General features: G+C 42.7%; 1 protein-coding gene across 3 annotated transcripts; it reads left to right on the top strand.

The window, feature by feature from the left end:
• The first annotated feature begins 24,139 nt into the window (after window positions 1–24,139).
• Pik3r1 (phosphoinositide-3-kinase regulatory subunit 1) lies at window positions 24,140–110,670 on the top strand. Of its 3 annotated transcripts, XM_021180331.3 has the most exons (16): window positions 24,140–24,347; window positions 34,191–34,904; window positions 81,488–81,580; window positions 82,240–82,314; window positions 88,386–88,517; window positions 89,298–89,499; window positions 89,684–89,763; window positions 100,868–100,970; window positions 101,824–101,922; window positions 102,162–102,342; window positions 102,551–102,676; window positions 103,634–103,776; window positions 103,971–104,147; window positions 104,237–104,305; window positions 104,888–105,058; window positions 106,442–110,670. In XM_021180331.3, the coding sequence occupies exons 2-16, from the start codon at window positions 34,571–34,573 to the stop codon at window positions 106,629–106,631; spliced, it is 2,175 nt and encodes a 724-aa protein (XP_021035990.1). In that variant the 5' UTR covers window positions 24,140–24,347; window positions 34,191–34,570; the 3' UTR covers window positions 106,632–110,670. The 3 variants fall into 3 exon arrangements, with proteins under 3 accessions (XP_021035990.1, XP_021035992.1, XP_029324481.1); XM_021180333.3 differs by lacking the exons at window positions 24,140–24,347; window positions 34,191–34,904; window positions 81,488–81,580; ... (2 more) ...; window positions 89,298–89,499; window positions 89,684–89,763 and adding an exon at window positions 96,920–97,030; XM_029468621.2 differs by lacking the exons at window positions 24,140–24,347; window positions 34,191–34,904; window positions 81,488–81,580; ... (2 more) ...; window positions 89,298–89,499; window positions 89,684–89,763 and adding an exon at window positions 98,324–99,225.
• The last annotated feature ends 33,509 nt before the right edge of the window (window positions 110,671–144,179 follow it).

The following is a 144,179-nucleotide window of genomic DNA, read 5'->3' on the forward strand; positions in this document are numbered from 1 at the left end:
CTTCTATTGGATGTAGGATTAGTAAAGATCTTTTCCTACTCTGTTGGTTGCTGTTTTATCCTGTTGACAGCGTCCTTTGCTTTACAGAAGCTTTGCAATTTTATGAGGTCCCATTTGTCAATTTTTGATTTTAGAGCATAAGCTATTGGTGTTTTGTTTAGGAAATTTTCTCCTGTACCCATGTGGTCAAGGCTCTTCCCCACTTTCTTTTCTATTACTTTCAGTGTATCTGGTTTTATGTGGAATTCCTTGATCCTTTTGAACTTGAGCTTTGTACAAGGAGATAAGAATGGAGCGATTTGCATTCTTCTCCATGCAAACCTCCAGTTGAGCCAGCACGATTTGTTGAAAATGCTATCACTGGATGATTTTAGCTCCTTTGTCAAAGATCAAGTGACCAGAGATATACGGGTTCATTTCTGGGTCTTCAATTCTATTCCATTGATCTACCTGCCTGTCTCTGTACCAGTACCATGCTGTTTTTTATCACAATTGCTCTGTAGTACAGCTTGAGGTCAGGGATGGTGATTCCACCAGAAGTTCTTTTATTGTTGAGAATAGTTTTCGCTATTCTGGGTTTTTTGTTATTCCAAATGAATTTGCAAATTGCTCCTTCTTACTCTATGAAGAATTGATTTGGAATTTTTTATGGGAATTGCATTGAATCTGTAGATAGCTTTCAGCAAGATGGCCATTTTTACTATATTAATCCTGCCAATCCATGAACATGGGTGATCTTTCCATCTTCTGAGATCTTCAATTTCTTTCTTCAGAGACTTGAAGTTCTTGTCATACTGATCTTTCACTTGCTTGGTTAGAGTCACACCAGGATATTTTTTTATTATTTGTGACTATTGTGAAAGGTATTGTTTTACTAATTTCTTTCTCAGCCTGTTTATCCTTTGTGTAGAGAAAGGCCACTGATTTGTTTGAGTTAATTTTATATCTAGCTACTTCGCTGAAGTTTAGGAGTTCTCTGGTGGAATTTTTTGGGACCCTTAAGTACACTATCATATCATCTGCAAATAGTGATATTTTGACTTCTTCCTTTCCAATTTGTATCCCTTTGACCTCCTTTTGTTGTTTAATTGTTTGGCTAGGACTTCAAGTACTGTATTGAACAGGTAGGGAGAGAGTGGACAGCCTTGTCTAGTCTCTGATTTTAGTGGGATTGCTTCAAGTTTCTCTCTATTTAGTTTGATGTTGGCTCCTGGTTTGCTGTATATTGCTTTTACTATGTTTAGGAATAGGCCTTGAATTCCTGATCTTTCTAAGACTTTTATCATGAACGGGTATTGGATTTTGTCAAATGCTATCTAAGCATATAATGAAATGATCATTTTTTTCCTTTGAGTTTGTTTATATAGTGGATTACATTGATGGATTACCATATATTGAACCATCCCTGCATCCCTGGAATGAAGCCTACTTGATCATGATGGATGATGATTTTGATGTGTTCTTGGATTTGGTTTCTAAGAATTTTATTATTTTTGCATTGATATTCATAAGGGAAATTTGTCTGAAGTTCTCTTTCTTTGTTGATCTTTGTGTGGTTTAGGTATCATATCTATGTAGCTTCATAGAATGAATTAGGAAGTGTTCCTTCTATTTCTATTTTGTGGGATAATTTGAAAAGTATTGTATTAAGTCTTCTTTGAAGGTCTGATAGAACTCTGCACTAAACCTAACTGGTCCTGGGCTTTTTTTGGTTGGGAGACTATTAATGACTACTTCTATTTCTTTAGGGGTTATAAGATTGTTTAGATCACTTATCTGATCCTGATTTAACTTTGGTACCTGATATTTGTCTGGAAATTTTTCCATTTCATTCAGATTTTCCACTTTTGTTGAGTATAGGCTTTTGTAGTAGGATCTAATGATTGTTTTGGATTTCCCCAGTTTCTGTTGTTGTGTCTCCCTTTTCTTTCCTGATTTTGTTGATTTAGATACTGTCTCTGTACACTCTGGTTAGTTTAGCTAAGGGTTTATCTATCTTGTTGATTTTTTCAAAGAACCAGTCTTGGTTTGGTTGATTCTTTGTACAGTTCTTTTTGTTTCTACTGCTTGATTTCAGCCCGGAGCTTGGTTATTTCCTTCTTCTACTCCTCTTGGGTCCCTTTGCTTCTTTTTGTTCTAGAATTTTCAGTTGTGCTTTCAAGCTGCTAGTGTATGCTCGCTCCAATTTCTTTTTGGAGGCACTCAGAGTTATGAGTTTTCCTCTTAGTATTGCTTTCATTGTGTCCCATAAGTTTGGATATGTTATGGCTTTATTTTCATTAAATTCTAAAAAAATCTTTAATTTCTTTCTTTCTTTCTTCCTTGACCAAGTTATCATTGTTCAGCTTCCATATCTATGTGGACTTTCTATTATTTTCGTTGTTATTGAAGACCAGCCTTAGTCCATGATGATCTGTTAGGATGCATGGGATTATTTCAATCTTCTTTCATCTGTTGAGGCCTCTTTTGTGACCAACTATATGGACAATTTTGGAGAAGGTACCATCAGGTGCTGAGAAGAGGATATATTCTTTTGTTTTAGGATGAAATGTTCTATGGATATCTGTTAAATCCATTTGTTTCATAACTTCTGTTAGTTTCACTGTGTCTGTTTAGTTTCTGTTTCCATGATCTGTCCATTGCTGAGAGTGGGGTGTTGAAGTCTCCCACTATTATTGTGTGAGGTGCAAAGTGTGCTCTGAGTTTTAGCAAAGTTTCTTTTATGAGTGTGGCTACACTTGCATTTGGAGCATAGATGTTCACAATTGAGAGTTCATCTTGGTAGATTTTCCCTTTGATGAGTATGAAGTATCCATCCTTATCTTTTTTGATAACTTGAGGTTGAAAGTTGATTTTATTCGATATTAGAATGGCTACTCCAGCATGTTTCTTGGGACCATTTGCTTGGAAAATTGTTTTCCATCCTTTTACTTTGAGGTAGTATCTGTCTTTGTCACTGAGGTGAGTTTCCTGTGTGCAGCAAAATGCTGGGTACTGTTTATATATCCAACCTGTTAGTTCATGTCTCTTTATTAGGGTATTGAGTCCATTGATGTTGATGGATATTAAGGACCAATAAATGTTGCTTCCTGTTATTTTTGTTGTTAGAGGTGGAATTATGCCTGTGTGGTTATCTTCTTTTGGGTTTGTTGTAAGATTAGTTTCTTGCTTTTTCTTGGGTGTAGTTTCTCTCCTTGTTTTGGAATTTTCCTTCTATTATTCTTTGTAGAGCTGGACTTATGTAAAGATATTGTTTAAATCTGGTTTTGGCATGGAATATCTTGGTTTCTCCTTCTACTGTAATTGAAAGTTTTGCTAGTAGCCTGAGCTGGCATTTTTTTTATCTTTTTAAAAATCTTTTAATTTAATTTTATTTTTAAATATTTTTTGCATTTTGTTCTCTTAGGGTATATATGACATCTACCCAAGATCTTCTGACTTTTATAGTCTCTGGTGAGAAGTCTGGTGCAATCCTGATAGGTCTGCCTTTATATGTTACTTAACCTTTTTCCCTTACTGCTTTTAATAGTCTTTCTTTGTTTTGTGCATTTGGTGTTTTTGTTTGTTTGTTTGTTTGTTTGTTGTTTTTCCAGACAGGGTTTCTCTGTATAGCTCTGGCTGTCCTGGAACTCACTCTGTAGTCCAGGCTGGCCTTGAACTCAGAAATGTGCCTGTCCCTGCCTCCCAAGTGCTGGGATTAAAGCCATGTGCCACCACTACCTGGCTTACATTTGATGTTTTGAATATTATGTGAAGGGAGGAATTTTTTTTTTCTGGTCCACTCTATTTGGAGTTCTGTAGGCTTCTTGTGTGTTCATGGACATCTCTTTTTTTAGGCTAGGGAAGTTTTCTTCTATAGTTTGTTGAAGATATTTACTGGCCCTTTAAGTTGGGAATCCTCACTCTCTTCTATACCTATTATCCTTAGGTTTGGTCTTCTCCTGGATTTCCTGGATGTTTTGGGTTAGGAGCTTTTTGCCTTTTGCATTTTCTTTGACTATTGTGTCAATGTTTTCTATGGTATCTTCTGCCCCTGATTCTCTCTTCTCTCTCTTGTATTCTCTTGGTGATGCTTGCATCTATAACTCCTGACCTCTTCCCTAGGTTTTCTATCTCAAGAGTTGTCTCCCTTTGCTTTCTTTATTGTTTCTACTTCCATTTTTAGAGTCTGAATGGTTTTGTTCAATACCTTCACCTGTTTGGTTTTGCTTTCTGGTAATTCTTTAAAGGGATTTTTGTGTTTCCTCTCTAAAGGCTTCTACCTGTTTATCTGTGTTCTCCTGTATTTCTTTAAGGGAGTTATTTATATCCTTCCTAAAGTTCTCTATCAGCATCATGAATGTGATTTTAAATCCAAAACTTGCTTTTCTGGTGTGTTGGGATATCCAGGACTTGCTTTTGTGTGATAACTGGTTTTTGATGGTGCCATGCAGCCTTGCTTTCTGTTGGCAAGGTTCTTGTACTTGCCATTTGCCATCTGGTTATCTCTGGTGTTAGTTGGTCTTTCTGTCTCTGGCTTGAGCTTGTCCCTCCCATGAGCCTGTAAGCCTGTGTCAGCACTCCTGGGAGAAGAGCTCTTCCCTGGCAGGACCTGTGGACAGAAGGCTGCAGTACAGCCCCAGCTCCTGGGTGCAGATGCAGGTAGACAGGACCCTGTTCCAAGTGCTCCATCTCTTTTGTGGCCTGTGAGGTCCTGGCTGGTTTCACCCTAGACAGTCTCCAGAGAGAAAATGGCCAAGACTCCAACTCCTAAGGGTGCTGTAACCTCCTTTAAGTGTACCAACAATTGGGGACCAAGTGTTCCTATACATGAACCTGTGGGGGCACTTCTCATTCATACCATCATGGACAAAATGATGGGATGACTGAAATAATGGACTCTGAGGGAAACGGGAGGGAAAGACACCCAGCTTCTACTGAGGTCATTGCAGCACTGAGGTAGGAACAAAGATCAGAACCAGAGGGAGCTAATTTGGATGGACTTCAATTTTAACAACTGTATTACACTCTTCACTTTATTTTGTGTTCATTTATTTATTTTATTTTTTGAGACCAGATCTCATATAGGCTGGGATTTCACCGGTGTTCCTGTATACTTCTTCCCTTTTCTCTTTAGGTTATCAATACATCACTTCCAAATTGTTGGTGTTTATTCACTGAAGCACAATAGCATCAGGAGAAACAGAGCTGGAAAAGCTTTATCCAAGCGTCAACCCCCGACTGGAACACGAAGTAGAAATTGTCAAATATGTTTCCCACACACGACACATTTATTTTCCTTGAATAATTATTTATCTCCATCTTGTCTTTAAAATGATTTATGACATCTTGTGCCAAATATTAAAAGTCCGCACCCCGATGAGCTAAAACCAAGACATCGTTCTATCTTAAGGTTATAAATATTTTGTACATCATATGAATTAATGTACACGTGGCGCTGAACAAAACCAGCAACCTGAACTGATGGTATTAGAGTTCTTTCTCTCCTCACAAATCTGCTTTCATCTCCATTTCTTGTAATTAAAAAAAAAAACAAAAAACAAAAACAAAATTAAAAACCATAGCAAGTGACAGCTGCCGGGGGTACAGGCCTAGACTTTAGACATTTCGTCTTTTGGGACACACAAGCCACACCTGACTTCCTTTGGACCAATCAGCTGCACCAGGAACTGGGACCCTGGAAAAGGTTGTGATCATCCCTCTTGATTCTTATACCATGATAAACTGTGACCAAAATCAACATTCCCATGGTAGCTCAAGATGCCTGTACTAGGACTGGGAGAGTAAGACATGAAAAAGAACACAGGAACCGGTGAGAACTGGTCAATGCATCCTGCTCTAGTGGTGGGCTCCTCAGTGTTTTCTAAAAATTCACAAGTAAATGCTTGCTCCTCAGGGAACATGACAGAGGCCTATGCAAGTCAAGGTCTTATGGGACATCTTTAGGTCACTGGGGGATGGAGCTCTTACAAGGGGCGGGCCCTCACAGAGGATGGGACCTCACAGAGGGACCAAGCTCCCCACTCCTCTCTTTTGCTTCTCAGCCAAGGGGTGAATGCTATTGCATGTGTTCCATGCTCCAGCTGTGATGGATTACCACCGTTCCATGATATGGCAGCCTATCATGAACTAAAACGGCCCAAATATGTGCAATTGATTGACTATCTGACAGAAAGTTCACCAATAAAATCCCAATTGAGTTAGTTAATATGTGTGTGCAACATGATTTAACCTGAGATACCTCCAAAAATGCTTGTAATTTTTACATAATATTTGTTTTTAAAAATTATTAGCATGGCATCTAACGCTTCCAAAATGTCCTATGAATGCCAGTGGAGCGGTGTTTACATGATTTGGACTATGGGGTTAGAGCTGAGTCTCTCAACAAAGCAAAATACTCATTCTGAAATTATGCTAATTTAAAGCTTCATTTGCATTTCTATAGACAGAAAATTATATAACAAACTCCAGCTCTTTTGGTTCTCATTTGACGGACATGAAGACTCCTCAGAGTCCCGAGAGAAACAACAGACACCGGATTCCAGAGCATTTGGGGAAATACAGACAAGTCCAGGGATGCTGGTGTGGGTCCTGCTTTCTTTGACGCTCTGAGATTAAATGAGGGCTGTATATATTATGTGTGATGAAAACAGTCACAAATAAAAATCTCCTGTGGGTAGTTTTATGGACAGCATGAAAAAACACCAGGAAATAGTTACCAGGATGTAGCTGGAGGAAGGACAAGGGGAAAGAGAGTCCCTACTCCAGGTGTTATGGATCTATTGACCTTTCCCCTCAGGGAGCCACAGAGATAGGAAGGAAAGATTTAGGGTTTCTGGCTTGAGACAAGCAGCCTATTTAACATATCAACTTAGTTATCATATCAAAGCGGACCTGGCCTCCAGGTTCTCCCAGAATCCTTCAATCCTTACCTGTTATGGTATGGCTGTCATGTAAGCCCTCTACCCGGAACTTTCCCTATATAATCCAGACATTTGGTCTCAGGGTCTCTTTGCCTCTCTGCCTATCTGTCCCTCTCTCTGTCTCGACGTCCTCCCCTCCCCGAGCCCCTCCCCCGCAGCCCTCCAATTTCTCTCTCTCTCTCTCTGAATTTCTCCCTGCATAGGCATGCTCCTCCTCCCCCCATCTCCCTATCTGCTTGGTGATTTCCCTGGCCCTACTCATTGGGAGAAGTGAACCTGCCCAAGAGCCGCCCCCAAATAAACCTGACCTTTTGAACTTTCAATTTGGCTTGAATTGTCTTATTTTGTTAGCAGAGAAAATCTATTATCTTGGTGCCAAAGACTCAGGAGGAGTTGATCATTCAGCCTGATGGGCCAAGCCAAGCTAGCCATGTGGAGCCGTTTCTCTCCCGGTCTTCCACTGTCTGATGCGATTGACTTTTGACTAGGTAAGCCCCCCAACTTTCCCAGCCATTGCTTTAAGAAGTTCTAATCTTCCTTCGGGGTCCAGGAACCCACGATCCCCTGCCAACACACAAGTTCCTGAACAAAGGCAGTCTTTGTTCTGGGGAACCTTTGGATTTGAAGATGTCCTTTCTGAGGCTACCCCACCCTGATTGTTCTACCCAGGCTACCTAGTAGGATGCTGCTTGTACTTCTCTAGTCACTCTGCTCTGTAGCATTCTAAGGCTCAAAGTCCTACTAGCAGGGTTGCTCTTGTCAGCAGACCTCCTTGCCGCCAAGGACTTGGGTCCCAAGCCTTTTATCTGCTGCACTCTATATACACACCTGCTCCCGCCCAAGGTGCTAATCTGACGCTCCTACACTGCGGAGGTATGTATGAATCATGGGTCTGTAAATTTGATTCTAAATTCTAGAGTCTAACTCTAAAGCCCGCTTTGTGTCCTCCATACGGCGCTGCTGCTTGTAGCTGGTCCACGTGGCCTATGCTATTGGCTTTCTGAAGCCAGTCTGTGCCAAGCTAAAGTAGACTCTGATTTTATTACAACAGCTTGGCTTCTTCCAATGGCCAGAAATTGGCCCAACTGATTTCCAAATTCCCACTGCTACTGATAAATATTCACAAATATCTCTAAACCTAGTCTGCTCTCTGCTCCCAAAGCCTCCCCAGCTCTTAAAAAAAATTTTATCTCTGGTTTCTTTTTACTCTGCTTTCTAGAAGAAAAAACAAAACAAAATATACTTTAGAATTGTGTTGTAAAATCTTATCTAAGGATTTGTAAGTTGCTCATTGGGTATGGTTTAAAATCTATATACTCTGCAACAAAATTTGGCTTTAAACTTTTAACAAAAGGTATAAACCCATTATGCCTATACATAGTTATCTGTATATATGGTTCAACTCTTGTTTAGTGTATATGTGCATGTTCATTTAAACATATAGATAGATTTACTAGGGAAAGAAATGTTTTAAATAGCAACTATGTTGCCCACATGGCTTACAACCTGCCACATAATGAACCTTGTTTATTATTATATCTCCTTTTAGATTAAGAAAGCAACAAATCCCAAATATTTTAAATTGATATGGATCTTTCTGTGGTAATGGTAGAAATTTAAGGTTATATTTGCCACAATATACTGTATATTAGTTTCAACTCTAATTTCAAATATTCAGTATATGATGTTGAAATTATAAGGTTACCAAGGTCTATGAAGATCAACAAAAGCTAATTTAAGATATATGTCTCACTATTTGTATCTTTGCTAACTGCTCAACACCAAGCTGTTTAGAAAATTGGTATAAGTAGCAATATATGTTTAATGAATAAGGTTTATTTGATAATCAAGATCTCTAAAGTCTTAGGGTCTAGTGAGGTTCACAATGATGTTAGTCTAGCTTCTCGGTCTTTCAAGCCTTAGCTGTTTGGATAATCTAAACCATACCAAAACAAACCTGCAGTATTTATATTCTATAATGGTGTGTCTGGTCCCCCAAGAAAGTCCTTTTCCCAAGATCAGGCATTTAAACAAAGACCCCCATTCCCTCAGAGGTTTGAAGAAACTTCCTACGTGCTAAAATGGGAGTCATTCTCCTTATTTCTGCCAGGGGGAACTTGTGGCCCTTCCATTAACACATAATTGTGGTACCTATTAACCAGCCAAGGTCAGTGCTAGCCACAAGGCTCCCCAAGTCCCCGTTCACAAGCCCTACCCCGGCTTATAAGCCCCCCTTTCTTCTGGACAGCCATTGCAATTTAGAATAACCCTTTTCCCCACACAATGGCTATTTTCAGGAGCAGTAAAGTTGCTGGTCTCCCTATGGAGCTTATCTATGATAAAAAGTTGTATTTTGAGCCAGGCATGGTGGCACATGCCCTTAGTCCCAGCATTTGAGAGAAAAAAAGGCAGAGACAGGCAGATCTCTTGAGTCCAGCACCTCATCCCACCTACAGAGCAAATTCCAAGACAGCCAGGACTATTATCACAGAAAACCCTGTCTTGAGAAAGCAAAAAACAAAAAAGTTTTATTTTGATTTTAAAAGGACTACAATTCAAAAATCATGATTTTCAACGCTTAAGCCTGAAAGGGCTGAACCCAAATTCCTAGTCTTATGATAGCTACTAAATTATTATAAACTGTTAATGATAATTAAGAAATACACGTTAATAGTCACTTATAAATGATCCAATCCTTTCATGTGTTCAGAACTGTATCTGTAGCCATGCTAAGTACACATGTAATAAACCTTATTCATCCTCCTGCACATGTTTTCAAGGTTAAACCTAGCATAGACAACTAGAATCAAGCAAAATTTGTCCATTCAAATAAACATTAGATAGATGGTCCTCAAACCCTTCAGAGATCTGTAGAATATGACGTTTAAAATGTTTAATAAAAATCCTTCCTGTGATAGACATGCTAGCTCCTGACAGTACCCCTAATCTCCTCAAAACAAGATGGCCCCCTCAAACTTGCTTTACATGAGGCAAATCTGGCACTGGGTTGTATACTTGCCTCAACTGCTGAGAGCACACTGTGCAAACTGTGGACAGGCAGGACATTGGGAAGTTGATTGCCCCACTTTACCTAGAAAAAGGTAGGACAGCTCCCCTTCCCCAAATTCTTGCATCACAGAAAAGTCTGTCAGATCTTCTGGGCCTGGTATCCCAAATACCACAGAGGAACCTTGGGTGACAGATTGTCCAGGTAGTGTGGTAAGTCTCTGTTATTTTTATATACACAGAAGCAGGTTGGTCTGCAATGCACTTCCTGCTTACGCAGGTGACATTTATCCTACTCAGGTCTCTGATGTGTGTGAAAACTAAACTAAAAAACATCTGATCAGCTTAACAGCAGAAAAAACAAAGTTCCAACTGCCTTCTCCTCATGTGTAAAAATCAAGCAACAGGGTTCACTCTCCTATAGCCACCATTACTAGGTCTAGACACAGTTTACTTCATTACCAGACTCAGAAAACAGGTTCTAATGTGACTTTTTACTATTCCTTTATCTAAAGGAACTCTCTTTACAGTGACTGCTCCCAGTCATCAACCACCTGTGTCTTGTGAGTAACTGGATAGGAAAAGTATAAAGTTTACATAAGGTCTGAGGACATGAAAGCTATGGTGTGAAGGTCTAAGAAAGTGTTTTAAGGTTGGTAAATCCGAGTCATGTAGTTTTGAGGATGAGAAAGCTTAAACGGTGATTCTTGATTTTAGGTTATAAAAAACGATGAAAAACTGCTTCCGATTCTTCTCCCTCAAGATGCTACTGTGGTACTAAGACTTCAAGATTTCGAGCTTTAGCATTAATCAATGGACTTCTGATAAATTATTAAAGTGCTTTCCACTGTTATCAATAGTCACAAACTCAAGATTTTAAATTGCCTTTGGTTGTTGTCTTCTAGCTGGGAGGGGGTACAAGGGTGGGCAATGGCTGAAAATAAATAAATAAATAAATACTTCTCATTGTGATAGATTCATACACATCCTGCCTTCTGGGGAGAGGGAAGAAGCCCCTCTTTCACAACCTGGAGTTGAACTGGAAACCAAGAGCAAGTGAGCGTTTGCCCCTTCTGCTCCACAGAAGGTTTCTGTCTTCCCTGAGCTTGCCTTAAAGAGTGTTCATGCTTTTGACCCAAAACCATTTCCCAAGTTTCTACTGTGACACAAAGGTGTGAATACGTAGGTTTCAGTACAGATTATAAGCAATGGTAAGGCTAACATGTCTAATACTTGTCTCATTTTGTATGTTTCAAAGGATTCTTGTAAGCTCCATGGAATAGACTTGGGTCCACCTCTCACGGGTCAATCAATAGTCTGTTTCCCCCCCCATCCTTTTTCTGAGAGTGGGGTTCCTTTCCCTGGTCTTTGAACCCTCTCTTTCCCAACCACCAAGACCATGGTCCTGCTTTGGGGGACCAGTAAAATCATCCAAGAGCTGCCCACAAATGAACCTGCCCTTTTTTACTTTAAATTCATCTTGAATTGGCTTATTTTATTGGCAGGAAAAAAAAAAACTATTAAACACATATACGACCAAAATGTATAAAATAATCCATCATTGAGTCCTCAGTAGGCAACCCACATTAGCACAGAGAGACAGTGAGAGTTCATATAGGCTAGAGAGTCCTGCCAAGGGCTGGCCTGGACAAAGCTGTATCTGTTCCCAGCAGAGGCCCGGAGGTCGCTTCCTTTAGCCTTCCTGTATTTACTTTTAACTCCATCCTTCTCCTGCCGAGTGCTGCCTAACATACCTGGCACTCTGGCTTTCTGAATTGAAAGGGGATGGATTTCGCCTCAAAGGTGTCATTGACAGTTAAGTGTGAAGCCTAACAGATCTGCCAAGGCCCTCTCCCAAGAGGTGATTTAAGAACAGTTCCTTCTCTCCTTTCTCATATTAATCGGAATGGTGAGGAGTTGGATGATAAACAGTCCTTGGTTATTAAACTGTTGATCTGTCTAACAGGAGGCCATCAGGATGGGTCAGCAGATAAAGTCCCTTGCCTGATAACCTGAATTAGATCCCTGGAGAGAAAGTCATCTCTCACCAGTTGTCATCTGACCTCCACATCTGTACCATGACAAATATCTCTCTTCCCCACCCCCACCAACCAACCAACCAGTCAATAACTGTTAAAAATAGAGGAAAAACCTGCCCTCATATACCCCCTTCCCCACCAAACAAACAAACAAATAAATAAATAATTGTAAAAGATAGAGGAAAAACTTCCCCTCACATGTACTTGTATGTTTGCAAGTTGACAGAGGGGCAGTCTCTATTACTCCACAGCACAAACTCCCTCAAGAGTCAATGTCCTTCCTGAAAACAGCCAGTGTCAGTGTTGAGGGTTTCGAGCCATACGGCTGTGTTTCAGTGATGGCAGCATGAAAGCAGCCATCAGGTTAGGTCAGATCTGGAAGTATAGCCAAGCTAGAGAGCTTGATATCCAGAACTGCAAACAATAAAAAGCAGGTATGGACCTGAGTCACGCTATGTGGTGTAGTACGCAGACCCCTGTCTGCAGCAAACTGGCTTGAGCTCAAAGCTTCCCGCCTATACTTTTCTGCAAAATGAAAAGATGTCACTGAAGCTCTCTCACAGGATAGTTGTAGAAATGAAATGAATTAATATATGCAGAGCATTCCCCTGTTCAGGAACTTCTACATGAGAGTGCAGATACAATCAAAGTGCATGCCTCAAACCTAATGCTTAATGATCATGTCATAGTATTCCTTTGACTCTAAGACACAGGGCCTTAACAACCTTTGGCAAAGTACCCTCATAGAAAACCAAGATGTTTCTGAATCCCTTCCAAGAGAGAATGAGGGAGGGAAAAAAACCCAAAAACTCAAGTGAAGTTTTCTCTGCTGCAGTGCTGACATCCTTGGGAAGGATGCTCATCTCATACCTTCACTGGTAGGTTTTCAGCATGAGACACTGCTTGTATCATGAACGAGGAGGAAGTGGGCAGGAAGTGTTAATGGGAACTAATCTGGGTTCTGTGATAGGACTGGGAACAAGGATGTATGCAAATATCCAAAGTCACATGCATGTTTAGGAACAATGGCTGCGTATTGTCTTTTCCTTTCAAACTAAAAAACAAAAACAACAAAAAAACCAACAACCCACCCCCCCCCAAAACCCCCAAAACAACAACAACAACAAAACAAAAACAAAAAAAGAAAGGAAGGAACCCACAGTTTCTTTGCCCAGATATCTGTGGTGCAGGATTTTGTACCATTCCAGGTCTGGGTAAGTTTTACCTTGGATTGCATCATCGGCTCTATTGCTGTCCTGTTTTTCTTGTGACAGGACGCCTGAATTTTGTACACAATTATTAATCTTTTACAAGGGCATTGTTGACTTTTCTTGTAGTCATTTATTTCAGTCATAAAGCTCTTCTTCAGTCAGTTGACAGTGCCTGCTATATAGTCACCAAGTATTGCCAGGCACTAGGCTGATTCAGAATGGTACCATGCGGCCAGAGTCCACACAGCCAGGCTTGGGGCAGGGATGTACTTCAGCTCTTAACGTGGCTCTGGCATGAACCAGCTCTATGACTTGGAGCAGCAAATACCTTTGCAGCAGAGACGGTTATCAACCATTTTCAGAGCTCAGCATTCTCAAAGTCAAGCTAGCAGAGATGACACCGGGTCATTATACAAAGATGGTGGGAAACGTCTGAAGGCCTCTTAGAACTCTCTCAGAGTTCTTCCCCAATGTGTGCAGATGATACATCTGTTGATTATACTCTTAGATGAAAATGTCTTGATATGGCAGGTTATGAATGTAGAATTGGGAGCAAACCAGGCAACGTCCTCAAGTGGGAAGCAGAGGTTCTGTTCTTCCTTGTACATCCCTGGGACCAGAGACCAAGAATGTAACCCCCTTGAGTCTGTTATGTCATTTTCAAAGTGAAATTCGTCATACATTTTCTGCCTATGATCTAGGGCCAATGAATCACATCAAATAGCTTTTGTAAAAAGCCTCTTTAGGAACTAAACATTCAAATCTTACATGAAAACTGTCCTAATAGAGATCTCTGCAGACAGAAAGACATAAAGTACTGCTTCCAACACTGCAGAAAAGAGAGCAATATCTCAAGAAACATGCTACATGACTGTTAGTCACCTTCAAAACACACTTCATTTATGACTGCTGGGAAAATTCACTCATTAGCATCATGATGTTCACCCATTGAGGACTTTGAGTGACAAAAAGATTCCAATTCTACTGGAGAAATCATGCTGTCAGACCACTCTCACCTTAATCCACACATTGTGATGGGACCAGAGAAAAGGCTATGTGATTGGGGTTACATGGAGGAGGTTGATGGTCATGTGCTTCTTGCATCCTGCGTGAGCACTCCGGACTAGGTTGTGTCAGTGGTTGCAACAGTTCTGGGACCCATCCAATGGAGGGAACAAAGACTGGGGTTTCTTTTAGCAAATTTTCTGAGTGGAGAAATTGTCCAACACAGTTTCTTTGATAAAGGGCTCATTATCTATCTGTGTGACTTTGCTCTTGGATTTTATGCTGGCAGTGCCAATGAGAGCATATTTAAGCAAATCCTTTTACCCTGACAGCTGTAGCAGCACCCTGGCAATGTGTACCAGCGCTTCAGGCTTGGGTGTGGAATATAATCAACCCTGGGCTAAATTTCCAATTAGCTGAATCACCAAGGAACGTAATTTATTAGCTCCCTCTTCACCGTGTTCTCCCTCCCTGTTTCTTCCTAATGCAAGCTCATTTTCAGATTAAAAAAAAAGGAGAAAAGGCCTTGGAGTTGCTTCTGGAATTCAGCTGGCATGCTTCCTGTGATTGCAGACTGTTGCTTGGGTCAAAATAAGGCCACTCTAGAACACTGGGGGAAAAAAATGACCTCAAAGAAAAGAAATCAATATAGTAATTGATACATAAATGAATCATTCTGGGAGACTGTCTGTGAGTGGTAGTGAGGAAAATCTTGGATCATCAAGTCTGAAATAAGTAATTAAGTTTTAGTCTCTTAGAGGTAGAACTGAAATCTAATGCAAAGTCGAGAAGCCCAAAATCTAGGAAAATTGTACTTTTTGTGAAAAAGGCTTTAATTAAAAGTGTGGTAACTGTGTGCCATCCAAAAAAAAAAAAAAAATAGGAGGAGAAGGAACGTGTTCCTCTTCATCAGACAATCCACAGAATATGGCTCCACATTCCACCAGGCACGTGGGAGATTCCAACAGGGTTTTTCAGGAGGAAATATACCACAAGAGTCTCTATCACCATTTACCCATTAACAGCAACCTTTCAATCCAGCCATGTCAGGGCATACCTTTAATTCCATCCCTCGGGAGTCTGAGGCAGGAGGGCAGCCAGTTTCAGGCCAGCCTGGGCTACCTAGTGAGGGCCTTTTCGATACAGCAGCTGCAGAAACAGCAATCATTCACTGACTCATTCTGCTTCTCAGTTGCCTTAGAATCAGGAAAGGGTTAAAGTGAGCAAGGAGGTTTTCAGGTTGCTCTGCAGGCTGTGTACTAGACAAGAGTATCATGTCAAAGAGAACAGCAGTAATGGCATGTACTTTGTAGACTTGAATATTTATTACAGCAACTTTATGGAAGACATTAGAAAACTCCCACTATTTTGAACAAAATCAATTAATCATTGCAAGTTCTGGCTGAAGATAGAGTGCTTTGGGGGAAAGATAGCCCTTTATTTTTTTTTTCTTATATTTTGCCATGATATACTTGGCATAACAGATTGCACATATTTGAAGGGTAAAATTTAGTGAATTTTGACAAACACCTGAGGCCAAGAATCCAGCAGCATAATAAATACACTGAACATAGTCATCATGCCCCAAAATTTCTGCATGCCTTTGCTTAGATTCTCCATCTCTCTACACCTATATCATTCAGGCAGATCAGCAATCAATCATTAACCACAGGTTAGATTGTTTTCTCTAACATTTTTAAGTACATTTAACCATGCTCCATGTAGACCATTTTTTCCTCTTGGTATCATAATTTGAAATTGATCAAGTTGTGTGTATCAATAGTTTACTCCTTTCTTCTTCTTCTCCTCCTCCTCTTCCTCCTCCTCCTCCTCCTCCTCCTCCTCCTCCTCCTCCTCCTCCTCCTCCTTCTTCTTCTTCTTCTTCTTCTTCTTCTTCTTCTTCTTCTTCTTCTTCTTCTTCCTATCTTTACTCTTTCTTCTCCTCCCCATCATAAGTAGTATTCCACTATGAGAGGATACCAAAGTTTGTTTATTCCTTCACCTATTTGTTGCTGCTTTAACTGCAAATAAAACTTGTATGAACGTTTACAGACCCTCTTGCATGCCTATGCTTTCATTTCTCTTGACCGAATACTTAGAAGGGTGTAGTGAGTAGTTTTGGCTACTCTGCTTTGAGCTTCCAGCAAGTCATGGGAGCGCAACTGCCCAGGAGCTATCTTGGATCCACAGATGAAAGACACACACATATTAGCTCATTTTTAACTTCCCTTATTGGATCTATGGCTGGGCTCCTCTAAATTTTCTGAGGTGGGTGTGCCCTTCTCTTTACTCCTAGCTCAACACTTCTAAATCTACCCTCAGCTTAGTTGCCTAGTTACCTTTTGTGAAGCTCATTGGTCTTGCTGCCCAAGACACTTACTGGCTGCCATTTCATGAGGCACTATCCTTTTCCACCTACATTTTGGAAGAGCTCCCCTATATCTTTGAGTCTGTTATCTCTCTCTACCAAGTATCTAGATCTCTTCCTCCTCTCTCCTAGCCTGTAGAAACCTGAAGTCACTAGTCTTTCTTTCTGCCCAGCAATTGGCCTCTGGCATCTTTATTGATTGGTCAGGAACCATTTGGGGAAAAGGACCTTCAATGTCAATACTCACAGATTCCCAATTAAATCAAAACATCAGAACCACTCCTCTATAGGAAGGGAACAGCTTGATACTATTGTAGATGCACATTTAAGTTAAGTAAACTACTTAACAGTTTCCTTGACTGTACCATTCCATATAATCCCTGCCAGTGTAATGGGATTACATTTGTTCCGTATCCTTGCCAATACTTCATAGAGTCATGAAGTAATCCACTCTATACTCCCCGGCGGGTGTGCACATTCTTCACTACCTGCCTAGGTGTCTTGGGTCCACAAATGAAAGACACACACACACACACACACACACACACACACACACACACACACCCTTCTATTTTAATACCCCTTAACACAATGGATGGGCACTTCCAAACCTCCCCACAGCTAACACACTCTTCACTCCGATATTCCTGAATTATTACTTACCAAAACCCATTTTCCATCCTGACCACCATGGACCCAGGCCTGCAACCCACATGAGCAATGACTCCAACTCATAAATCTTGGCAGTGTCTCTTATCTCTCTGTCCTACATGCCTCAGGCTGAGACCTTCTTCTCCCTGGCAGTGGCGACTCTCCTCTTCCCTTGCACTCCTTGCCAGGGAACCTCAAAGTCCCGTCACTGTCACCCTGCCCAGCCACTGGCTGCCAGCAACTTTATTTACCAATTAGAACCAGCTGGAGGCAGGGAATGTCAGGGTCTCACCCACAGACAGGGAATCAAATTACCATAAAACATAAGCCATAAACCAAATCTACCACATAGTCAACCTTTAGAATTTTCATCATTCCATTAGGCACATAGATGTTATCTATTCATATATTTCTTTTTCAATCCAACAGCCATTTATTGAGAACTTAGAAAATGTGAAATAACATTGCTTAAATAAATTTGGTCCTTAATTTAAAGAAAATGTGATTGTGTTAAAATGGACACAATAAGATTAAGTATCTTTTCTATTGTAAGGGCGCCGTGCTAGCATTTATCATACTTACAGCATTATGCAACCATGACCACGGTTTGCTTCAAATGGAAACACACACCACCAAGCCCGCCCTTCCTCCCCACTCTGAAAACTCTGTCTACAAATTTTCCTAATCTAGATGTCGCATGTCAACGCAATGATGTGCTTGTGACTTTTTTTTTTCTCACTAGGCGTGATGTTTTTAAAAAGTTAATCTGTGTTCAGCAAGTTCACTGAAAAGTATTCACACACACACACACACACACACACACACACACACTCACATGTGCTTGCTGTGTTGCATGGCAGTATCTATCCCTCTTGTAGTGATAAACATTTGGATGGTTTCCAGCTTTGATCTATTGTTGAATGCAGCTCATGTGAACATGATATATAGTGTCTATTGAACACTTGTGGTTTTAATTTGCCCTTCCTTATGGATTTTTATATGTGAGTTAGTTTTCCATCCACATATTTTTTTTTTTTTTTGCTGAAGTTTTGTTCAAAAACCCTTTGACCATTTTTCAAAACTACAATTTTTATCATTCAATTATAGAATTTTCCAATGTATTCTTATCAAGTTTGGGTTTTTATTTTCATATCGTTTGAGGAAATTTTGTTTTGAATTTTGATAAAATCCAACATATTTCTTTTCATTTCATGCAATGCGAATTTTTCAGTGTATATCCTAATATTTTAGAAAACTTTCCCAAGCCTTCCCAAAACTTTGAGAGTTTCTACTGCTTTAGCTGTTAAATGTAAGTTGATCCACTTCAAGTTCATTTTTATGTGGTAAGAGGTAAGATGAAGGATCTCTTCTCCTTGTACATACCTTCTCACATGTCCCATGCCCAGTGATGGCTACACCATGTATAGATGAGTGGTGTGTTGTCCCCGTTGATCTGTCCTTAAATCTAGTTCTGGTTTATGAGTCCCCAAGATGTATTGCCTGAACAGCACTTACACTGTAATATTTTAACAGTCACAGACATAGTAATCCAGCAGTGAGTCTTAGGTTCCATCCTTTAGATCTCTCTCCCTTACTGAGTGCACACAAGGTACCAAATACTCTACGATGTGATAAAGCTATAAAAACAAGAAAACATACCTGGTTTTTGAGAAAAAATGCATAAAATTTTCTTGTTTTATACTTTATTTATTTATTATACCAATCTTATAGCTTCAATTTCTACCTTTTTATGGAAGTGGTTTTAAGAGAAGATATTGGACAAACTTTAATAGAAATGCCCACTGAATACTTGTTTCTGCCTCATACCTATGGAGTCAGTCACAACTCATGAAAGCACTTGTCTATGAAACCCTAGATACAATTACCACTATCTTATGTGTACCCATGCATGCATGCTCATATTCACATGCACTCACAAAAGCCAAGAGCCTCTAGAGCATGTGCCATCATCAGAGATCTGTAAGCATGCAATTATGCACTAATTCACTCTCTAGGATACAGAAGGGAGGTTCCCTCTCTCAGAATTCACTCTCAATAGTTTTCATAAGCTCATTACTGTGATATGAGAGCCATAGGAATGCTAGCTCTTTCAATTCTTACTCTGGCATTAAGCATCCTGGTCAATAATCTCTCCGCCCCCTCCAGATCTGTATTATATATATTTAACCTGGATACTCAGAATAGTTGAAGATCTTGAGGTAAGTAACATACAGCTTGGATTTGCCCCAAGTACTTCTCAACTATTAGGCAGAAAAAAGGGGGAAAGAAAAGCACTGGCAAAAGATTACATGATCCTCAGCAGTCACCAACTCAGAGGCATCGAGTACCTACAGTGTTCATGAAGAGCAGAAGATGTCAGGAACTCAGATCTTTGTATCAGCACTGGGATAACATGAACACCCTCAGCCTAACTTACTTTTTTGAAACTCACAAAGGTGACCATCACACTCTTGGTTTAACCCACATTTAACAAACAAACAAACAAACAAACAAACAAACACACAAACAAAATAAAAATGCTCTGACTTAGTTGCTACCATGTGATAATCAGGGGATTTCCTCTAAACATAGATTTCCAGCTTCTTTCTGAAAGCCAGAAGGTATGGAAAACCCGGGCTTACAGTCTAGGTAGCAACCATCAGTTAGCCTCCAGCATCAGCTGCTCTTCATGAGATCAGATGTTTCAACTCCTGTCCACATTGCTAAAGAGATCTTTCCTACTTGGATTCTCTGAGGTAGGATTTTTTTTTTTAAAAGCTGGATTCACCTTGGTGTCATGTGAAGAGACTTAGAAATGATTGATTCTCATGGCTCACCTCTTTATAGGATCCATCTCGGGGATACAGAGCAGATCTGGGATTTTTGGTAATCTCTCCAGGCAATATTGTTCTATGATTAAGATGGAGGGCCACTTAGACACATCATTTAACCTGTATGTGTATCACCTGGCAATTCTGCTCAACTGCAGCTTGTGATCTAGGCCGTCTAGGACAGAACCTTGTATTTTGCATTTGTGACCCATTCTTAATTCTGTCGGTGCAACTGATCTGTGGGTCTGGTGTTGACAAAGATTCCAGGACACTGGTACTCATTTGGCTTGTGTTTGAAACCCTAAAATACACACTTAGGTTTTCAAGGCCAGTGGAAGCACATTCTAACATCACAGTTACTACAGATGGCCAATGGATGCATCCTACTTGTTTTCACTGTTGAGGCTATTGTCTCAATTATGGTTACTCAAAATCTTTCTCTGTAGTTCGGGTCCTTGATTGATTCTGATTTCCATGCCATCTTGGCCAGCGATGATACTCTTGTATCCCTGTTGGGAATTTCCCATCTTCTGACATATTTAGGAAATAACCAAAGCCAACAGTTTGATAAGTACTGGTTGAATTGTATGTGCTGTTTGTTTGTTTGTCAATTTGACACAAGGTAGAGTCTTCTGGGAAGAGGGCTTCATCATTGATAAAAACTTTTTATTATATTGGCCAGTAGATAAAACTGTGGGACATTTATTTATTTATTCCTGATTAATGTGGAAGGGTGCTGCCCACTGTGGGTGATGTCACCCCTGCGGAGGTGCCCCTGGATTGTACAAAAGAGAAAGGTGAGGGATATATGCAGACTAAGACAGGCGATTCCTCTATGACCCCCTGCTTCAGTTCCTGCCTCGACTTTCCCTCATGATGGACTGCAGGCGGGAAAAGGAAGAAAGCCCTTCTCTTTCCTCCTAAAGCTGCTTTTGGTGATGGTCTTTCTCCCACCAATAGAAAGCAAATCAGAACGCTGTGTCTATGTGACATGCGAGCATTTTATTGGGGTGGGTTCCAGTATGTCCCAGAAGGTCTAGGGTAATAATTCTCAACTCCCAGCATACAACAAATGGTTTGGAGAATTTCCTAAAACAGCTTTTATTTTTTTTCCTTTCCACTCCAATCTGACATTTTTGGTTTAGAGAAGACAGATAATTTGCATTTCCAGGAAACTCTAAGATGTTCACAGTCCTGCCTCTCTGGGGTTTTTGTAGAAATGAAGGGAAAGCTTGTGGCACAGGGGCCCCTTTGCCTTATCATATCAGCTTCTTGCTTTATTACAGTTACAGTTTGTGTTCCTAGATAAGGTTTTACTCAAGAGGTTACTAGAAAACACAAGTTTAAGGCTAAGAACTTGTCATGCAAGGGTAAGTACCTGACTTCAGAGCCCTAGCGCTCAAGTAAATGTGGGTGGGCATAGGGGCTTGACTGTAAATCCCAATGTACAATGTGCAGAGGCAGAAAATCTTTGGTGCAAATTGGCTAGCTGTAGTATCTGATGGGGTGCTTTAGGTTCAAGTGGGAGACCCTGCCTCAATCCATAAGGTGGAGAGTGAGGAAGACTCCATTGTTATGTATACACAGGCACACACATGCATACACATGTGAATATGTATACATATGCACACAGGCTCATACTCCAAGTATGAATAGTCATATTGTTTTGTTATTGCTTTTAATTCATAAAATCTATGGGAAATGGAAATAAAATGTGTGGGAAGGTATCAATTTAATATCAATGAAATAGATTATTTGGTGCCTGGGTATGGAAAATTTATCTTTCTTTCATGTGACCCTCTTTGGACATAAGCTGTGTGTTGTGTTTAGTTATAATGAAAATAAGTCAAAGAAAGTATAAGTGCATAATCAATTGCTGAAGACTTTTCTATTAAGAGGAAGTGCAGTTGGGAATTAGATGCTTCTTTATGGCTGAATAGAATCCTATGTTGGAGCCTCTTTCCAAGACTCTAGTGAGCCCAAAGGGAGGAGAGAGCTAGTAAAGTTTGTATTTTCTTCGAGGAGAGGAAAACTAAAGAAGACATCTGTGAATGTTTTATTACTTGAGTTGTCTTAGTTTGGATTAGATCCAAGGGCTTCTACCGCAGGAAACACACCGCGGCCATCCACCAGGAGGTCTTCCTTTCACAGATGACGGAAGAATGTACCCCTGTACCTTGGTTTCTAATTGCCACGATTAAATACTCGGACTGAAGCAACTTACAGGAGAAAGCGTTTAACTCAGAGTTCAGAGTAGTCTATCATCGTGGGTAAGTTAAGGCCATAGGGACTTGAATAGCTGGCCACCTTATGCCCTCAATCAGAAAAGAGCAACCAGTAACGCATGCATTGCATAGCCCTCATTTTTTCTCTCCATTCATACAGTACACAATTTCCTGCCCTAGGTGTGATTCTACTCATAATTAAGATGAATCTCCCTACACAAATTAACATAATCTATATTCAGAGAGATTCTATAAAGACTAGGCTGGCTTGAACTCAAGACTATGGCTTCAGCTTCAAAGTGCTGGGATTGCAGACTTGTCACCACATCCTGAATGGTAGGCAAATTCTTTATTTTATTTTATTTTTTTATTAGATATTTTCTTTAAATAAATTTCAAATGCTATCCTGAAAGTTCCCTATACCCTCCCCCCAACCTGCTCCCCTACCCACCCACTCCCGCTTCTTGGCCCTGGCATTCCCCTGTACTGGGGCATATAAAGTTTGCAATACCAAAGGGCCTCTCTTCCCAGTGATGGCCGACGAGGCCATCTTCTGGGTAGGCAAATTCTTAAATGTGATGTGGGTAGCAGCCTGCTTTTGTCTTTATTAGATACCGAGAGTAACAGAAACATTAGTAACTGAATTGTGTACTGAGATCTATTCTTTTAGAATGGGCGTCACCTTTAAACGTGACTGCATTTGTTTAACATAAACTGTGAATTTCATTTTTTCCCTCTGTTTCCAAAACTCACAGTAATACACTACCAAATTTAGAATTTGACAACAGACTAAGTACTTGGTTAAGAAAAAGCATATTGTTGCCAGAATAGCTGCAAAAGGGATCTTTGGGGCAAGAAGGGTGGGTGGCTACAGGTTCCTGAACTACAAAATAAGACATATTTTGGGAGCAAAAATTTAAAAGTCCATGAGTTCTTGAACGTTTTTATGAAGACAAAACACGGGCTATCATCCTTTCTTATCTGGGAAGGCTGAGCCAATATCACTTTTTTCTTGAGCAGCTTCCGTAGTGGTTTCTACTCCAAGGATCTACATTTTTACATCTAACAAACCATAGACTTCATTTGAGTTTCTCCAGCCTATCAGAAGCGTTAGAAGGCGGTGGAATGGCTGAATGACCTACATAGGCTCTGCCTTGCAAGGACTGCCAGAGATCACCCGGTATGCGCCCTCCTCACAGAACTCTCCTTTTCCTCTAGATCCCGCCTTGGTTCCTGGAGGCAGCCGTGCCAGGCTTTTGCAGGCGGCGGGCACTCGTTGCTCCAGCTCACCCTTTCACCCCTCCTTCACCCCGGGAGTGCCACGCCGGGTGGCGCGGTTTTTTCTGACCACTAGGGAAGCTGGGCAGGCAAGGCCAGGAATTACAGGGCCTCCCCGCTTTGGCGAGCCCTCGCATCTGCATCCTCCTGAACCCAGCCACTGTCCTGAAGCTCTAGTGGATTCGAAAGAGGCAGGGTCTCGCAGGCAGCCGGCTGGGCTTCAGGGAGATCTGAACTTATTTCCCACCCCCCACCCCCATCCCCATTTGAACTCCCTGCTTCGGGCTTGGGTGACGCCCCACAGGCGAGCCAGCCCCAAGCACGCAGAGTTAGAGCGCTCCGTAGCGGAGGGCGCGCGCCGTCCAGTCGCCCGGGGCATCCCCGAGCCGGGGGGCGGAGGCGAGGGCAGCGAGGGGTGCGGGGTAGGGTCGGCAGCACGGAGCGTAGCTCCTGGACCCTGGTAGCCCGCCCGGAGACTGGCAGAGGCGGAGGGCGCGGCTCGGGCGCTGGGGGGCGGGATCTCGGGCGTTGATTGGTGTGTATCTGGGGGCGGGGCGCAGGGGCGGGCCCGGGGTGGGGCTGGCGCCAGGCGCTGGAGCTGCGCCGCTCAGGGCGAGGAGTAGCTAGCAGCTGGAGCCGAGTTGGAGGAAGCAGCGGCAACGGCAGCGGTGAGGACGGCTGTGCAGCCAAGGAACCGGGACAGCGAAGCGACGGCAGGTCGCAGCTGGATCGCAGGAGCCTGGAAGCTGGGAGCTTCAGAGGCCGCTGAAGCCCAGGCTGGGCAGAGGAAGGAAGCGAGCCGACCCGGAGGTAGGCGGCGGCGGCGGTGGCGGCGGGTCCCGGTGTGCCCGGGAGGGGGAAGCGGTACGAACGCGCACGGCCGCTGCTCTTCCTGTCACCGGCAGCCACTTCTGCTGCCGAGCCACTCAAGGGGAAGCGAGCAGGCTGCCAGCTCCTAGTCGCCAGCATCTCTCGGCCACTTGGAAGCCTTCTCCGGCCAGTGACCAGCCTGTTTGGTCGCAGCCACCTCCTGCTCTCATTTCCTTCGTGCCACCCCGGGCGGGCTGTGCTCGTTGCCGGGCGCGTTCGGTCCTGGAGTTGCCAGCGGTCACCGGCTCCCCTCCTCCGTCACCTCACGCTTCCGAGGGTCCCCGATCGCCCTGCAGCTTTCCGAAGCCGGGAGCGCGCGAGGAGAGTGCCTGGATCGCTGCCTTTGCGTTAGCGCGGCGTACCCTCCAGGCCCGGAGCCCCAGCCGGGGTCTCCGGCCAGGCTGGGCCATGGTGGTCCCCGGAGCTCGCCCCCAGCCCCCGCCCTCCGAAGTTTGCCTCCCTCCTCTTCCGGGGTGGGGGAAGTGCTCCTCCGGGCGGTCGGTGGCTGGGGCTCTAGCTCAGCGTCTGGCGCCCGCCGGGCTTGGGCAGGTTGCTGGAGGCATAATGAGTGGGATCCTGGCACCGCCCGGAAATCCAGCTTTTCCTAACGCGGGGCGACCCTGGAAGGACCTGCCTAGCACTAAGCTGCCGGCCAGGGAGAACCGACCCGCGTGCAAGCCGGAGCTAAAATATCTGGGGGAATTGTCTGCAAGCTACTTCCTTCCCAAAGGCAGAAACTGCCCGGCAGATCACGAGACAAAGAGAATAGAAACGCTCTGACCAGGCACGCATGTACAGAAATGCATTTTAGTAACCAGCTTTCGCGCACAATAACGCAAGGGTGTGAGCGGAGTGGCTGTGACATGTTGAATGCTGTGTGCCGGCACTGGATTCAGGGGAATTCTGCTCCTGGCGCTAGTAATACCGGAAAGGTCTTACTTCCACCGTTAATTCTTGAAGAAGCTGCAGGCTCTATTGCTGTACTGGTGTGAATTTATGCTTTATTTAGGGGTTTCATGATTTTAGGACTTAATTTCTCCCCCTTTCTTTTCCTGTCTTTTTCCTCTTTGTCAGACAGTGTGAAATAGGAAAGGATGAAGCAGTTCCGGGTTTTAAGTATAGCATGAGATTGTCATTTCAGTGAGATCAAGTTTCAAGTTTTAGGTGGTAGGGTTACTCACAAAGCTGGTTGACCTAGGCTCCTTGTGCAAGCCTCTCTTAATATTTCATTAGCTTGTGTTCCGTGTTGGGCACTTGAAAGATAGTAAATTATGAGCTAAGAAAGCTTGTAGTAGGCAGATGGGTTTATTTCTGCCTTAGAGCAGATTGATTGCTAAAGTAGATATCATTAGGACTTCAGGGCCTTCTGCACAGGTGAGCCGCCCATGCATCGTTTGTCACTGAGCAGGGAACCAGCACCCCAAGAGCCTTTTTTTTTTTTTTTTCATTTTCTTTTTTTGACAGTTGCACTCAAGCAGACCATTTTCTGAAGCACACAAGTTGCTTAAACTTTGGAAAACATGTGCTTTTTGCTTATTACAAAGAAAATGATCCTGGTTTTTCTTGTGCCTCTTGTGGTTCAAAGGCAGGTTTAAATGGGGGAAGCTCCTTGCCTGGCAGGAGTTCTGTGCCACGCCACTGCTGGCTGCCTTCCTCTAAGTGCCTGTTGCAGGCCACGCCACTTTTCCATAGCAGTCTGTCAGCTTTTACGATTTGAAGAAAGTTGGATGCAGCTGATAACTGGCTCTCAGACTGTTGTGGGAGTTTGCTTTTAACTTTCATCTTGCACCGAGACCTGTTTCTAGTTGCATAACAGAACTCTGCCATGTGCACATTTTTATCTGTCATTTTATTTGCATTTTTATGATAGCATTCTGCTTTTTCACATCTGGGATGCACTGCAGTCATGTAAAAAGAAGGATTTCACTGCCCACTGACTCCATTTATTGTTTTCTTTAGCTCTCTGTGTGTGTGTGTCTTTGGTACATTGCTAGTATGAAGTTAGATTGGGAAAACTGAGCAATTGAACACATAGAAATATGCATTTTGGCTGCTGATGGTGGGTGGTGTGAATGCATCTTTTGGAACTAATTACACCTAACCTGATCAGTGCACCCCCTGCCCTTTTGTTCTTTTATTAAGTATATATTAATTGTATACAACAGTGAGGTTTTGGGGGGACATTTTTCTACATGCGTGTACCATAGTTTGTTCATATTCCTTAGCCTTTTCTTGCCTCTTTCCCTCTCAGGCTAATCTCTCAAAAGGCTTTGAATCTCAAGTTCAAGTTTATTCAACCTCCACAGACTTAGTCCCCTTAAAAACAGTGGCTTTTTCCTTTCAACTGTTTCCGAGACCACCATAGAACTTGAAGTTTGTTGTGTTGATGGACATTTCTTCTCTGCCCCTCTTTCTCCTAAGTAGTTCAGCGAAGTGTTGTAAAAGGCATTTACTTTGAGAAAATTATCCACATACTTGTTAAAGTAGGAGGAATTCTGGTCCAGCTTTTATTGTGTTTGCATTTTTTGACTTGCAAAATGTGTTTTATTAGATAAAGAGATAGTGAATGAGTCACCTAGGAAAATAGTCCCATGGGCAAGTCGTCTGTACAAGCTGAGCTAATGTTTGCATGTGCGCTTTAACTTTGAATCTCTCATGAATAAGGTGTACACATGCAGAAGGAATTAGCTCCTATCAGTCTATTAGGCACATTACAGAGGTCAAGCAAAGCACAAAGCCCTTTTCATGATGTAGGCAGGAGATGAAGCGTCCTGGGGAAGCTTGGAAACCAGAAAGTCACCTGTCAGTCCAAGGGGCTATTTGTTGTATGTGTGAGTCTCATGCAGTCCACCCTGGCCTTGAACTCTTAATGTAGCAGAACTTGACTTTGTACTCTGGAGTGGTTCACCTCTACCTCCCAAGCCCTGGGATTACAAACTTGTGCCACCAAACTCAACTGTCAGGTTTTATTTTTATTTTTTTTTTAAACTGTAAATTACATCATTTTTATTTTTTTATTTATTTTTAAAAAAAAAAACATCGGTTGTGATTAACTTTTAAGCACGCATATTTTATTGCAGTTTTTAAAGTCTCCTTTGACTCCTCTCTAATGGGATATTTGTGTGTGTTTGGGTCATGGTTTTGCCAATACTCTTAATGAAATCACTTGCCTAAAGTACTGGCAATTAAGGCCGTTTCTTGTATACTAAGCCAAATGAACTGAAAGATAGAGGGTGTAAAAACTTATAGCTTGTCTGTCTGGCTCATGCTCCCCCCCCCCTCCCCGCCCCCCACCTCCCATTTTCTGGAGAAATGTGCACCGAGTACAAGCTTATTAAAGAAAAAAAAATCATACAAACAGCACTTTGTTCTGCCACTATTGTATACCTTAAAGTAAATCAAATATATACCCATAAGCACCTGTAGTCAAAACAGTTCTCAGCTTAATGGTCACCTGGGGGAGAATTGAAATCATAGGAGCCTGGCCAAAGGGTCAGGAGGCTCTGCCAGTGGGTGTTGTGAGGAGTGACAGGCGCGGTGTCTGGCCAGCGGTTCAGCCTTTGCCCCTTTCCTTCTTCCTGGAATACCTCTGTAGTCCTGACAAACTGGGCTTATCCCAGGAGGACCCAGCTGCCTTCATTCTCTGGGGGCATTGTGTGACTGTGTTCAGTTTTTCCTCTTTGAGGGAGAAGCCATGAAACTCAACTAGATAGCAGTGTCGGGACTCCCACCTTGTGCCCTGCCACCAGTCACAATTCTGTCCCCCTCCCACATACGCCCCCTGACCTCCCCTGGGCCACCTTCCACCTTGGGTCTGGAGAGAGAATTACTTGGGCTAAGTCCACAGGCAGGCTCTATCTGACTCTATTTACAGCGGGAGTTTTATTTTAGGTAGCTTCAGGCTTCTTTTAGAACTGCTCGCAGCACTGAAAGGGAGCGCAAGAGAAAATTCCTGGCACCTGTCTGTTTCTGTTTTAAATCTGCATTGTGCAAACAGCAGTGACATTCAATGCCGATATTGCTAGCAGTCCTATTGTTACCAAGAGCAGAACAAGAGTGCTGTAACTGCAGTTGACTGTCACTTCAGGCACGCCTTTTAGCTTTGCTTGTTTTCTCATCTGCAAAATGGGGCCGAGAATGACGCTAGAGCGGTTGTAAGGGTTCACGTCAAATTCCCCAGAATTGTGTGTGGACTGAGAAGCGCGGTGCTACATGCTTTTGTGAGTGTAATTGCCTTTAACCCTCATAATGACCTGGGAAGGTATAGGTCTGCTTCCATCGGCCTCATTATGATGATGGAGGGAGGAGCTTTCCTATAGTTACATATCTAGGCATGGACCAGGGCAGCCGCTGTTAGCTGTAACTCATAATTCACCCTTCCGGCCATGAATTTAAAGTACTGCAGTTGCTTCCTCACCAGAAGCAGTGCTTTCAGGCCTCTCCCTCAGTTCACACCTCCCATGGCTCCCCTTCAGTCCCTCTCCACTGTAGTCATGCAGGGAACCAGCACACTGCCCTCTTCTGGGTGGTGGGGATCTCTTCCTGAGCCCATAAATAACATGGCTCTTAGTCCTAGCTGTCTCCATCATGGCCCTCTCAGTCCAGAAGGGCTGCTGGGGGTGGGCTGGGGTAGCTCTCTCCACTCCTCTTCTTGGTGTGCTCAGGGACACCCAGTACTGTAACTGCTTTGCAGTCCGTCTCTTAACTGTGTCACCTGGGTGTGTACTCACTAGCCCCATAGGGTTTGCAGGCAGGAATTACAGCCTCCACACCCTACTTACCCACACTGGCTATCCAGCCCGAAGTGTGTGTGGCAGCAGGCAGCACATTTGGCTTAGCTTGTTGGTTTGGAAATGAATCGAGATATTAGATGCCTGTGACATTGGGCCCATCTTTTCCGTCCTTCTTTACCTGAGGTTACTTGGTGTCTCCACCACTCTGTACACAAACATAGGCTGTTTGCTAGGATCGGTGTCATAGTTCGCAACTTCCGGGATTTTGAAAGGTAGACAGATTTTCAACTAATGATTCTTGTTTTATAAAAGACTGTATAAGTTGAGGTGGGACGTTTGTGCAAGGTTCTGAGCTATCCCATTAGCTGGGGAAGGATTACACATGGTGGTGTGGGCTGCCCACCCCAGAGTCGTCTTTGTCTTAACTATAGTCACTTTTGTTGCTGCCCCCCCCCCTTGTCTGACCACTAATTTTATCACAGTATGGCAATGCACAAGTAGATAAATATCATCTTGATTTTTTTTTTTAGTGCAACTTGAAGATATAACCATTATTTCTGCATCCCAATCAGGTTTTTCCAAATCCTGTCCTTTGTAAAAGGTGGACAGAGTAAGGCAGCAGAGCTGGAGGGCCTTTCAGAGAGTCTGTTTGGCTCTTTTCCTTCAGGCCTGCAGGTTAGAAGATTAAAAAAAATAAAGAACCTATTTTCAATCCATTGTCCATTAAATAGTCATGGCTTTATATTTGTCAAGCATCAGAAACAATTTTATTTGAGTAGATGAGAATTTCTCAGTATGTTTACCAGAGAAAGAAAATCAACTTTCAGTGAGTAGTGGGCTTGTAGACAGGTTAAAAAACTGGGGCAAAATAAGTCCTCTTAAGGGAATGATGGACAGTTGCACACGATTTTGCATAAAAACAAGTTTTGTAATTTCTTCACAGAAATCCATTAATGCTTTTTGTTGGTGGGGGAGGGGAGCATACCATATTCTATTATCTTAGAGCTTATAGCATAAAATCGTCTAGGTTATCTGAAAGTAATAGTTTGTTGATGATGACATAGCTGATAATCTTAACTCTGTGACTCTGGGTGGGCAGGTGTTTGTATCTAAAGAGAATGGGAGGCATGATTTAATGAAAGGGGAAACATCTGTCAAAACTCCAAATTGACTTCAGAAGAGTCACACGGGCACTTCCACATGCTTCAGGCTGCCAGGTGTTCTGGAGTCCTGGGGACAATTTGAGGAAGAGCTTGCCAGTCCTCTAGATGTGACACTCCTCATGACTCTGGATAGAGGCTTCACTTATCTCCCCAGGGAGGAGCTAAGTTGTTAGGAATTGTGTAATGGGAGGCTCAGGAGAGTGACACAGGCAGAGAGGCCAAGAGGGATACAGGTGGCAGGAGCTAAGTTTGTAGGACACAGAAGGGCAGGATTCCAGAAGCGATTTGCTCAGGGTCCCTTTATTCACTGATTTATTGGCTTCTTAGGTAAGGTTTGATTTTAATGAAGTGCTTTGGAGAAGCACATTTGCATGGTTTAGGTGCCCGGTCCTGCACTTGGCAGGCATGCTGCCCAGTTATTATTATGGCTTCTTTTTGTGCAGGTATGTGGGAGCCAGACCCACTCACCCCTGTGGCTGCTGTGAAGGCAGACCCACAAAATTCTCATGGGGCCAGTGTAGGCAGGACACTGCATTGTTGATATTGCTTCTGTGGGTAAGCTGCATCTTACACCCATGACAATGTAAACCCAAGGAGTCCAGAAGTAAGTTATGGTGGTGTTAAAAGGGGCTGGAACTGAGTTTAAATTCTACCTCAGGTGCCGAGTGTAGTCATGTTGGAGATACTTAGCTCTGACTTCTTGTTGAGTGAGAATGTCTGTAGTACCCTGGTTATCTTGGGTTGGTGGAGACACAGCTCCCAGTAGAGTGTCATGTGATAGCTGTGATAACAGCCTCATTTAAATGGGTATGGCAGGCTAGAGAAAGTGTGCAGGGTGTGCAGGGTGCAGGCAGAGAGGAGGGCTTGCCCCCTCAGCCCAGCCCAGGTCTCCCTGAGCACCCCAGGATCAAGTCCCCACCCAAATAAATGACTTGTCTGAGCTCTCTCAATTTTTACTGCACTTCACCTACACTGCGTCGTTCCTCACCTTGACTGCTAACCTTAACCTTAACCTGCATTGATCTTCCTGGCCATGTTTGGGGCATCTCAGAAGCAGACATGCTCTCCTTGCAATCCCTGAGTCATAAGAGATCTGGGCTTTCTTTATGAGACTGAGACCCAGAGTCCTGCAGAGGTCTTAAGATTCTTCTGATAGTGGCCTTGGCAGAGCTTTTTTCTGAAGCCTCAAGGTCTTCTAGGGCCGGGGATTGTTTTCTCTAGAATCCAGACTCCCAACAGCTATCAGACTCCTCCCAAGTTTCACCCCCTGTGCAGACTTAGCCCCAGGCACACTCAATAGGATCTCAGGTTTAGAAAGCCCTTAAAAGGCGGAGAGCAGGTTCTGTGTATCCTGTGTGGAATGTGCCTAGCTATATTGTTGTGCTGTGCGCTGGGGTTTGTTACTTGGTTGCTGGGGGCTGGAGGCCTTGCATTTCCTGTTCTACCGAGAATCCCACCAAACTGGTCTTCTGGGTGGTTGAGATTGAGGAAGTGCTAGGCACCAGCTGGCAGAAAGATATCCACCCGGGCTACTGATTTAGGGCTTTCCCCCTCCCCCAAAGACACACATTGCCAGGAAAAGCTAACAAAAATTTCAGGGCAGATTTGAAGGAATTAAATTATTCTTAGGCATATTGCCTGGTTTCCAAGCATTTAGGGATATGTAAATTTTCATGTTCTTTGGAGCTCTGTGTCTCTTTTGTACGGAGCACATTAGTACAAAAAAAAAAGATTTGCTAGTTCTACATTTTTGTGTGAATTTATGCAATGAATATTTAATTTGATTCTGGATCTTTCAAAGGAGAGGCCTTCTTCAAACGTAATATAGCTTATTTTTCTCATATGCTCCACTGGCTGCATTATTTTTTCCCCCCTCTGATGCCTGAAATGCAGAGAAGAGTACGACCCCAGATTAATATTCCTGCTCCTCAAAGATTTCCAGTGTTTGTTTTTACTTCCTTTGAATATGCAGCCCTCTTTAGAGTGTTATTGTCTAACAGTAAGAGGCTTTAGCCATGTGAAGTTGAATACTTTACACTTCTGAATGCCAACCGAACAATTAATCTGTGATTAGATTTTGCTTCTTAAGATGCCTACCCCGACGAGTGCCCGGAGAACTCAGCCTCTCAGCCTCTCAAGTGCTGTGCGCACTCTGTGGACTTAGAAAAGTCCCTTTGATGGGGCACCCTGAGATCGCTCGGCTGTTTTTTTTTTTTTTTTTTTTTTTTTTTTTTTTTTGAGTTGCTTCACTATACCATTGGTGAACTGGAACCTTTAGCTTGAGTTTGGCCTCTGCAGTAAAGGTAACACTGAGAAGTACAGTGGGGTGCCGCGTGCATCTCTGCTGCATGCTGTCCTGGTAGCTATCAGTGCTGACTCCCAGTTCTCTTAACTTTGGCTCACCAGTTGCTCTGCCCTCAGTTTGCTTTGGCAAATAAAAAGAAAATCCGTTTTCATTACCCTGGCCTCCGCCAAACCTGTTTTACATAGTACTTCCGTAGCAGTCAGCATGGCTACTTCCTTTTGTTTCTTAACTCAAGAAATGAAGTCTAGTTACCATCCTCATGACTGGCCTGCAAGCTTGGGATCTCAGACACTGAGGGTTCCTGCATGAGCAGAGAGGCCTGAATACTGATCAGGCAGGAATTCAGTCTCCCATGTGTGGAGTTTCTGCAAGGCTCTGACCTGGCGGGGGGTCCCCTGTGTTTACCTGATCTTTCTAGGGTTTACTTTGTATCTAAGCCTTGACTTTTCTTCTCAGTGTGATTGAACCACAATGTTTTTGTATCTGTGGATCTCTACCTCCCCCTTTCTGTCTCTGTCTCTCTTTGTGTGTGTGTTTGTGTGTACACTCGTGTGTTTTTCACATCTCACTGTAATCAGTCCCAACTTTATTTTGCAGCTACTCACAAAACCTCAGGTATACTCCTGTCTTCAGCCAGAGTTTTTGGCCCGTCCCTGGCACCCCAGCCGTGGATGCTTCTATCCCATGAGCCCATCTGTCCTCTCGGCTTTCCTTTGCCTGACATTGGTAGGGAATTCCCAGGCACATGATGCTCCTGCTTCTTCCAGAGAGTGTTCTTCACCTTCCACAGTGTCTCCCTTCCTACTGTCCTACTGTGGTATGCACCTTTATAGACCTGCTGCTGCTGCCTCTCTAGTCTCTGTCCTCTCCTTTCTCAGGAGCCCTTACCACCATTCTCTCCCTGTGCCTGTCCCCCCTGGGCATTGAGGTCAGACTGGGATTCCGCTAGTGCAGCTTCTCCACAGCGCCCATGCCGTTGTTCACTTACATGTGGGGACTTGCATTTCCTGTTGGTGTACATTTCAGGTGGCCCTCTTGTCTTCCCACCCCAGGTTCACTGTTTCCTCTTTGTCTTCTGATGGATGGATGAGACTGCCTGTGCTTCTTTCTATCCTATGACATTTGCTTGGTCTCGTCTGTACGCAGGATCATGCCACACATTCCATTCTGTTTGCAGATTCTTGCAATTTGATGTGCTCTCTCTCTCTCTCTCTCTCTCTCTCTCTCCCCCTTCCCCCCCTCCCTCTCTCTCTCTCTCACACACACACTTGAACCCCATGGCAATCTGTGTCAGCGTCTATTGTGGCATCTACCTAATGTTTTGGTTCCTTGTGTACTAGCCTTATCTCCGGGACATTGCCACATACTAGCACTTCTACCCCTGTCCCGCCCAGTGTTCTTAGAAGGCAGGGACTGTCTTACTAATTGTGGTTTTATATACTGTGTCAAGCACTAGCACACTGGCCTGTGTGTGTCGTCTGCCAGATTGATTAAGGACTTGTTGAATGGGGGGTAGAAATTCAAATCCACACAGATGGCCGAGTGTGACGTTCATTCATAAGCCTTGTTTTTGCTTTGCTAGGTGAAGCTGAGAGTGGAGCGTGGCAGTAAAATCAGACGACAGATGGACAGTGTGACAGGAACGTCAGAGAGGATTGGGCCTCGCTGCGAGAGTCAGCCTGGAGTCAAGGTGTTGACAAGTTGCTGAGAAGGACACGTGGGAGGACGGTGGCGCACAGAGGGAGAGCCCTGTCTTCAGCCACCCCGTTGATGGAGGACAGATGGACAGCAGCCGGACGGCCAGTCACCTCTTTTAAACCTTTGGATAGTGGTCCTTTGTGCTCTGCTGGACACCTGTTGGGGATTTTAGCCCATTCTCTGAACTCACTTTCCCTCAAAACGTAAACTCGGACGGCAGTGTGGGAGCCGGTTCCTCTGTGGCAGGGCACTAGAGCTGCAGACATGAGTGCAGAGGGCTACCAGTACAGAGCACTGTACGACTACAAGAAGGAGCGAGAGGAAGACATCGACCTACACCTGGGGGACATACTGACTGTGAATAAAGGCTCCTTAGTGGCACTTGGGTTCAGTGACGGCCAGGAAGCCCGGCCTGAAGAAATTGGCTGGTTAAATGGCTACAATGAAACCACTGGGGAGAGGGGAGACTTTCCAGGAACTTACGTTGAATACATTGGAAGGAAAAGAATTTCACCCCCTACTCCCAAGCCTCGGCCCCCTCGACCTCTTCCTGTTGCTCCGGGTTCTTCAAAAACTGAAGCCGACACGGAGCAGCAAGGTCAGTATGATGAGTGCCGGTTACTTAATGACCTTTTGATTCATTTCCAATTTTTATTTATTTATTTTTTAATTGCTAAGACCTTAGTCATCTTTGAGCTAGGATGGCTAGGCTTTGGGCTGAAGTCATTTTGGCAAATTGACCTGAACTGGGGTATATAGTGTATAAAAGTTTGGTCAGTCATTTCGTGCCTGGAAGTTTGCTTAAGTTTGTATAAATTGGGAGATGGTGTCTGAGAGCCCGTTTTGTGAGTACCACTAAGCTTTCTAACTGCAGTGGCCATTGAAGTAACCCCTCCAGACAATTCTTATAATTCTCCTTGCTTTGGGAAAGCAAAGGGTAGGTCTAATATAAGCCTATGTAATGTCAGTGTGGTTTGTATGGAAAAATGTAGAGTCTTAAAGTGACCACAGAACTCAGCAGAGAAGAAACCATTGTTTTTCTAACCTAGACTCGGCCTCTTGGCTTCCTCTCTAGGCTTGGAGTTAGCATAAAAGGAAAGGGGTTTCTGTTCCCACAAGGGCAGTGCAGTACCATTGTGGCAGCAATGCCTGTAGTCTGCGTGGCCTTCCTGAGAAGAAACTCGGGTTCACTGGGTACTTCTCTTAAATGGAAACCACCTCCATTCAAAGTCCTCATGCTGGAGGTAGCCCACACTTGGGCTTGGGCACAGCTGTTTCTTGGTACGTTTCTTCTCTTCAGTTTCTTGCTGCGGAGAGCTTTATGTTCAGCTTCGGTGTTGTCTGTTCTGTCAGACACTGTTGCTTACTAGTACATCTTGGGCTGCACGGGGCGATTCTGGAAGGGAATCTGATAACACAGCACCAGGCTTTCCCAGATGAAGGAGCGACTAAGAATAAAGAGGCGAGGATCTCAAGGGTGAGAGCGTCCTTTTAACACTAGGCAACAGAACTGAGAACAGACCTAAGCTACCCCCAAAGGGATATTTGGAGAACTTTACTCTATATTTAATCATAACAAATAATGCAGTTTTTAAAAGTGTACTAAGAAAAAGACATTTTTTTTTTTGCATGCAAATCAAAAAGCTTTGAATGTGTGCATGTGTTCTGGGCACATACACTAAGTAGTGTGTTTCTCTCATATTATAGTTTAGCAGACTGAAGATAAACAGGTCACTTTTTTCTCCTTCAGATAACACGTTTTCTGACCTGACTTCTCTCTTTTTTGTCGTTGCTTTGAAAGATTTACTTACTTTTATTTTATGTCTATGTGAGTGCACCTGACTGTGTATATATGCACCACAGGCATGCAGGTGCCCATATGTCAGTAGGGGGCATCGGATGCCTGGAACTGAAATTACATGAAGTTGTGAGTTACCGTGTGGGTGCTGGGTACTGCACACAGGTCTTTTGAAAGAGCAGCAAGGGCTGTAATTGTGGAACTCTCGCTGTCTCTGGCCCTTCAGCAGCCTCAGCTATTGCTGCTGCTGCTGCTTCTTCTTCTTCTTCTTCTTTGTTAAACTTAAAAACAGTTAAATAGGTTCATTTAAGAAAAAGAAAAAAATGACTTCATTGCACCCAAAATATAAAGGGTTGCAGAACCATAAAAAAAATAGCTCAGTTAAATTAGAGATGATTCATAAGGTGGGGTTGTGGGTGCCAGGTCATAATTACTGACAAAAAAGACTTTGTGAAATTGCTTCTAAACAGAGTTGCATGTGATAGCTGCCATCCGGTGGGAGTTTACTCAGCTGTCATACCCAGTCAAGGGACAGGACTAACAGGCACAGAACTTTCTTTTTTGTAAGGTGCTGCATGTTTCTTGTGTTTTCGTTCTATCACTTTTCAGCAGTGAGTTTTTTTTTTCCATTCTTTTTGGTATGTGGGAAAAGGGAAAAATAAAAATAAAAAAATTCAGTAGGATTCAAGAAGAGACCCATGATAATGTATGTGGAAATATTGGGGGAAAAGGGGGCCTGAATATAAGTGAGAGATTTGAAATAGCTGAAATATCTGGAAAAAAGTGGAAGGAGGGGTCACCAGGGGGGCATTGTACTCAACATTCATTAGCTACTCCAGAAACATTAGTCTCATAGTCTCACTGAAATGTGTTGCTTGTGACATACGTGTGAGATCAGCAGCTCCCATGTAGGTGCAGATGCAGCTTTCGTTCGCCCGAGTAAGTATTCGTTTCCAAAACTTTTGTAGTGGAAAATTGGGTGGCAGCAAGAAAAGGGGGTTCTTTTTCTTGCTTTCCTCCTCCTAGGTTACAATTTCTTCACTCTTGTCTGTTTTTTCTTTAAACTCCCTCCATTGATTGTGAACTTTTGAGTTCTTTGGTTTTCTTCTTCCCATCCATAAGTCTACTTACTCTTCAAGCCCCAAGAGCTGTGTGCATTCTCTCTTTGGGGTCCCTGGACACCGGACACCCTGTTAATGGGCAGTGGTGTAGGCAGAGGAACATTGGACCAGTATTGCATGGTAAACTTGTTTCTTTTATCCTGTTGATTCTCCTTACCCCGAGCATCCCTTCTTCATGTTTGACAGGTGGGTTTAATGCTGGGCTCACGTCATCCTTCCTCTTCTGCCTCCCAAGTACCTGTGACTACAGTTGGGTACCACAGCTCTGGCCCAAAGTAGACTCTTATGAGCGGTTCCTCCTTATGCAATAGAATCAACCTTTTTCTTTCTTTGTGCTGCACGCATTTAGAAAGAAGATTATGAAGTATAGTTATGGCCTTGGAGAAACTAGCATTTGAAGAGGGACAAAGCAGGCACTGTTACATAGCTAAGCCAGTGAGTGCCAAGTTCATAGTAAATGTCAAACAACAACAAAACGCAGTGCAACCTATGTGAACATCTGATTAAGCAACTCCTCTCAGGAGTGGCTCTACCAATACGTTTTGCATGCAGTTGTCTAGAGAACTGTACCTTGCACATTGAATAAGTTTATTTCTTGAATGATCTTGGACTGGGGGGTATCACATTCAGTAAATACAGATGGGGCGGGGGTGTCCTGCTTTGTGCTAGAAAGCAAAGCAGGAGATGAAATGAAGACATTTTTTGTTTTTTCCCCTCTTCCTTTACAGCTGTGTTCTGTTGTCTTAGCTCCAGTAATTCCTCCCTAGGTCCCTGAGTTGCTGATCCTTCTCCTCCTCTCACTGAAGCTGGCTCATGGTGCGCTGTGCTAGAGGAGGAGTCTAGGTTCCCTGTGAGCCAACTGTGGAGCGCAGTGCTCTAGCGTCTTGTCAAGTGAGTCAAAGCCTAGGCTCCTCCAGTTACAGTGCATGTGGCTGAAGTGAGCCACTTGCTCTTGTGTGTCACGTGCAGGCGCACAGGCTGAATGGCTCAGCCACCATGCCTTATTTGCTCTTTGCTTCACTCACCTGGGAGGCACCCTGTGGCTTTGCCCTTCAGCATTGCTTGCTGGGCCTCCAGACCGCTCGCTTATCTAAGGCCTCAGCCCTTGGGACAGATCGTTCTGCTGCTGGGAAAATGGGTGAAGCTGATAGGGAGTAGAAGGTGTGTCCTATCAGCAGGTGACCTGGGGCACAGATTTTATTATTGGTAGTGGCCTCCTTACCTCCTCACCCCCTTTTATGACTTTCTCTTGGCAGGAGGGCCAGTGTTCAAAAAAACGAGGCTTCCTGTTTTATTTCACATTCTTGTAACCTAGTATCCCATTCGAGCATCTTTGGAGACAACTTTTTCTTTGTTTTGTTGGACTGTGCAAGATGTATCTTCCACACGGAGACATGCATCCATGATCTGGACCCTCTGCCTTAGCTGTTGGATAAGGACATTCTGTCGTACACACAACCTTCCTTTGTTGGAGGTCTCCCATTTCCTTTCCTATACAAGGAATTGAACCACTGTAAGCAAGGAACGTCTGTAGGGATGAGAAAGGCAAACCCACTCTTCTTGTGCAGGAGATGTCCATGGCGCTCCTTTCAGCAGTGTGAACACATTGTGATCCTCCCGTTGAAGTTCAGCTGTAGCTGGCTATTTAATCTTGTGAGCTGCTGACCAAGAGAGTTTCTGTAAAGCAGCAACACCTGCCAACCCGAGGGGCCGCTTGGGCACCCACGTTTACATAAACTTCAGGCATGCCTTATGCACCCATGACCCTGAGGACTCCTGACAGCCGGTCCCAGCTGGTTTTACAATATAAAACAAAACGCAGACATTGGCTCGAACTGTTCTACATTTTGATCCAAATCCCTTCTAAACACAAGAAGAAAAGAGCCTGCGCCCTGTGTCTGTTTTCCTGGTCTCCCCAGGCATGCTATCTTTATATTTTTTCACACCCTAGCTTTTGAGTGTCCCTGCATGCTTGTTACTCCTCATCTGGAAAGCGAGGCTGCAATAAATCACGTAAATCGGCTGCGCCACACAGAGGTCACAGAAGCTAGAGAGAGACCTGTTCCCAAATTACACACCTTGGTGGGGTGCCATGGTCTCAATGCGTGAGTCTCTGTAGGAGACAATAGACCAAGATGTATTCCTGTTTGTGGGAATTCTGTTTGCAAATATGCCTTTTCTTACCGCTCTCCACCTCCTCTCCTCCTTTCAAGGGAAGCTTTGCCAGGAAGCTGGAGGGCTGTCTCACCATCTGACTTTGGGTAGCATTCACCTGTTCTGCATCCTGTAATCATGGCTCTCTGTAGAGAAATCAGAACAAGGTGCGGGACCCATGATGGGAGGGTTCTTAAACCTCCACTCTCTGCTTCTAGGTAGCCAGAAAAAGCTTGAATGTTTGCCTTCCATGTTTTCCTAGGAAACAACATGTATTTCTGAAAGATGATTAGTGTAATCGACTCATCACAATTGTTGTTGTTTTTGTAGTTATTTTAGTGGCCATGGTGATAGCACTGTACTGAGAATCAAACCCAGGACCTTGTGCATGTGAAGCAAGTGCTAGGCACCTAGCCCACATATGTAGCTCTTTTTATGTTTGGTGTTTTGAGATACAATTTCGCCATGTAACGAATGGCCTGGCCTGGAACTCACTGAAGAGACCAGTGTGGTTTTTGAAGTCTCAGGGATCTGTCTTCCTCTGCCATGGGAGTGCCAGTATTAAAAGGAAAGAAAGGAATTCCAGAGAACAATCTGCATAGCCATTTGTAAAAGGCAATCCAGAAGAAGAGAAAGGACTGTCTCTCCTTCACTCCCTTTCAGCCCTCTTCTGAAAGCAACCTTTAGGAACTGACAGAGCCCTCTGGCTACTGAGTCAAGGCTGCCTTGGGCTACTCGGAAATGAGACACACCACCTTCTCCTGGGTATTACTCATAGGGAAAGACCAGAGCTATTTACAGGACTTTACAGGACAGAGCTTCTTTACAGCCAAGGCGGGCAGCTTGGTTTCCTCCGTTTCCTTTCGTTCTGGATTTATTTCTATCTTTTTATTATAGATATAGTTCTGCGGGTACGTGCCAGTGACCTCGAAGTTCCCTGTAGGTGGAGTTATAGATGGCTGTGAGCTGCCTGCCATGGGTCCTGGGAACTGAACTCTGGTCCTCTGAAGGAGCAGTACATGCTCTTAATCATTGAGTCATCTCTCTAGCTCCACATTTTATTTTTCCCTTAGGTGAAATGCAGTAACCCCTGGCTGGCGCTTGGTTACCAGAGGTCAACAGAGATCTGAAAATATTACTGTACAACTAGGCATTTGTGGAAGAGAGAGGCAGAGACCATATTTCCATGATATATTTTTTTTACTACAGTATATTGTGATTATTTATGTATTAATTGTTTATACACCATGCTCCTATCACAGATGTGTATGTATAGGAAGAAAATGGAATATATAGAGAATGATACTGTTTGTGTATTTAGGTGCCTACTAAGGGTCTTAGAACTACTGTATTCCAGTATATTCTATGTTAAATTTTTTGATATAGCATTTTGGGGTGTGTGTGTGTGTATGTGTGTGTGTTTGTTTGCAAAGTGTGTGAATGACCACAGGCCTTACCTGTTCAGTGTGAATGAAGCCACATCCCTTCAAACAAGTTATTTAAGCCACAATCTCAGTTTTCTAACGATTGAATTGACGTTATTTCCCTAAGTTTTCTTTGTCATAAAGATAAAGCTCCGTGGACTATAACTTTAGTCGAGAGTCTTTGGTCAGCTTGGTGTCTAGTCTGGTTTCTAGGTGGATGTATGTATCTTTGTCCAAAAGGGATTAGTAAACATGTCTTCAGTACAGTCAGACTTGGGAAAATAAACATTAGAAAATTTGAAAGTCAACAACACATGGTGCCTTGCATCTGCTAAGTTGTATCCCAAAAGGAGAAAATTTTGTACCTGTGGCAAATTTGCATGCCAAGTGTGTCATGTCATTTGCATATTCATATTTTAGTTAGTAACGAACAAACAGAAAGTAAATGTTAGCTGTGCAGCTGGCTGTTGTTTCTAGGTCTATGTATATTTTTTTGTTGCTGACAGATTGCCATAGGAAAAGATGTAAAATGGGCAGAAGCCCGAGATGGGGGTAGGGGTGGGGTCACTTGGTATGGTAGCTGGACATAAGGAACAACACTGTTTCATACGCTGTACTGAATGCTTTCATGTCTTAGTTTAATTTATACTATTTAATATCAAGGCAAGCTTCAGGCTTTTAATAAAACAAATCTAAATAGAGTCTAACAAAATGAAGTAAAAATTGCTTTTATTCCAGTAACTACTATCCAGTTTCCCTCAATTTAACAAAATATAGTATTAGAATACTTTATAAAGGTTTTTAGTTTGTTTGTTTGGGTTTTTTGGTTTTGTTTGTTTGTTTGTTTGTTTTTTGGTTTTGTTTTGTTTTGGCTTTTGAGACAAAGTTTTTCTGTGTAGCCCTCCTGTCCTGGAACTCACTTTGCCAACTTGGAACTCACTTTCTTGACTAGGCTGACCTTGAACTCAGAGATCTTCTTGCCTCTGCCACCAGAGTGCTGGGATTAGAGGAGTGAGCTACCACTTACAAAGTATTTCTATTTATCATTATTTATCTATGAAGTATCCTTACTTATCCTTATTCTACTACTGTAGCAGTATAAACAGTGTTAAGGAGCAATCTTGTAACTAAACGTCAAATTCAATGTACATTGTTAAAATGCAACTTTGTATTAGAAAGAGAAACAAGTGACAGAACCTTCCACTTTCTCCTGGTGGCGCTATGCCACTGCCACCACATCGCCTGGGCGTCATTTTAAGGAATACTTTCTCTTCACTTTGCTTAGAGATAGATGTTGGCAATCTTGATTCATCCATCTTACCTGTTCTCAGCTATTGGCATGCATTATTCAAGGCCTAGATCATTCTGTCCTGCCACAGTTTGATGCATATTGAAGTTATTGTAGAAGACTTCCTGTAATTTGTTGATCAACTCTGATATCCAGAAAGGAATATTGGCATGCTTGAAATATCAGTTCTTTCTGATATGCTATTTAGGCCTGAAACTGCCTTGCCTCTCCAAATATTCCCTAACCACTTTAATACCAGTAAACACGAATTGTAAAATGAACAGTTCAACATTGGCTCTGTTTTTGTTTCAACCTCTGAATTTCTACTGCTAAGAACTGTTGGAGAACTAACTCCCCTAACCCCCAACGATAAGTTCTTTCCCCTCCAATAGTCCAGCAGCACTACCCTGAATGCCTGGATGTGGAGAACAGAGAGTTTATGTGAAGGACTGACTTAGGATCTGCTCAGGAGCTACTGGCAATTATAGGAACCATTACTAATAAAGTGTCCAGTTGGTACTTTTTTGCCAATCTGTAGGATACACTTTCTTAAGACGTAGTTCACCATGGTGTAACAATTGCTGTCCATTCATTGGTGGGCACTTGGCAGTTGCTGACTCTTCAAGGTTCGTGAGCAAATGAAATGGTGTGTGGAATGCCTTCTCACCCTGTGCTGCCTCTAGAGTCGTCCTTGTCCTAAGGATTTCGTGGAAACCTGAATTACAGTCTCCAGGATCGGTAAAGGCTGATAGTCATAATGTGTTCCTTTGGATTCTGAGGTTTTGCTTATTCAGACTTCACATCTGTTAAAGAGGTAACATTTTCATATTAGGCAGGACTATCCTGAACCTAGTTCCTGTCTTTTATGGACATTATCTTGGTTGAGCTTTCTGCTCAACAGGAAAACGCCTAATACTGGTCTCAGCAAAAAGAAGCTATCTTATTTGATTTGATAAAATGCAATTTTCAAAATTATTTAAAGGTGCAGAGAAGGTACTATTTTTTGATATTAGGTATAGCATGAGATGTGAACTTTGAAGCTATTGTGACTGCATTCAGCGCTGCTGGCTTTAATTCTACTACAGTTTTTAAAAATGGCATCTTTTGTTTTCTGGTGCTGGGACATGAACTGAGAGCCTTGCGGATGCTAAGCAGACACTTCACTCCAATGTGCTCCACCCCAACCCTTTGATGTATATTTTAATTAAATGTACGAAGATTGCTTCTTCACTAAACAATCCATTTGAACTTTTGCTATCTCTTGCTCATCTCTGTCCTAACTATAACCACATAGGTGGGTATTTGTGTCACTGTTAAACTTGATACGTATGATTATTTTTAAATATAACATTTAAACTTTATGTGCTCGTATAGTATGCACAGTTTTAAAGCATTTTCCATCAATAACAAGCTTCACTAGGTTATTTATTTATTTATTTATTTGGCCCTCAAAGTTCATTTTCTTTTTTTTTTTCTTTTTTTCTTTTAATTAGGTATTTTCTTCATTTACATTTCCAATGCTACCCCAAAAGTCCCCCATACCCTTCCCTCCCACTCCTCTACCTCCCCCCCTCCCACTACTTGGCCCTGGTGTTCCTCTGTACTGGGGCATATAAAGTTTGCAAGACCAAGGGGCCTCTCTTCCCAATGATGGCCGACTAGGCCATCCTCTTCTACATATGCAGCTAGAGACACGAGCTCCGGGGTACTGGTTAGTTCGTATTGTTGTTCCACCTATAGGGTTGCAGACCCCTTTAGCTCCTTGGGTACTTTCTCTTGCTTCTCCATTGGGGGCCCTGTGATCCATCCAATAGCTGACTGTGAGCATCCACTTCAGTGTTTGCTAGGTCTCGGCATAGCCTCACAAGAGACAGCTATATCAGGGTCCTTTCAGCAAAATCTTGCTAGTGTGTGGATTGGTGTCAGCATTTGGAGGCTGATTATGGGATGGATCCCTGGGTATGGCAGTCTCTAGATGGTCCATCCTTTCATCTCAGCTCCAAACTTTATCTCTGTAACTCCTTCCATGGGTGTTTTGTTCCCAATTCTAAGAAGGGGCAAAGTGTTCACACTTTGGTCTTCGTTCTTGAGTTTCATGTGTTTTGCAAATTGTATCTTGGATATTCTAAGTTTCTGGGCTAATATCTACTTATCAGTGAGTACATATCATGTGAGTTCTTTTGTGATTGGGTTACCTCACTCAGGATGATGTCCTCTAGGTCTATCCATTTGCCTAGGAATTTCATAAATTAATTCTTTTTAATAGCTGAGTAGTACTCCATTATGTAAATGTACCACATTTTCTGTATCCATTCCTCTGTTGAGGGGCATCTGGGTTCTTTCCGGCTTCTGGCTATTATAAATAAGGCTGCTATGAACATAGTGGAGCATGTGCCCTTCTTACCCGTTGGAACATCTTCTGGATATATGCCCAGGAGAGGTATTGCTGGATCCTCCGGTAGTACTATGTCCAATTTTCTGAGGAACCGCCAGACTGATTTCCAGAGTGGTTGTACAAGCTTGCAATCCCACCAACAATGGAGGAGTGTTCCTCTTTCTCCACATCCTTGCCAGCATCTGCTGTCACCTGAATTTTTGATCTTAGCCATTCTGACTGGTGTGAGGTAGAATCTCAGGGTTGTTTTGATTTGCATTTCCCTGATGATTAAGGATGTTGAACATTTTTTCAGGTGCTTCTCAGCCATTCGGTATTCCTCAGGTGAGAATTCTTTGTTTAGCTCTGAGCCCCATTTTTAATGGGGTTATTTGATTTTCTGGAGTCCACCTTCTTATTTTAAAGGCGGCGCCAAAATGAATATTTTTGAAAGAAACGTATTTAAAGAGCCCAGACACTGATGCTTATCTACGTCCAAGGAATGAATATGAAACAAATATGTTTAGAATAAATGATTACTGTCCCATACCTTCTCATAAGTATATTTACCGGAAACTTTATTTTTAACTTGAACCTTACAATTCTGTAGACACAAGGGTTCGCCAGCCTCCTGCTGGGCGTTTTATAGCCATTTCTCATCAGCTACTCACTCATCCTTTCAAAGGCAGCTTCTTAGAACCCCTTTGAGATACAGCATAAGCCTGCCTCTGACTCCATAGCACAGGAGCCTTTGCTGATTTGGAGAGCCACGTGGAGCATGGTGGCAGCCACAGCGTGGATCTTGGCTTGCTGTCCCCTCTCACGTACGGGCAGCTGACGTCTTCATAGATATATATGTTTTATCTGTTAGGCATTAGTCATTCCATTCACCCTGCTGCAAAGAACTTACCTTCATAGTATATATGACTCCTTTCTGACCTATACATCAAAGGAGGATGGGGCTTCAAAAGGAAGACCATGTTTTGGGTATATGCCTATGATACCCCACCCCCATACTAGGATATATGTATCCTAGTCTGATAGTTCACAAGTTATAGTCTTATAAACATACCCCACACACCCACCTCTGTTATTTTTGACGATGCTAGATGCTGCTTCACATGCCTCTGAGTTTCAGCTTTTCATATTTCAGGCTCATAGCTTTCCCATTAGAATGAAACACAGTCTGGGCCTGCCCTGCTTCAAAGCCAAAATCCCGAGGATAGCCAGTCCAAGAGCTGTGTGTTTTGGCGTGGGAAGACCGGTTGCTTAAAGTCTGTACCTATGAGAGCTCTCACGTTGACTCAAATGAATCCGGAGCCTTGTTCCCTGAATTATGTCAAGGTTAGCAGTCAATGCTGCTTTAGAGGACTGAGTAAATTGCTGAATTCCTGTGAATGTCAAACTCTATTTCTCAGCAGAGTCGGCCACTGCCAAGTTTGTAATGTACACACTGTGTTCTGTTCCCTGAACTCTAAGGATGGGGGTGGGGTGGGGTCGGGTGGGCGGGGTGGATGGAGGGCTTGCATAGGGCACAGGTGAATTTTATTTCTAGGGATTTACCATGACAGTGTGACACTACTGGTAAAGTCTCTGAAGCACTGGGCACCAGGAAGACTTCTTGAATACTTTGATTTTCACTTTTTTTTTTTTCCTTCTTCAATAGAAAAAAAAATATTATGTAAAAAGTTTCCTGAGTTTATAAAGCCCTAACCGGTGGCTCTGGCGTAGCTTGTTAAGAGTCTCCAAGAGGACCTCTCTTCCCACCACCGTCATAAGAGGCAAGAACAAAAACGCATTCTTGGTGATTCCAGGAATCAGATCGAATTGGAAAGCCTGCTTGTTGTGAACACAGTGGATCCAGTTTTAAATACACAACAGGGTGAGGTTTGACCTCTTCAAAGTAGTCAGGTAGCCCCACGACCTCCCTGTCTCAGTTTTGTCACTGGGGGGTGTTTCTCCCCTCTTCTTTATCTCTCCAACCCATACCTTTCTTCAGTGGGAGGTAATACTTCAGATAATAATTAAGCCATGGGTGACCGCTCAAACCTGCAATTCCAGCTCTCAGGAGACAAGGCTCAGGTATTCCAAGTTCAAGGCCAACCTAGGTTACCTGATGAGATCCTGCCCGAGAAACAGAGAAGCAAACATATAAATACATTCTCTCTATTAAGCTGGGAGGGGTGGGGCAGTGGGGTCGAAGCAGAGTGCTAGAGGTTGCTCCGAAAGATACTAGCTGAGTGAGGTTTCATGCGTTCTGGGCTATTGGTCATTCAGGGCCTCAGACAGCTAAACTAATATCAGGAAAGGAGTTTTTCCTTTCAGATTAGCACAACGACATTGAAAGGAGAACCAGTTTGGGCATTGCCTGGCAACTGTTGCTTTCAGTCTGTATCTGACTTTAGACTTGAACCCAGGACCTAAGCTGGTGGGCAGGATGGGCAATCCGAATGTCTGTGAGAGATCTTATTCACTGACAAACAGGAAAATCCTCCCAGGCATACAGGAAACTGTTGTTTTGTACATCCAAGGAGTTGAAAGGCAAGAGAGACTTCTTGAAGTGAGTGTCTGAAGCTTGCCTGCCCAGAGTGGACAGAAAGCAGCTGGGTGATTCCGAGCTGAAGAGATGAGGACGGGGTAAGATGGACAGGGAGTTATTAAAGAAACTAAATGTGTACTAGACATAGCCAGCAAAAAAGGAGAATGGTCAGTGTTAAAAATAAGATCTGTACTGAGCAGGATATAAGAAGAAAGAGTTTGTAGAATCCAGAGAAAAAGTCTGAATGGAAAGGAGCCGGGGGAGAGTCAGAGATGTGGTGAAAACTTCCAGTGTCTGTGAACAGGGACTCATTTCAAGTGACACATAGTGATGTGGTTGAAGCAGCTTCAGAAAGAACTGTGTATGTAGATCTGAACCCGTTCTCCGCCGTTCCAACGTGACGGCACTGTAAAGCCACCTCTAGATATGTTTTAGAAAAAAAGAATTAGATTATAAGAATAATATTAGAGTTCTTTGCCAAAATACGTAACAAGGTGGTTGTTACCAAGCAACAAAGTCACCCTCCATCTCTAGCAGTCAGTGTCGGAAGCTGGTGAGCTTCAACCCAGGTTTGAGAAGAAATGATGGGGACTAGCGTGATGAGCTGACTCCTTATACTTTCTACTGGCTGCATTTACTCAGGACAACACAGCAAACCTTTCGTGTCACTCGGGGGTGGGGCTCAAAAGTTCCACTTTCATCCTTAAGTTCACAGCTAGAGCATATGCTAAAAGTAATTTTAATTTAAGAAACTAATCGTTACATATATACAGAGTGCATCTTCCAAATTCCTAGAACTACCATGATATACCAAAAGTATACCAATGTGGATGGAAAATGCTTACTCTGCATAAAAAATTTAAAGATATATATCTGTGTGTACACACATAAACCTAAAGCTAGCTTTACACCTGCCTTTGCATGTTGCATACATTTCAGGTTCTCTGCTAACACCTATTTGTGTGTTAGCTACTTACTTTTCATGATAACTCTATGATGGTGACTTTATCCATACACCCATTGTAAAGCCAAAGTGTAGTTAAATCCCCAAGTTACACAGCCAGTAGCAAAGTTGAGATTTGACCTTACAGTGCTCTCAAGCAGATATAGCATGCTAACAAGAGCCGGTAGATAATCATGTTATATCGTGTGACTCACTCACTCTTGTTCAGCCAGGGTGTGTCCCGGAGCCAAAGACAGATGACACCCCCACCTCCCACCCCCACCCCCTTGCTTTCCAGTGACCTATGGTCTGCCAAGACAAAAGGAGCTAAACAAAATGGATGTTTCCTGTCTCAGGAAATAGACGCAAGAAAAAATAATGTATGAAGCAGACATGAGTGTCATTTTTCCTTATATCAAAAGATCGCCAGGTCAGCAAGCTAGGAAAAAGTGATTGATTTTAAAGAGAGTTTATCCCCTCCGCATGCTGGAGCCTTGCTTTTGGTGTGTGTGTGTGTGTATGTGTGTGTGTGTGTGTGTGTGTGAGGGGGTGGACCAGAGGACAAGGTCAGGTGACATTCTAGGAACTCCCTCTCCACTGAGACAGGCTCTCTCAGTGGCCAGGAAGTATGACGTGTAGGCTAGGCTGGTTGATCAGTGAGTACCGAAGGAAGCTCTGCCTCTCTGCCTCCCTAGGACTAGGTGTGAGCCACCGTGACCAGCATTTTTATGTGGGTTCTGAGGATCAAACCCATGTCTTTATCCTTAAATGGACAGCACTGTAGTGACTGAGCCTTCCACCCTCAGCCCAAACCTGTGCATTTTATGAGATTGACGAAAATATTAACTGTTAAATTAACCTCTATTTGACTTACGGTTTTCAATGTTATGTATCACACATATAAGCCATATAAGCTTGTCTCTATACAAATTATTATGTACTTATATGTAATATATATGAAATTGTATTTACATAAAAAGATCTGATAGTACAGCATGCATATAAAGTCATAGGAAAAGCTTTGCTGGGATAATTATTCAAATATGCCTTTCTAATGGAACTACTTGATGGTTTGAGCAGGCTGTAACTTGCTACTTCACCAGCCTTCACGTTAGGAGTTTTATGGACAGTTACATTGTAACTGTCACTTGTGGTCTAATCTTCCCCTTAAGGGAAGCTTGAGAAACGCTGTCAGCTTTTTCGAGTAGAGGAAGTTTAAACATATTGGCGCAGAGTCTTCAAAATTGTTTAGCTTAAACTCCCATTCTTGTCAGACCACATCTTTCCAGGCCCTCTGTGGCTGGAGTGAGCTAGCTTTTGGCTCTCAGGAAGGAAAAGTTTCACCGAGTGCAACAAATGTTTACTCTTCTCTCCTTTGCCAGAGCTGGGGTCTGCTCAGCAGATCTGAGGCTTGGTTGCCGCCTGTTGTCAGTCTGCAGGTTTTAGTTGTATAATTGCTTTTGGCCAATTCCAACTTAATTCTAAAGCCTAGATAATACTTTTGGGTAAATAGTTTTGTTGTTTTTCGAGACAGGGTTTCTCTGGGTAGCCTTGGCTGTCCTGGAACTCACTCTGTAGACTAGGCTGACTTCAAACTCAGAGAGATCCTCCTGCCCCTGACTCTGCCTCCAGAGTGCTAGGATTAAAGTTGTGCACCACTAGCAGCTATCATATATATATCTCATATATGTATATATTAAAACATTGTATATTACATATTATAAGTATACTTATATATAATATATTATATATACATATTTTTTACTGGGAAACCAACCTTTCCCCTCTCCCTTTCTGCACCCCCCCCCTTTTCGCAGTTCCCACCTGGCTCCTTCCTTTCCTCTCTTTCTTCTCCCATCCTGTGCTTGCAGAGTCCACTCTGAGAGGCTGGTGTCTTTCACATACCTCACAGAGGATGGGTTGCTGTCACAACCAACCTTCACGATGATGTAGTACCAGTGTCCCGCCTCACCTCTCAGGCAGCTCTGCTTGTCCATTTGCTAGCACACACTGAGACTCTAGCTCTGGTTTCTACTTAGATGATATCCTGCCCCTGGATTCAGTATTTCTTTGAGGGTCCATCTTTTATCAACATCGGATACCATGCTTAGTTCACATGTGCAAGTGTTGTGAATTTTATATCCTATCACTTATAATTAGTACCTTTTTGAGTTCGCTCTCACATCTCATGTGTAATTTCCTAAGAGAAGAAAGGAGGGCTAGTTGATAGTGGTTGTAAACTCTTTTGACATGAGGGTAAAAGTATTTTGTTTATAGAGGACAGAAAAGGAGTTAATATTTAGCAACCGTGCTGAAGGCAGGGCAGGACCTAAGGAATGTGGCCACCTGACCCTGGATCTCTCATCTGTGCGTGTGCACCTGGATAATTACATGGGTTTTCGATTTACTAGAAAGGTTATATTTGTGACTTTAATTTACATTTTCGTTTTTAGTTCATAATCCTAGATTCCACATTTCTCTAAGAGGAAAGGCCCTGCTCAGACACGAAAAAAAAGTCAGCTTCAATGTGGCTGTTTGGAAGTTTGCAGCAATAGGTGGAGTGTATGTGGTGGGCTGGACACCAGGCACTGCACTCTAGTGCACCTACTAATCCTGATTGCAGGTTGAGACTTAGGAAAAGAAACTAGACCAGGGTCAAGCACAGCTGGTGGTCATTCAGTCCTCACAGTGGTCTTGCTTCTGAGTATGTGCATCTCAGTACCACCCTCAACCTTCAAAGAGCCAGGCTGGAGGACCAGGACCTCTAGTCGGTCGGTCATCCTTGTGCATTAAGAAATGGCAGTGTCTAAACCATAGGCTTAATAAACACAGTTTTGAATTTCTCTACTTTGCTTAACACTTCTTTTATGTCAAAGTAATTTACAAATACCACAGGTCACGTGCTAGACAGACGGATGCTGTTTGTGTCAGACTCATGTACCTGGAGCATGAATTAAATCAGAGACCCACGGGAGGTCATTGGTATACTCATTTCTTTTGAAATTTTATCTTAATTAACTTTTTATTATATAGGGTATGACAAGGCTAGTTCCATACATGTATTCAATGTGCATGGGACAAATTTCCCAGCATCCCCCACTACAGCCCCAGGTACTTGTTTTCATGAGACCTATGCAGTTCTTGCAAGGTTTCTTTGTGAGGTTTTGCATGTTAGAGCCAGTGACCCTATTTATTTAGCAAAGGTACTATGAGTTCATTATTAGTTCTGAAACTTGGATTTGAAGTCCTTCATAACCACCACAGTCTTGAAGAGCAATTGTGCTTTATCTGACTGGCTAGGGAAAAGTTCCGTCTTATCAAAAAGAACAGTTCTGAGCTCTTGGGTCAGGGTGTGAATGTTTTTCATGTGACTTTCAGTTGGGTCTTGCTCAGAGAACGTAGTGGTCAAACTTGGGTTCACATCTTGGGCATAATTTGCGAAGGTGAAGTTTGTAGGTGCAGGGTGGTTCCATGAGGACATGAAGATGAATGGACGTAATGTTTATCTTTGAAGTCCTGTTTCCAGAGGACACTGAGGCAAGGAACAAACGCTCTTCTGTTCTGAAGCATCCCAGTGTTTTCCCACGTTGGGCCCACGAGACTGAGTAGAGGGCTTTGAGATGCCATAGCTCCAGGATACATTGTTCCCTCCTTTTTAGGAATCGGGTATCCCCAGTACTGGGGTCAGACTCCTCATCACGCCTCTGAGGTAGGAAGTGCATGGAGCCCAGGCTTACCCACAAAGCCAAGCCACAGCTGAGCATTTCCCACTGTGGAAAGTCCTTCCTGTGTTTGTCACCCATGGCCTTAGCCCTTAGTGTCTGGGTCAGTTGAATGCCTATCCAGGGAAAGCCAGTGGTTTGGCAGAGAAAACTGGATCTAAGTGGGAATAAAATTTGTTGACCTCTGCCTCAGAGGGTCACATTTTTTCATTTATATTTCACACGAGTCATCATAAATTATGGTGCTTATAGATAAAGAAGCCTTCCTCCTTCCTCCCTCTCCAGACACCACATAATGGAAATTGCAAGTTTCTACAGAAAGGCCGCTACCACTGCCTCCCCTTCTCCTCCTCCACTTCTTCCTCCCCTTCCTCCTCTTCTTCCTCTTCTTCCTCTTCTTTCTCCCCCTCCTCTTTTTTTTTTTTTTTTTTTTTTGTAAACTAAACAAAATGTCAGTCTCTGATGAGACTTGCTTCCTGCCAGAATTCCCACTGGTCTACTGTCACAGTTTCCACAAAGGGCCAAGATGAAGGAGGGAAACCCATTTTGAACCCTGTGCTTCTGTCTTGTGGGAAAGCTGCTTTCTGCCTCAGGATGGGGAGAGCGGTTAAGTTCTAAACCTTAGTGATAGGCACGTAAGACCTACTGGATTCTAACTGCTGAAGGAGAATGTTGATTAAGGCAAGATTTGTTCTGCTGCTGCGATCAGACATATAAAGCTTTGCAAGGTTTTGTTGTTCATTTCCTGTTTAAGAAAAAAAAAAATCACCCTGTCCTATGAACTCCCAGAAGATGAGAAGATTTTCCTCAGAGAAAATTCAGTTCTGGGAAGAGCCCTCCATAGAGGTCATAACCTACAAAATTCTTGAAGGGAAGTTTCAGTGAGAAGAGGGCAGGGACGGTTGGGAAGCTCTGAGTGCTGCAGTGGGTGACTGGTGTGGGAGCCCCTGCTTTCTCGAGCTGCAGCCTTCATGGGACGTGTAACACACATCTGCAGAAATTTTGGGGGAAATTAAAAAGAAAAAAAAGAACAACATGAAGTTGGAAGAAGTGTAGTGGAGGCGAGGAAAGAGTGCACTTGATCAATGTATATGCAGGTATAACTATTAAATAAAATATTAAAAACTAGATTTCTGTTTCCAGCACAGGGCAGGAATAACCCAGCCCAGTAGGAGTTTGCACCAGTAGTTGTATCTTTCCCAAATGACTGCTGGAGAAAATAAGTGTAAGCCATTGTCAACAGGTTGTGGAAGAGACTGGTTCAGCATGCTCACTACCAAAAACTCCCCTTGCTGCGAGGCTGGCCCCAGCCCCAGCCTTCTACATAAAGCAGGTGCTGAATTGATTTCGGTGAGTTCAGATCAGATGCTGATCATCCTTGGCACCCAGAGTGGACAGTCTGCCAATTGTTGCACAATCGCATGGACCCAAGCGACAAGGGAATGCTTAATTGAAAGTGTATAAAATGGTTCCTTAGCTGGATCTTAGTGGGGCACACCCTTAATCCCAGCACTCGGGAGGCAGAGGCAAATGACTCTGAGTTCGAGGCCAGCCTGTTCTATAGAGTCAGTTCCAGGACAGCCAGGGTCATACAGAGAAAACTTGTCTCAACCTCCCTCTGCCGTCCAATAAAATGGTTTCTTAGGCTTCATGGACAATTGAATAACCCCAGTTTTCTTTCCTTACCCATGGTCACTTCCTACTCCTCTGGGATCAAGCATTAAATATTCTGGTCTCTTACAGTGAAAAGATTAAACAGCTGTAGTTTAAATCAAATCATTAATTTGGAGTTTGCTGTGACTACATTCATTATATTCTCTGTTGGGATTAAGTTCCTGTGGACTTGACAGATACATAAAAGTGACAATATGTGCTTATCAAGGGCAAATAAAAGTTCTGCACGCTGAAATCCTGAGTGGTGTTTTTAGTTTTCTGTTTATATTAAAACCTTTTAAAATTGAAATGATTTAACAAGGTTTTCTTTTTCTGGATACCTAGTAGAAGAAAAAAAAAATCAGAAGCATGAAGCAATTGAGTGTATTTACGTGGAGACAGGCCTGAGTGATGAAAAAAAAATTTTTTCTTTCAGTAGGATTTAGCAGAAAGCATGTGTCGAAAGTCTTACCTAAATGGGTCATAATTAAAGATGTTGGGGCTTATTTATTTTAATTAGAAATATTAAGCTACACTCAGTGGGCTTCGTGGAAAAAATTTTTTTCTAATTGCATATTTTACTTTACGTCAAGTAATAAATTAAATTTTTGTGGGTACCAAAAAGACTTTTTAGTTTTAACCACAATCATAACTCATGCTAAATATATTAATGTTGTGTTGATTAGCTGGCTAACTGCTTCTGGAGAATTAACTGGTGAGACCTATTGTTGTTGATGTTTTTCGTTTTCCAGTAGTAGTGACAAAGCAATCTGTGTCCTTTCTGGAGAAAGGCTCTCATTTGAGTTGTTCCAATCAATACAAATGACTAAAACCAGAGGTAAAGAGCAATGCTTACTTCTGCTGTGTTCTCTTTAAAACTCTGTCAGATGCTGTTGTTGCGTTGCTCCTCCCGTGGGTTTGACAGAGTGTCTGGGAAATCCACAGAGGCAACTCTCTCAGCCTCTTACGCAAAGGGGCAGAATGGAAGGGTGAACTCACTCACAGTTCCTGTCGGGATTAAACCGGGCATCCAAGTGGCGCGCCTCAGGTTGATTCTCAGACCAAGCTGCTGTCTCTGGGATGGAAGATCACATTTCAGCATCCTCCGTGCATAGCACAGAACAATCCTTGTTGCCCATCTCGTTTTCTCGCCAAAGAGAATCTGTAGAACAAAGCAATTTAGACTACTCAAGTACATTGGCCATTCCCAGTTGTCTTTGACAGTTCTTTATTAGAGTAAAAATGAACAGAGTCAGCAGTAGGAACAGTTTTCCGGGACATTTGGGAATTTGTACAAATATACTTTAGAGGAAAAAAAAAAGAAAGACAAACTGTTTGGGTTCTGCATCACTTATTACGTGTTCGTCCTTGAGTCTGGTGGAAAGCGCCTGGGACGAAGATTGGTTTTCTGCTATTGCTCGGCCACCGGGGCAGCCATTGCACTCTGGTCTCAGTTACATGGTGAACTTGTGAATTAAGTCAGGCATTAAAAACTTCCAGTGGCATCCTTGGCTGAGAGTCCGTCTTAGTCACTGTGAAGTATTTGCTGCACGACCTAAAGATGGAAACATAACATACATAGCCTTGGCTTTCTCATCTGTAAAATGGGATCGATGGCCAGGAATGAGCTGTGTGGGAGCTCTCTCAGACACACCTCCAGTCTCAGAAGACCCCAGGACCTAAAGCTCATTGATGATAATTCTCAAAACAGAAAGGACACATTGAAAACACATACACACACACACACACACACACACACACACACACACACACACAGTGTCTCTCAGACTTAAGCGATATGTTTGAAACGGACGAAAGTGAAAGGAATTGAGATTGTTCGGCCACAGGAAATAGAGGCCAAGGGCCAATTTAAACAGCTGAAACCCCGCACAAAGCAGGAGATCATGGGAGATCGCAAACACTTCGGAGCTCTCTTTGTCGGTGTTTGAGGAAGAAACGACAGCAGAATTACTATGCTTAGACCAGCTGCTTCTTCTAAAACACTCCCTCACCTGAGAGTTCTCCTCCTTGTCCGTGGAAGGCAGACAGGACCAGCTGTGTTCTGTGGCAAAATGCGTTTTCTCCACAGCTCAGTGCATGCTTTCCCAGGCACAGGCACCCTGGAACCTGGAATGGTTTCATTTCTTAGCACAGAGTTTTCATTTAACATGGAACATAGGGTCTTGTTGCTTGAATGATGCTTATTAGGAGTCTCTACTCATGTTTTCCTTCGCCTGCTTCAATAGTATCTAGTTCTGTTTTCTGTTTGTTTCTTGTTTTGTTTTCCAAGACTGCTCTTTTTTAGTCCTAGGAGACTAATACTTTACACACACACACACACACACACACACACACATCCCAAGCTGACCTTTAAACTCATGATAATCCTCCTGCCTCAGCTTCTCTAGTGCTAGGATTATAAGTGTAGGCAGTCAGGCCCAACTGTTTGCGCCACTTAGGTATAAACCATTCCAGGGTCATGGATCTATTAGGCAGAGTTTAGTTGACTCCATACTGTATCTTCAGAGGGCATAGTACTGGCAAAACCATGCCCAGAGCTGCAGTTCTCTTCGGCTTTGTCCATTTAGTGTATTTCTCTTTGAGGAAAACCTTTGGTTTTTCAGAACTCCATTTTCCTTTACAAAGTCAGAATTGCAATAGCAAAATAACTTAAAAATATTTTGTTTTCTTGCTCACTAATTCATTATGAAATAGCTCAATGCTTAAAAGGAGAAAAGAAAAAATGTGCTGGGTCTTGGTGGGAGGGAGGGCATGCCCGCCTGCTCTGAATCTGACTCTCCTGCCCAATAGAGGTTGCCATCTATTGGTCAAAGAGAGAAATAAAATGAAAAGTTTGGCCCACGCTCCAGGGGGTGCGATGGTCACGGAGAGGTTCTTTTGGTAAAGCTCTTGGCTAAAATATATGAAAATTCATGATTCTTTAGGAACCTTAAGCCCAGGATCATTGGCCGTAGCCCGTCTCTGTAAGTCATGATAGGTATTTAAGAAGTGGCTACATAGCTCTTTTAAATGCATATTTCTCGAGACCACCAGAATTCCATTTTAATGAAATATTAAATGGAGTTTTAATTAGACAAATTGATGGCTGATTTTGTAACTCTGTGGTTGGTCTGGGCTTTCTTTCATTCCAGCCTTTGGAATCTGGTATTTCCTGCCCAGCTGACATGAGACAGGCTCTGTAGAATGGGCAACTGGTGGTGGCTCTTGGTGCTGGGATCTGGTTAATTTGACCATGTGCACTCTTTAGAGGTTTAAGTAGTGGCATCTCTCCAGAGTTGTATAATGTCATAAGGTGCATTTGACAAAAAAAAAAAAAAAAAGGGAGGTGGTTCGAGGAAAATTCTCAAGCAACTGCAAACAGGGGAAAGAGTTCCTTTGGTCTTGGGTGGATACACACACACAGGACAGCTTGAACTTAGAAAGCACCAGTATAACAATTTTTATTATTAATAACACATCATTTTAAATGATTTCTCATCCCTAATTATCTGAAAATAATCTTATAAATCCTGAAAGCTAAATTGTATATACATTAGTGCTTTACTTAATATGCCCCACCATGGTGTGTGTGTGTGTGTGTGTGTGTGTGTATGTGTGTGTGTTGGGTAGTATCCTAACCAACTATGAATAAGGCTCACATTCTAACCTTGTGGCTTTATTTCTTCCTCGCCTGCCTGTTCATATTTGGAGTGTGAAGCTTTCTTAAATGCTATGCACTACCCAAGTAATCATTTGATGCCCTGGATTTAGGCATTTGACGTTCAGTTAATTAATTCCTGTGCCTTCCACTGTGAACAAAGAACGATGACAGCTAAAGAAGGAGGCGGTACAAGAGAAACCAGGAAACCCATATGTTATTTGCTTCCATTTTCACATAGTACACCTATATATGTGTGAAACAAATATATAAACTGTTACAAAGCAACATATTGATGAATTGAAATGAGTGGAGCATGATACGAGCAAGAAGCCGGCAGGAGAGCGGTTGGAGTGGGGCCTAGAGAAAGCAGAGTTTTTGAAGGAAGCAAGACATGTTTATGTGTTCTGATACAGGTCAGTATTAGGCTCACCCTGAATGGCTTAATGTAATGTGAGAAGTGAGTGGGGAGAAGAGAAAGGGCAGCATCATGGAAATGGTTGAGAAACTCAAGGCATGGACATCTCATATGGGCAAGCCGAGATGTATTGTTGAGGTCAGGCTGTGTAATTTCCTTCTGAAAAGCCCTGCCCATTTACCAGTCATGATACCTTTCTTTCACTTCTATTTTTGTCCCTTCCTTTAGGAAAAGGAATATATGCTTACTCGTTAGTTAAAATTCAAAGTCATTTTCCTGTTCTGGTTGCTTTTGTTCCTCGTGTTTGAGAAGAATTGAATTAGGTCCGCGTGAAACATTTGGTCCCTCTGTCAAGTCTCCATTTTCCTATTATCTGATATGTCTTTTTAGGAGAACGGTTGGAGTGGGGCCTAGAGAAAGCAGAGTCTTTTTTGAAGGAAGCGAGACGTGTTTATGTATTCTGATACAGGTCAGAATTAGGCTCACCCTGAATGGCTTAATGTAATGTGCTCTCATCCACCAGTTCTGTATCGTGGTGCCCCTCCTTGGTCTTTCTCTTTTGGATAAAGGCAGATATACTGGGTTTTAAAATTCTACCTGGATAGATTATCTGCTCTGGCACAAAGTGGCCCTGTCATAAAACCCAGAATTGAAACATCCAGTATTGACGTCTTTAAATTCAGCCTCACTTTTAAATAATACTAGATTGGGTTGTTGGACATCATAACTAAACTGTTTCTCTAGACGACATAGGTTAATCCAGCAAGCCCTTCTAGGAATTCTGTTGCAACTGGTACCCTGTACTACTGGACTCCATTATAAATGATTTAACCTCCTATAAAGCTGCATTTTAATAGGTGTTTATAGGCATCACTTACCAAGTATTTCAAGGGCTCTTTAAATGAAAACTGCCAGGGAGGGAAGGGTAACACTAGCGTTTTTTCTCACTGTTATAAACATTCCCACATAAAACAGGGTTGGTGGACTATGGGTGAGGGAACAAATACTTAAGACTCCATCTCCTACCGCTGACCTTCACTCATTCCCAAGATAACTGGAGAGAATTCCCTGGGCACTCCTCTTCACAGACTTGTGTGTTAGTGTTCATTCTGTGCCAGGACCTGGTTCTGGCCTAGACGCCTTGATCAAAGCTCATAACTTAATGGAGGGAAACAGAATGCTGGCCGTCCCGCCAGACAAGTAGTGTCCTTTGGGATTGGAGCTGGGTTGGAGGCACCTGTGTTTGAGGGTGCCATGCCCTCCTTAGTCTCCAACTTATTCCTGCCAGTGGCTGACTTTTCTTTCTGGGGTGTAGACAGCTGGTGTTTGATTTCCCGCAGCTGTTTGGGACAGGAAGTGGTAAGGTATCCCGTGGGATCTACACCTCAGCCACAGGCTCCATGGGATATGGTAGTGGAGACCCATGCTCTGCTGTCTTGCCTTTGCTGCCTGCCCCCTCCTTCCGCCTGCTTGTGTTTGGCGAGCTTTGTCAGTTGCTTGCCTGTGATGAAGATGGCAGGGCAGAAGACTTGACTATTTCTGTTGGTAACATACCAGTATGTAAGATGGAAAGTTCCCTAAGTGCATTCAATTTCTGTATTCATTTGCTAAAATTTATGTGACCCATAATGTCATTGGTATCCCCATTTGCAGTGATGTACAATCATTAAAAGTGACTTTGGTGAAGTGAATTTGGTGTCCTTGTCTGGAACCCTAACCTTCAGCTATAGAACATGTCGAGGGGAAACACATGTTTTAGATCTTACACATACAATGAGCTTACAAATGAGCTTGGGAAATAGTATCCACATGTAGGCTGGAGACTTCCTGTGGCGACAGGCAGCCTGTGAGGAGAGCCTGCTTTGGGAACATGACTGTTCCTCTCTTCGAGTCCTGTTCCTAAGAGCAGTGCCCAGAAGGGTGAATGAGCTGCCCTGAAATCTTTAAGATTCCTTATGAGATTTCAAAATTGCGTTTATGAACATCACTCTCTTGGAAGAAAATGGCTTGGAGTCCTCCTAAGACTGTGCACACACTACATTAATCCTGTGTTTTGTTCATGACTCCCGAGGGAGAAGGAAGATCATCAGCATTTAAGGCTCCCCTTCAAAACCGTCTGCCTCTGCTGGGTCACTGCTCCTACTGTTGTTGGAGTTCTTTCATTTGTGTTTGTTTGTATTTTAAGATTATAATTACACAGCTTTTTCTCTTCCCCCTCTCCCCTTTCAAACCCTCCTGTGTACCCCCTTGTTCTCTTTCAAATTCATATCTTTTTTCTTTAATTGCTGTTTTGTGTGTGTGTGTGTCTGTGTGTGTGATACCAGATACATAAATACAACCTGCTCAGACTGTATAATGTTACTTTTAGGGCTGATCATTTGGTATTTGGATAACCAATTTGTGTGCTTTTGCTTGGGGAAGCCTGTTTTGTGCGCACTCAGCATTCCTCGGTTGCCTGCAGTTTGGGTTTTTCCTTTATAATTGAGTCCTTGTGAGCTTTCCCCCTTCTGTATGAGACAGTGTCTCCTAAATATGTCACAAGCTACAGCCGTGAAGTCTCATCAACATGGCTGCCTAAGCATGATCCGAGCAAGGATGACACCAATAGACATTGTTGGGTTTTGTTTTGACAGGATTTTGCTGTGTAGTGTAGGCTGGCCTTGGATTTGAGATCTTCCAGCTTGTGCCTCCTGAGTGCTGGAACTATAGGCTCTGGCACCAAGCCCACATGTTATCTCTGCCCCCAACTGTAGTCTGTAAGATAGATAATACAGTGATTGTGCTGACAGGCTTGCCTTTGTTAGTATAGAAGTAAAAATTCTAGTGTGGAACCCCCAGCACTTGGAAGACAGAAGCAAGAGGATTTTGAGGCCAACCTGCTCTACATGATGAGTTTAGGGCTAACCTGGACTATGAGATTGTTTCTAAAGTTTGGTATGATGATGCAAATTTATAGGCTTACCACTTATGAAGCCAAAGCAAGGAAGATAATCAAGACTACAAGAATCGCCTGGGATACATATGGAGACCTTGTTTCAAAAGGAAGGAAGGAAGGAAGGAAGGAAGGAAGGAAGGAAGGAAGGAAGGAAGGAAGGAAAGAAAGAAGGGGGGAGGGAGGGAGGGAGAAAGGGAAGGGAAGGGAAGGGAAGGAAAGGAAAGGAAAGGAAAGGAAAGGAAAGGAAAGGAAAGGAAAAGAAACTAGATTTTTTGAAATAGCAATGTTATAGTAGATGAGTGACCTTGTACTTTGGATAAAAATTTACCAAGCGCTTCTGACAATCTCCTGCTGTGTGCCCGAGGCCACTCAGGTTCTCAGCTCAAGTGGTAGAAGCACCATTTTGAAAATCCATTGGTTTTCCAGGGTATCTGGTTATATTTAGATAGTCATTTTTTCTACTGAGTATGTCCTTACAATCCCTTATGGCCTGTGGTTCTTTACATTATCACTTGCTAGGCTGTACTGAGGACTCTGAGCCAGATTTAGTGGTACCCTGTAAACCCAATTGTTTGGGGGATTGAGGCAGGAGAATCACAAGTTTAAGACCTGCCTGGGCTACTGAGCAAGTTTGAGACCCAATTTGAAAATAAATAGATAAAGAAGTAAAGGAATGGTAACTGACATTAGTTTAGTGGTTAGCTTAGGGTTTCTGTTGCTATGCTAAAACCCTATGACCAATAGCAAAACTGGCTAATTGCAATAAAACTAGCCAGCACGGTGGTGGAGTGCTTGCCTGATAGGCAGGAAGCTCTGGGCTTAATCCTAGTACCACAGAAAACAAGGAAAAAAAAAAAAAAAGGAGGCTCTGGGTACTTATAAGCCATTCTTGGGTCAAGTTGCCTGTGGGTGGGGGCAGCTTTGAGTTCCTGTGAATGAATCAGCCACTGACTCCTGACACTGGACCCAGTCGCAGAGGGTAGGAAACAGCTTTGTGCACTATTACAGCTTCTGTTCTTTCTTTCAAAATTTTCCAGACTGTTCATTCTTTCTCATTTTTAGACTTTGCGTGGTTTAAAAGTCTTTCTAGATGAATGGAGAAATGCACACAGTTGACTATGTCCTGAGAGGGGGGGGGGGGGGGAAAGAGAAACTTGGAGTTCCAGGTTAGGAGTCTCTGGAGCTGCGACCCTGGTTTGGGGTTTGTGGGGCCTTGGCTGTGATTGAGAGTGACCCACCTGCATGTGTTCTGCTGGTGTCTGGTGGCCCAGGGTGGGTAGCAGAGCCTCAGTTTTATCAGCAGCAGTGAGGAAGATTTCAACACTTAGTATATTAAGGTGTCTGTCTGCCAAGAATTAGAGCAGTTGGCTTCCTGTGTCTCCTCTGAAGGAGGAGTGCTGGTCAGAAGCCCTGCAAGATGAGAAAGTTTGCCCCTGGGACCCTTCTCTGCTGTTAAGTCAAGGGCTGTCTTCTAGACCCTCTGGGTCACACCTCTCCTGACATGAGGATCAGCTGAATTACAGGCTCAATTTCAGGCAGAGCTGAGCTTGCATCTGATGACAGCAAGGACCTCCATGTGTCTTTCATTATCCTGTTGCCCTAGGAGATGCTGTTTAAGTTGGCAAATGTCCTTACTGAAAGCAAAGCTTGTCACTGGTGAGATTATTAATCCCCCTTCCCCTACCCACCCCCACTCCCACCCCAAAGGATCAAATGCCAAGGAAAGGAGGGAACTGTATAGCTTTGAAAAGTGTGGCGAAGCCATCAAGTTTACCAGAAATAGTAGGGGTAAGATGTGGTTCCAGTTTGTTTACTAGGTTCAGGATGACAATATCTCAGTAACAAACTTCAGAGGGGTGTGTATGTGTGTGTGTGTGTGTGTGTGTGTGTGTGTGTGTGTGTGCTTTCCTGCTTGTATTCAGATGTGTGTATGTGTGTGTGCTGCCTGCTTGCTATTTTTGCATGATTCAGATTTTTGCATGTATGTGGCATGTGCTGCCTGAATTTCAAACTCCTAGAAATCATTTAGAAGCTCTAGCTTGTTTTGGTCTTCAGTTCCATACTTATTGATAGTAAATTTCAAGAAACTTAACAAAAAAAATCAGACTGAGCTTTGTGATTTCTAGGTCAGAGGTACCCAGTCTTTCTTTGCAGAGAAGAACCATTTTATTATATTTTATTTTATTTTTAATTTTTAAACTTCCTCGGTGGCCTTGGGGCCAGGCCGGATGGAGAAAAGACTGACTCCTTCTGTTCACTGAGCAGCTTCAGTAGATACAACCTCACTGCCATCCAGTGGCGGTTGGCTCCACAGCACAGGAGCTGACGGCTAGACCCACTCTTTCCCAAGCCTTTTTTTGTTTGCCTCTGCTGCTCAGTTTTCTATTTTTTCCCCTCCCAATGTGGTACCTGCACTAGTTCCTGCCTCCCCAGTGGTAGGAATTGAACCCAGAACCTGCCCCTGCTTGATGAACACCCTGCCACCTAGAACTTCTCAGCCCCTGCAAGCAGTATTTGATAAGAAAATTTGGCTCGGGCTTAAGGAGTTGAGAGTAACTGAATCTATTTACCTTGTCCCATCTTCCTAACAGTCGTTCTTGCTATCTGGCGACCTACCCTGCTCCCCCAACTAGGCGTAAAGTCTGTGTTTGCTCCTTGACTGTTTCTGTTGCTTTGGCTGAAGAATTAATGCTCAGTGGTGCATCTGCTTGCCACACTTGCTTTAAAGCTAGCTTCCCCATCTCCCTTTGAATTTGTACTTTGAGCTGTGGTTGACCAATATCCTAGCATGGTTCATGACACTTCGCCTGCATTTCAGTTAAGGGTTATGTGTCCCATAGGATCTGAGCTGGCCTCAGAGAAGGAGCCAACTAGCAAATGGAATTATTTTGCCTTGTGAAAAATTCCAGCCTTTTAAAACTGGGCTCTGAGAAATTGAAGAAAAAAAAAAAAAAGCAAATATTCTTGGGAAGAAATGGGGTTTGTGAGTACTCGGCTCAAAAGTTTAGGAAAGGAAAGACCATTTCCTCTGGCCTCAGGACCACGTTCAATGTGAAATATGACTGTTTTCAAAAGAGCCCAGTTTAAATTTATTTTGGGGTTATTTATTTGCCTTGAAAAATAAATGGATCCAGTGCTTATAAAAAATGTTCAGAATCCTATTTAAAATAAAGTGATATTTTGCTAAGTTAGGCAAGGTGCTCCCAGCATGTGCTATTAATTAAAAGCAGCTGGGGCTTTTAGATGTGTTTGCAAGTACGCACCATGAGCAGAGCTGTTGGAATCTGGTGCGCACGCTTGGCTCGCTTTACTGGAGTTCTTCATGGTAACTGGAACACATGCATCTCGCCTACCTCAGTGGATTCATAGTCTCTCAACACTTGACCAAACAGGTGGGACATTTCCTCCACAGGAAGAGTGACTGAATCAGAAACATCTAAGCCACTCTTGAAAAGTGGCGTTCTGTGACCCCCATGGATTGCAGCATTAGGCCTCACGCTTTTATAAACTTCATTTTGATTTTATATTGTGTGTGGTGTATCTGTGCATATGTGTTTTGTGTGTATGTATGTATTCATGCGGGTCTGGATGTGTTGAGTCCAGAAGTCAGTGCCAAGTGTCTTTTCTTAGTCACTTTTTACACAGACACACACACACACACACTAATATTTATAACATGTAATATAATATTTACACATACCTACATGTAATACAGATAATAATATATAATATATTAACATATAACATTAATATAGATAGTGTTTAAGTGTTTGCCAAGCATGTATTTGCACGTACCATATGCATTCCTGGTGCCCACGGTGGACAGAAGAGGGTGTCTAATCCCCAAGAACTGGAGTTACAGGTTGATAGTTGCTGGGTGTGCTGGGAATTATACCTGCATTCTCTGAAAGAGCAGCCAGTGCTATCAGCCACTGGCCATTCTCCAATCCCACTACCCTATGTGTTTTTGACAGAGCCTCTCTCTAGCTGGTGCTCACTGATGTACCTAGGCTAGCCGGCGAATTAACTCCAAGGATTCATCTGCCTCTGCCTTACAGGTACCAGGATTACAGACAGGTTCTTCCAGGCTTTTAAATGTGGGCATTGGGGGTGCCATCTTGGATCCTGTTGCTTGTGTAGCAAATATTTCACTGATGAAGCAATCTTCTCAGTCATCTCTCTGGAATCTCAAGAGATGCCAAAATGTCGGCCATCTGGTCATCAGTATGGTCAGTAAATAGGAATGTGTACATTTGAAAGAGATATAAACTGTATTACTCAGTGTCAGAGTAAACTTCTGGGAACTCCTGTGAGGTCCCTAGTCACCTGGTGCAAATAAGCTCAGCCAAGAGAAATCCCCAAGAAAGCAGCAATTCTCCCCCTATGTAAACGCAGTAGGTGTTTCATCGCTATGTGTGGTCACTTCCTCTTCTGCTGTCCCCTCCTGTAGGTTAGAAAAGAAACTTGGAAGTTTACTGAACAGAATTTCAAGTTGTTGATCTCACATTGGGAAAGGACTGTATGGGTTATCTTTCCCCACCTACACTTTCTTTCCTTCTAAAATAAAAATAAAATAAAATCCCAGGAGGAAGAGGAGGAGGAAGAAGAAGAGGAGGAGGTGTAATGTTGAGATGTTCGGTTCTTTCCCAAGAGGTTGGGGCATCATCAAGGTGTTTTCAGTCCAAAGGCTATTTAACGTTTAATGAAAATTTCAATTAAAAAAAGTGACCCTGTCAAGATCCTAAGGCTAGGCCTATAGAAATAGCAGTTCTTGGATTGTCCAGACTGAGAAGTGTCTTGGTTTCCAGTTGTAACTTAGGTTTTACTGAAATTCAAGAAATGACACCTTTGGAAACATTTAAGTATTTTTTTTTAGACCTATAATTGTGTGTGGTTTTGTTTTTTAAGTCTTAAATCTTATGGAATATAGAGGTGCAGCTTAACTCAGTTGCCTCTAGCTTTTTTTCTTCTTCCATGAGGCAAACAAAACAGTATCTTAAATTAAATCAGAGTTTCCTGAGGTTCTGGAATTTTATTCCTAAATTTTCCACTGGGTAACCTCCAAGGCCCTCTCTTGCCTGTGTCCCCAGTTGACACGAGTCAGGCCCTGACTCCAGGAATGGGTTCGATGTGACTCTGAGGCAGCGTTTCTGAGGAGAGAACCTTTGAAGAGAATAAATCTAGAAGGGCCTGGAACACTTTTAGCCATTGGGTTGTTAGAGAGCCTTTTGGAGCTTCTGAGATTTCTAAGTAGATGATGAAATTTAACACTGTCCGATTTTCTAAAATTACCACAGAAGCATCAATCCCTGGTTTTCATGGGCTCTTTCAGTCCACACGAATAGGTTAGCAAAGATCTTTCAGCGCCACACACCATACACGTGGAAAACTCATTTGTAAAGAAAAAGGGGCAGTTAATGTGCTCAGGAATAAATACAGAAGTCAGGGCCTTCCCAAAGACTGGTATCCATTGGTATCCGTTCTTGACCGCCAGTATTGGAATAATTTGATGATCAGGGTTGGCCTCCAGTGCAGCTCCACTGTCTGCTTCAGCAACAGAGCAGAGAATACCACTTGTTAGCTACTGCTTTGTGACTCTCATGGACCAAGAGTTAATGGAACTCTGCCCTGCAAAATAATTCTGGAGGGAAATGAGACCGTGACAACCGATGGGGTTGAGGAACTTGAACACACGAAAGTATGCTGGAAGACATGATGTGTTCACTTCAACCTCGCTGTCTGTACAGCATTGAGCCTCCCAGGTTTGCTCAGGCCCCACTGTGCTTCATCTAAAGGGAGGAAGTCAAGATGTCAGGGAACAGACAGGATCCACCACTCCCTGCAACACCGAATCCTGTGGCTGTTCACGGATATTGGAGGGGAGAGACTCAGAAGTTTTTAAAAATGAATGTCTGTTGATTCAAAATAACACAGTTCAAAGTAACTAATGGCCCTAGTCTTTCTAAAGATGTATTTGTTTACTATATGTAAGTACACTGTAGCTGTCTTCAGACACTCCAGAAGAGGGAGTCAGATCTCATTACGGATGGTTGTGAGCCACCATGTGGTTGCTGGGAATTGAACTCAGGACTTTCGGAAGAGCAGTCAGTGCTCTTAACCTCTGAGCCATCTCTCCAGCCCCAACCCTAGTCTTTAGTGGAAACAGTTTGTACTTGCTTATTAGAATTTGTTTTTTTTTTTATTTTTAGAGTCTCTATAAACTATATATAAAAATATTTTGTAATGTTTTATATGCTACGCCAATTTATGGCTTGCTTATTAATATTTGATTTGGGTCAAGTGAGTATGGTTGTTATCTTGATCTCTATGAATCCACTGTTTGGTGGAGCATGTTGATAATCTTAATTAGACTTTCCCAAGATTCCTATCAGTGAGCAGTTGTTTTCAGGAAAGATTGTTCTTCACATCTTTGCAATGAGAAGAATTTGGCTTGATGCTCCATGAAAATTGACCATGTCCTGGTGTCCTGGGCCATTTCCATATCATGTTTCCTGCATCAGTATAATGAATTTTTCTTTTAGTGAGTTGAAGAGGGTGGCTTTTGTGTGGGCAAAGACAGAGTACCTGAAGCCTGGGACTGGGGAGGATGTTCAGTGTGTGTGTGTTGTGTGTGTTTGTGTGTGTGTGTGTGTGTTGGGGGTGGGGGGAACATCGGCAAGTTAAGAAAGGGTTAGGAAAGGAAGGGCAGCTGCTTAGCAAACATAAGCCTCGTGCTCTTCTGTCCCCTAGTATCTCCTTACTGAATCGCAGTGCATTCACTGGGACTTTTGTGCCTTTGTGACTGCAGATTTCAGGGGAGGTAGGATGTTGGACCTATCTTGCATTACAGAACATCATATATATATATAGCCACTGTAGGGAGAGGTCAGAAGTACATCATAAAGGCTTCTATGATCACTATGCTAGGTGCCGTAGAAAGCTGGCATGATGGGTGTTCTGGACCAAGGTGGGAGCAGGTCCAGATCACTGCGACATCTGGGCTTTTCCTAACCTCTCTCTAGCATCTTGAGTTAAAGGAGCAAGTAACAGATTTGGGAACTTAGAGAAATAACAGACAGGCAGACCCAAGAAAGTTCCCTTAAACTTTACCCTTTCTGTCTAATGGAAAGATAGTTGACATGACAGAGTAACCATGAACTTGACCCCTTCCCTGGCTTAATGCAGTCATGGCAGCCAGTTGGCACATTTCATGTTCTGGGTGTAAAACACTCTGAATGTGTTATCCTTTTGCTGATGCTTTTATATGCACGCTGCCTGCAAAGTTATAGTCTTCCTTTGTCAGATAATTTTTCCAGAGGACATTAACATTTCCAACCAATCATTTATTGTATAGCTTAAAAAAAAAAAACAAAACCAAACTAGAACTGTCATTTCTGAGGGAGACTCCATATCTGGTCCCTGCTCTGTGTTAACTGCTTGTTCACGCATGCATTGTGGGCGGCATCTGTTACCCAGGAAGTGACATTTCCGAGGGAGATTCCCCCGTGGAAATCATAACTTTCCCGTTCTCTTGCTGCTTTTCCAGAATAAACTTTTTTTTTTCTTTTTTAATTTGGTGGGTTTTGGTAATTTATAATACATGGTCTCAGATGGAAACTGTCTGCAACTCTAGTCTCTGTTACCCGCTCCCCACCACCAACACCTTGCAATGAAAAAGAACAAAAGCTACTCACTTGTTTAAAGAAAACTCTCTTCTGGGCCCAAACGATTAAAGGCTATGTGCATTGTGAAACTCATTGTGCTTTTTATAAGTGTTAGGTGCTGGGTTGAAGGTTCACAGGCCACTTCTAAGTCGGGTTTTAGGAGTCACTTCATGCAGGAAGACAGGTTTGCAGCTTCAGGAATGGCTGCCTGGCTCAGCCATTCTCTGTCACCATTCTTATCTGAAGTGTGCAGCTCAGACTTAAGACTGTACCCACCACCCTTGAAAAATAGTTCCATGTCTTCATAAGCATGAGGTCATTAACCGGAATGCTCTATAAAGACTGCGTTGCTGGCGACTGTACTATTAAAATGTATACCATTGGACCATCTTATCAAGAAGAAACCCAGTTCTATAAGGAGCCTGCCTCTGTCTCTAATAGTGGTAGATATTTCTACCTCGACTCCTTTTATATTATAACTTCTGTCCATTTGTCTTTCAGCCAATACGGGACATGTTAATGACCCCTAATTTTATAAATGAAATTATTGCTGCTCATATTGTCCAGATGTGAACCTAAGCAGACCGTGTGGGCTTTCTGACTTAATGGCTAAGCGATGCCAGTCTTTCCCTGGTAATTGAACCTTCTGTCATCTGCAGTCAGCAGATGATGGTCTCGAATGAAGCAGGAGGCACACAGTCAAACTTCCTGTTCGTTTCAAGGGAAGCCAGGAACAGATGGAGAAGCGTCAGATACAAGAACCTTAGTAATCACACGGTTTCAGTAGAGCCCTGCTCATGTCCTGCCCTCACGCTGGACACTATGACAAACTTGGAGATAGCTGGAAACCCAACAGGTTTTTGGCTTGTGTCAAATGCTGTGGGTGTTCCCAGCTCCACTCAGCTCAGCCCAAATGCCTTTCCAGGAGGGCAGAGCCATCTTGAATAACCCCAGTAAAAGTGTGCCTGCTTACTCCATCCTCTTGGAACACTATGGTATACTTCATTTGTTTGTCTTAATAGTTTTTATTTTGAAGTGAATACATCCCCCAGCTGACCAAAGCCACATAGAGGAAGATTGGAAGACTATTTGAAAGAGCACTGCTGTCTATCCAGTTCTGAGTCCACCAGTCTTGTGCCACAGCCTGCTGGCAGGTCCTTGCTCTGTGCTGACATTGTTCCAAGTGTGACTAGGGCGGGCAAGAATGACTGTAAAAGTTTTGGTTAATTCATTTTCTGTTTTACATTTATAAGAGTAAGTGCAGGATGCATGTCAGGAAACTTGATTCCATGCCTCCTTCTGTTCAGAGCCCCTATTGCAGGGCCCTGTGACTTGTTTCTGTCCCAGTCTGAAGTCCACATGGTGGCTGTGCCATGTATTCTGTGTGATTTCATCTAAGATCTGGCTTTTTCCCTTCCAAAGTGAATGGTCAGTTGGGAAAGGAGAGAACTGCACCCAAGCTGCTCTAACAAACACTCTTGTGGTTTTTAAGAGTGAGGAGGGATGTGTGTCGAGTCGCTATGATGGGGCTTGCTCCCATTGGATAGCCAGCAATCAGATATGCTATGCATTAGGTGGATTCTCTTAGGAAAGAAGACTATGTTCTGTAAAGGCCAGACCAGGCAAGGAGCAGTTCTCACTTCCTGAGTCCGTTCTCTGGCCACAGAGCCACTAATAATGTTGCCATCTGGCTCTGGACAGTCCATTTATGAAGTACTTAGTACATGGGGAGTCCCTTGAATTGAATGCTGGATCTGGATGGTTTGGTTGTGTGCGACTGAACAAATTCTTTAACTGGGTCTCCGGTCTGCCCACCTCCTCATAAAGATGGGATGATGACACAGCCCTCCTCACGGTGTTGTGGACAATTGTATTTGGAAATTTCAGTACACCCACTCAAGTCCAGAATGTAGCACCTATTAAATCATCATCATGTTGGCCACGACGACGACAACGACAACAACTGTCATCTTTGTACCCACAGTTCAGATGCTCTGGCCTTAGTGCCTTGTTTCTGATCTTGTGTGGATCGGGATTATTTTTCCATAACCACATTTTAAAAAACATAGTTTTCTGAAGAATTAAATGACTGAATGGTAACACACACACACATACACACACACACATACACACATCCCAGAATAACCTGGGGTGGGAGCTGAGTGGGCTCCTCAGACTAAGCCACCTTCCCCTGTCCCGTCATTGACTGACTGTAGTAGTTCACAGGCAGATTTGTTCCCCCTACCCTTTCTCTCAGAGTCCTATAGTGCTGTGCATGCATTGCTCAGAAATCCAAAACCATCAAAGGAGGTTACTTTGACAGATGACTCAGAAGTGCGGAAGAGTGAGGACTGGAAAGAGAAGTGCTCCTAGAGCCTTAACCTCTTTGGGGGGGGGGTGGTGTAAGCACTCACACCAGCCTCCCAGTCTGTCCCAAAGGAGACTGATGCTCCTTCCTAGGCTGCTGTGACGGCTCCCGGAAGTGGCCTGAATGTGTAGCATAGTTTCCACTATCCCCTTTCCTCCCTCACTAACTGGCTTCATGCTATTCACAGTTCCACGGTCTTCCTTCCTCACCAGATCTGAACACACAGAGGCTCCTGCAGCCATCATCTCTGATTTGTAGCTGTCCCAGGCTTTGAGTGAGATTCACGTAAGACCACATGGCCCGTTGTCTTCTGCGAGGTCCATGTTCAGAGGTCACTGGAGCTCTTCAGTCTTTTTTATTCTAGCAGGTTCAGAAGGATAGGTCATTGTAACCAGATGATGTGTCGGTGACTGCTACCACCCTTTCACTTTCTAATGTTTCACACACACATTTGAAGGAACCTGTGCTTGCTGATGCCAGCCATCCCTAACTCGTGTGATTGACAGGGTTTCGGTAGCTTGGCAGCAGAGAACACTTTTTTTTTTAATTGGATATTTTCTTTATTTACATTTCAAATGTTTTCCCCTTTCCAGGTCTCCCCTTCGGAACCCCCTATCCCATTCCCCCTTCTCCTGTCTCTGTAAGGGTGTGCCCCCCCTCTCGTCCTCCCACCCTGGCTTCCCCTACACTGGGGCATTGAACACCCTCAGGCCCAAGGGCTGCTCCTCCCACTGATGTCCAACAAGGCCATCCTCTGCCACATATGCAGCCAGAGCCATGGGTCCCTCCATGTGTATTCTTTGGTTGTTGGTCCAGTCACCAGGAGCTCCGAGGGTGTCTGGCCTGTTGACACTGTTGCTCCCTATAGGGGGCGGTAAACCCCCTCAGCTCCTTCACTCCCTTCTCCAACTCCTCCATCAGGGAGGGGACACCCACACTCAGTCCAATCAACCATTGGCTGCTAAATCCACCTGAAAGGTGTACATGTAATACTTTCATATTTAGCTATGTTTCCGACTCCCCCCTAGAGTTTAAGAACTAGAAGCAGTTTAATATGGCTGGTCTTATTAATCCTATTAATCTTTGATCATTTCTCTCAGCTGCACTGTGAGGATCCAAAGATACTGGATATTTAGTTCAAAGTTAAGTGACTCTCACTGCCCATAGAGAAACCAGGAACAGGTCAAGCACGTTCCTCCTCTTTTGGATCCCCCCCCCCTTTTTTCTTTTCTAGATATAGTGACAGTTGTGCTTAGAAGAGGATCTAGTCATACAAAACATAAAACTCACAGAGAGGCCACGGCTGGCTTTTAACCCCTCTCTGGTTTTCCTAAGTGGCTTCAATGAGCTTGTGTTTACAAGGCTGTTGCAAAAGCGACCAACAGGCGGAGCCCTAATGCAGTCTTGCAATGATTTCTTTTCACTTCTCCCCTTGAACAAAGTTGCCCAAGCGCTATTGGAGCCAATTGAAAACATCTGTTGTTTTATTTATAGCTACAATTTCTAAGAAGCATATTCTATAGCGGTTGAAAAAGGAGTTGACAGCTCATAATTCATAAAGTTACTGGGGCTAATCTGATAGAACAAAATGTACAAAACTCCTTCCCATGGTGCAGGCGCTATCACTTCCTGTTCAACCCTACAAAGAAGTGGTGGCTAAGCGGGGTGGAAGGGCAACACAGAAAGGGTCCTCTCTGAGATGCTAATGGCAGAAGAGAGCACCCCACAGCGAGGGCAGTGCCTTCCCCTCTGCCAGGCTGAGTCACTGGTTCTTTTTCATTAACCACATCCCAGGTATTTCCATTTATAGAAAATCAGCATTTTCCCACCATTCCCACTTTGCAGCCAGGAAGTTTCAGCTGCGTCCTGTCTGCAGGACTAAGAGCTAAGGTGTTGATTAAAAAGCCTGACTGGTTGCCACCCAGATGGGCGGCAGGCTTATTTTACTCCTTTTCATTCAGCAGGTTACTCCTTTATATTGAGTTGCCTACTTCATGCTCCCCGCGTCCCCCAGACCTTTAAGCAATTATTACGACACACGCACTCCTCAAATGTCATCTCCCTGTTTGTTAGCTTATTCTGAGAATCTTTGGCGGAACAAGGTCAGATGCAATCAATATATACTTAATATTTTGTGACAGTTCTATCTACAGTGCTTTCCTGGTATTGCAGTTAAGGGAAAAAAAAATTACCCTGACATAAATGAGTCCCCATAGCTTAGTACTATTTCCAACGGGCGGTGCTTGTAAGAGACTGTACTGAGACAGTCCATCTTACTTCAGTAGGCCCATTTAACATTCTTAAAGCCAAGGTCACTTCTTTAGTGAAGAGGTGGGTAAGTCTGTGTTCATTTATTTGATGAACGTGGTGTCTTTTGATAGAGGAAAATGTGTCCGCCCACCAGAATTAATTGCCCATGCGGAACAGAAGTAGTAAAGACATATTGCTTGATTTCTTTCAAACCATGACCCTTCACACCATTAAGGCTGTGTTTACCTTTATCTCAAGATCATTTGCCTTTATTCTGTGGAATAAAGCTTTCTGCCTGTGTCTTTTTTTTTCTTTTTAATTAAGGGGTTTTGTTAATGAATAACTCTGACTGTTACAGCCTCAGTTTCTCATGTATTTCTCAAATTTTATTGTGAATTTTCCATTCAATATTTTTGAGTCATTCATCTTTCTTGCCCACTCCATATGCAATCCATCTTTCTCTTATTCTTCTTCCTCCGATACTCTAGTCTCCATATATTTTGTTGTGGTTATTTATTTTTACATGTATGGGTGTTTTGTGTGGGTGCCGTGTGCATGTCCTGCCTTTAGAAGCCACAAGTCGTCACTGGATCTCCTGGGACTGGAGTTAGCCAGTGTGAACTGCTGTGCGGGCACTGGCAATCAATCCTGAGTCCTTTGGAAGAGCAGCTAATGCTCGTACCCACCAGTGCCCAGGTCTTTACTGGACCTTTCTTCCACCTGATGACTCACAGAGAGCCCTTCATAGTTTGCCAAATATGATAAGTTGGCCAGTTATTTTTAGCTGAATAAACCCAGTGACATTCCTGAGGAAGAATGTGCTTAGTTTAGCCTTATGAGAAAAATATTTAATAAATGCTGTCCCCAAAATATTTAGCCTGGCTGAGTGGGCTGGCAGGGGCTCAGGCCTGATAAAGGAGAAGTGATGGTAAGAAGCTGGCCCACCAATCCCAGCCCGACTTGAACAAACATGCTTCTTGTCACCAAGGCCCGTACGTGTTGCCAGGATCGTTTATATCAATCTTATGCAAAGCTTTTTGCAGCCTCTGTTCTTGGCTGGGTAACTTCCAGCGCACACCAAGTGGGCCTCCCAAGAAAGCAAGCTGGATCCATTCAGATCAGTTTGCCACTTAACTGCTGTACTAACTTTGGACAAATCACATCGTTATTTTAAACCTTCCTTTTCCTCATCTGTAAAATAGGGATAATTATACAGCCTCCCAAGACTCTTAGGGGTTTGAGAGTGAAAGACAGGGGGCTTCTCACCTCTAGTCGTGGTAACTGGGCTCCACTGCTTCTCCAATGCCCCATTTCCACAGTCTCTCCAAACCACACATCCAAACTAAGGAGTCTTGCCCTTGGCCAGCACTTCGGGACCTCAGTCAAGTTGTGACTCTCGAGATGCACCAAACAACAAGGGTCTCTGCCCCTAATATCTGTTGATCTGACATTAGGTAGGATATCCGACTTAATCACTGAGACAGGGAGACCTTCTACTTAGTTCCATCTGCGTAACACAAGTTAAGGTGTTTTGCGGAGTTTCACTGTAAAACCAGCCTTTGAAACCAAGCACAGCTAGGCAACAGCTATCAGTATTCTGGCTCCTGGTGCCCCTTTCTCTTTATAGCTGGAGGAACACTCATCCTCAATTCTTGCTCCTTTAAAGTTGTGGTCTGAGATCTCGCAGCATGGGTATCAATCACTTGCTCAGCTGGAATTATTGATAAGTACCTGAAACCTTATACAGCAACCCTCTACATCACTGTCAGAAACATTCTTACCCACAGAGGTGTTTTCTAAATACTTAAAAGAGTTTGCTACTGACTTTCTAGACAAAGGAAGTTTTTTGTTTTGTTTTGTTTTCACTTTAGGTGTGGATCTTGATACATGAGCTCAGGTTACCATAAAACCTTAGTAAATTCTGGTAACTTGGTAAGGACCTGGTAAGGAACTCTTCCTAGCTTGCATAAGGCCTCCTTCCATGGATCCTCCTCTGGAAAGAGTGAGAACACTGCTGTCATTATGAAGGACACACCCCCACACACATACACACACCTCATTTAAACTCAATAATCTTCCAGAGGCTGTCTCTTGAGTATTATCACTTTAGGGGCAGAGGGTGGTACCTCAAAGGACTTCAACATATGAATTATGGGAAACACAATACAGTCCAAGGCAACTGATTCACATCCCTTACCTTGAAATGTACCATAAAAATAATTACAGATAACATTTATGACAAAATATTAATTGTAGGATCTAGGTGGAGTATAGCCAGGCATTCAAGTTTTCAGTATATTTTTAAATGTCAGAGAAAAGTCATGGCTGACTAGGATGGGGTCTGGTGATTCTCTGTTGCCTCTGATGTCCATCCAGCCTTTCTTAAAACTCTCAGCATTGTTCATCTGAACCAGTTTACTGCTTTGGCAGCTTCTCTTCCTCAAATTCTGTCCTCCGTTGGAAAGCGTTTGCTTCTGCCTGGTCAGTGGGTTTGTCAGCCGAGATCAGACATCTTCCTGGCCTCCGGGGTCACCATGTTAACTTTCAAGTCCCTTCCATTTCCTCTAATTGCATCTGGGGCTTCTAAAACTCCTCCTATGATCTGGCTTCATTGGAGCATTTGTAACATGTTTTTATACGTTGGATGGTGAGGTTTAGTAACAAATGATGTGAGAGATGTGAGCATTGCGTCCAGCCCTCGCTCACCTTGTTCTGCAAGGTGTTCCTACTTCCATCTGCTATGAACAGGGGTGCCCACTGCTCCACTGTGTGTACCCCTGATTACCCGTATATCAAAACAGTGTGAGAATGGAGGAGAATACATCTGCTGTCTAACTTGGGGGCAGGAGATAATCGGATGCTGCTGTTGAGGTGGCTTTTCTTGAACCCACCAGTACTTGGCCATTGCCTGATGGGAATGAGGATCGCCTGTCTTCTGTGTTACATGACATTCTTACTGCAGTTACCACTGAAGTTTGGGAACCTTGAAATTTTGGGAACCATCATAGCAAACATTTCCAAACCAGGGACTGATGCAGAGAAAACTGACCCATGCTGAGCACTTGCACACTACTTAGGAGCTTATGACATGGACCAAGTGGCTTAATTTCTCAACATCTGTTTCCTTGTCTTTACATCAAAAAATAATAAAGACTATACATCTTTGAGCTGGTATGAAAAAAAAAGAAAAAAGAGCATACATGTTAAATGGTGTGGGTACATGGCTCCTAGCTGGTGCCATTAACACTCCTTCCTTCATGCATTCAACAAAGAGCCAAGTGCCACCACCAGAACATGTGTGAAATGTGATTTTTTTCTCTTACTCCCCACTTCCACCTCCCCATTCTTTCTTTTATAGGTTATCTAAGTCATGCTTCAAATGAAATCTTTCTAAGCCAACAGACCAAAGGACCAACTTCCTTATAAATCACTGGCCTTTGAAATTCCTTGGACTCAACTATAAATTATTTTCTTGCTAGGAAATGGGGGTGGGGACTCACTCTTCCCTATTTACCTCCTGCTCGGCATTTTAATTCGCTGTGCATTGTAAGTTGTCATCTTTACATCAGATTCCAATTTAGGTGATAAAGATCACAATTAATCAGCTTGACTGTCAAAGATTAAGTGTAACCTTGCCCTTCCCGTATTCTGAAGTCACTTTATGGCTTTAGTAGAGGCCGTCAGGCAAAGCTGTGCACCTGTTTAGACTTCCTAAGACCTTTGCCTGCTGTTTGTTTCTGAGGCCGACCTAGAAGCCAGTCTAGAAATAAGATTAAGTGGACAGAGACTCCTATTCTCTTCTGACTTGTGGAGCAAAAAAAGAGGAGGCAGGGGATGAACTTGGAGATGTTGAGAAGTAAGGAGCGTAGGATACCTGCAAGGACTTCCAGGCATCAGTTCAAATCTGTTAGCCGCCTGAAAATGTCAGTGTTACCAATAACCCTAGTTACCTCGGAAAACAGTGGTTACGCCTGAAGGTTTACCTTCACATCAGCTCCCATATTTCACTGCCCATCCTTTCGTCTTCATCCTCCAAAGCAAAACCTAATTCGCTTGTGGAAGCTTAATAGAATTTATCACACAATCATTCCAACTTAGTTTATCCTTCAGACTCAGAGACTTGAAGTCAAATAACTTACAGATTAGTGTTATGGTCCTTATTGGGAGACAATGGTATAATATTGGAGTTAACTTCTGAAAAGATACTGAGCATTACTTATAGAGTGAGAAGCGAAACGTTAATAACGACTCTGTCAGATGCACTTCAAGCTCCTCTCCTTTAAGAAGTATTAGGAAAGCTGACCTAATATTATAGAGAGTCCACTTGTCATCGTGAATGAATACTGAAAAACATCTTTTAATGGAGCAGGGGAGATTGCCCAGTAGTTAAGAGTACTGGCTGCTCTTTCAGAGGACCCACACTCAGTTCCCAGCACCCACGTGGCAGCTACAACTATCAATAACTACAGATCTAGGGGATTCAGTGTCCTCTTCTGGCCTCCTTGGGCACCTGGGGAACATGTGGTTCATGTAGAGTCATGCAGACAGACATTACTATACGTAAAAATGAAACCTTTTAAATCTATTAATCATTCTGGGACTAGTGATTGTCTTTCTACACCCTGGGTACTTTGTCCACTAACTCATATACTTACTCCCATTTTACAGATTAAAAAAAACTCAGGTCTTAAGTCAATTAACTTGTCCAAGATTACTGTTCTTAAGTGGTACCCCAAGGATGGAAACCCACGTCTCTTTGTGCTTTTAATCATGTCAGCACTACTGATGAAACCAGTGTGTACCAAAATGAACAAACCCATGGTTTATTTTTCTACTTTGTTTTTGATTCTTAGTCTTACTGTCTTGCCCAAAGAGCACACCAGCTTTTGATGTGGCTTGCAGCCTGCAGAGCTTAAGAAGTTTGAAGTCCAGGGTATTAGCTGTTATAGGTAGACAGTATGAACGTGCTTGCAGCGTTTGTTTAAGAAAAGAATTGGGGTTGCTTTGATTTGTGTCCACTATTTTTTTTCCTCTTTTGAAGTCACTAGAGAAGATTGGTATAGACTTGGATTCAGCAAGTCAGTAGACACGTTAACATCTTGACTTAATATCGATCCCCATTTGCATATATCCTTTCTTTCCTGTGTATTCCATGTTAGATTTTGAGTGAGAACGAGCAGTTTTTCACACACTTCCAAGCCGCTTCCATTAGGAATGAAATACTTGGCTTGGGCAGTCTCTGCGTTTTGATGTTTCCGCTTAAACTTTCCACTCGCTCCTGCCAGGCACTAACTTTAAAATGTCTTTTTCTTTTCTTTTAATTTTTTTTTTTAAATGGAGAACGCCTCCAGGAGCTGCAGCTGTGTGTTGGTTTCATCTTGCACTTGGTAGCGCTGGCACCACTTAGAGCACAGAATGCTCCTGTCTCCCACACACCTCTGGTGCCCAGGAGTGTTGAGGCTTGCCCACTTCAGTAGTCTGGGAAGGGCTTCAGGTTGGAGAGAGGTTCTCTTCTGTTCTGTGATTGGCTGTCACCAGGGCCCGCAGAAAGAGCAAACAGAACATGCAGCCTCCAACGTCGCATGAGTAATTTCTTCTATGACCTGGGGCTCCTGGTTTACCGAAGTTCTTGTAAGTGTGGAAGGCTAGCCTAGGCTGCCTTCCTTAGCAATTAGACATACTAGTTTAGACTCACTCTTCTCACACCTTTCGACTCTTCTTCCTTTGTTTTCTTTTTTTTTTTTTTCCTTTTCCTTGCACAACATTGACTTTTTCTGATAAAAAATGATTTGGCTAAATGAGAAACTGGGCTTGGGTGTGTCAGGGAATCTGGAGATATTTCCAGATGCGGAAGAAGGATTGTAGCTCTGCAGCCCTTAGACAACGCAGTAGGGCAAGCTTCCAGCCCCAAGTGCAATCTGATTCAGAAGCAGACTGTCTGGAGAATTGCATCGAATGGAATGTATATGTAAAATGGAAATGTTCAGCCTGCTAATTTGGGTTTTGCTTGGCAGCCCCAACCTGTATATTCTGTAGTTTTTGTTTGTTTGTTTTTATTGAATAATTTTTGGTACCATTATATTTTATCAGAGTTTAGTTTGATGCTTCATCATGGACTAATCAGGGAACAGTTAGCCTGTTAGTCATCCCTAGCTACTTCCGGCTGGAATCACTTACGACGAAATCTACGGACAGAAATATAGGTCTTACATGTGTATTTAATGGGATTAGCGAATAGTTAGGCTTAGAATTGTTGTAAGAGAGTAACACTTGTTTTAGAGTACTGTTTAGAATCCCAGGGATGATCCCCATTGTCTAAAGCAGGCAATCGGAACTGCCGTAGCATCCAAGTCTGAATATTTCTGAGAGGAAGCATGCCGAGTGAGAGACCTTCTACCAAGGAGTAGGCATCCTAGAATTGTTGTTGTTTTCATTGTCCTACCTTGTAAAGTTTGCCCTGTCAAGTTCCTGTTGCGCAATCTCGATCAGCTGTTGAGAGTCATGCCTTTGCCCAACCTAGCTTCTTCGGTATTAAAAAATCCAGCTGGGTGTCCCCTCGATACGGCACAAAAAAGGAGAACTCTTCCTCCCCCTCTATGTGCACAGTGCTTTGAAAAGGCCAGTGTTCTCACCACAGTGGCTTTCAGAGACCTCACCTAGCAGTAGTCTAGTTGTGAGATGGAGACACTCTGTAGCTCAGGATATTGATTTTTGTTATTGTTTTGTTTTTTTTTCAGCTGAAGTTGAGGGAGATAGAAACCTCCTGTGTGTGTGCAGCACTTGCCCAACCAGCCAGCAACTGTTGGGTGCATATTTCAATAATAGTTACATGAAATTTTTAATTATCATTTAATTTAGTTTTCATATTTGCCCATGGAAATGATCGAGTTGATAAGATTTTGGAAAGAGATAAACTTTATTAAGCAATTCTGATCTCTGTGCCAGTGGGGTCCCCCCCCCCTCCGATGAAAAATGCTTGTGTTACATGTGAAGGGGAGAGGACTTGTCTTTGGTTTCTTCTGTACATATGTATGTGGACAGGATGACCTTCATTTTGTTCCATGTAGAAGGGAAGGTATTTGTGGGAGAGGATACTGCTGTGAGCTGAAACTCTGAAGTCAAGGGAAGTGGTTTAAAGTTTATCAAAGGAAATGAAATGGTTTGCCCTTTACAGCTGTTGCTGCTGGTGTGTGTGTGTCTATGTGTGTTTGTGTGTGAGTGTGTGTAGTATGTGTGTGTGGTATGTGTGTATGTGTCTTTTGCATGTTTGCTTTCTTCTAGCCAAGGTCTTTTGTTAGGAGATAGCCCAGGCTGTCTCTTACCTTGTAACCTTCCATCTGTAGCCTCCCAAGTGCTGGATTACAGTCCTGCACTGCCATTATCAGTGCTGATCCTTAGTACTTACAATGGGTTTAGTTAGAAATTTTCTTAACGTCATATACATCTTATAATATTTGTAGTGCTGAAACCTAACTATGACCATTTAGTGTTTCTAGGAGTATACGAACTGTCGTCTGTTCTAGCTAATTATAAACACCTGAGCTTATGCATTAATGACCGACAAGTTACTCCTGAAGATGTCGTCATTAAGATTCACAACCTATATTTTGGAGTTTGAGAAATTTAAGGTGAAATGTTTAGCTCCCTCTTCTGGCATAGTTTTGAAAACTACTTTTACTTCAGCCACCCCCACCCCCTTTCTGAATAAGAACATGGTCATCACTGTAATGTTGTCAGAGGGAGTCATTTGAGATTGTCATCCTATTTGATTGTTTGTATTGTTGCCATTGGTAAAATATACACATAACATATGAAGACACAGCATGTCACAATACTTGGTTAAGAGCATTTGTTGCTCTTACAGAGGATCCAGGTTTAGTTCCCTGCACCCACATCTGTCACTCCAGTTCCAGGGAATCTAATGCATTGTCTTTCCTCAAAAGTACCAGGCACACAAGTGGTGCATATACATCATATACATAAATGCCAGCAGAACATTCATACACATAATATGAGATAAATCTTAAAACTATTTGAAGTATCTCTTTTCCTACCCATATATATATATATATATATATATATATATATACACACACACACACACACATACATACATATATATACACATACGTGCACACATGTGTGTATGTGTGTGTGTGTGTGTGTATGCATGCATATGCAAGCAAAGGTTTTTGACAACATCTACACAGGGGCTAAATTTGTTGTTGGGTGACCAGTGGTCATTTGTGTTGGCTTGCAGTGATACCTTGGCATTGATAGAACTCAGTGCAAGGGCACAAAAGAATACCAAGCTACTAGGAATTCAGATATATCAGTTATGGACCATGGACCATGGTAACAGCCTATCTCAAGATTTTATCCAGTCTCGCCTACCTGAGCAACAGTTCTTTCATAATAACGTAGAAGCCAGACTTGCTTTCAGAGTCTCTGGACTCCCCTGGTTGTGTTCAGGACATGGGGCTGAAGCATCATCTCTTTATTCTCCCTGAACATGCAAGCTCCAGTCTAGCCTGGAGCTCCTCCACCTAGGCCCAGCCTGTACTCTGAGGTGCCCTAACATAGGGCAGTCTGTCCTAGGAAAGATGCCCCAGAGGGGAGAACATCAGAAGCCCGGTGTTAGGGGATTCTGGGATTCTTGGTGGGCATTCAGAGAGTTCTCTCTGGAAGGAAACAACACATATGTCTCTGGGGCCCCAGCACTGTGCAGCCTGGCATAGGAATCCCTTTAGGAGATTCCAGTTTCCTATGGTTGGGAATAATTAAATTACTTGTATTTAAATATTCTTCATTGTGTTTGGATGCGCTTGACTGCCTTGCATGAAATCTAATGTTGGAAATATCTCTCTTTCAGCGTTGCCCCTTCCTGATCTGGCCGAGCAGTTTGCCCCTCCTGATGTTGCCCCGCCTCTTCTTATAAAGCTCCTGGAAGCCATTGAGAAGAAAGGTAACCAGACTTCTTACAAGTTTTATTTCATGACTATTCTAATTTATAAGTATCTCTGGGCCACTCGTTATATGACTGTCTTACTAACTGCTGTGGATAGAGGCTATGTTATCCACACACTAGTTGTATGGGGAATCTGTACTGGGAAGAAATCCTGGCTAATAATTTCTAACTCTAGGTCAGTGAGTAGTTCTCAACCTTCTTAATGCTGAGACCCTTTAATACAGTTGTAGTGATATCCAACCATAAAATTATTTTCATTGCCTCTTCATGACTGTAGTTTTGCTTGTGTTATGAATCATATTGTAAATATCTATGTCTTCCTATGGTCTTAGGCAACACCCACCAAAGGGGTCGTGTTCTACAGGTAGAGAACCACTGTTCAAAAACTAACATGTGCTTACTATGTGAGAGCTATTCAATTCTTTCTTTATAATTTAATAAAGATGATTATTAAGATCCTGCTCTTTAATAGTCCACTGGATTTGCCAAAATTATTGACATAGCAGATAAAATTAATTGTTGAGGTTGGCTTCCGAGAATATTTAGTACACATCTAGAATAGATAGCGGATGGAAATTGGAATGTCCCTCTGGCAGCAGGCTCACAGGTTCTCCTGAGAGCTGTGTTTTGCATACACGGTCTGTTTTGTGTCCTAGGACTGGAATGTTCGACTCTATACAGAACACAGAGCTCCAGCAACCCTGCAGAATTACGACAGCTTCTTGATTGTGGTGAGTGTCCCGGGACTATTATAAATGAGAATAAAGTTTCTGTTTCTGATGATGTACCTCACCCCCATTCATACAGCACTGTAAATCTCAAAGGGATTTTCAACTCACATGCAGGAGTTCCTTCTGCCCCATTACATTAGCATCCACACCTTAGCCATGGGGCTTCTGAGTTGGGACTGGAATATAAGCTCTCAACCCTTTCCACACACATAAGCCCCTGGGTTGAGCAGGAATTGCAGAAACAGTCTTTTTTGGCATTTACCTGACTCTGTGTCTCTGTCATTGTCCCCGAGCCTTGCTTGTCAGCCACATCTCATTCATTTGGGTCAGCCAAAAAGATTCTAAGTCTGTGTCATTTAACGAATGTCTCCTGGTGTCCTCTTACCCTTTCCTGTCTCTCTTTCCCTCCCACCTGGCTTGCTGGCTGTCTTGCTCACCTGCTCGCTTTTTCCCACCCTGTACACATTGAGAAACATGGCATTGGGTGCTTTCTTCGGTAATGTACCGATAACCCTGCACTCTGCAGAGAGAAAGTACCAGGTTAGTGTTGAGTTATCCCTACTGTGCTGGCTTTCAGGATGACTTAACATGTCATTGAACATGGAATTGGGAGAAATTGAGAGCATTTGGTCTCCTGAACCAGCACCAGGCAAGCCAGCTCCGACACACCATTACTTAGGAGACACCAATTCATTCTGCCAAATGGTGGCTTCGTATGGCTTCCTCTTTTCCTTTTCCATATAGGATAAAGTAGTACAAGTTACCCTAGCTGACTTCCTTCTCATGCCAGCTCCTCTCTCTCAAGTCCTTCATCCCGACACAGTATTCTGTCCCTTTCTGCTTCTTTCTTGGAGCTTTCTACCATGCATCCTTTACCCAAGTTTGTAGATTTAAATGAAAGAGTTGCATTTGCTGCTGTTCTTATTCTGGGCAAGGTTCTGTCAAAACTCTGCTCGCCTGGGGCTGCCCACATGACCCTCACAAGGTAACCCTCTGAAGAGAGAAGCCACTTCGGGATTAGGCAACTCAGGGAATTTCAGGAAAAGGTGTTTCTTAGAGGAAAGAGTGAGACTAGATGCGTATCAGTGCTTGCTTTTACTTGAAGCAAACCCAACCAAGTGTCTGAACTCCGGGGTCCCTCGTGTGCCTTGAACTCAGCTGAGCATGCACAGGGAGGGCAGCATTGCTTATTTTGTGTGCCCCATGCTCTTACCAACTGGATCACTGGAAGATGATGGGCAGGAGCCTTACTGGAGTGGTAAGGAAACACTGAATTTTGCTCTTTGCCAATTAAAATAGAGTTATATGTTTTGGTTACAAAAAAGGGGGGTGTGTGTGAAATTGAACACATGCTAAAAGTCACAGGAAACGTAAAGACACCAGAAACTAATGAAACTATGAAAAGTTGTGGTTAAGGTTTTAATGTTACCAATACAAAAACGATCCGGGTTAGCTTTGGAAAAAGTTTTTGCTTTTTTTCACACCACTCATGAGATGGCGTAAACCACCAAGATTCACTCACGTCAATCATGTATTTTGACCACTTTCCTTCCCCATTGACATCAAACCCCACATGCAGAAAACTGGTACACGTTCCTAGTGAAAAAAGAGCAAACCTTACCCAAACTTGGAGCTTGCACATCTGCCGGAGTGTCTCCGGGTGGTGGCCTTTTCAGTCCATGAAGCTATTACGCGTATCCAGGGAAGCCTCAGTTTCACCTGACAGATGCTGGCTTTCAAATACCCATGTAAATTTGCAGTGCCAGCCAGCCAGAGGTGGGCAGCAGCCTGCTTTCCCTTGTCCTTTTACAGCATCTCATGTTAACTTGATGCTGGGGCGGCTGCTGCTCATGACTCTAAGTCTCCAGCAACAAAAGCCCCGATTAAGCAAATTCTTTTCACAGGATTTGGTGGTAAACTAGCAAAGTTGTGATTTATATCCAGATTATTCTGGTTGTCCCAGCCTTCCTCTCACCTTCCTCATTTTACCCAAAAACATTTGTTGTTGTTATTTTACTTGAGTTTTAATGGTCCGAAGTTTCTCCTGACACCTTTTGGTTTCTCTTAACTTGAGTACGGCTTCCTCAACCTGGCGCTCTGACTGTGTTCCACCGATCAAGAGTGGAAGAATGTCATGTTCACTGCAGGGTATTTAGCCACATCCCTAGCCTCTACCCACCGGGTGCCAGTAGCATCCACGCCCAGTCACAACAGTCGAGAACAGTCTCCAAATAGTGCCAGACTCTTCCTACTCTACCCCCACGCCCTGGGAACCACTAAACCAGATAGAGATCAACCTGTGGCTGGCTGGGGGGTGGGGGGGTGGGACTTCCCCGGGGAGCTAGAGTAGTGAAGCATTAAAGGAACTGGTTACCCATCAGTAGTTTGGTGAGGAGTGAAGTGAGGGACCAATACCTCTTAGCTGTGGGTAGCTAAGAGCTGCCCGGTGGTATTAATTCAGAAAGGGAACCATGTGTTGCACATGTCAGAAAACCCAGGGCATGGGAGAAGTCACAAAAAATAATAAATAAAACCAAGTATACTCTATTGTCAACTCCCATGGATTTATACACATGGGGGGTTTATCCCAAGACTTGTGAGGCGTAATTTCATTCAAACACTGTGAAGACCCCAAGGACCGGGTTTCCTAGATTCTTCAGAAGGTCTTGGAAGTGAGCACCTCCCAAGGGCTCCAGACCTCATCTATTTACCACAGCTCTTGGGTTGGCTGCTGAGCAAGGCCGGAAGAGCAGGGGAGAGGCACACTCTGTCCTTGAGGCTCCCTAAGTGTGATGTGAGATACATAAAACATACAAACTGCTTGCCAGGTGTCCTAGTGAAGGCATTGCTCATCAGCCCCCGCAGGAAGGAGCACGAAGGGGATGATGCCTGAGAGAGGAACAGGGGACTGCAACACCTTGAAGTCTACACACGTCTCCTAATTGTGCCACATACATTTTTCAGGATAAGCCAGTTTAGAGATAGCCCTTTTCAAGGCAGAGAGACGAGACATGAGGCATACAAGGGCCACGTCTAGAGGAGCCAGAAACTTCAGATGCTTATATAATCTTATTTGGCAATACATCATTTCACAAATAATTGCTCAGTTTCAGGCTAGACCCTTTATGCAAAAGCCCAGCATGGTCTGTGCACCCTTGTTAGCATGTGCTCTGTGGTCTGGTTAGCTCTCTAGGGTATTTCAGTTATCTTCTTAGGTCTTACCTTTTACAGTTTTTCCTTGACCTGGCCTATGTACATTTATACTAGGCTGTGGTGTCGCAGTCACAGACATATGGCTACTTAGTGGGACAAGGTTTGCTTAATGGAATGATGTGCTGTACCTCAGTCTTACCCCAGATTCCCATAGCTTCTCCGTTTGGAGGTCACTTCCCATAAAGGGATGGGTAACCTCATGTAGTGGTCATAAAGAAGTTGACAACAGTAAAGGTTTCTGAGCTAAGATTTAAGTCAGACACGTAACACTCTAAGACATTTTTTGGCCAGATTGACACACGCGTCGCGCTTCACTTTCGCTAGCCTTAGTTCTGAACATACAACATTTATGCTTCTCACTGTGTATGCGGGTCCATGTTGTCAGGCCACTTGCACCTAAGCTCAGATTCAACACTATTGTATGTTATGGATTATCTACACAGAGATTCCTGCTCCATAGAAACAGTGTGATCGAACTATGGAAGACTTTGACGTGAATTTTTCATCCTCAACATGTCTATCTTAGGATGTTTGTATACAGACACACACATACACATATATGCACGTACACAAATATTAATATGTCTTTGAATTGAATTATATAAAGATGTTTGATTGTAAAAATTGTTCTTTGAGTTTCATTTTTTTTAAGTTAAATAAATTTTGGGTTGGAATCATTAGGAAAGAATTTCCAGAAATATTTGGAATGGCCCTTGACGTATAATTCCGTCATTTTGTGTCATGGATTTATACAAACCGACGTCCCAGCGTTGACAGTTTTTAAGTCAACATCGATTACCTCCAAAAGCACTGAAGATGCTCTGTATCTTGAAGCATCAAATACTCAGCTAAGTTTTACTACCGCATAAGAATAAACAAAGAAATCTCTAATTAATATGCAAATTAGCTTTCACCTTTAATCAATGATAAAAGTTATATGTGTTCCTAGCAATTCTGGTAAAATAAACTGCTTTATAATTTCATTAAGTATTTGCTTTGTATGCCTGTTTTATGTACCTAACTATTTGGGACCATATACAAATTTCTTGGGTACAAAGAGATCATGAATGGGCAAAGGTTTTTTTTTTTTTTTTTTTTTTTTATTATTTGTTTGTTTTTAATTGAATGGGGCAAGTTTAAGGAGCCTGCTTTACACTATCATCTTTAGTTCGAGGATAACCTAAATACTGTCCTTGCCTTATGTAGAAGCATCTTAAAGTGACTCTGGCATTTCTCATCTCCCAGACCCTGCCTGAACCAGCTACACACTAGGTTATATCTCTATATTATCTTACTCTGTATATCTCCTTGGCAGCAGAACCCCCAGTGCCTTAGTGAAGGCAGGAGAATGAGTAATGTCAGGTCCTCTGTCTGAGCACACTGTTCCCCAGATAACGTCCCATCACCAAATGCCTCTCTTCTATGGATGTCCTGGATCCTTCTTGCTCTCGGTGCCCCTGCTTTCTATTGGCCCTCATTTCCTGTCCCATCCCAAGGACTGAACTATGCACACCTCACGTGTACAGGAAAGTACTTTAGGTTACTGTTACCCTCGGCTGAATGGCTTGACCTCCTTACTAGCTGATGGGAAAGCTGCTCCTTTTCTCTTTCTTCCCAGCTAGTTTGATGCTCACAGATTAGAAAGTAGCAGCATTCGGGGAGGCATTCTGAGCCTGTTCCGATTGCTCAATAGGTAATCTGGAACTGGTTTGCTAAAAGCCTGTAGTATCTAGATGATCGGTTGATCACTCTGTTAGGGTTACATTTCATGCAGCATTCATCAGCATTCATCAGTTAAGATTTGGGAAAACCAGGGCTGGAGAGATGGCTCAGCGTTTAAGAGCACCAACTGCTCTTCCAGAGGTCCTGAGTTCAATTCCCAGCAACTACCTGGTGACTCACAACCATCTGTAATGGGATCTGATGCCCTCTTCTGATGTGTGTCTGAAGACAGCTACAGTGTACTCCTATAAATAAAATAAATAAATCTTTAAAAAAAAAAGATTTGGGAAAACCTGGGACTTCTCTTCTTCCTGTTGTGGTTTGAGGAGACACTGATTGTATGGTGAGCTATTTCCAGGGCAGAACCACTCCAGAAAACTGGATAAAATGTATTTCTCACACAGCCTCACAGGCTGGAAATCCAAGATGATGAAGGTTTAGGCCTTGTTCGCTTCCTTTGAGATTCCCTTTCTTGGCTCCCCAACAACCGTCTCTCAGTGTGTCTTTCTGAGGCCTTTCCTCTGTTCCCGTAGTCCCTGTGTCTGTGACTTTGTCTTTTTTTATAATGATGCCAGTTAGCGGTCTTAGGGTCCACTCTAATGACCTTGTTTAATCTAATCACCCCTTACAGGATCTCTCTCTAAAACGTGTTCTTTCTGGAAAACTGGGCCTTTGATTTTTTTTTTTTTTTTTTTTTTTGGTTTTTTCGAGACAGGGTTTCTCTGTGTAGCCCTGGCTGTCCTGGCACTCACTTTGTAGACCAGGCTGGCCTCGAACTCAGAAATCCGCCTGCCTGGCCTTTGATTTTTAATACAGGCATGGAGAAGATGCCACCTTAGCAGTGCAGAGTTTTAACTGGTCCGTAACAGTGGCATATTTTTTGTTGTTGTTGTTGCCCCAAGAAATATGGGACTAACGTGATAGTTAAAGGCTGATTGTGAGACAGAACTCCACAAAGAAAAGCTGTTCCGTCCCAACTTCAGGAATGACCCTTTGAGAAACAGTGGTCAGTGTGCCACGGCTTCTGCTCTGCATCGCTCCCTTCCCTGTGTCTCGTTTAAGTCCCACACTTGGAAAACTGGCCCAACAGGAAAGTCTGAGTGCATCAACTATTTCTTACATTGTTTCTCTCCCAGATGCCGCGTCAGTGGACTTGGAGATGATCGACGTACACGTCTTAGCAGATGCTTTCAAACGCTATCTCGCGGACTTACCAAATCCCGTCATTCCTGTAGCTGTTTACAATGAGATGATGTCTTTAGCCCAAGGTTGGTTCTCTCTTTTCAGACCTCTCGGAATGGATACTGGGATGTAGGTATGCTTTGCACTCTAGGAGGTGCCATGGCCCTGTATAGGTAGGAGGCGTTGAGAAAACACTAAACTGCCACCCCAGATCTCCTTTACCACACAGCATCTGATAGAAGACACCCAGATTTGTGTTTGCTCAGAAGCCTGCCCAAGTGTGAAACTGGCTAACTGTTAACTTTTTGATTACTCTCTGCAAAGACCATTGCAGCTAGGCAGGCCACAGCCATCCAAGTCCTAGCACCTGATTCAGAGATCCAGTACTAGAGTGCATGATGGGGCATATTTTTGCCCTCTTCCCTGAACACCCAGAACAAAATGTGTCAAGGGTGGAAGACTCAGCATCAGGAGCCGAGGCTCTGTTCAGTGCTTTGGGGACAGGAAATTGTGGTCCGTGACCTTCAAAGTATAACCTGTGCTACTTATCTGATGATCCGAGGAAGTAGCCAATCATGCTTGGTGCTGCCTGATGGAGGCCAGGCTTCTGAGAGCACACCCAGAACAGTCTGTGGTTTTTTTTTTTTACAAAAAGAGTTGTCTTGTATTTCATTTGACCTGAGAACTTTACTTTCTCACAATGCATTTCTTACTAAGAAGGACAAATGTCCTAGGTACCTTTCCTGAAGATGCCTGTGTGGGCCTCCTCGTGTAGCTAAGGGAGAGAGAAGAAATGGTCAAAGCGTTGGCTCACCGGCACCTACACCTAGCCTTACTCTGTTTCCTGTTTTGTTTTGAACCTGCAGAACTACAGAGCCCTGAAGACTGCATCCAGCTGTTGAAGAAGCTCATTAGGTTGCCTAATATACCTCATCAGTGTTGGCTTACTCTTCAGTATTTGCTCAAGCATTTCTTCAAGCTCTCTCAAGCCTCCAGCAAAAACCTTTTGAATGCAAGAGTCCTCTCTGAGATTTTCAGCCCCGTGCTTTTCAGATTTCCAGCCGCCAGGTAAGTGAAGGATGAAAAGAAGGTTTGGACGGTATGGGTGAGAGCTGATGAGTGGCCCTAAATTGATGGCTCACAGATGCACGTTTTCTGGGGACTTACTTCACACACATCAATAGGATGTAGATGAATGAAAAGAGAATTACTTTTAGAAATGAAGGTTCTCACAAAACGCTCTTTGTTGCAGCTCTGATAATACTGAACACCTCATAAAAGCGATAGAGATTTTAATCTCAACGGAATGGAATGAGAGACAGCCAGCACCAGGTAAGGCTCTGCAACATTTGACACTCACTTCCAGCTCAGCTTTTTTGGACCTTGAAATCGATGGTTTCTAGCTCCTCAGAATTAATACAGGTCTCTGCAATCAATAGTAATATGCTAATTTATGGTTCATGGAAAAATAACAGTGGTGGTATTTGTGAAATGTCATATGTCGGGTTTTGCAGGTTTTAAGCTATCTTGGTTTTACTTTTTTATTTTTAATTTTTATTTAATTTACTAGCTTGATACAAGGTCTCACCATGTAGTCCAGGCTGGCCTTGAGCTCATTTTGTAGCAGAGGTTAGCCTTGACCTCAAGATTCCTTCCTGTCTCCATCTTTTTGTCTTAGATAAGAATAGAGAGAGCTCCCTGGGCCTTCCACCACTTAGGCTTCAGGCTGCTGAATAAATTTATGGAGTTCGTTGTAGCTGTTGACATTTTGTTGTTGTTGTTGTTTTTCCAAATCTTACAAAGTACGGGGATTTATAATTACTATATAATTTAAAGTATTTTGGAGTGTGTGCTTTGGAAGTGACTATACCAAGAAATGTCTGTCAAAATAAACATTTTCAGTAACACAGGCGGTATGAAAGCAGTGTTCTGCTGGGGCTGTTTAGACCAAGCCAGATGCCTTTCTAAAAGCAGGTGGGCCTTCAGCTAGCCATTTAAGTTCAGGAAGTTCAGGAAGCAGGAAGAACCTGGAACAGGCTTCTCATTTCGAGAGTTCAACCATCCTGTGATCCAGTAGCAGTTAGCTTACTGAGCTGGCCATTTAGATTGCTTGTTAGCCCTTAGCAGGGGAGCATAGTTGCAGGGCCAAGAGATAAGTTCTGCTTGTACTCCTCCTCGGTGCCAGGCTTTTCACTGGAGTACCCTGCTTCTACTATCTGTGATGGGTAACTCACAAAGATTAGCACCACTGTGTGAGCAGCCAGTGGGTCAGAGCATCCTACCATGGCTTTTCTGTCTGTCATTGCAAGGCCAGCTGTGGTTCTTTGCATCTGGATGAGACAGCTTGAGAGAGGCCAGGGCTTGGGCTCAAAACATATGGATGAGCACCCAGGATACAGGACCTGGAAAGAGGTTCTGTGGACCGGCTCAAAATATGGTGCCTAGAGATGATGGATGAATGGTATATTTCAAAAGTCCCAAACCACAGCAGACAGCATTTAACAGGGGTGCCCAGAGCTATAGACAGAGTGCATCATGGAACCTCAGCCTAGCTTGGGATTTGAGGCCAAGGGCATCACCCCATATGATCCTGAGTTTACTAGAGAATGGATTCAGGAGCGCTGGGTTATTCTTGGGAGCTGCTTTTGACCTTAACGGGGAAGAAAGAGTGTGGAGGCATGGATGTGGCTGTGAGCTATAGAGATTACCTACCCTGAGACTAACCACACAGGCTAGGAAGGAAGAGGGGCACCAAGAATATTCAGGCCCTAAGCCAAAGGGCTGAGCTGCAAATGTTCACTTCCTCCTGCTTGTCTTTGGCTGTTTGTCGGAGAGGAGGCACAGCTGAGCTTTGTGTGCCCTGAAGGGCTTGGGATGGTGGGGAGTGGGGTTGGGGGAATCTGGTCATCATGGTCTTCTTAATGGCACTCTCTGGCCTCATTGGGGAATATACATGGAAGCCCAAAGCCAGACAGGACTTTCACAAATGAATTGATTACTAAGGGCTTATTTGTCTGGGGAGGGGGGAGTTCACCACTGTAGTTTAATACAAATGGATTAAATATCTTTTGTAAGGCTGACTTATAAGAGTGAGCATGTATCATCAGTATCCATTTTCATACTGCGGCTGATACACAGAAGAGGGCTACAGTGCCCTGCATAGACGCTTGTACACTAATTTCAAAGGAGGATTAGTTCCGTCAGCTCGGCCAAGGAATGACAGATTTGAACGGACTGGATTGTCCCAGTCCTTGTGCGGCTTCTTCAAAAGAGAGAAGAGAAAAAGAATTAGATCCAAGTAATTCTTAAGCCCTATGCGAGCCATTTTCACTTCCTGCGCTTTTTCTCAGCCACAATGAGCACTGTATAGGCCCCGTGGGACCAAATGGATGCTCCAGTGTCTCTCACCTGTGCAAACATTTCACTCTCCACCTACAAGAGGGTAAAAGAAGGTGCCTCCATCCTGAGTCACCTTTGGGCTCTAGGATAGCTCCAGTGCTGTGATTGGTAGGGCACCCCCAGGCAAGGGTTTGGGTGTGCGTGACCCCAGTGGGAATGCAGTGCATTCCCAGAGGCCCTCGTCGCCAGCCCAGCACGAAAGAGTCCCAGAGGGCTTTGGAAGCTCACCTCCAGCACATCTCAAATGAATGCTCATAAACCAGTTATTTAATAGAAACTGCTTCTCTGAACAGAAAGGAGTCGTTGAAGGATCCTTAAGTGGGGACTACAAGGAAGTATTTGTTGCAGGGCAGATTGGCATCTTCTCTGGGCTGTTACCAGGTAGTACTTGGAATGATAAGGCTGACGTCTGAGGCACAATACCAACTTAAATAAGGCCTGTTAAGACACAGTGTCTAAATACTAGCCGGGAGTGTACTTCTCCCAAGAGAAAGAGCTTTAGAAGTGCTGTTGGTGACTTTTTAGGGTGATCAGATGAGTGGAGACGTTCATAAAGAGTATGCCCCGAAAGGGGCCTTGAAAAGCAGATCCAGTTTTAACTGTAGAAAAGGGAAATAGCCTTTTGATTTGCAGGCAGATAGCGAATCTGGTTGTAGCAGGCTATGCTCTCTAGGGTGTGTACACTTTCTAGGACATTTGTATGTCGCCATTTCTTAATGTGTTTTCTCCAAGCTGGTCCACCAGGCATTGACACAAGGCCACTTTTTAAGTGACAGTGTTAATAAGGCATCACTGGGACGATGAGGAGACAGAGCTGAGAGGTTCGCTTTATGCTGCCCGACCAGTGTAGGCCACACCTGGATCTGCCCCGAAGCTACCTTTGAGTTCAGCCTGTCCCATCTGCAGATCATCTCTGCCTACATTGCTGGATCCATTACAAATCATGGGCCTGTTTTCAGTGTCTAGTGAAAAGGCCTTCTGAAGTTCTCAGAAAGTATTGAGCTAACAAGGAGAGAGGGAAGATCCTAGGGCCATATGCAGCAAAGGGTCCCAGTCCTATGTGGGTAGTTTGGGGGACAAATCTCCGTGAGGTGTCTATAGTGGAAGGAGAGTTGAGCCTCTCTCCCTCGGTGGTTAGGATTTAACAAGCTGTGTGTCTTGGTGGGTGGAGTGGCCTAGGTGTCAATGCCACTCCCTCTGTCACCTTGCCAGTGTGCCCTTGCACAGTGTACAGAATGTACAACCGTACACAGTGTTCCCAGTGCCATCCATTCTATCTGTGTCCCAGCCAGTCCCGGTGCGCTTTCTCTGCAGGTTGTTAGCATGGCCCATTCCCTGTGTGTGTTCCTCAACCCCTGTTCCCTTATCTTTAACCGCCCTGTGGTTGTTGGTTGTTGGTTGTTTGCTTTTTTACTGTAAATTTAGTTGGTTCAGCTACATTTCTAAGAAGCAAAGACAAAGGCTATTTCTCACCTTGATTCATTCCAATTAGTGTCTGGAATTAGCAGCCTCCTAATTCTCCACATGTACACATACACTGATAAGCTGTTCAGATTGCAGTGAAATCTCAGAAGCCAACTGATTTCCTGCACCCAGCAGCCCTTTGAGGTAAAGATTCCTTGACTTATGGAAGGAAACACAGATGTGGACAGGTGATGGGGACAGTATGCTTTCAGAGCTCTATCAGCTTGCCCTCCATCCCCTCTGGTTGAGAAGTCTTCATTATATCTGAAGCTCAACAGCAGGTTTTCTGGAATTCCTTAGGCTCCTCAGATGGGGCCGGGGGCAGGGAGGGGCGCGGGGAGCAGGGAGCTAAGCTGATCCCTACAGGGCAACCACAGTAGAGATCACTGTGAACACAGGGTACCTCTGAATACCACCCGTGTTTTGGATTTCATGGATATATTCAGAAATATTTTTTTTTAATTTTTAATATTTTTATTACATATTTTCCTCAATTACATTTCCAATGTTATCCCAAAAGTCCCCCATAGCGCCCCCCACTTCCCTACCCACCCATTCCCATTCTTTTGGCCCTGGCATTCCCCTATATTGGGGCATATAAATTTGCAAGTCCAATGGGCCTATATTCAGAAATATTAATGTAGCATAATTGGAGGCTAATATTGCACCCGTAAGCCAGGAGGAGGAAAGAAGTGACCCCCCACACACACCTGTCAAGGTTGATTTTTTAACTGTTGGTGCTTTGCAAAACATCCCTCGCAAAGAACAGAATCCATGCATCTTGTTTGAAACGCCCTGGGCTGCATTCTCAGCTGTAGATGTAAGCAAACACGAAGACGGGAGAAATAACTTTAAGAGTTTCACTTCTCTCTCATTTGTTTTTTCTCCCATTGGGTTTAAAATATGGCCTGACATGAGAGAGTTGTCTCTAAGGTAAGATCTTTGAAGGCTTTGAAAAAGATGCAGACCCACCTTTGAAAAAGGTGGAGGTGAACAGGGGAGAGCCTGATTCCATCTCATGAAAACTAGAAAAGTTTTACTCGAGATCCCCTAGTGCCACATGAGCGCCGCCCTGGGCACGTGCTAGGCCATGTTTTTACTTTTGTTTTCAGGGTTCAGCTTTCTCTGACTCTGAAGGGACAGACATCACAGGATGGGGGTTGGGGTGGGAGGGGGAGTTCCTCTGTCTGCTAGACAGTGGGCGTGGGTGTGCCTTTGCAGAAAGCCTGTAGCCTGTGCCTGGATTATTATTATTATTATTTTTTTTTTTTTGGTATGTAAACCTGGGTTTGTTTATTAACTGGAAAGGGTGTTTTTCCTTAATGTGGGTTCATTGAGCTCGCATGGATATGGAGTCATGGATTAGCCCCATGCTGGAGGGCCCTACTTTCTAAGATGTCTTACATTGGAATTGTGAAGAAACATATTCCTTTTACCCTGGGTAACTTTGGATAATTCCTTTTTCCCTCCTGCTGCCTGTTTTCCCTGGCTTTTGTTCATTGACAGTGGTGCACGTGAGTCTCTGAGAAGCAAGCTTTCCAGGTCTCGGGTGATGCCCCAAAGAGGTCTTGTTCAGAGCAGAAAGCATGTCACAGAACTTGGAAACACATGTTAATAACCATGAGAGTTTCCTGGCTAGCTGAAATCTACTGGCAAGTCGAGCCCTGGCCTGCCTTTGCCTCTGAAGTGAGTTGTACAAAACCCTGAGGAAAGGGGTTCTCACTGGCCTGAAGCATCCAGAAGGTGAAGTGAGCCTTCGCTTATGCATGTGCCATGGGTCTCAGCAGCCCCAAATAGATAGGATGCCAAGAAAGCACAAGTTTTCTTAAAGGGGCTTATTAGCCAAGTGGAAATAAATTCCTAGGTGATTGTGACACCTGTGACTTTGGTTTAGTAGTGAATTACGTATATTTATAAGCTATTTATAATTATGTGTTATTAATTTGTGGGGCTTTTTGGATACTGAGGAGGTGAAACTGGAAGTTGTCTCTTAAGCAGGCATGATTTTACTCCGTTCTGCCAGCAGAGGGCGCCCTCCTTAAACTAATAGCAGAAAGATTCTGCTCACACTTGGAGTTAATGTTCCTAATAGACCCTCCGGGGTAGGGGATTGTACATATAGTGAGGAATTTGTTTGAAACAACCTGTCCATGGCTATTTGGGGTCTTTTCTGGTATATACTTTTTAACGGTGGATACTTTTGTTCTGAGACAAAATAGACTGTCAGATTTACAGTTTAATCATCCTACAGACAGGTATTCGGAAGAAGCCAATGTCTGATGTTTTTTTCCAGAGAAACTCTTTTGAGATCAGGGCAATGCATGAAAATAAGAAGGACCTTTATTTTTCTTAAGCCAAAAGAGGAAAACAAGAAAGCCAGAGTTTTGTTATAGGTGTGAGGGTTTGTTTTTGCTTTTTGGTTTTTGGCTTTTCTTCAGAGTGGCCTAAAAAGAAAGTAAATTCAGCTTGTTAGTTTCGACTTTCCATAACCAAGGAAAGCCAAGACAAGGGGCAGTGGGCTGAGAATGGAATTTAGGACCCAAAGTTTTGGGGGGCTTTGTGATTTTTTTTTCCGTTAATGGTTCAAAAGAACTGGGGGCTTCGGGGCAGATGCCATGGGGACGTTTCCTAGGAAAAGACTCGATTTCTGTCCATCCAGCAATCCTAAACCCAGTTAGCTGCAACTTTCTCAAATTACAGACTAGAATCCCCGAGAAGGGAAAGCACGTCCTTCTCTGTCCCTTTGTCGCGCCCAGCCAGCATTTAACCCAGTGCAGACACACCAGTTAACCCAGTGCAGACACACCTCTTAGATACTCCGATTAGAAAGTCCTAGGGCCATTTGAAGGTGAGCTGAAGTTGACCCCTTAAAGATCTGGGCTTGCTTGAAGGATGCCCTTCCGGGGCTGCTAGCCTGCGTATGAGTATGAGGCCCTATGTGAAGGGCTTTCCTGTTACACCTGCGGGGCTGACTGTGCCAGTGCGTGGGAGGAGGAGGAGGACACGAGAGAGAGGCACCCTGTCCTGAGCTGTTCTGAGAGGTTCAGGCCTTCACAAACGCGGCTTTGATTCTATTTTTTGATGAACTAGGTGGATTACTTCCTGTGCTGCTTCACTGCGGCCCACTTGAGCCCCCGGAGCGGGGGCTGCCAGCGCGTTACAAGCACCATGGCCACCAGGGAGGACTATTTTCAGCACCCCCTTACAATGCCCTTCTCATTTCCCGGACGAAAATGAGCAAGTTAGTCTTGCCTCGGCCACTTGTCAGCCCGATGACAACTTTGACTTTGACTTGGGTGCCCCTCCCCCTCCCCAAATCCCTAGCTCAGCAAATATTTGAACCTGCCTGAGTTAATCATGAAGCCGCGATCTTTATCTGAGCGAGACGTGCGAGCGCCCGCCGGGGCTCCTTTCTTCCCCGGTGCAGTAGCACGACCCAGGGGGCTCTGTTCGCGGAGCCGGGGACTTGCTGCCGGGGCGGGGCGCGGGGCGGAGGGACCCGCTGCAGCCTAGCCCTGGGGAGCCGGCAGCCGGGCTTGAGAGTCGCGCGCCCCCGCCTTGCGCGCTCTCCTCCAGCTAGGTTCTTTACTGCCGGTACCGGGCGGGCGGGCGGGCGGGCGGGAGAACCTCGGGGGCTGGGACCACTTGGTAGAAGAACAGCTTCTTTGGATTTTTTTTTTTCTCGGTGGGATACTGGCAGTTCAAAGCGAAACCGTTGAAATGCATAACCTGCAAAGTAAGTCTTTTTTTTTTTTTTTTTTCATTTATGCACTTCTCTGCACCGGGCTCTTTATCTGCAAGCTGTCCTCTCTAGTTTGGCTGGGCGAGCGGGTGTGTGTGTGTGTGTGTGTGTGTGTGTGTGTGTGAGCGCTGGGAGTGTGTGCGCCTGGGTGAGTGCTGCCTGGGGAGAGCAGATGGGCGATTAGGGGGAGACACTCCCTTCTGTCCTCCAGGGGGGGACACTGCGGAGAAGAGATGGGGTTTAGGTTTGGAGTTTAGAAAGTACTGGGCAGGAAGTTGGGGCCAAGCCAGGGCTTGCAGGGACCATGGAAAATCACCTGTCTCCCAGACCTGCTCTTTGGGTTCCCTTGCCACATGGGCAGCAGCAGTCTACAGCTAGGCTGACTTTACTGAGTGCCGCACATAAGTCCCTGTGGGCTAACCCTTGGGCCGTACTGCCCAGACGACCTGTCTCTTTACTTTTGGGAGAAGACTCAATGTTTTTATTCAACTACGTGTTTTTTTTTTTTTTTTTTTTAAATCTTATCTAAGGACACACTTCTCTACCATTTTTATTTGACGTTGAGTTTAGACTTATTTAAACTTGGGTTTCTAATCTATGGGCAAATAGAGAAGTATGAGGTGGAAGGGACAGGTTGAGTCTCCAATAATACAGAAATGCGGTAGAGAAGGGATGCCAGTGGACAGCATCCAGAGAAAGGGATGCCCTGTTCCACTTTTAATGCTGTGCGATTCCAAATGGGATAGAAATGTAAAGGGCCCCCCCACCCCTACCCCCGTGTTCTGTAAATCCTTCCCTAGTGCACAACATTCACAGCCACAAAGCCCACTCTTTAAAAGGAAGCCACATTTACATTGCAGCATTACCCCAATCATCAATGTAAATGTCAAGAGGTTCTGGCTCCCAGGGGCAGCGTACATCAAGCTCCAGTTGTGGTGACAGAATTGCATGCAGAATGATTTAAAGAACCAAAATGAATCATTACATTTGTAGGGAAATTGATTTCTTTATATTGAACACTACTAAGAAGGAATATTTGTCCGACTGCCCCCCCCCCCCCCAATCCCTCAGTAGGACTCTGAGCTAAAGAGAGAAGGGGGGGGGCACAGAGAGAGAAAGAGAGATTACATCACCTTCCTTAAAGCAGCTAGCAGTGAGATGGGTTCCTGAGTGAGACACTTGGCAGAGATCACCTGTACTCTGCGTTCTGATATACGGCCTCTTTTTTTTTTTTTTTTCAGAAGCATCCTCTTGCCCAGTGTCGTTAGGCAGTAACATTGAAACTCACCACTATTGAGCATATGCTTATCATTTCTACAAAATAATAGACAACTTCATTCCTGTGCTGAATTTTCATGATTATTCTATAAAGTCTTGTTTTGACCTTGGGATATCTGGTAGAGGCATTTTGCCTAAGTACTGTCTTTAAGCCTCTCTCTCTCTCTCTCTCTCTAATGTGGTGCGTCTATGGCAATGTTTAAAATCTAAGCTCTCAGTGAATTGTGGAAGACTGGATTTAAATATCCAGAGTGCTCGGATCTTTTCTGCTTCTAATATATGTGTGATACCTAAGGGCTGTAATAGAGACCTTAGGGATATTATTTTGATGCTTTTGTAAGATTTTTTTATACCAAGGAATAGCCAGGCTATCTCTAAACCCAGATGCACGAAGGGGACGGAGCTGGAAGCTGCAGTTTATCAGCTGTTGTCAATCTGCCAACAGTGGAATGTACCATGCTGCAGAGTAATAAAGAGTGACTTAGAGAGCACAGGGCTGGAAGAGAGCAGGCAAATTAAACACCTTAAATGATGAGCACGTAGATGCCAGAGCGGAGCGGAGCAGAGCGGCGTGACATGTAGGTTCTCAGAGAGAGGCTGGGGCCGTGTGAAGCTGGCATCCAGGAGAACTGACGAAGCAGGAGTGGTCTGGTGACATTTTTCTGACTTGATTGGCTGGGGCGTGTGATGTAATAGGTTACAGTGCGGCCCCGTATAGGTTTTAAAATGAATTCCAAGACACCATTACAAAGAAAGCCGGACTCTTTTCTTATAACCGAGCAAAGCCAAGGAAACTCTCGCACAAATGTACACCACGGTTTGGACTATGGAAGACCTGGACTTAGAGTGTGCCAAGACAGATATAAACTGTGGCACAGACTTGATGTTTTATATAGAAATGGATCCACCAGGTAATACTGCAGTATTAACGGAGAGAGCTAGATAATTCTGTGGCTTTAATTTTTTTTTTTTCTTTTTGAAAGCTGCTGTAACAGATCCTCTTGAGGTTGCTATTTTTACTGATGTGTTTCACGGTTTAAAATTAGTTTGATTAGAACTTTAAAATTAAATAGACTCTTTGCCTGCCTGTAGCAGCAAGCAGCCCAGGCTGTGGTCGATAAACGCTGGTTCTTGCTGAATGGATGGGAACTAGTTTCTGCTTTTTCTGTCCGCTGCTGTCTTTTGTTAATTGTGATCCTTGGCAAGTTGGGCTATACTGTTGTATTTTGTTCCTTTCATTAAGAGGACGTGTCCTTTGTGAGGCTTTTCTCTGCTGGCTCTGGGCTCTGTGGTACTTTGATGACACCGGGTGCTTCAGAAAGCATGTGAGATGTAGCAGTGACTCAAACTGGTTTCTGATGACCCGCGACTCTCTCGTAAATCAGATGTGGGGACTTTCTCGCTCTCTCTCTCATGCTGAGATACTACAATGGGAAAAGAAGTTGTCTTTCCTCACCTTTGTAAAATAGTCTTACTAGACACCTGGAATCTTCCCGGGGCATAAATTAAAGCAGTTACAGTGCTTTCAAAGTTAATGGTTTGGGATTTAGCTAAAAATCTTAGGCTCATTGGTTGTTCCCTCTGGGGTCAGCCCTTCCTACCACGAGGGAACTCAGAGACGCCGAGGGGCTTCTTGCCACCCTGTGGGTGCTGATTTGACACTGAAGAAGGGGATAGGGTTTTTAACCGGACCTGGCATCTAAAGCCCAGCGTCCCCCAGCAGAAAAGTAACATGGAGAGCCTAGCGTCCCCCAGCAGAAGAGTAACATGGAGACTAAGGAGATTTAGGTCACAGATGAGGTTCTTAAAGTGGCTTTGGCAGAGCTGTGCCTGAAGTATCAACATAGAAAAACCCAGTACTTAAAACATGGTTGCTGTAAATGAGGGCTGCTTTAAATGTGACTACTGTGCTCAGGCAGGGCACAGCAACCAAATTTGCCTTTCGTAATTAAGGAAGAAGAATGAAAGCCCAGCTCCTGTTATTTCTGCTTCTCAGATGTTCCTGGTTTCTTACTTTAGACGGAGCTGCCAGGGTGCACAACTTTAGTGCAGCTAAAATCTAGAAGTAGAGAATGTCGACTCTGGACTTGCTATGAAATTTTCTCCCACAGCCAGCCCTATTTATTTCCTAACCTCTAGGTTGGTCTGTCGGTCTGTCTGTCTGTCTGTCTGTCTGTCTGTCATCTCTGCACCCCCACCCCTGTCATGCACTACTACTTTTTCCTTTCTAGTTTTCGTTTTAAGTCATATTCTGAGATTTCCTTCAAAGACAAGTGTCTTCCGTGGTACCTGAAATGATGAATTCCTGGTATCCATTCCCACCCCTCCCCCCTCCATTATAAATATTTTTAGTAAATTCAATTGCCTTTTAACTGAAAATAGAATTGAATTTTTATATATTTTAACTAAAATAGAATTATACCACTCGCCCCCCTACCCCTTACTGTTTGTTTGTTTTTATAATGAAAAGATGCAAGTCTAATTTTAAATGTACACTTGGGAGTTCGGATTACAACTTTTTTTTTTTTTTTTGGTCTCCTCTTTTGCCTGCAGCACTGCCCCCCAAACCACCCAAGCCCACTACTGTAGCCAACAACAGCATGAACAACAATATGTCCTTGCAGGATGCTGAATGGTACTGGGGAGATATCTCAAGGTAAGGCCACGGAGCTGCTCATTCTCACCAGCTGCAGGGAGGTTTCGAGTAAGAGCAGAAAGCACCGGCTTGCTCAGTGCCGTTTTTAGGATGTCATCCAACATAAGCATGAAGCATAGTTGGGTCCCTTCCAAAGATGACAAGAAAAGTCACCGAGCACTGGAGCACTGTGGGTGCTGGGTGACACAGGACATTGAATACCCAGGAAGCTTCCCTGTTGCCAGAGGTGCCAGAGAAGGTCGGGGTAACAGGGCACTGCCTGCTTTCTCTCTAATGGGCAGGGCTTCGGGAATAAAGGGGTTGCTCCTTTAGCTCTTAGAGTGGTTAGTGAGGGAGCTGCTAGGACCTTTTCTTTCTTTTTTTTTTTTTTTTTTATGTGAATCCTGATTTTCTGTGCTGATTTGAAAGTAACTGGTGTATGTGTGTATGTGTGTGTGTATGTATATCCAACAACTTTTGTATTATAGTCACCAATAGTGAAAATGGGTGTGTATATGTAAGTGTATGTAATGTGTAGTGTACTTATTTTCTGTGGGGTGAATCTGTAGCACTTTTGTATAAGCAAAGAAGGAATTATTAGTGTTCTTTGAAAATGTACAATACCAACATGTAAAATCTACAAGGACCGCAGAATGTAAAGACAAGGAACCTTTGGATTTTCTGCTCAGTATCCTAAAGAATAGTGTCTGTTAAGACTAAGGCTGTATCCCAGTGGTAAATCAATCTCCAGAGCAGGAGAAGGGAAGCTGTGTGTGTGTGTGTGTGTGTGTGTGTGTGTGTGTGTGTGTCTTTGTAAGTGTGTGGTTATTCAAAGTTGAAAAGTAAGTATGGTCTTATACTGTGTTCATTTTAGGGAAGAAGTGAATGAAAAACTCCGAGACACTGCTGATGGGACCTTTTTGGTACGAGACGCATCTACTAAAATGCACGGCGATTACACTCTCACACTAAGGTGAGCCCGGAAGTCAGCTGTGATTGCGACGTCTCAGTTGTCACTAAAACATTTCTTCATTAGATTGCCTATTTTTTCCTCCTTAAATTAGCATATAAAGTGATGGGGTTCATCATAGGATGTTTTTCAAACATCTTCGATGTGTCCCTTTCTCCTACTGCCTTCTCCTCCCCATCCCGAGAGCCCTCCTTCTGCATCAGAAAACGTTAATAATCATTATCTTTGTATTGTATTTACAGGAAAGGAGGAAATAACAAATTAATCAAAATCTTTCACCGCGATGGAAAATACGGCTTCTCTGATCCATTAACGTTCAACTCTGTGGTCGAGTTAATCAACCACTACCGGAACGAGTCTTTAGCTCAGTACAACCCCAAGCTGGATGTGAAGCTGCTCTACCCAGTGTCCAAGTACCAGCAGGTAATTCACACAGAGCTGACACGGGGGCCAGAGACTCTCCAGCATAGGGAATGAGCTGAAATTGGGTTTTGACAAACTTTACACCCTGACCAGAATTTTATAATGGCTAAATCAGATACCATATTGACTATGCCATTAGGGATTGTGATTTGAGTAAGTAGCTCATCAACTGAATTCTTTTTTTTTCCCTGCTTGTATATTCTTCCAGGATCAAGTTGTCAAAGAAGATAATATTGAGGCTGTAGGGAAAAAATTACATGAATATAATACTCAATTTCAAGAAAAAAGTCGGGAATATGATAGGTTATATGAGGAGTACACCCGTACCTCCCAGGTGAGTTTAAGATATTTCGGACTAACACATGCTATACTCAGATTCAAAGGAAGAATTAAGTGTCTCTAACCCTTTTCAGCGTAACCCATGCTTATAAAGTCCTACATTAAGCTTGCTTCTAACTGGCAGTGTTATTATTATGAGCTTTCAGTTGATGGAACGTTAATTTCGGACTGGTTACTTCTGCCTAGGCTAGACATTGATAATAACTGCTAATGTCAGTTTGTCCAAGCTCTAGAATGGAAAGTTCAGACCCATCCCTCCTGCTGTGAGGAGAAGTGGCCGTGTTGATTATCAGAGAAAGCAGCATGGGTGTCATAAAATAAAATGGCTTGAACACACGCACACATGCACGCACGCACTCGTTCATTCTCGCAACACGAATTTGAAGGAACAAGGAGTGTTATATGAGATGGTTGAAAGGGAAGGAGGAAATAATGTAATTATGTTATAATCTCAAAAAAAAAAAAAAAAGAAAACATAATTTTAAAAAGTGAGAGTAGACAGAAAATTCTCCATCAGGAACATCTATTTCTTGATCATTTGACGAGAGTTTGTGAATTCATGCCCAGCCCTGCTTACATACACCGGCCTTGCCTATCTCCTGCTCCTGTATCCTGAAGATACACAGTGTAGGCCTCTCCCCGCCCCCTTACTCCTGTCGTCTAAGCCATACCATACAGCTGTTTATGTAGCACTGATGTTGTCTCATGCTCAAGCCATTTAGAGGTGATTTGGAGTCGATGAGAAAATTGCTCAGGCTCTGTGTGGCCATTACATCACTTCAATAAGGGACTTAAGCATCTGGCCTGTTAGTGGCCAAGAGGGCTGCTGGTACCCATGGATGACTGCTGACTGGCAGCTCATTTGCGTTGCATTGCTAGCTAGCTTGTCTCTTATGGTAAAGAAGTCGTTCTCTGAAAGCGATGACATTGCCTGATGAAACTTGTGTTGCAGGAAATCCAAATGAAAAGAACAGCTATTGAAGCATTTAATGAAACCATAAAAATATTTGAAGAACAATGCCAAACCCAGGAGCGGTACAGCAAAGAATACATAGAGAAGTTTAAACGCGAAGGCAACGAGAAAGAAATTCAAAGGTAGATGAACCTCGAGAGGCTCCCATTATCCTTGTGACAGAAAGTGGCAAAAATTGTTTAAGACGGGTCGCAGTGAAGATCTCCCTTCCTGTAATTTGAGCAACTTTCGAATGAAATAAACAAAGCTCCCTTTACTCTGGGGACCTTTGTGTGGTGTACGTAGGTACTTACTGACCTGCTTCTCCTGCCTGCAGGATTATGCATAACCATGATAAGCTGAAGTCACGAATCAGTGAGATCATTGACAGTAGGAGGAGGTTAGAAGAAGACTTGAAGAAGCAGGCAGCTGAGTATCGAGAGATCGACAAACGCATGAACAGTATTAAGCCGGACCTCATCCAGTTGAGAAAGACAAGAGACCAATACTTGATGTAAGTGTCGGAGGTAGAACCTGAAGACTTGGCAGTGGCTAAATTCAAGGAGGGATTCTCAATGTCCTTTGTTTGCACAACTCTTTCAGGTGGCTGACGCAGAAAGGTGTGCGGCAGAAGAAGCTGAACGAGTGGCTGGGGAATGAAAATACCGAAGAGTGAGTAGCTACTGAGGAGGCTTTTTTGGGGGGTGAGGGGGATTGGGCAGCCGGGAGTTTTGTCAACAGATTTTCAGTGACTTTGGGACAAATCTCAAGCCAAAAAACGTATAAAGGTAGTGGCAAGGTCCAGAGCTTCACCCAGGGAGAGTTGAGTCCAGGAGGGCTGGGTTTTTTGGGGTTTTGTTTGTATTTTAACCCACAGTTCTGTAAATTGACCCTGTGTGTCTGTAATGATGTCCCCGAACATCAGAAAAAAAATCCCCACATATTTTTGGAACAATGAGAGAAAACCAACAATTACATTTAGTGTATTTTGAGGGTTAAGTATATGTTTAGTTTGAATTATTTTCAAACTGGCAGTCTTCTTAATACCGTCCCTGCCCTCTGCCCAGGTTACTGAACTCCAGGTGGAGCTAGTAATAACTTTCTGCTAGCCATTCACCCTGGGGGGTTGGTGAGAAGGCCAAACAAAAAGAGAGAAAGGCTGAGTCACCTTATCCGACTTGCTGGGAAGGAGACCTGGGGGCAGGTTGGGTTCCCACACTCTTGAGTCACAAACCTTCCCTTCTGCCCATGTAGTCAATACTCACTGGTAGAAGATGATGAGGATTTGCCCCACCACGACGAGAAGACATGGAATGTCGGGAGCAGCAACCGAAACAAAGCCGAGAACCTATTGCGAGGGAAGCGAGACGGCACTTTCCTTGTCCGGGAGAGCAGTAAGCAGGGCTGTTACGCCTGCTCCGTAGTGTAAGTAGCCCAGGGCAACTCACTCATTGTGTTTCGGTTGTTTATTCCTCCGCGATGGGAATTTGAAAAAAAAAAAAATGTTCTAACCTTGAAGAAGTATGGTTAGTCCAGGCAGATGAATCTGTTAAGAACATCTAACAGAGAGAGACACACCTGCTGCCATTTAGTAGGACAGCTGGGACAAGTGAATTAATTCCTAGATGTCTTTAGGTCTTCTTTCTTTCTTTCTTTCTTTCTTTCTTTCTTTCTTTCTTTCTTTCTTTCTTTCTTTCTTTCTTTCTCTCTCTCTCTCTCTCTCTCTCTCTCTCTCTCTCTCTCTCTCTCTCTCTCTCTCTTTCTTTCTTTCTTTCTTTCTTTCTTGTCTTAATTATAAACAGAAATGGCTGTACCTGCCCACTGTCCCGACCCCTCTACAAGTCAGTATAGCTAGAATGCATAGTCTGTTTTGTGAGAGCATCACCTGAACTAGATAAAGCAAGCACTCCTTCAGGGACGACCAAAACAAGAGTGAAGACTCCATTTCGGTCATCAGACATACACCCCGAGGTGGGCACATGTCTATCTTGTAGTCTCGTTTCTTTTTACATCTTAATACTTTGGAGGAGTACTTTGAAAAGTAAACTCGGAAGCCAAGCATGGCGCCTGTAATCCTAGCCCTCAGAGGCGTAGGCAAGAGGATGGTGAGTGGTTGAGGCCAGCATAGCCTTCAACATGGAGACCCCGAGTCAACTGAAAGGACAATGCAAGGAAGGTTTGGAGTCATGAGCATATTAGGGACAGAAAAATAACTGTCCTCTTGTATGCACGGACACCAAAAGAACCTTCTACAACCCATCACCGCTTCATTTTTGAACTATCTCTTTAAGAAAGAGAGAGGGAGAGCTTTTGAGTTAGGATGAGAGGATAGCAGAATGCAGAATACACACCAAGATAGTCTTGATGACGTCTCAAGGAAAGCCTAAGAGACCTGTTGATTAGAACTGGAGGGAGGGAAGCTACCATGTGGTCTCACCGACACATTAATAACAGCACCAGAGAGGTTGGAAACTGTCATTTGTCACGTGCTTACTACATGGCACATCCAGCCCCACATATAGCAAACATTTCTCATAGGAACCCTACTCCATACATACATGTTATGCCTCTCCTTGTGTTAAACCATTTAAAGTCCAATGAAGCAGGCTCAAATGGTTAGTCCTGGTGTATGTTGCAAAGGGCACTCATAGTTTACTCTGGCTTTGGGGCTTTGGTTCCCCAGGAGGGAAACAGACCCATTCGCTGTGCCCCTCCATGAGGTTGGCTTTGTTAAAAAAATACCCTGCAGCATTCCAGATCATCTGAGACCCACTGAAAAAGACTTTTTTGTTCCCTTCCCCTTTCCAGGGTAGACGGCGAAGTCAAGCATTGCGTCATTAACAAGACTGCCACTGGCTATGGCTTTGCCGAGCCCTACAACCTGTACAGCTCCCTGAAGGAGCTGGTGCTACATTATCAACACACCTCCCTCGTGCAGCACAATGACTCCCTCAATGTCACACTAGCATACCCAGTATATGCACAACAGAGGCGATGAAGCGCTGCCCTCGGATCCAGTTCCTCACCTTCAAGCCACCCAAGGCCTCTGAGAAGCAAAGGGCTCCTCTCCAGCCCGACCTGTGAACTGAGCTGCAGAAACGAAGCCGGCTGTCTGCACATGGGACTAGAGCTTTCTTGGACAAAAAGAAGTCGGGGAAGACACGCAGCCTCGGACTGTTGGATGACCAGACGTTTCTAACCTTATCCTCTTTCTTTCTTTCTTTCTTTCTTTTTTTTTAATTTAAAGCCACAACACACAACCAACACACAGAGAAAAAGAAATGCAAAAATCTCTCCGTGCAGGGACAAAGAGGCCTTTAACCATGGTGCTTGTTAACGCTTTTCTGAAGCTTTACCAGCTACAAGTTGGGACTTTGGAGACCAGAAGGTAGACAGGGCCGAAGAGCCTGCGCCTGGGGCCGCTTGGTCCAGCCTGGTGTAGCCTGGGTGTCGCTGGGTGTGGTGAACCCAGACACACCACACTGTGGATTATTTCCTTTCTAAAAGAGCGAATGATACGTGTCAGAGAGCCGCGTCTGCTCACACAGGACACTTGGAGAGAACATTGATGCGGTCTGTTCGGAGGAAAAACAGAACACCAGAAAACGTTTTTGTTTAAACTTATCAAATCAGCAACCAACAGCCCACCAACAGAAAAAAGAGTGTGCAGAAGGGGACTTACAGTGACATTCAGTATATAAAATATGTACATAATATTGGGTGACTAACTATCAAATAGATGGATTTGTATCAATACCAAATAGCTTCTGTTTTGTTTTGCTGAAGGCTATAAACGTGCAGCGCTATGCAATTCTTAATTTTTTTTATGTTGTTACCCGTTTCAAATACACCTTCGGAATAAGCTTCCCTTACCCCAGTTTTTGTTGCTTGAAAATATTGTCCCTGATTTTTGTTAATATTTGTTTTTGTTATTTTTACTTTTTTTTTTTAAAGAAGTGTACAGGATGCCAGAAAGGAGAATGGCTTAAGAATTAAAACTATGAAATATTTTACAGTTTTTCTTGTACAGAGTACTTGGCTGTTAGCCCAAGGTTAAAAAGTTCATAACAGATTTTTTTTTTTTTTTGGACTAAATGTTGGGCAGGGCCCTGATAAGCTTCAAAGCTGCTTTATTCAATAAAAAAAGAAAAAGAAAATGATATATGATATGACAAAGTATTGCTGAGTCCAACAGTGTTAAGACTCTTGAAATACGGTACCTGGCAATGTTTGTTTCCTAATGAATTGTGAACTTCTTGAATCTGGAGGGAGGGGGAGGCGGTCATGGGTTGTAACAGGCGGGGTAAGGGGAGGGGGGGGAAGTAAGGTGGTGTGCACTTTCTAGGGATCCCAGGGAAGGGGGGGAGCCAGGCTGTTTGTCTCCTGTCTTTCCCCATCTGAGTTTGGTAGTCATTAGCAATTAACAGCAACTCCAGACCTACTGTTATAACTCCATCCCAGCACAGCTGGCCAGCATCTCCGTTGTCATGAAGTGCTGAGTTTGTTCTGGGGTTCCTGGAATGTGCCCTCTTTCGTTGTTGTAACACACTGGTCTCAAGGTTGGATCCCTGCATTTAGAAAATGTGTTCTTTTTTCTTTGTAGCATTGGACTAGTCACAGCAGTCAGCCAGTCACCATTCATTTTGGCTAAAGCATGGTCTGAAAAAACAGTATCTAGTTGGGTGCTTGATATTTTTTCCCAGCTCTCTGTTCAGAGTTCAGTTTAGAATGGAAGGCAAGTAGACCCAAGTGGGTGGTCACTGTGCTTTGTGGAGATTGTTAAGTGCAAACATTTAACAGTTCTGACAGGTCTTCTCATTACTGTGATTGTGCATGCTGCATACATCACGGTGTGCAAAGGGAGTAGTTGGTGACATCTGTAATTTAGGACAAAAGTTCGAGTTTCCTACCCTAGTGTACATATGTCAAAGCTGGCGAGTTCATGGGGAATTGCCATGTGCTGTGACAGGTAGAGGTTGCTGGTAGTCCCTGTCGCAGCCCAGGTAGATTCACGAGCCATCCTCAGTTTCTCTTTCTCAATATCAGACACACCCACAGCTTTATAGCTCTTCCCTTATTTGGGGGGTCTTGTAATATTGCTCTTGTTTCGATCTTGGAATTTGCAGCCCAGTGGCTGGGTTAATGGTCTGTAGAATGTATTACTTTTCTTCCTATGAAGCCACTGCTCATTCTCAAGAGCAAAAGTCAGTCAGCCAGACTGTCAGCCCACAAACTTGACCCGACCACCTCCTGACTGCCAGGAAATTGATTCCCCCGGTTGACTCTGGGCTTTGCAACCTCCAGCGGTAGCATTCTGCCACACCACATACAACTGAAGAGTTAATAACTTGTTTGTAAGCTCTGTGGTTGGCTTCTGCTCTCTGCTCTCTTTCTCTCTTTCCCTTTTCTTTTTGTAGCACATCATGTATGCTATCAGATACAAAGAACTTTAATTTTTAAAAAGGATCTGAGATTGCTTCGTGACAAGATCTGTTAAGTGGGTTTTTTTTTTTTTTTCCTTCAACACTCTCTGCAAGATGACTTGCAACTTAGGCAGTTGCCTGAATTTCTCATCTCACCGATGTGAGTACAATAGAGCTTTCATGTGTCAGAAGGCAGGAGTCATTGAGTTATAGCACACCTGTCCTGCTGAATGCCTTTTTGGTGACAGGTTAGCATGCTCACCAACTCTGTCCTTGGGGAGGTTTGACCATTAAGGTTCTGTGGATTCCATCCAAGCCATCTTCTAGTAACACCGAGTGGCTCATGAATGCAGATAGATACGGCATAGCTGGGATGTGAGCATGCCCACTCAGGTTTTCTCACCAACTGTCCCATTCTAGAGACAGCCAGACACTAAGCTGCTGAGCTAGACTATAGAAGTGGGAGGGTTGGGACCTTGTGTTCTACACCAGAGTGATCATAGCCATGGGATAAGGCAGCAAGCATATTTTCAACATTTGACAACTTCACAGCCCTGGATATATGTATATATGTATAATGTGCATGGACTGTTTCCAGTACACCTTTCAGCCACGCAGATCCACAGTCAAGTTCAAGTACATAACAAGCAGATGTCCAGTACAGGTCTTGTATATGCGTATGTGCGTGTGTGTGTGTTCGTGTATTTCTTTGCTGTTGCTTTGTTTTGTCTTCTAAAGGTAAAATTTGTCCACAAGTGAAGTGAGAAGTCCGTCATTTGATACTCTCCTGTTTTTAGAAGCTCTTCCCTTTCAGGGAGCGGCCTGGATGACTTGCTTACCTGATGGATCCCTGTTCTCAATGTTGTCAAGTCAGAGTGTGTTTCTGTGAGCTGTCATTGTGGGGAACCAATCGCTTTGTCATATATCTGATTATGAACTATAACTTGTTTGGGAAGTCCTACTGATGTTCTTTATTGGGAGAAAGTTCTTGCAGGTTTTCCCAACTGTGCTTTCGCAATGCATGGTATCCAAGTCAGTTGGAAAGTGGGTTTTGTTGTCTGTTCGAATTTAGGGTCATTTAAGAAAGGGGCAGTTAAGAGAAGCACAATGCCTCCCATGGGACAACGTTCCAAAATGCCAAATTCTTCTCTTTCTTACAACAATCTATAATTATATAAAATAACTAGTACTGGGGGTAGGGAGAGGGTAGAATTGGCTCCATCGGAAAGACTCCTGCTTCATACCGAGCTTGTCGCCATGAGATAGCATTGGCTGCCCAGGATGCTGCTATTTAAGAAGAAAAAAAAAATCAAAACAAACAAAAAAGCCCTCATTTATATGTGTGTATTTTTTAAAGCTACACTCTGTTCAATGTTTTTACAAATCTGTTTATATGACATTGATAAACTAAAGTTGGTCTTTTGACGAGAGGGAGGATGTCATGGTTGGTTGTAATTTTGCCTTTACAAGGTAACTGGGGCGGGAGGGGAGGGAGTGTGCCTCCTTGACATTTTGTTCAAGTTATAGATTCAGTGAAGCTATGTATTGTTTTAAGTTGCTTAATGCATTGTATTAGGTCCTCAAACAGAATAAAGGTTGTTTTGAAACTTAAAAGTCTCCATTTGAAATTTTAGTGTTCACCGGAGACGTTTCTAAACTCCCACCAACCTGTTTGTTTCACTATTCCAACTCCGTTTTATAAACTGAAGGTACAAATCAGTCACTTGAATGTGCTCAGCGCTATTTATAATAAATAGCATCTTAATGCGTTGGTGGTAGAAAATAAATACCTCTAGGTGATATCATTTCAAGGCATGTTCTTGCTATTCGAAAAGTCTCATTTCCCTCCATCTTTCCTGCCCTCCACCCAACCTTGACAATTATCTACTAGTTCCTTTGGGTTTTTGATGGCTTCTGGTTTTGTCTCTTGTACACTGGATTATTTAAACTCATGGTAGAAGAACAATGATGTGACCTGAGACTATAAACAGGGCCACTTAGTCCCCACATACCAGTGTGCCTGCATCATCTGGTCAAGAAGCAGCTCTTACTGTGAAATGACTTCCCCACCGACATTTCCTGCTGGATGAACCTGCCACCACCACACTCTTGTGTATGTATGGTGTATGTAGGCCACACATCTTATATGTAAGCACAATGAGGTTGCCAGAAAAGAAGACACTGCCAGGTGGTGGTGGCTCAACCCTTTAATCCCAGCCCTCTCAAGGCTGAGGGAGGCAGATCTCTGAGCTCAAAGCCAGCTTGGTCTATAGAAGGAGTTCCGGTATAGCCAGGGCTACACAAAGAAACCCTGTCTCAACAAAACAAACAAAAACACCAGAAAACAAACGATTACCCAACCCAAAGAAACAGAAGAGAAGACATGGGCTAGGCGTAAGAGTGAGAGGACCCACACGTCTATGCCAAAAGTATCTGGTGCGTGGTAAGCAAGGCAGTAGCTTTCGGGTATCACAACTCATTCCCTAGATCTTATACCCTTTGGTCTCCCTGAGTGAGTCCCCACACCGCGAGTGAAATCCTGTGCACTTAGCTCCCAGACAAGGCTCTGGCCCCATGGAAGTGTTCTGAATGTCTACAGCCTCATGCAGCTTCCAACCCTCTGTTTTCTGAATACATCTTTTGGGTTTCTAACCCTTTCATTGGCTGCTGAGTAATTCTGCTTACTTAATTTTGCCTGTAAGCAGCACTATGCAGTATCTAGCAGCAGGGATAATTTTGTCATTATGTGAACATCATAGGGTGCATTTCCATACACCTACTGGCATAGCCTGTTATACTACACCTGGGCTGTGTGGCATGTACCTATAGGCTCCCAGGGCCCAAATGAATTAGTGAGTATGAGAGTAGATCAAGCATAAGAGCAAATGGTAGAATCAAGACATATAAACTAGCTATCTGGGGCTGCTGCTGGTGTAGCATTGCCAACTTTTACAGAGAGCATTTTATAATTAGGAGTGTACTCCAAGATACAGCAACTACATTGGCCAATGAGAACTGTTGATTGTTAGGTCTCAGGTACTGCCCATTGCTACTTTTTACACATGCTTGCACGGTAGGTTTGTCTGAATCAGTCTTTGCACAATGATATGATAAGTTGTGGCAGTGTCACAACCGTGTGGGACCCACACTATTCTTAGGGGAGCTGAAATGTCATTATGTGACACATGGCTATAATCTTGTCATGACAGGCCTCTGACACACCAAGTGACTGTTATCTACTAAACTCTTCCTATGCTTTATCCATACCAATCCCCCAACAATTACATGAGTTAGAAGATATCACCTCCATTCTATAGATAGAAAAACACTATCTATGCCTATAAATGCCTATAAAAAAAATAAATGCCTAGGTATCATATGACTTATTCAAGGTCTTGCAACATGTTGGAACAGAGTAAGAAGAGCGTCTCACTGAAAGCCAAGGCACACCTTCCAACCCCTCCCCAGATAGAATCTAAAGACATTCCATGAAAAAAATGCACAGAGCAGTTCAAAGAGGGGTCACCAGTAGTTCCTCCTGCTAAGGGCTGAACAGTGTGACGTGGCTGATAGACAGAACATGGTGCCCAATGATGAAGGGCCTGAGAAAGCTTGATCTTACTCAGAAGAACACATCAGCATCAGTTGGGACCTTGCTGACATTCCAACTCCCAGACCTCACGCCTCATTTGACAGAGTAGAGCTGTACCTCTGCTCCCACAAATTCTGCAGCCTCCCTTCATGGATATAAAGGGTTGAAAATGGCTGCTTTATGTCACCTCTTCAGAGTACTTCTAGTGTTTCAGCAAAGCATATTTCCATTAATGAGTGCTCAAAATGTTACTTCATGGCACCGACTCCAGATAGGTAAATTTAATTAGCAGTGGGAGGGACTATCTTCCTGGTGGCTCTAACCAACTGCGAGAACCTGGCTAACTCATGTAGCCATCCAGGCCTCCAGCTCCTCCTCTGGAAACAAAGTCTGAATCTAGAGGCTCGTGGGCCTCTGTATGATATAGAAAGGGAATTGGTGAACTGAGAGAAACATCTGCATCCCCCAACATCCCATTCACAATCAGGCTACAGTCACAGCCCACAAGCATGACTTGTTACTGCAGGGCTGAGGTAGATCTGAATATCACACAGTCTCTTGCACTGTCAGCAAGGTGGCTGAAGGACAGTATTGCCGAAACTGGAGTCTAGTAGTCTTGCAGACATTTTCAAAAGCTATCCTTCTAGGGAACCCAAACTGGCAACTGAGTTCTCTACGGTGTGCATGGAAATATATTTTCAAAATGACCTTTTACCATCTCCTGACAATAGGAAGAATAGGAAGGAGGTGGCCTACAAAATCCTATTGGCCAGTGGTTCTCAGGCTTCCTAATGCCGTGACCCTTTAATACAGTTCCTCATGTTATAGTCACCCCTAATCATAACATTGTTTTTGTTGCTACTATATAACTGTAACTTTGCTATGGTTATTAATTGTAAATATCTGTATGCAGGAAGATCTTTGGTGACCTTTTTGAAAGGGTCATTAAACCCACAAAGGGGTTACAACCCACAGGTTGAAAGTGACTGCTCTTGGGCAGCACAGGCAAGGAAAAGTATCATCTTTTATGACATGATTACTGAGCCAATTTTTTCAAACAAGAAGTGGTTTCCTTGACCTTTTTCTGACCATCTCTAGAAATGATAATCCTGTGAAACATTTAAAATATATGTAATAGATTGTTTCCTATCCAAAGTTCAGATCTTCTCAAAAAAAAAAAATCCCACTTTGTATCTTCTAGTTGGGTATCACTGTCATAAATCAGCTCAACAGAAAACCACTGAGATGCTTTCAAAGGGGCAGAGGGGAGGATAAATGAGTAGCCACCAACACAGGCTTGCTTATCTGCATTTGGCTCTCCAGAAGGAAATGAAGAAATTCCTTTCTCTCTATAGCATTCAATCATGGCAATCTGAGCATGACCTCAGGCTTAACTTGTGAAAAAAAGAAAGAAAGAAAGAAAGAAAGAAAGAAAGAAAGAAAGAAAGAAAGAAAGAAAGAAAGAAAGGAAGGAAGGAAGGAAGGAAGGAAGGAAGGAAGGAAGGAAGGAAGGAAGGAAGGAAGGAAGCTCAAAGCTATACCTGCCTAGACACAGATAAAGATCTGGTCTATAATATAAAGACAGGACACTGAACCTCCAGGACCACCACTCACCACGTTAAGGACAGAGTGCCACAAGAGCTTCATACATCACCAGGATGGCTCATTAAAATTATGGCTGTGACTGGAAAATACACCATCCGTCATATGACCAGCCCACTGGAACCAATTTATTTATGGAGCATTCATTTCAGGGCTCACTGATTTGCTCTCCAACACCTCTCGAACAAAAAAATCTATGGAGAACTTTTATCACAACGGAGAAAATGTACTAGTCATTTCATCTCATGTTTACTGTCATCTACAGAGAAGCTGTGCCAAGTGCCTCATAGCTTTAAAGAGTTGCTAAAGGCCATGATGCGAGTTCAGAAGGCTGACATCCCACAGTTCAGCTCTAGGCTGACCACTGTCCTACCTACCCAGAGACATTTGCCAGGCCTTTGTGGGCTCTTTTACCTTGACATATTACAAGTGAGTTCCTTCACCTCCTGTGGGCTCATGGGTTTAAGAGTTTGGTGGTGCTTATTATCCAGTCAACAGAACTCCACGGAGAGGGCTCCACCCAGTGATGATGAAAGAAAATGGTTGCCTTCAAAGAAGTTAGTCTTCTACTGCAAACTAAAATGGCTACCTTCACGTGTTTCAAGATTTATAGTAGAAATAAACAGCTTCAAGATGGCCCAAAGAGAAGCGAAGCTTTTCAGAGTAGAGGACATTTCCAATGTCACCCACTGAAGGGACATGGGCCTACAGACTCCTTGTGTTGGCTTTGCCCAGTCTATACTGTTAAGACACTTCCCTATGTTTCCCATTAACCTTCAAATAATGCCTTGTGTTTCAAATATTGTCAAAGGCACCATTTCCTTTGTGAGCATTGTGGTTCACATTTGAAGAGTACCTTAGTTGGAGGTACTGTTTTAGAAAGCTGTGAAACATTTAGGAGTTTGAGCCTTACTGGAGGACACTGGCTCACTGGAGAGTGGGCTTTGATATTTTGTTTTCACCAAGTCCCATTTTTTAGTCCCCTCTCTGCTTCATGACTACAGATGTTATGTGACTAGCTGCCCTATGATCCTGTTTCCATGCTTTTGTAGCGTGATAGACTACATCCCATCAAACTATAAACCCCTTCTTTAAGTTGTATCTTGTCAATTATTTGGTCATAGCAACAAGAAAAGTAACTAATGTGGTGAACTTTCTCCTAGAAACAGGCGTCTCCATATGAAGCTCCCATGTTGCAGGGAGTTTGGATGGCTGACATCACACAGCTCAGCTCCAGGCTGGCCACTGTCCTCCCTACCCAAGGACAGTTGCCAGGTCTTCATTGTCTCTTTTACCTTGGTATGTTAGAAGGGAGCTGCATCCAATTCCACATGTTTCTTTTATTCTGGAAGAGAAATCCTCAACCCCAGCTCTACAATAGAGGAGCTTAAGTAATGTGAAATATGTACTTATGTACATATGAAATAAGTAATATGAAATATGTACTACTTAAGTACATATTTCATAGAACACATCTGAGTATCTGGCAGAAGTTACAAGCCAAACAAGATGCCACACAGAATACACCTAGCATATGAATGAGATCTCAGAAACAAATGCCAATAAATTTGTTCATTTTTAATATTTGCCTATCTAATAGAACTATTTTCCCCGGGGATATATCTCTCACGTTTCATTTACTGTATCTCTTACCAAAGGGTTGAATATATGGTAGGTCAATAAAAATGTATTTATTTGACTTTTAAGATATATGTATTATGTGAAATATTTACAATTACTTATACCTACATCTATAATATTTTGTTTGTATTGGATGTTAGCCATGCAGTCTTGAATTTCTCATAAGCCAACACACTAATAATCACTGATCTATGCATGGTTGGATGTCTATTAGTTATTCTGAAGAATATATTTAATTATGAAACATAAGTGTACAAGAAGATTTTTTTAGATGCCTAACATACAATAGAGACAAAAAGAACAAATAAAAAGAGAGGGAAAAGCTATTGATAATAAAATGATAGAAAAATTTTCAATAATTGAAGGGAAATGTAGCCTCTATCAGCCAAGAAAAAGTAAAAATAAAATAAAATAAAATAAGACCACATAACAGCTTCATAGAAGGTTCCTCCCATATATGGAACTTGTTAGCACATCAGGAGATAAACATTTCCCCGCCCCTGAGGAAGTCTGTCAAGATGTCTCTGTAAACAATAGTGATGCTTGAATAATACTTTTTGTTTTAACTTTTGTTTTTCCAGATAAATTCCCACCATGGTGCTTCCTTGTCCAACTTCTCCAGAAGCCGGGTACAATTCTAGACAGCTTTGGTGGCTGGGCTTGGAAGTCTGCTCGAGACTCACTCTTCTCCTTCCCCAGCACTCTTTGGGCCACATTTGCCTTACCCTGCCTGAGAAAACCATTCTGCAAAGTATATAGAAAGAAAGAGCAGCAAAATCAGGGCCCTCTGCTTGAATGCTGTACTCTCGTTGGTCAAAGACTCAGAGGTAAATTTCATGGCAGTTGATGTTAGTTTTGGACATGTAAAAGTTGGTGGAACTTTTCTTCATGTGGTGGGGTCTGTGCTCCATACTTTCCCACTAGACATTAATGTGGCCTAAAACCCAACCTCATGTGTCATTATAGTTCACACTGGTGAAGGACTTTTTCTTAATTAAATCATTTTAACTTGGAAGACTCACTTCTAATCTGGATTCTTTGAGGTTAAAAGATAAACCTTTAACCTACATCTTTTGAGGGAGGAAGATCTACCTTTAATTTGCACTGTCTTCTGTTGGCAGCCTACATAAAAGACATGGAAGAAGGAAGCTCCCTCTCTTTGCCTGCTTGGTCTCATACTCGCTAGTAAGTCCATTTCTTTCACTGGCATTAGACCTTAATTCTTAGGAATTCTAGTTTATAATGAAAGCCAAAGCCAGCCAAGACATCCAGTTTTGTGTATTGAACAACTACTGGATTCTTGAACCTTCCATTCATAGGCAGCCATTTTTGGACTAATTGAACCACAGCCTGTAAAAACATCTTATTAGTCATATATATATATATATATATATATATATATATATATATATGACTAATATATATGACTATCACATATAGTCATATATGCTATATTCTATCACAGATATATGCATATATCACATATATCATATATATCACATATATGCAGAGAGAGAGAGAGAGAGAGAGAGAGAGAGATTCATTCTATAAGTTCTATTACCCTGGCTAATACCGTGGCCATTGATGCCTAACCCACAGAACTGTTTTGAGGAGCCTGGATCAACTGTTTCTGGCTGTTACCAAGCCGTAGGCACACATGACTTGGAGAAACAAGTACATTTTTATCTAGCTCTGGCAAAGGTCCAGATCTTGGCTAGGTACTACCACTGAGGTAGTAGAAATATAATTCTAATATATTTATATTAGGTAATAGAAATATAATTTCTATGGCCACTTCATTCCCCCTCCACATTGTTCCTATTTTCACACATTGTCTGACCAAAGTGAGTTTATGCTCTGTGACTTGACAAAATCAAGTTAAGGAAAAAGGTTTGATTTGGCTCACAATTTCAGGTTAAATTCTACAACAGCATGGAAATCATAGTGGCAGGAGCGTGAGAGTCATAGTTACACTATAGACACAATAAACAATAGAGAGCAATGAATTAGCACATCCATACTAGTGCTTAGCTTACTTTCTTTACTATACAATCTAGGGGCCCCTACTTAGGGGATGTTACCACCCACAGTAGATCAACTTTCCCACTAATCAAAACAATCATTCATAGACAGGCCCACGGAGCAACCAAATCTAGACAACCTCTCATAGAAACTTCCTTTGCAGGTGATTCTAGACTGCATTGATTTGACAATTAAAACTATCATAGGATGTGAGGGCCATATAGTGGGTGCTACAATTCCTATTTACTTGTCCCCATATATACTTCTGCAACTGATTGGTCAGGAGGCAAGTGTCTCAAGCCACTCATCAGTTCTGAGTCTGCCAGTTCCAGGGGTCCTTCCTAGTAGCATGCTAGTTAGCACTGTCATCATCACATTATTTGCTAGCATCAACAGTCATCATCACATAATTGGAGGGGCATGATTTTCCTTGCAGGGGCAGCCAAACAGCGAATGGCCCAAACCAACTGTTGTCTCTGCCACAACTCTTTCAGGGACTACGGGGGCAATGAGTTTAATGTTTCTATAGTATATACATTGACCAAATAATTCATGACAGCGAAAGAAGCTACAGGCAAACTACACTGTGGTGCCTGGCTAGAAACCAAGCCAAAGTTGTATAATAAATCAATACCTTAGATACATTTTCAGGAGAAAACTACCTCTAAGGCCACCCCATAAAAGTGGTAGAGAAACCCAATATTTCAAATGTGCAAATCTCAATGCGAAACAAAAGATTTGGAAAAATAGGTTATATAATTCTAATAAATGATCACAGTGGCTCTCTAGTGATGGATCTCAAAGAAGTTAATAGGGGGAGTGCATATGATAGACAATACAAAGGAATGACTATGGAAAAGCTCAACAAGACCTGAGAGTATACGTGTAAACAGTTCAATGAAATTAAGATAATTCAGAGTAAAAATAAACCACCTAGAGTTTTTTAAATAACCTAACAGAAAATAGACATTTAAGAACCACGCAGTGAATCAACTAAAAACAAACAAACAAACAAAAACAAACAAACAAACAAAGACAGTCAGACTTAATATAGTCCAACAGTGGACTATATTAAACAGAAACAAAGTCTGAACTCAAATCTTGGCATTTTGTAACATGCCAAACAGAGTAAACGACAAATAAACAAACAATTAAATGAAATTAAGAAAGAAGGGAAATGAGAGGAGAGAAAAGATGAGAACATTCAAGGCTTTCAAGGTTCCACTAAAAAAACAGGCAGCTCCATCCGAATACTCAAAGATAATCATAAGAAGGTTAATAGCATGGAAAACTTAGAACTAGTTGAAAACTTCTTCAGTCTTAGGAAAAATATAATATAAATATATAATATAGAATGTATAGGCGGTATATAGAACTACAAGTGGAAATGATCAGAAAAGATCTTCCCTTCAGCATATCATAGTCAAGCAGTTAAGGTAAAAAGAAATATTTTAGAATCTTAAATGTACCAAGACACATTTTAAGGCTATCCCCATTAGATTAATAGCAGGTTTCTTAGCAGAAAACCTAAAGACCCAGAGGAAATGGAATTATTATTCTAAGTAACTGCCAACTAAGAACACCATAACCAGCAAGAAAGGCTGTCCTTCAGGATGAAGGTGAAGAAAATCCTTCTGAGAGAAGCAAACAGAAAAGACGCTTAAGAAAGTCCCACATCCAAAGGCAAAATAAGGACCTCAGTCACCAGGAAAGGTGTAAATTGCCACTGGCAAGCGGGTACCCAAGGAGTAAGAAAGTCAAACTATGGAACTTAGAAGATAACCAAGAGAGAGAGAATAAAACTCACCTGCAACAGCCAAGTGAGAATAGGCAAAACGACACTTTTACTCATGGTCAATGAACTTGAACATGAATGAATTGAAAGAGCCCATGCTACTTCTCTGAGCCTGGTCACCTCACTTAATATATTTTCCAGTTTCATCGATTTTCCTGCAAATTTCACAATCTCTCTCTCTCTCTCTCTCTCTCTCTCTCTCTCTCTCTCTCTCTCTCTCTTCTGTATCTTTTCTGATTGTAATGGAACAAAAACAAGAGGTCACCAATGAGAGAAAATGTTAGAGCAATTATGCAAATACATAGAGATTGAACAAGATACTTTGACATAAATGGTGGGTCATGAAAACAATCACAGGAGAAATTCAATTAAAATGTTTTTGGTTTTATGGGATTTTTTTTTTTTTTAGTCTTACTATAACATGCTCCAACTTGTAATACAGCAATAGCTGCATTGAGAAAATGGCGTGCTTAGAGCAGTAAGTGCCCAGGTTAAAATAAATAAGCAGACTTCAAATAAACAATCTAACAATGCACATCTTGGGTTTTAATAAGCAGGAATGGGCCAATCCCTAAGCTAGAAATAACAGCCACAGAAAAAATAAGCACAATGGGGACTGATAGGTGTCTCAGTGGCTAATAGAACTTATGATGTAAGCCTGGTAACCTAAATTCAATATCTGAAACTGAGGTAAAGGGGGAAGGAGAAAACTGACTTCACAAAGCTGTCATCTAGCCTCCACACATACATGGTGACACACACATGCCCTGCTCCCCGTCAAACAAATAAATATACATACACACATACACACCACACACATGCACACATACAATAACTAACAAAAAGTGTTAAAAGACACACATGAAATAGACACAAAAAAATTACAAAGCTTCAATTGGTTTTTGTGTAAATATGAAAATCAATAACCTTTACCTAAACTAACCAAGGTGGGGGGATAGACAGTTCCCCAAATTAAATTGGAGATGGAAATGGAAGCATCACCATTGATGTCACTAAACATAAAGGATCGTTAGGATTATGAAAAAGTCTATGTTAACTCATTAGAAAACAAACAGGAAGATATTAGTTTTCAGATACCTATGTTCTAGCAAAAACCAAACCCTGAGGGGATTTAAAGCAACAGAATGGGATAATAACCAGTAATAGGTAATAAGACAAGATCTGTAATAGAATGCCTCACAGCAGAAAGCCTGGGACTGAAGGACGGATTCCCTGTTAGCTTTACCTTTTCTGAATTATAACCAAAGAACTTGATTAATAACCAAAGAACTGAAAGGTAAGCAATTACCTAGAGGAATGGCATTACCAAGTAATACCAGCATTACTCTATTACTAATATAGACAACAGCAAAAGAGAATCTCAGACCAACATTCCTAATGCAGACAGATGCAAAATCTTTCAACAAATTACTAGCAAATGGAATTTAGTACATCAATAAGATCACTCACTAAGATCAGGTTGAATCTGTCTTAAGGATGGCTTCATGTATTAAAATCAATAAAGATAGCACACCACATCAGAAGAATGAAGGATAAAATGATCATATGATAAGCTGGCAAGCGTCCCAGAAATAAACATACACTTCTACAGACAATCGGTTTTCAACAAAGGCATCAAAAACATATGTTGCAGAAAGGGTAGCCTCTTTAATAAATGATGCTAAGAAAACTCAATATCTGCATGCAGAGGACTGAAACCTGATCCCCCACCCCCACCTGGTCTGTCACTCGGTGAGGAATTAACTCAAGAGAGATCAAAGACCCAAATAGAAGAGCTGAAACTGAAACTAGCTAAAGAAAAAGTACAATAATCTTCTGGGTAGAGCCCCGTGAGCACAGGAACCAAGCAACAACTGACAAGAAAGGTTTACATCAAACTAAAAAGTTTCTATAACAGCAAATGGAAAACAAACAAACAAAAAAACAACAATACTAAGAGACACCCCACAAAATCTGTAGAGAATATTTACCAGCTATTCATCTTGTAGAGGGTTAATAGTCACAATATTTAAGGGACTCAAACTACTTAAATCGATAACAACAACAACAATAATTTACCACCTGGAAGTATATGAAAAAATGTTCAGTATCTTTAGTCATAAGGGAAATGCAAATTGAAACCATGCTGAAATCCCATTTTCCTGCAGTTAGAAGAGCTATCATCCAAAAAGAAGTGGGCTGAGGGTATCGAGGAGTGGCAGAGTTTTTGTCTCAGATGTGAGAAGCTCTGGTACAAGTGTACACACACACACACTGCTAGTAAGGGGAGGATGCAGGGGGAGGAGTATATTTTTGATGGGAATGTAAATTAACATAGCCACTAAGAAGGAGCATACGGAGATTTCAAAAAATGCCACTCCCCTACCAATAAAACACCCAAGAATAAACCTCACTAAAAGGTAGAAGAAGACCTCTACAATGAAAACTTTAAAACAGTGGAAAAAACAACTGGAGACATTAGGAAGTGAAAAGACACTGCCACCCCCACTCCCATGGATCAGAAGAACCAACATGGTGAAAGGGCAATAGAACTGAAAACAATCTACAGATTGAACAAATCTCCATCAAGATTTCAATGGCATTCCTCAAAGAGCAATGCTCGGGATAACTCCAACACTGAATTTCAAATTATACTGCAGAGCTACAGTAACGAAACCAGCATGGCACTGGCATAAAAAATAGACATGTGACCGATGGAATGGAATAAAAGACACAAACAAAGCCACATGGACAGAACCATTTGACTTTCAACTAAGATGCCAGACACATGCACTGGAGAAACTATATATATATATATATATATATATATATATATATATATATGTGTGTGTATGTGTGTAGGTGTGTGTGTGTGTGTGTAATACATACATATATATATATAGTTTATCCATATATATATGTGTGTGTGTGTGTATGTAATATATATATATATATATATGTATATATATATATATGTGAGAAACAGTATTATCCATCCATAAGCAACAAAGTCTTGTCATTTAGGTAAAATAGATAGAACTGATGGTTTATCTTAAATGGAGTAGATGAGACAGAGAAAGGCAAGCACTACATGTCCTGTCTTATGTGGAAGCTAAAGAATAAGTACTAAGAATAGAAGGGGAGAGAAGGGTAGAAAAAGGGAAGTGGTCTTTGCTCAGTGCATGCAGTATTCATGTATGAAAGCCCCATACCGAACCCCATTCAATTCTTTAAAACAAAAGAAGAGAGAGACAGAGACAGACATAGAGAGACAGGGGCACCTGGATAAGTGGAAGACCTCAGGTATAGACTAGAGAGACTTGGAGTGGTGTGCACAGCCAAAGTTCCAAAACAGAGCAGAACAGGCAAAGAAACACCAATGAACCAATCTTGAGGTGAGGATGGTCCAAACAGACATATACAAGGAAAATAAAGTACAAAGCCCGGGCGGGTCTCAGGGTGAGAACAGCTCAGTGGTAGAATGTGAGTTTAGCACTCACAAGGCTGAGGGGGTCAGTCCTGAGATTAGAAGAAAACTAAGGGAGACAGGCGGGGAGCCTCTGATTGGTTCATTTTCTCGGATTCAAACCAAGTATGCATTTTGTATATAACTAGGCAGTCATAGTCATAGAGCAAAACATTTTAAGGAAAATGTTAACATTGCTGAGTATTTTAAGGCCTTAATGATAGTCTTAATGTTATTTAGTATTTTAAGTGCTGAAAATATTCTTTTTAAATGAACCTGATAAAAAGTTTCTCTCATAGCACCTACTGGGTGAGGGATTGTGACACTATCGATATGACAAACCAGTCACATTTGAGGGCAAGGGAGATTCACGATATATAATGTCTAAGAATGGTCACCTTCTATGAGGAAAACTACTCAAGAAAAAGAATCAACCTTCCAGCCAAATGAAGAGACAATCAAAGCAGAGTATGTGGAAATTCTGAATTCCGAGCAGTCACCATTAAATACATACACACAACAGGAAGTGTATCCAGCAGACTGTATTTACATACATGCAACAATAATTTAAAAAGAGGTTATGCATTTAAATAGTGAAGGCAGGAAAGATGTTGGAAGGGGAAAGGAGGGGTGTAAACTATGTGAATACAACACTCACGTATGGAATTCTTTTTTTTCTTTCTTTCTTTTTTTTTTTTTGGTTTTCGAGACAGGGTTTCTCTGTGTAGCCCTGGCTGTCCTGGAACTCACTCTGTAGACCAGGCTGGCCACGAACTCAGAAATCCTCCTGCCTCTGCCAGGGCAGGAATTAAAGGCTTGCACTACCACTGTCTAGCTACATATGGAAATCATTAAAGGAATGTTAATAAAACTAGTGGATAACACACAATAAATATCCAAATATCTGATGTTAACATTTCTGATAATGAAAAGTGACAATTGATTGAGAATATATAACATAAAGATAAATTTAAAGGTTCTCATTGGTCTAGTAATCTGGAGGGTAGGGGAGATAATGAAGAGTAACAGGTGTTAACCTCTACGAACACGATGCTTACAGAACTTTCCTTTTAATAATGAGACTATTTCTAAAATTTCATGAATAATTCTCTAAAGCAAATTGGAAGGTATCAATGGAAACTAGAAAGTTGTTTGTCCTTTGGGGCTGGAGAGATGGCACAGTGTTTAAGAGCTTGTACTGCACTTCTGGAAGACTCAAGTTAGATACCCAGCATGCATGTCAGGTGGCTTACAAATGCCTAGGACTCTAGTACCAGGAGATCCTATGTCCTCTTTGGCACTCTACAGGCAGCTCCTCATTTGCACATACAGACCCATAAGTAGAAATATGTATATACACATAATTACAAAATAATAAAATATATAAAGAGCTCTTCATCCATATCCTGTTTACTGGGGTGTACATAGAATCATAATAATGTATTCATAATTTGCTTAGCTTTTTGTATATGGACAGATAAATAAGGTATGCATGTGTGTGAATGTATGTGCACATGCTTCAAGAGTCATCTACCTTGTTTTTGAGATAAGATTTCTTACACATCCTGAAGTCACTGATTAGTCGCTGGCCAGGGAGCCTCCAGGATCCATTCGTTCCACCTCCCCAAGGTTCTAATTACAAGCATACTGTAGCATTCTTGCCTTTTTAAAATGTAGGTTTGGGGGCAAAATGTTTTAAGGAAAATGTTTACTGAGCCTTTTAAATTCTTAACATTATTTAATATTTTAAGTACTGAAAATATTTTTATGCTTGGATGACAAGCATTTTATCCACTGAGCTGGTCCTCAGCTCTGATTTGTTTGAAACAAAAACTACCTGTTTCCATTTTGCTAAACAAGTATGTGTATATCTATTTTTCTACAAAGATATAGCCATGAAATGTGGCTTTCTATGCAAAAACTTTAAAAGACTACATGTTGAATTAGCCAAAGATGGAAGTACGATGGGTGCGCAGCTATGCATTTCTCATACTTAGGTGTGTGGTGCCTGCATCCATAACCGTCTGAGCAGCCAGAGGGTGGTTATCAAGAGTCCAGCACACATTCAGAGCCAGGCACCCCATGTTTCCCCCTGGCATTGTAACTCCGTCCTACCTCAACTCCTCTTCCTACTTGAGGACACAACACTCAAAGGGTTTAACAAAAGACATACAATTATATCCTTGAAACTTCCATACTCTTATTTGGAACTCGCCACAACTTGAGAGGTTTGTTTCAGATGGGGACAATGTTGATGCCACTACTATATCTAAATGCCATTGTTTAAAATTTTGACCTTCTTGTCTCATAGAATTCTTTCATCCTTTCTGGGAGAAAAAGCCCCATGATGATTTTTAATTAAAAAAAAAATCCATGAAAAGGGCTTTCAAAAAAAAACCAGGCTGTGTTATTTACACACTAGGCAAATTTGCTTCAAAGAAAACAATCTCTGAAGGATGCTGTTGTGATATTCCATGGGAGGAGATGGTTCCATTTGGGAGATGGAACAACTGATCTTCTGGTTAAGCACCCATCTTATGATGGCGTGTAAAGGTGAACAACAACAAAATAGTGGTAATCACCCAATACGCACAGTATTGAACACTTACTATGTACCAAGCATGGTGCTTAGTGTGTGTGTTAAATGGTTGAATATTTACTGTCAACCTGCAAATGTGGAAGCTGAGTCCTGAAGAGGTTATACAAGGAAGGGCTCAGAGTCACACAGGCTCTGAAGGACCTTGGTAGGACTCAAGCTCAGGCTGTCTGATACTAAAGCCCTTCTTCTCTGCTGCAGGCCACCAAGCTGCCCCTCACTATATAAGTTGCCCCAGCCATATGCTATCTCTTAAGGAGTGGGGAACTTCAAACCCCTTGCCTTTATAGATGCAAACTCAAGACCGTCTGTGTACTCTGCCTTTACTTTCTCTCTCCTACATCCCAATCTGTTAAGCAGTCCCTCTGACCCCTTCTCTCTGGTCCATTCTTGTCTCTCCAACTCTCAAAGTCACTTCAAACTTCATTCCCTTCCCAACAACACTTTTCTTTCTCTTTTGCTTTCCAGGTGGGATTTTTAGTTACCTCTTTGGTTACCTCATGCCCACAAGATGACTGCTCCACCCAAGCTGTGCTGTTCACATTGAAGGAAGAAAGTGGGAGGAGCAGCAGTGTCCATGCGCACCCCTGACACGTATCTCTCTTCCATGGAAAAGGGGAACTTCTCAACCCAGCCTACCCAGACATGACTTTATAGCATGCTGTGGCCAGGGCTACACAAGATAAACAATGTAACCAGGGAAGACAGTTCTTTCAGTTAGAAAACAAAAACAAACTATAATTAGAGGTAGTCAGAGAGAAATAGCCACTGAATCTGTGCCATTCCATCATTAGAACATCTTGCAGATTTTTACTCAAAGACTCTAGCCCCAAATGGACAATTGATGGGGAGAATAGGAGAGGCCACAGTGATTTGCCAATGTTATGGGTACCTTGTTGGCACTATGAAAAGCCCTGTAGTATCTCATGCATTAAGTATAAAATTATTACTCTATACATACAAGCAGGGCTCATTTCTGATACCATTTTGATTGACTGATTGATTGATTGATTTAATACTGATACCATCTTGATTGAAATGCAGAACTACATTCAGATTTGATATTTCATTATTGTAAGACGTTACACTGCCTATGGGATCGGGTTGGCTGAGCCTCTCACTTTGCCCTTGAACAGGTTTTCTAACCATTTCCGCAAGGGATGGCTGTCCCCAGTACAGAAACCCAACAGGAAGAGGCACAGGAAGTAAAGCATAGTTTGATATGTTGCTACCAAAATGGACAGAAGATCAGTTAGGGTGGAATGCAAAACCACTGGCTTAAATAGACTCTGCTACTTTCTCTTACGGTAGGAACAATAATGTCCAAGCATGACCCTGTTGGCTTAAGGTCTGGAAGTACTCACCAATCCTTACTCATGCTGCCTTAAAATATCCACAGCACTTCCTGGCCTGGTCTTGGCTGTCATCTGTACTGTTCCCAACCCACCCCTGTTCGTCCAAATGGCCTTTGGAACACCCATTATAGAGTCATAAGTTCAGAAGACAGAAAGAATTGCTAGACTGAGGGACAGCCTGAAATTTAGCCAAAGTCATCACGAAAGCCATCAGTAGTTCCAACTTAGAGCAACAGCATCAGCTAGAAGAATAAACCTGATGACATCCACAGTCACCACTTACAGATCGGCCTCTCGGAGGTCCCTAATGATCCTTGACTTCTGCTATCCATGTTCCATACAGTGCAGAGCTGATTTATGGTTCTCAGGGAAGGCCTGCTGGGAGGGCAGCCAGCTGCAAGTCATAAGATCACTTAAACAGTGATCTCAAACTCTGGAGAGATCTACATGGTGATGAACCAAAGCCTCCAGCTGAAAACCAGCTTAGAAGCAGATACTCTGTCCCCAAGTCTTCAGGTGTATCCTTGAACTTGAATCTGTCAATTTCTCCCAATTCTAGGCCTTCTGAAACCATGTGACAGATGATATCTCCAGTAAATGAAGGCCACCAATATCTACTCCTTATAGCATCTCAATTGATTCTGAGATCAAATGAGAACAGGAAGACCTCTACTTCCACAGACAAACTCAGAAGCACAGAGTCCGACACACGGAAATACCCAATAAATGTGAGCCATGGATAAAAACCAATCACACGAAGAAAATACATATGGAGAGTAGTCGGCATTCACCAGGAAGGAAGACACCTATGGCCTTCCATTGCCTGGCAGCAGAACGTTCAACAGTATCACACGCCATGTTGGCCATGTATTGAGAGATTAGGCTAAGGAGAGAAAAGGAGTGCACTCTCAGAGGGCAACAGGAGTAAACAGCCAGCAGGTAGACAAAGCCAACAAGACAGGAAAAAGAAAATGATAAGCAGACAACGTGTGCATTTAACTTCCTTCTACAGCAGAGAGAGCTTTAACCTTCCCACTGCCCTGATAAAGAAACCACAGACCTGCTCAGTGAGGATAAGGGATAAAAGAAATATATACTCACTGAATGGTCAGCAAAATCATGGTCTACTCATTTGTCAATCTATTACCAGAGCTCCTTCCCAAGCCCTCGGGTCCTTATAACACAGAGGGCCCTAGGATTTTCCCACTTGCTGTCTGTTGGTCATTGCGTTAACTACAGTCGGCAAAGGCTGCTATGCTAACTGCTTCCTGCCTAAAGTCTCAATGCTTAGACTGCAAGGCCACTTGGATCCGGGTTGTGGGGTGCTCTCCTTCAGTTTCTGGATGATTGGTAATCAAGCTTTGAAGCATCCAACCATCATCTAGGGGACTTTTTTTTTTAATTATTATTTACTTATTAAGAAAAAAAAGAGTTGGGAAAGAAGTTGGAGGAAGAGGAAGAGGAGAAGAAAGAATGCAAAGGAAAGCAAAAGGCTTTGCAGGGAAGACTCAGATTCCTTCCATTCCTTCTTGTCCACTGTGAGCCACATCCTAACTCACCACCCCTTTTCATTTACCTCAGTAACTCTTCTGCTCAGGAGAACAGCTGAAGTGCGCAAGGCTGAATGGACAAATGCATCTGTAATTTGGGGCAGGTAAGTTAGCCATGTACAAAATGAAGTTAATAAAACCGTCCCCGCTGTTGTCCCAGGGAGCTTTGTGGAGCCATGAATTATTAAAATAAATTGCCTGGAGATAACAGGTTAGTTAAGTGGAAGCCACTGTGACTCATTCAGGACTCTTTCCCAGAGGAGAAAGGAAGAAGGTTGAAGGAGAAACAAAAGGCCCCCTAGAGGCTGTGATATGGATGGACTCATTCCATATGGATGGACTCACTCTCTGCAGCATCAGAAACAGGGCTTTGGCTTTTGTTGCCAAGAAAGCTTTCCACAGAACAAGGGTCCCCAAAAGACAATAGTGGGGAGTGGGGAAGGGTTGAAATAATGGCGCATTGGGTCATCTAAAGACAATCTACCTGTTTGGCTGCAATTAATTATTTTAGGGTTGATAGACAATTCTGTGTGTATGACCCAGATGACAATTCAGCTCACTTGGGTGAAGAAACCAAGATGACTTGCCCCAAGAGACTCTGATGCTTTGTCAAAGCCTCACTCTGTTCCCTTCTGCTCTATACCAGTGGTTCTCAAAACACATTGCCCAGGGAACATGCTGAGATGGGAACTGGCAATCTGTTACTAAAGAGATTCGCATACTGTTCCATGGCTCATGCTGGGCAAGATTAAATGTTCACACAAGGTACCCAAGATCTTGGTGATGCTCACGAATTGATTCAGGAAGTTCAGGTGGGCTGAGCTTGGTCCTATCCATCAAGCTCCCAGCATGTGCGCATGCTCTGTGCTTGGTTGGGATCACTCCAAGTGGCACCAATCTGTGTAGATTTCTTTGGAGAGACATTTAGAAGTAGGCTTATACCTTAGCATTAGTTTCTTTCTTTCTCTCTTTCTTTTTCTCTCTCTCTCTCCTTTCTTTCTAGCTTTCTTTCTCTTCCTTTTTTTCTTTTCCTTCCTTCCTTCCTTCCTTCCTTCCTTCCTTCCTTCCTTCCTTCCTTCCTTCCTTCTATAAAAGGCATTGCCAGGTGATTTGAACAATGGCTATCTACCCTTTAAATTAAGTTCTGTTTGTTCATTGTTGTTGCTGTGGTTTTCCTATGAGCATTCACACCCACCTAGAGAAATATCCATTTTTGTGCATCCTCCTAATGATCGTGAATGTCAGTAAATTTGCTGACCCAATAATATAAAAGTGAGGGAGAACTGGAGGGGTTTAAGAAAGGTAGACAAACTATGTTGAATTAGAAAAGGGCTGAGGAATAGGGAGGCAGTATGAGGATTCAAGGAAAAATTCACTCAAAAGAGGTGTCAAGAGCATCTTAAAGAAAAAAACCCACCATCACTGCCACCACCCAAACGTCAGATTACTGGTGTCTGGGTTATCTTTCAATGAAGCCCTGCGAACTGTAGAGTTTTGATGTTAGCAATACAAACAGTTTTGTTCATATGTTGTGGTATGGGTATATTCCTGTATATCATGGTGTATGTGCTTATTTGGGAAGGCTGACCATACAATGGCCAGAGTGAGTCCTTGTAGAAATGAGGTAGGGAGACCATAGTCACAAAAGCAGAAGCCATAGTCATGCAAAGTGCGCTACAAAGCAAGGCTGCAAGGTCTCTAGGAGATGGAAAAAGCAAAGCAGACCCCATCCCTAGCCTCCTGAGGGAGGGAGTGCGGCTCAAGCAACAACCCACTCTTAGCCTGTAGCACCAGATGACAGATTTGTGATGTTTCCATTTGCTGCAGCAGAAACAGGAAGCACACATGGCTGTGAGAAGCTGGCTGCTTCCTGTGCCTGCCCATAAGGTGAGTAAGCAGGGTGTTGCCTTTGACATGTAACAGTATTCACAGCTCTGTTCTATCTCTGGCCCTCGTGGCTGAAACATTTTGAGTGACAATTTTCAATTCTCACCTTCCCTCTCTGCCTTGGGTTCCAGTTTCCAGGCTGAACCAGTGGGTGATACCTCATTTCTAATGGCTTTGGAGCCCATCATCCCCCAACTCTGTCTGTGTCTGTCTGTGTCTGTCTGTCTGCCTGTCTCTGTCTCTCTGTCTCTATTTGTCTCTGCCTCTATCTCTCTGTCTTTCTATCTTTCTGTCTCTGTGACTCTGCCTGTCTCTATCTCTCTGTGTCACTCTGCCTTTCTCTCTCTGTCTCTCTGTCTCTGTCACTCTGCCTGTCTCTGTATCTGTGTCCCTCTGTCTGTCTCTCTGACTGCCTCTCTTCTCTTCTTCTCTTCTCTTCTCTTCTCTTCTCTTCTCTTCTCTTCTCTTCTCTTCTCCTCTTCTCTCCTCTTCTCTCCTCTTCTCTCTCTCCTTCTCTTCTCTCTCTCCTCTTCTCTCCTCTTCTCTCCTCTTCTCTCCTCTTCTCTCCTCTTCTCTCCTCTTCTCTCCTCTTCTCTCCTCTTCTCTCCTCTTCTCTCCTCTCCTCTCCTCTCCTCTCCTCTCCTCTCCTCTCCTCTTCTCCTCTTCTCTTCTCCTCTTCTCCTCTTCTCCTCTTCTCCTCTTCTCCTCTTCTCCTCTTCTCCTCTTCTCCTCTTCTCCTCTTCTCCTCTTCTCCTCTTCTCCTCTTCTCCTCTTCTCCTCTCCTCTCCTCTCCTCTCCTCTCCTCTCCTCTCCTCCCCTCCCCTCCCCTCCCCTCCCCTCCCCTTCCCTCTCCACCCCTCTCTCTCTCCCTGCACTCCCACCCCCAAACAACATCAAAGTGGTAGGCCTTCATTTCTCATCATTCTCTGAAGCGATCTACAACCTCACCTCAATCTCCTACAACATCATTACACTTAAAAACAAAGAAACCAAAAGACCAAACACAAGTGACTCAAGGAGGTCACAGGGTGACTAGTCAAGCCTATGTCATCCTTCCCAGGACTATATCTGTCCTCAATGCCATACTCTCCACAGACCCCATGCTGCTTCATCTCTGACCTTGACAAGTTGGTTCTCCTGACCAAATTCAGATATATTCCTCTAATCTTTCCAAACATTGGCTAAGCTTAAAAATTCCTGACCTCTTGCTCGCTTACAGAAGACCTAAGGAATCACTCACTTGCTAGTGTTAGTCCATTTGGATGGCTGTAACCAAACACCACAGAATGAGCAACATGGAAAACATCAAAGTTTTACTCAAAATTCTGGAAGCTACAAGGCCAAGATCAAAGCCCGGGCCAGACTGGTGTTTAAGAAATCATCACTCCCTCCTACACAGTGCCTGCTATCAGTCTTCGTGGGCTAGAACTGGAAAAAGAGTTTCCGCAAGCTACTTTTACAAATCCCAGCCCATTCACAAGTGTGGGCCCTCAGGACCTAATTGCCTCCTTACCAATCCTTCTTTCTAATTCTGCCACAGTGGGGACTCAAATTCAATTTGAACTTGGGAGTGATGTAAGCATTTAGACTATATTCATTTAGGTCAGAGGTAAGTAGGCAAAAATAGTGAGCTAGGTTAAGTGACTGTAAAGGGGTGGAATGGGAAGAAAGAGTTGAAGGTTCTAAGATGAAGGAGAGGAGGCAGCTACACTCCAGTGGTCAGTTCAGAATGTTGTTTTCTGGATGTGGTGACATTTCAGGAACATCAGTAAACTTTTCCCAAAACGTAGGGAGTCAGAGAAACTGGGCTTTAGTTAGCTGGGGTTCAGTGGGTCCCAGGAGGACCATGGGATGCAGGTCTGGGGAGTGTCCATGCTGAGTGAGTCAGCAGAGGCTATCTGCTCCTAATAGAAGCCCTGTAGGCAATCCTCCGAGGAGAAACAGAATCAGGTTCCAGCTGTATCAACTAGATGATTTTTGGTCAATTACACCTAGCGTGAGCTGGTACCAATACCTGGTTTGGTTTAGCAGCAAGGACACCACGAGTGATTACAGCCTGTCTTCTGACTGGAATGGTCAGTGTCCTCCTCTAAATGAGGTGGGGGAAGAGCTGTAGGAAACCCCACCATCTTTAGCCTCCTGGACCCTTGCCCAAAGACAGGAAGAGGTCCACACCAAGGCCTGAGCTGTGAGGAGAAAATCTCACTCTCCTTTCTCCACATACAGGGCTAGAAAGAGGATTCCATCTATGTCAAAGACCTACTGGGAGGAATGCTTCTAAAAAAATACTGGCGCAACAAATCTGTTTCTTCTTCTTTTTTTTTTTAAGATTTATTTATTAGTATAAGTTCACTGTAGCTGTCTTCAAATGCACCAGAAGAGGGTATCAGATCTCATTATGGGTGGTTGTGAGCCACCATGTGGTTGCTGGGATTTGAACTCAGTACATTTGGAAGAGCAGTCGGTGCTCTTCCCCACTGAACCATCTCACCAGCCCCAAATCTGTTTCTTAATAAGGACATTAATTGGACACGTCAGTTCCCCCTCCCTTAAATACACACACACACACACACACACACACACACACACACACACTTCTTCATTTCCTCTTGGCATCCTCACAAGCATCACAACTCATTTGTTGCCCTTTAGTGATCACAGTAAGCCAGGACGCAGCATCAGAGTTTCATGCTAGGACACCTCTCTCCCACGCCCTAGTCACAAGGCTCTGTTTGCTCTCCCTGCTTTCTTTTATTTTTATTTTTTCCTTACCAAAGTAATACACAGGCACAATGATGAAAGTGAGATACTAATGCTCAAGATGCCCGGGGTGTTTCCTACGTGGCAGGCTTTTAACTAAGGGTTTACAAGGACATGCTCACTTAACTGGGCACCCTCATGAGCTGAGTCCTGTCCTTGTCACTCTCCTGTGCTGACGTTATGCAGACCAGAAGAAACTCCCCAAGCTCCCAGAGTGTCTTCACAGTGGCTTTCAAATTCGAACTCTTGTTTAGTTTTATTTAGAATCAACACACTTAACATCATGGCATTCTGCTTCAAGAAAGTTTATAATAAAACATGAGAGTTTAGACTCTGGAAAAATAAAACTAATAACTTCCAAGCATGTACGTGTACACACACACACACACACACACACACACACACACTCAACTCACTGTCCCAGTCTTTACAGGCATTCACTTTCAGTTCTTGAATGTGCATTTTTGTGTATTTAATACACAGTTCTAAAGAATTCTCCAATATTTATATAAAACTACAAAATCTTGGTTTGTAGTTTTGGTATAATCTAGTATTTATTAAGGTAGATAAACATTTTAACTCTCATATTATTTCAATATTTTAATCCTACTTTGGGTTGAATACATATTTAGGGTTGCCCTGAAGACATACAAGTTTTTAAGGCAAGCAATATGCATGTTTATATTTAGTATTTTGCATAAGTTAACTTTTTGTTTTTCACGGAGTTAATCATTATTAATGTTTTATTCGATCAAGTTAGAGATCTATATAACACCTTTCAAGGCTATATATAATCACTGTTAATGCTTTTCCATCTTCAAACTCAGCAGGGACTGCTAAGTTTCAATACATTTTTCCTGGAACCAATGTGTGGCTCCACTCTGGGCTGCTTGTTCTTCATGCTTGCTGCACAGCTGTTCTTTGGGGACTTCTCTGCGTCATCATCCCGGGATTTCCCTTCACGTCCTTTCTGTGTCAGCTCCTGTTTCCTAAAAAAAAAAAAAAAAAAAAAAAAATCTGTCTTCCTCTTCCATAGTTTATCTCCTATTTTGGTCAGTACATCCTCCAAAAGTTTCTGGAAGAAAAGAAGATGGGAAGGTATGGATCAGGCAGGATGGGTGGGGGTGGGTCCAGGGAAACTCAGTAAGCTTTATGTAGCTGTCAATCATTTCATCCTTTCCAGACTCCTAAGGTCCTTGTTTCTTCCTTTGCTCTTCTGCATGTGTGGTATATCAGGGTTTTGTTTGGCTTTAGTTTTATGGAAAACATTGTTGATGCTTTTAATGATTATTGTTGTTGAAGGAGGGAGTTTTGAGTTTTCCATTACACTGCAGCTACTAAGCCTCTTGCATCTCTTTACTGGGTCTCCACAGTTTTGGAATCAGACTCATTTGGATTTCAAGATGATAAATATTCTTGACTCAATGTTAGTGTTCCATAAAGCTAGTTCATCATTACTTCTCTGGGTAATTGGTACCTGAAAAGCCTGATATCTAGGTCATTTTCTGGTCTCAGTGCACAGGCTTCCTGTTGTCTGACAGCAATCCCACTTGGACCCTGGTGGGATGTTTTTCCTCAGTCTGTGGGTGGAAGGAAATCAAGTTTTCAAGCACCCAGTGATTATCTAGGGAGCTTTTATTTAAGAAGACCTGGGAAAGAAGTTGAAAGAAGAAGAGGAAGAAGAAGAGGGAAAGGAGAAGGAGGAAAAGTAAGATCTGGAAGAGGTGGGGAGAAAAAAAAAGGACTTCCAGTGTTTTCTAATTCATAGTATCACAGAATTCAAAGATTTAAAAGTATTCAGGCAAGTGTTCCTCAGACATAACTGATCATCACACTTGACAGCTTTATACAACTCTGACCAAGGCTGCAGGCCTCTTCTTACCACCCTGCTATTCTTCCTCTTTGCTTTGCTTTCTAATTGGTGAAGGAGCTCGCGTTATGGCTCAGTGGCATTGTGGTATACTTGTGAAATATTTTGTGTCAGCCTTGTTCTGCAATCATGTTATAACTTGTTCTTAGATATCATTTATCATTTCTAAGTTGAGGTTTGATTCTAGTACCTAATATCCCCATGAAGGCTTGAGGATTTCCAGAAACCATGACTAATGAATATTGAGTGCATAAGGTGGGTGCCATGACAATTGCAATTGTATACACAGGGAACTCCTGGGTAGAAAGCTAGAAAATCTACTCAGATATAGTAACCTGCTCTGGCAATGATTCAATTATGGAGGGCTTACGACCCTTTTAATAGTGACCCAATGGCCCAAAGCAGGCACAGACTCAAGCAGACTTGAAATTTCCAGAACTCTTGACTGCTTGGCTTCCTGACTACCATGGAGGGGCTCCTGGGTGAAGTAGTGGTTCAATGGCTTGAACCAATGCTGCAGGTGCTAGTGTGGTGACAGTTTAAGTACCCAAGCAGCACACAGGCTTGAAACTGGGACAGTTATGGCTCAGTACTCCCAATACTAATACCCCTGAGCCCCATCTTAACTTCAGCTAAAGGAGACTAATGAGTAAAGCCTCCCAAGAATAAGGCTGTCGGTCCCCACACAGTAGTGGAAATAGTGGTGTTATCACCATCCATCACCACCACCACCACCACCACCACCACCACCACCACCACCATCACCACCACCACCATCATCATCAATCATCTTTACCATTGCCATCCTCATAGCAGGTCAGAACTTAGTCATAGAATCATGATAATGATAATAAAATGACTAATCCTCTGAGTGAATAAAACAATCTTTCTGTTCTCCTCTTGCCCATCTGCAAACCAAAGATAGTAATGATATATCTAGTTAACTAAGGAGTAAGAGAGTTGATATACAGTAGCACCACAGTATCTAAGTGTTTGACCACTGTTAGTTGTTATTATTAAAACTATCTCTCCTTATTCACATCTCGGGCTCATGGAATTTCGCACACAAGCAAAAATTACGAATGGCAGTGTCAAATTTTATTTTTTGTTTGTTCTCCATTTTAACCAACTGCTGGGTGTTTTTCTTCTCCAAAAATAGAACTGCCTTGATTTAAAATAAAACAAAGCATCAAGTCAGCCTTCTTTAATATCACCACTGTAGCCCAAGGAATCCCTTCTGACCTTCAGTAGCTTACTTTATCTACATTACTCACTTGATGTTTATTGCACGACAAGAGGTCACATACCCAGTGTCTTCCAGATAAGTTCCCCCATGGAAAAAAAAGGAAATAAAAGAAAGGATGGAAGGAAAAAGAAAGATATTTTTGGCTAAAGTCTAAGTTCTGCTAAGGTGGGTCTGTGCAACTGCCTCCATTTCTCTGATCATGCCCCACTTTGTCCTTGAGGGATTTCTCCACAGGAAGCCTGAAATCTTTCCTTCCTTCCTTCCTTCCCTGTAGAAACTATTTCTTTTCCATCATGCATTGTTTATGCTGGCGATTATACTGTTACCTAAAGGCTTGGTTTGTAACTGTGGCATTTGAATGCCTATTCTGTGCCTCTCTCAGTGGGTCCATCATACTGGTGGGTACCACATTTGAAGATTCAAGCACTTCCAGATTGAACGTATTTCAGAAAAGAAATGTGTTTGTACTGAACATGAGCAGATATTTATTTCTGTAAATAAGCATGACAACTTCTGGCTTATATCACATTGTATGAGTTTAGTGATCTGGGGAGGGTTTAAAGGTACAGAAGGAATGAAATACATGATTATAATGATATTTCATAAGAACTTAGATACCTGTGGCTTGTGTTATCAAGAGAGACATGGAATCAATCAACCCCCAAAGGATATTGAAGAACTCAGGTGTATAAAGTACTTTACATGGACAATACTCACAAGAAACCTATGAAGTAGCATGTGATTAGCCCAGAATACTATTAGGGAGGCTGCACAAAGAAAAGTTAGTCCCTGAGGCTTGAAAGTGCTGGGGATGTTGATGCAGTGAGTGTCTGTGTGCTTACCCACTGTGCCCTGTCCTGCACACAACAGTCAGGCAAGACATACTAGGTCATGCAGTGACTTCTTTCCCATCCTTCTCTGGCCCCGTCGTTCCTATACCTCCTCTAGGAGAAGCAGACTGGAGAAAATGATCACACATCTTCATTACTTTGACCTCCTTTGGAGGAAAAGAAGTCTAAAAATAGTTGAAACTTATTTTAAGCCTGTATTCTATCACTATGCTTTGTGATTCCACTGGAGGTTCTTTGTGGCCAGAACTCCCCAGATATACCGCCCATTGCAAAGTTGTTATTTTGTTATCTGAAGGTTGGGGATGTTTCTGTTTGAAACATTGTCTATTTACATTCTTTTGCCCAAAATAGTCTGAAGTGCCAGTATTATGTCTTCATGTTTCTCATAGAATTTAATGATGTTACATCAATAGCCACAAGTCCCTTTGAAGTATTTTGGCCCTTTGCAAATTCAGGGAAAATATATTATGATAATGACTAAGGTCACATTTATAAAGTGATACCATGATATTTTCCCCAGTAGGATGGAGTTGTCGATGACACACTGGGGGTGACCCGCCCTCTTAGAAGCAATGGTTCTCACACTCTATTCTCAAAACACCCTCATTACAATATCATAACTCAGCACACCATTCTACTTTTATCTTGGCCCCAGAAGACAACCATGCCCCTTGTCAAGGCCATTCCTGTGGCCCTGCAGAACCCAGGACATATTACATTATGTGTGTACCTTTAGTCCCTTTCCACACACAATGTTATTTTTTGTGATAAAGCCTAGTCACATTAAATTATACTAAGAACAATCTGCAGCAGGAATAAGTCATAGAAACTCATCTTGACCGTCTGCATAAAATGAACAGAAGGCATTTCATCCCCAGTCACCGTTATCCCCAGTTCCAATGCCCATTGTCCTATGCCCATGAACTACAATGAAGCCAAAAGAAGTATGGAGAGCGAATCATTTGCTTGACCATTATTTTATTTACATTTAATAGTGTGTGTGTGTGTGTGTGTGTGTGTGTGTGTGTGTGTGTGTGTGTTGTCATGTGGTAGTCAAAGGACAACTTATAGGAATACATTCTCTGCTTCTAAGATATAGGACCTGAGGATCAAAGCCAAGTTCTCAGGCTTGGTGGCAAGTGCCTTAACCCACTGAGCCATCTTGCTGACCCATCTTTGGGCATTTGTTAAGAGAAGAAAACTCATTAAAACTTATACTATTCCATTGATGGGCTCTTAAAAGTAGGGATGTCAGAGAGCTGGCACTTCATAGGGCTACTGCTTGGGAATGATTTTATTTCCATTTGGAAAAGGCATTAGAACCAAATACTATAATTATGGAACAAGCTGAGGCACATAGAGAAAGAGCCCTGTTAGAAGACAGATGTTTCCACTGTACAGGGGATCAACTGCACCTTATATCCAATTCGGTATCTTCCTTAAGCCATTAAACCCAAAGCAGGGTGGGACAATAGGATTAGCTTGCTAAGTGACCACCTTATATCTTACCCAGTTCTTCACTTAACTGCTCAACTCACCTCTAAGCCAGAACCTCTTCCACTCAAATCTATAAAAGTAATAAAAGAAATTTCCTTTATTCTGAGTATTGTTATTTCCTATCCCAATTTTTTTCATCAGCAAGCATCTGATGTTACTAAAGGACTTTCCACCTAAATCTATCTTAGCACATCTATAGAACCTGTAAAGCATATTATTTTATACAATGCTCATTAACTGCAAACAATTAAATTGTTATAACCATGCAAAACCCCAATCACAGGAAACTAAAGTAGGGCATCACTTTGCCTACTCCAAAGACATAGAAGCAAATGAACCTTAGCATTTTCTGACCCTCAAATTATAATTATTATTAAGCTAATAATCTCACTTTTTATAGAACATGACTTGTCACTTTTTTTTTACTTCAAAATAAACATTTTCTCAAAAAGATGAATATCTCCACCCTCTCACAATTGCCAAAGAATGCACTTTGGGTTTTTTAGGAAATTACAAGAATCAGCTCTAAAGGGGAAAGTGACCAAATGAACATCTGTCATACATGACAGGGTCTTAACTATGGGACCATCTCCTCAGCCCCCAGCCAACCTTCCTCCAGGAACCGAGGCAGCTCCTCTTTTAGCACACGACTTAGAGAACATTGCTTTAAATCCCTCCCTGGTCTGCTGTGGAACCTTCTAGCCTCCCTCTCAGTTATCAGGACCATAAAACTTCCAAAGTATAATCATGGAAGGGAGTGAACCCAGAGCCTGATCCGAAGGGCAATGTCATTGCCTCCATTCACTTGCGGGAGGAGTGAACCTGAGCACTCTGGGATCCTTCTCGTTAGTGGTTGTTCCAAAAATAAAGAACAGATCTAACTCCAAAAAAGACCTTCAAAATCAAAGAAGGGACAGAGAGTTCCACAGCAGATGTAGTGCCCAGAGAACTCACAGACATGAACATGAAGAAGAAGGCATGTTTCAACTGTTGGATTGCTCTAGTAACCAATAGGGAAAATAATGGCTCCTCTGAAGAGGCTCACATCCTAACCCCTAGACTTATAAGTTACCACATAGCAAAAGAGAAAAATATATTTACAGATGGAAGAAAGACATTGGAAGAGGATCTGAGAATGCCCAATATAATCACATGGGTTGCCAAAAATAAACAAGGGAAACAAAACATGAGAGTTAGAGAGGTGTACCAATGGGAATAGAGTTACCATGGTACCAAGCTCTTGCCTTTCACAGTGGAGGTGGGAGGCCAAGGGATGTGAACTGCCTAGGGCTGATAGAAAGGACCAGGAAAGGGGTGAAGACTCTATGTAGACACCAGCTCGATTTCTCCATGTCCAGTGAATTGTGTGGGTATTGTCTTCAGCAGTGGGGCCTTGCTGTCAGTTTGTAGAGAGCAACCTACAGCTTTGGCAACAGCCTTGGTTGTTTGGGGATTCTCATGGGGCCCTTTTGACCAACAACTCAATTATATGTAACTAATCCTCATACTAGAAGTTCCATTTACTGACAAGAGAATAGTGATTTGGTGATTTCATTCAGAGTAACTTTATATATATTTATATATCTTAGGGAGCTTGCACCGTATTAGGTATCCATACTACCTCCCAAATGGCCCTTGATTCTAGCTGTCTCTGTCTTTTGCTATATCACTTCCCCCATCTCTCCTCTCCATCCCCACTTGATCTTCCCATTCCAGCCTATCCCCATCCATCCATAACTGCCTATTTTATTTCCATTTCCTAACAAGATCTATCCATCCCCCTAGTTCCTTATGCTATACATAACCTCTGTACTTTATGGACTATAGCTTGATTATCAATAACTTAACAGCTAACATCCACATATAAAGCAATATTTATCTTTCTGGGTCTGGGTCACCTCATTCAGGTTGATTTTTTTTAAGCTCCATCCATTTACATGCAAATTTCATGATTTCCTTTTTTTAATGGCGGAGTGATATTCCATTGTATAAATGTAGCACACTTTCATTATCCATTCTTCTGTTGAGGGACATCTAGGTTGTTTCCAACTTCTGCCTATTGTAAATAGAGCAGAAATGAGTGTGGTTGAGCAAGTATCTCTGTGGGAGGAAGCATTCTTTGTGTATATTTCTGACAGTAGTCTAGCTGAATATTCAGGTAGGTCAATTCCCATCTTCCTTTGGTACCACAACACTCATTTTCAGAGTGACTGTACAAGTTAGCACTCCCACCAGCAATGGATTAGTGTTCTCTTTTCAACCTCACAAGCATGAGCTGTCATTCTTTTATTAATATTAGCCAATCAGATGGGTATAAGATTAAACTTCAAAGTAGTTTTGAGTTGCATTTCCCTGATGGCTAAGGACAATGAACATTTCTTTAAGTGTTTCTCAGTCATTTGAGTTTCCTCTATTGAGAATTCTTACACCTGTATCCCCTTTTTAATTGGGTTATTTGTTTTCTTGATACCTAGTTTTTTGAGTTCTTTATATATTTTGTATGATGGTCCTTTATTGGAAGTACAGTTTAGTAACAAACAAATCATTGCCATTCTGTAGGCTGTGTACAAATGATGGTTTCCTATGCCCTGAAGAAGCTTTTCAGTTTCATGAGATCCCACAGCCTCATTGCCTGTGCTAAGAGTATTCTGTTTAGAAAGTCTTTTCCTGTGCCAATAAGTTCAAGGCTATTCCCCACTTGCTCTTCTATCAAGCTCTTCTATCAAGCTCTATCTGGTTTTAATGTGAAGCTTTGGATCCACCTACAGCTGAGTTTTGTGCAAGGTGATAATTACAGACCTATTTGGATTCTTCTACATGTAGCTACCCAGTTTGACCAGCACCATTTGTTAAAGATGCTGTATCTTTTCCAGTGTGTATTTCTGGATTCTTTATATGAGAAATCAGACATCCCTAGGTGTGGATTTATATCTGGGTCTTCAATTTGATTCCATTGATCATTTTGATCATTGTAATGTGTCGGTTTTTGTGATAACATAGTGCTGTTTTTATTACTGTAGCCCTGTAATATAACTTAAAATCAGGGATGATGACACCTCTAGCAGTTCTTTTATTATACAGGATTGGTTTAGCTATCCTGGGGTGTGTGTGTGTGTGTGTGTGTGTGTGTATGTGTGTGTGTGTTTCTATCTTAAGCTAAAAATTGTCCTTTCAAGATGTGTGAAGAATTATGTGTGCATTTTGATGGGGATTTCATTGAATCTGTAGATTTATTTTGGTAGGATGGCCATTTTTACTATGTTAATCCTACCAATCAATGAGCATGGGAGATCTTTCCATCTTCTGATATCTTCTTCAATTTTTCTTCAATATCTTAAAGTTTTTATTATAGAAGTCTTTCACTTTCTTGGTCAGAGTTACCCCAAGATATTTTATATTATTTGAGGCTATTGTGAAAATTCTTGTTTCCCTGATTTCTTTCTCAGTCTGTTTGCCATTTGTATATAGAAAAACTGATGTATGCGAGTCAATTTTGTGTCTAGCTACTTTGCTGAAAATGTTTATCACTGGAGTTCCCCAGTGAAATTTTTATAGTCATTTATACATACTATCATATCATCTTCAAATAAAGATACTTTGTGTCTTAGTCAGGGTTTGTATTCCTGCACAAACATCATGACCAAGGAGCAAGTTGGGGAGGAAAGAGATTACTCAGCTTACACATTCACATTGCTGTTCATCACCAAAGGAAGTCAGGACTGGAACATACACAGGGCAGGAAGCAGGAGCTGATGCAGAGACCATAGAGGGATGTTACTTACTGGTTTGCTTCCCCTGACTTGCTCAGCCTGCTCTCTTATAGAACCCAAGACTACCAGCCCAGGGATGGCACCACCCACAATGGGTCCTCTCACCCTTGATCACTAATTGGAAAAATGCCTTACAGCTAGATCTTATAGAGACATTTCCTCAAGGGAGACTCCTTTCTCTGTGATACCTCCAGCTTGTGTCAAGTTGAGACAGGATACCAGCTAGTGCACTTTAACTTCTTTTCTCAGTTTGTATACCCTTGATCTCCTTCAGTTGTCTTATTGCTCTAGCCAAGACTTTAAGTACTATATTCAACAGGTATGGAAAGAGTAGACAACCTTTATTTTAATGGACTTAATATTAGTAGAATTGCTTCGAGTTTCTCTTCATTTATTTGATGTTGGCTGTGGGCTTGCTGCAAATTGCCTATATTATGTTGATGCTATGTCCCTTGAAGCTGTAATCTCTCCAAGATTACTCTCATGAAGGGGTGTTAGACTTTGTCAAAGGCCTTTTCTGCATCTAATTATATGATCATGTGGATTTTTTTCAGTATTGTCATATGATGGATTTAATTATCAATTTACATACGTTGAATCATCTCTCAACCTCTAAGATGAAGCCTACATGAACATAAGGATGCCCTTTTTCATGTGTCCTTGCATTTGGTTTTCAAATATTTAATTGAAAAGTTTTTTACCTATGTTCATGAGCAAAATTTGTCTATAATTCTCTTTGTTGGGACTTTAAGTGATTTGGGTGTCAGGGTAACTATGGTCTCAAAAATGAATTGTATAATGTTCCTTCTGTTTCTATTTTGTGTAATAATTTGAAGAGTGTTGTCATAATTGTTCTAGTTTCAGGACTAGTGTCATTAATTGTTTTAGTATAAATCTGAGCTTAAAACCATCTTGGCAATGAACTGATTTTTGTTAGAAAAATTTTAATTACTGATTCTATTTCATTAGGGATTGTAGGTCTTTTATTTTATTTATTTATTTTTGTGTTTGTTTGTTTGTTTGTTTGAGACAGGGTTTCTCTGTATAGCCCTGGTTGTCCTGGAACTCACTCTGTAGACCAGGCTGGCCTCAAACTCAGAAATCTGTGTAGGTCTTTTAAAATTGCTTATTTAGTCTTGATTTGACTTCAATAAGTGGTATATATTGAGAAAGTTATTTTTTTTTTCTTCCTTTTTTTTGTTGTTGTTTTGGTTTTTGACATAAGGTTTCTCTGTTTAGCTTTGGCTGTTCTGGAGCTTGCTCTGTAGATCAGGCTGGCCTTGAACTCACAGAGATCTACCTGCCTCTGCCTCCAAGGTATGTGACACCACTACCAACACCTCTTTTAATTCTAATTTTGTTAATTTGCATATTCTTCTCCACCTTTAGTTAATTTGGCTAAGGGTTTTCCAATTTTACTGATTTTCCCCGAAGAAAAAACTTTGTTAAGTTGGTTTTTCATATTATTTTCTTGTTGCTTCTATTTTATTGCTTTCAGCCCTGGTCATTATTATTATTATTATTATTATTATTATTATTTCTTGCCATCTACTTCTTTTGGGTGTGATTCCTTCTTCTGGTTCTGGCAATTTCTGGTGTGCTGTTAAGTTACTGGTATTTGGT

Source organism: Mus caroli, unplaced genomic scaffold (assembly GCF_978045245.1).
Source record: "Mus caroli unplaced genomic scaffold, Mus_caroli_1 scaffold_15, whole genome shotgun sequence".
In the NCBI taxonomy this organism is placed as follows: domain Eukaryota; kingdom Metazoa; phylum Chordata; class Mammalia; order Rodentia; family Muridae; genus Mus; species Mus caroli.

Coding starts and splice junctions, on each gene's coding strand:
- Pik3r1 (XM_021180331.3), top strand. CDS start 34,571: ATGAGTGCAGAGGGCTACCAGTACAGAGCACTGTACGACTACAAGAAG. Junction 34,905..81,487: donor AGCCGACACGGAGCAGCAAG/GTCAGTATGATG, acceptor TCTCTCTTTCAG/CGTTGCCCCTTCCTGATCTG. Junction 102,343..102,550: donor CAGTGTCCAAGTACCAGCAG/GTAATTCACACA, acceptor ATATTCTTCCAG/GATCAAGTTGTCAAAGAAGA.